The sequence below is a fragment of the Euleptes europaea genome, chromosome 9, assembly GCF_029931775.1.
Source record: "Euleptes europaea isolate rEulEur1 chromosome 9, rEulEur1.hap1, whole genome shotgun sequence".
Classification (NCBI taxonomy): domain Eukaryota; kingdom Metazoa; phylum Chordata; class Lepidosauria; order Squamata; family Sphaerodactylidae; genus Euleptes; species Euleptes europaea.
In genome coordinates, this window is record NC_079320.1 from 66,066,933 (window position 1) to 66,191,171 (window position 124,239).

General features: G+C 43.0%; 2 protein-coding genes across 2 annotated transcripts; both read left to right on the top strand.

Annotated features, from left to right (window-relative positions):
* Positions 1–50,316: 50,316 nt before the first annotated feature.
* NMU (neuromedin U) lies at positions 50,317–77,499 on the top strand. Its single transcript, XM_056855082.1, has 9 exons — positions 50,317–50,476; positions 57,451–57,509; positions 59,082–59,129; positions 59,229–59,288; positions 61,198–61,227; positions 61,335–61,385; positions 64,296–64,370; positions 73,039–73,092; positions 77,464–77,499. Exons 1-9 carry the CDS (start codon positions 50,317–50,319, stop codon positions 77,497–77,499), a joined length of 573 nt encoding a protein of 190 aa, XP_056711060.1.
* Positions 77,500–84,938: 7,439 nt separating this feature from the next.
* PDCL2 (phosducin like 2) lies at positions 84,939–95,548 on the top strand. Its single transcript, XM_056855083.1, has 6 exons — positions 84,939–84,977; positions 86,684–86,804; positions 87,722–87,812; positions 90,446–90,589; positions 92,145–92,353; positions 95,420–95,548. Exons 1-6 carry the CDS (start codon positions 84,939–84,941, stop codon positions 95,536–95,538), a joined length of 723 nt encoding a protein of 240 aa, XP_056711061.1. The 3' UTR covers positions 95,539–95,548.
* The last annotated feature ends 28,691 nt before the right edge of the window (positions 95,549–124,239 follow it).

Below are 124,239 nucleotides of genomic sequence, written 5' to 3' on the forward strand. Positions count from 1 at the left end.
TGTTGTCCATATTCCTGTAATGTTCCTCATCAGAGTATTTCCTTGCAAAAGTGCTGCGTGAGAATGCTACTGATGAAAGAACATTGTTCTAGCAACTCTGGTAGTGTTGGATCATTGATCCCGGGTCTGTGCATTTCACAGTGTTTTTCGCAGGCATTTGCTTGTGGAAATAGAAAAAGTATATATTTTTAATTAAAATATGTATTTGTAAATGCTGCAAAATGCAGTTTACAGGCCTATTCCATATCTTGCAGGGCAGAGGTGCTGAAGAATACCAGCAGCTGGTTAGCGGGCATTTCTCTCCTTGAGTGTCAGCACTCAAAAGTATTGTAGCATTTGCCCAGTGGTTGGCCATGATTTTCCAAAGGATTTCAGCTTGGAATCCCCCAAATGTTGGAACCCAAATCAAGCTGCTCATGGTTATGCATGATACAGCCGCACATTCTCATAACAAAATCACTGTAGTTATTTTCCTTTTAGCACTAACTTTCTGCCTGGATGGTATAGCATTTAATCAACATAGCGGCATTTCGGGAAAAGTTCAGATGCAATCCTATTCTATCTAACGAGCATGGCAGGAAAAAAACCTATGAGACCAGTGTTCAGGCATATTTGTTTAATTTGATTTGTTTGAGTCTCAGAGGAAGCCACAATAATTTTGGGTCAGTTAGGTGAAAAACACCTTCCAAGAGTGCTTGCTTTGTAATGTACACTTTGAAGCTGAGCGTTGATACTTATAGAATTTCTGTATGCATTTTTATAACTTCTTGCTTTTGTGGCTGAAAGTGTAGTAAATGAAGATACCAAAAGACGAGTCATCACACAAGTAAAAAGGTAAAGGTAAAGGTCCCCTGTGCAAGCACTGGGTCCTTCCTGACCCATGGGGCGATGTCACATCCCGACGTTTCCTCGGCAGTCTTTGTTTACGGGGTGGTTTGCCAGTGCCTTCCCCAGTCACCTTCCCTTTACCCCCAGCAAGCTGGGTGCTCATTTGACCGACTTCGGAAGGATGGAAGGCTGAGTCAACCTTGAGCCGGCTACCTGAAACCGACTTCCGTCGGGATCGAACTCAGGTCATGAGCAGAGCTTTTGACTGCAGTACTGCAGCTTAACACTCTGCGTCACGGGGCTCTTATCATCACACAAGTAGGTGGTGCCAATTTCCAGGCATTAACTTTAAATATTTATGGTTTCACTGAGAGAAGGAAAGATGCTTTCCTTTCTCAAGATGAGGCCTAGTGCCTGGCATGGTCACCTATGTGTCTGTAATTAACGCAGGTGCCTTCTGCATGGAGCTTTTCCTCCTCCTTCCCTCCCCAACTGCAGCAGATTTTTTTTCTTCCACCCAATGTCATGCTCATTCCAAGCGCAGCGCATGTCGCTCCTGGCAGTTTTGCCTTTGAGTCAGAGCTGCCTTTGAATACTGCTACTTAGATGTAAAAACGGTATTGGCCCTTTAATGATCTCCCACACACACTGGTCAGCTGTGAAGGGGGAACAGGGTGCAGCCCATATGGGGGGCACATGATTCGGGTCACTTCAGTGGTTCTGCATTGACATGATAGATTACAAGGGGGAAGGGTGAGGACTCGGAGTAGGGTTGCCAACCTCCGGGTACTAGCTGGAGATCTCCCGCTATTACAACTGGTCGCTATTACAACTGGTCTCCAGCCAATAGAGACCAATAGAGTTCACCTGGAGAAAATGGCCACTTTGTCATTTGGACTCTATGGCATCAAAGTCCCTCCCCAAACCCCACCCCCCTCAGGGTGCCCCAAAACCTCCCACCGGTGGCGAAGAGGGACCTGGCTACCCTAGTGAGGAGAATGGGTGGGGAGAGCAGGCAACTGGTATCGGGCCACGGCCAGGGCCACGTGGGGGACTTCCCTGTCCACCTTCACCCTGCTCCTTCCACAGTGTGGGTGTCTTTTCCACCCCTGTGTGGAAGCCGGCGGAGGTTGAGTTTTTCGGTGTGTGCCATCAAGTCACACATGACTTATGGCGACCCCATAGGCTTTTCAAGACAAGAGACGTTCAGAGGTGGTTTGCCATTGCCTGCCTTCTCATCATGACCTTGGTATTCCTTGGAGGTTGCCCTTCCAAACACTAACCAGGGTCAACCCTGCTCAGCTTCTGAGATCTGACAGGATCAGGCTAGCCTGGGGCTATCCAGGTCAAGGCATAGGTTGAAATATTCTTGTCAAATTTCAGATTCTTTCTTATACATTTTTCTCTTTGTACTGATCTACACTCTAATTAAACATAATGTTTCCCAGTCTCTTAATGGAGAGATCAGGAGTCTTCCACACATTTGTGTGCTGCTAACTTCTCCCTTTCTTTCTTCTGTTAACCATATTGTAGCACTGAATCTGCACCACGGTAAAGGTTAATCAGACGTAGTTATCAAGTCAGCTTCAAATCCTGGTTTCAAATTCTGGCTTAAAGCAAACCATGGCTAGTATTTATCCTCTGTGCAGACACATCATGGCTAATGCTGAAATAGAAAACTAGGGAGGAATTTACAAAGGGCTGAGAAAATGGAAAGGGAATGGAGGACAGGGCAAAAAGGAAACTCCTGATCTCACAATCGTAAGGAAGAGATAGGTAAGCACAAGTGGGGACCTGTGAGACTTGTGGGGAGATCCCCCCATTCACCAGTCTGCTTCCATGGTGCCTCAGGTTTCTATTCCTCCATGTTCCCGCCTCTAGTACTACCACCTTTACTACCAGGGGAGAGGGAAGGAGTGATGTCTCCCACATCCCTTCCCTGCCCACCTCCAGCATCACTGCCTTGGCTTGACCCAGGGGGAGGAGAGTTTCTGCCCCAGCAGTGGGGATGAGTGGGGAGTCCCTTGCTTCCTCCTCTGCCTGCCCCACATGTCACTACCTCAGCCAAGCCACCTCAGCAGTGGGGAAGGTTGGCAGGTCCTGCACCTCCTTCCCCACCTGTCTCCATTTTCACTGGCTTGGTGACTGAGGGAGGCAGAGAGAAGCAGCTTCTGTTCCTTCTCTCACCTCCTCCTCCTTGCATGCCCTCTGCATCTGAAGAACAGTTGTGTGCACTTGTACAGGGTTGTTTGGTTTTGTTTGGGGTTTGAGTGTTTGTTTTTGGTAATCTTTTTTTTTACTTTTAGGATTTTTCTGCAAACCTGCCTCTCTTTTGTGTTTACATAGCCCCCATCCATGGATTTAAGTATCCACGGATGGAACCATGTTGACTCTTAGATATATTGATTGTGTCTTTGCTCTTTAACAGTAAAAATGTATAAAAGAATTCTAAAACAGTATAAGTTTATCATATCAAAAAGAAGGTTCAATTCATATAATGTATCCCATAAATGCTTTCTAAAATAGGAAGGAATATTAAAAAAAAAGATGGCCACAGTTACGGAACAGTTACATTTGCTTCCTTAAATATAACTTTTATTTTCAATTTTTTACAGGATTTTAAGTGTATTCTTGCTGACTTGCGACATGAACAATTCCATGCAACATCTCACTTTCTAAGGTAACTTTCCCCCTTTAAAAATCTGTGCTTTAAATTGTGCCTATTGTTCTTTGCTTAGTTATGTGTGTGTGGCCTGTTTGGCCTGAATGAGTATAAATGTGGGGCTATTGGGTGCAGGATTAAGCATGAATCTAAAGAGGGAAAAGATGATAGAAAACACAACCTCCCCTCTAACCTAAAATATGTCTGCAATGATAGTGGTGTATGAACAAAGATTCCTCAGTTTGATACCTTCAATTGGCTCTGAAATGTTGGATTTTTGGATTTTGCTTCCTTTCCTATAGCAGCTTCAAAGTGCTTCTTTGGAAGCTGGTAATGAAACTAAGCAATCCCTGGGAAACCATTTTACAAGGGATGCTGTTGTATCTTTCTTACAGATGAAATGTGGTGTGGTAGTGAGAGTATCAGATGAGGATCTGGGAGATCTAGGTTTGAATCCCCACTCTGCTATGGAAACACATTGGGTTACCTTGGCCTAATCTCTCCCTGTCGGCCTAACCTAGGGTTGCCAACCGCCAGGTACTAGCTAGAGTTCTCCTGCTATTACAACTGATCTCCAGCCGATAGAGATCAGTTCACCTGGAGAAAATGGCCGCTTTGGCAATTGGACTCCATGGCATTGAAGTCCCTCCCCAAACCCTGCCCTCCTCAGGCTCCGCCTGAAAACCTCCCACCGGTGGCAAAGAGGGACCTGGCAACCGTAGCCTAACCTACCTCACAAGGTTGCTGTGAGGATAAAATGGAGGCAGAGAGAATGACATATACTACCTTGGTCCCCATGTGTTGTACGGTCTGTCCTGCTTTCTGTGACTTATCCCACTTTCCTGTGATCGTTCCTAAACCTCATTTGGTAAGTTTTTTTTAGGAAAGATAGCTGTCAAAGTTCCTTTGGAGGCCCTTTGGACAGGAACATGTGCATTTTTGCAGGTCTTACCCTCATCAGCACCATTTTGTTGCTTCAGCCACCATTTCTTCCACACACTTGCAGCAGAAGGCTTTTAAAGGTTTTTTTTTAATTGGGAATTGCTAGTTTTCTATAGATTTATAATGATTTATTGCCATGATCGATGAGTTCCAGCTTTCATATTTTAAAGCTAGCCTTTTCATTACAAAGTTATTACATATTTTCCCTTAGAGCTCTGTAACAAAAAGGGCTAGAGACTTAAAAAAAATGAAAGCTGGATGAACAAAGAGATCATGGCAATAGAATGTAATAACCCTTAGGGGGAATAGTGGCTGCAGGGGACTGAGGCAAGGAAACTGCAGGGGAAACAGCTGTATGGACACCCCATTGCCTCTGCGTTTGCAAAATTGTTTCCATGTGGAAACAGTCCTTATTAGAGAAAACATTTCTGATGACATGGTTAGGCCTCATAACTCTTCTAAAGTCATTTCAGATTATGAATCATTATCATATGTCTAATTCTAAACTGCGCATAGACAATAGGATCAATAGATCTGCAAAACAAGACCAGGAACAGATGTAGGATTTCTCTACAAACCTGAAAGATGTTCCAGGTTTGCTGAAAATCTGAAATCTTAAAACAAAAATATTGGGGGATTAAAAACTCCCCAAATTAATAGAAACAATGCTTGTAGTTTTAAGAAGAGAATGCCCACTGAGCTCTCAATGGCTGTTTTGGAGGTTGCTAGTCAATCAAAACAATATAGCTGAGCCTTGGTTTCTGTAAAGCAGGGGTGAACTTGGAGATCAAAACAGCCCTTGAAAAGGTCCTGTCCCATTTGTCATTTCCCCTGATGAAGGAGGGGACCACCAGAGTCTCACTACCCACACCACTGGTCCCAGCCCAGCAGCAGCACTCACTACCTTGCCCAGTCAGACTTTTTTTTCATTCTTAGCAGTTCTGCCATCTCATTTTAAAACGAATGCCTTCTGCAGTGAGAGACAGTAACATATTGGGAAATGAAAGCTGGGATTCTCACAACTCTAATGGGAACCCTGGGGCCCTACAAAACTTGTTTACAAGTTGTATATTGGCAGTCTCTCTGTACTGTGGCATGTCTAATGTTCTTCCCAAAGTCTGCTGGTATTTTGACAAAGCAGTAACACAGGGCATTGCTCTCTTGAACAGTAAGCAATGCTTTTCAAACATGTTTAATATTTCATATATATTAGGGTTATTTTTGCTTCAGGACTTAAGATCCATAATTAATGTATGCCTCTTTAGATATGTATTGTGTCAAATGCTCTCACAACAAGAATTCAGCTGACATTGAAGACAACACAACATAACTCTACTCTTACTTCTGATTACTCTTCAGGGTTGCTAAATTTTTGACATGAATTTCCCCACAACTGCCTTTGAAAACAATCCATAAATGGCTTGTTTGCTCAGTTGGTTTTCAAAATGGAGTGATACTGTATATTTTAAGCTCACAGGAACAAATTCCTGTTTTGCTCAGCCTTATATATTGCTTACAAAGTGTTCACATTATGCATTATTGGTACATATCTCATAGTATTTGTCTAGATACCTCTGGGAAAGTGTTATACCTTTAAGATAAAAATCATACCTGAATGGTAAAGCTCAGGTTTGGAATACAACCGTGAATCAACCTTCCATGGCTATAATCATTCAGAAGCCTAATACAAAGTGCATTTAAAACTTTGAAGGGAAGCTCAATAGATGGGACTCTTCCTATCAGGGATACAATAAAAATCATACCTTTCATGCTACTTTTAAAATTACAAAAAGCACTGTATAGAGCAGTGGTTCCCAACCTTTTTTTGGCCAGGGACCACTAGGACTTTTTTATTCTGTGCAGGGACCCCAAGGTTCAAAATAAAAATTTCGAGAATTTGAAAATAAACTTTAATCATAACTGTCGAAGGCTTTCACGGTCAGAGTTCATTGGTTCTTGTAGGTTATCCGGGCTGTGTAACCGTGGTCTTGGAATTTTCTTTCCTGACGTTTCGCCAGCAACAGTGTCCTTCAGTGTTACTACTCTGTGTCCTTCAGTGTCCTTCAGTGTTACTACTCTGAAGATGCCTGCCACAGTTGCTGGCGAAACGTCAGGAAAGAAAATTCCAAGACCACGGTTACACAGCCCGGATAACCTACAAGAACCAATTTAATCATAACTGTTAGTTAAACATTAAACTTAGAATAATATTGGAATATATTTTTTATAATAGAGAACTTTTAATTGAAAATCAATGTGATTTTTGAGCTTGCATCCTTTTTACAAGCTGGGCAATTCTGGGGCTAATACTGTTGCTCAGAGCTACACGAATATCATCACTTGCTTCCAATCGATTTCTGGTCTTGTTCTTAATTATAAGCAAAGCAGAAAACCCTTGTTCGCATGAATAAGTTGTGGAGAAGAGCATAAGATATCGCAAGGCGAATCCCCGAACTGTAGAATATGAAATTGCTTTTTTACACCAGAACTCTTCGAGAGAAACTGATTCAAACGCATCCTTACAGTGCCTATCATTTTGGAATTCAATGAGCTCTTCCTGGATTTCTTCTGCAACCTCTTCAACAGCAATACCAAAAGGATTGCGAATCAGCTTTTGGGTATCTTTTGATTCGGTCTGGTTATATTCCGGGAAGTAATGGTGGAATTCATTGACCAGCATTTGCAGATGACGTCTAATGTTGTCTTGTATATTCGCGGTGATCATGTCATCTTTACTATCATCGACCAGTGCTTTTAATGCCACAAATGCCAAATAATTGTTTTTGCCAACTTTACCTACCCATAATTGAAGTTTGCAAATAAAGGCACGCAGTTTGTCTTCAAACATAAAAATGTTTCCCACACCTGCTAAATTTATGTTTCCAGAACCTTGCAACTGTAAGTTTAGTTTATTCAAATGTGAGAAAATATCCACAAGATAAGCAAAATGCATCTGACTTTTTGAATCAGAAAACTGCTCTAGTAAATTCTTAATTTTCTTCTTGGCTAGAAACAGCTCAACCTCTTTTCTTAGTTCAAATAACCTTCCCAGCATATTGTCTTTCGATAGCCAACGAACTTCGGTGTGGAAAAGAAGAATCTCATGATCGGAGTCCATTTCAGTGCACAGTTGTTTAAAAAGGCATGTATTTAAGGCACTGCTTTTAATAACATTGACCACTTTTATGGCCATTTCCATGGTATTAACAAGGCTTTTAGGAGGAGTCTTGGAAGCTAATGCCTGACGATGTATGATACAATGAGTTGTTATTGCTGAAGGATTCTTCTGTTTTATTAATGTTGCTAGACCGGAGCGTGATCCTAACATGGCTGGAGCGCCATCCGTACAGAAGCCGGCGAGCTTTTCCCACATAATGCTATGTTTCTCAAAATACTCCGCTATTATATTCATGACGTCGATTCCTTTTGACGTTGTTTCCAGTTTCCGCAAAATCAATAATTCCTCTTTAATAGTGTTGTTGTCGTCTAAAAAGCGGACAAATATGAGCAACTGACTGCAATTAGAAACGACTGCAATTAGAATTAGACTGCAATTAGAATTCTCTGAAAATAAAACAAAGACGCAATCAAAATTCATTTCCATAACTATGTCATTTAGAATCAATAAATTAATACATTAATTATGTCCAGCAGTGGACTGCGATAGGCTGAGTTGATTGATTGAAATTAACCTCTCACATCCCAGTCTGGGACCGTACGGTTCCACGCAAATGGACGCCATTTTGGGTTGGGACCCCTGGGTCCCAGCTACACCACCACCTAGTATTTTATTTTATTATTTTTTTCACAGCAAATCCTAAATCCAACATCCAAATTAAAAAATAAAAGCTCCTTCTCTATGGTATGTGATTGAATAATGATTTTTTATAAGAGATACAGTGGTCAATAGCTCAAAACAATTTACCAATAGTGTGTAACTTCAGTGAAAAGTGAACCAGACGGTTTTTTGTGTCGCGCTCACCAGAACTACGTGTACTGCCACCAAATGGCGTGCGCCGCAGGACGCAGGGGAGCATGGCGCATATTTCACAGGTATCTTAGAGGTTAATACAAATTTGAAGGACTTACCGTTACTCTGGAACCATCATATCACTTCACTAAACAGTAGTCATGGACACAGTCCTGAGCAGAACAAAGTAGGTACTTAATGCTTGCAACACGACTTGTGCTACGTGCGTGCGGATGCGAAGTGGCGTGAGCCGTGAGGCTCGCTTGCACCCTCCCCCGGCCTCCCCGCCTTCACATGTTCCTTACTCATCACACGCCACTCCCGCGAGTCACTGCCGCACACCACTGCGCTCTGTGCCCGCGAGCCGCTGCCACGCCGCCCGCGTAAATATTAATTTATTATGGGTTTATAACTTTGTTTCACGAACCTTAATTTAGTTCTCGTGGACCCCTGGTGGTCCGCGGACCACCAGTTGGGAACCAGTGGTATAGAGAGACAATACTCCATCCGAATTTTGAATAGTTGCAAATTCTGTCACAGAATGTTTTGAAGTTTTTCTTCAACTTTATTCTAATTTTCAATATTAGCCATTCATGGTCTGTACCACAATCAACTCCTGGTCTTGTTTTAGTTGAGAGAATAGAACTTCTCCATCTTCTGCTTCCAATTTTATGTAATCTATTTGATTTCTCTTTTGGCGAACTAATGATGTCTACATATATAATCATCTGTTCTGTTGCCTGAAACAGGTGTTTGCAATGGACAGCTTGTCTTCATAGACTTTTGTGAGTCACTCTCCTGTTTTATTTTGTGTTCCTAACCCAAATTTTCCGACGATATTTGATTCTACTTTGTTTCCCACTTCTGAGTTCCAGTCATCTTTGATTATTGCTTAGATGTGTGATCAGTTTCTTCCTGGACACTTGCATGAAAGCTTTCAATTTCAGTGGCACTGAATTCCAAGTAAATCTGTTTATTATTTGTCCAGGAAGCTGAAAACATGACTATAATTAACCTAATTAAGATCATTCATGCTTTACATTGCTCCATTCATCAGAATAACAGCCCATTCGTGACCTCCAGGGACGAAAATGCTTTGGAGGCCAGGAAGGGGCTGCGCTGACGTTCGGACCCCCTGCACAGGTGTCGGCATTACTTACGCCATCCAGGATGGGCACAACGCTGGCGGGGAGGCCCGGATGCCATCCTCAGCACAGTCCAGGGATGCCGGCTGGGTAGGGTTGCCAACTTCCAGGACTCTATGCCATTGGAGACCCTCCCCAAATTCCCCCTCCTCAGGCTCCACCCCAAAAACCTCCCACCAGTTGCAAAGAGGGACATGGCAAACCTACGGCTGGGCCTTCCGGCGGCATCCCACCAGCACAAAGGCCCACACCGGTGGCCTGGGGGGCGTTCCCGTGGCATGCCGGGGGTCAAGCTGCCAGTAGGCAGCTTCATGTCCCCTTTTGACCTGGCACGCCAGCAGGGAGAACGGCATACTGTGCCTGCTTTTTTGCAGGAGCAGCCTTGCTGTTCTCAGTGGGGGCAAAATGCCCCATTTAAAATTTAAAAAGCCGATGAAAGGCTTTTTAAGGCCTTTAAGCGGTTGGGAAACGGGTTTGGAGGCGCCTCGGCCTCGCCATCCCCGGCTGCTGAAAGGTGAGGAATGGGCTAAAAGAGTGCAGATATAGCTATGCTGTCAAACACACCTTTGAACATTAGTCAATAAGAAACGTCTTCTGTCTACATTTTCCTATTGTTTCCATACAATTGTTCATCATATTAATTTATATCTTTAGCCAGTAGATGTCAGTGCAGTGCTTTGTTACTTTAAAATTAAACCTTTGAGGCTGAACTCAGAAAGGTCCAATTAATATCATTTTTAGATTCAGTAAAATTTAATTTATTATCACATTCATTCTGGTCATATCACTTTTATATTTTTAAGCATACTTCTCAAAATGTATATCAAACTTGTTTGTTTTGGGTTGTTCACTAGGACAACCAAATTTATATTTACAGAGCTGCAAATCAGTCTGCCATTAAATTGTGACTTTTTATGGGGTTTTATAACTGTTTTTTATTTATATTGTTTTTATTGTGTTTTTAATAAATGTTTTATTTATATTGTAAGCCACCTTGGGTTCTGCAAGGGGGAAAGGCAGTTACTAAATATTTAAAATAAAATAAATGAGTTTGAGCTGTGACATATCCATGAAAAGGTAAAAGCTGTTTTTCATGATTTTCATTGTTTAGGTAAAGGTAGTCCCCTGTGCAAGCACTGGGCTTTTACTGACCCTTGGGGTGACATCACATCCCGATGTTTACTAGGCAGACTTTGTTTGCGGAGTGGTTTGCCAGTGCCTTCCCCAGTCATCTTCCCTTTACCCCCAACAAGGTGGGTACTCATTTTACCGACCTCGGAAAGATGGAAGGCTGAGTCAACCTTGAGCCGGCTACCTGAAACCAACTTCTGTTGGGATCGAACTCAGGTCATGAGCAGAGCTTGGACTGCAGGACTGCAGCTTACCACTCTGCGCCACGGGGCTCTTTTTCATTGTTTAGTTGTTGTTGTTTTTAAAGATAGGAATGTGCTGCAATAGCAGTAGATGCATATACTGTAGAGTATCTGGATTGCCTTCCTCTGCATAGCGACTCTGAAATTCCTTGGTGGTCTCCCATCCAAATACTAACCAGGGCTAACCCTTCTGAGCTTATGAGATCTAATGAAATCGGGCTAGCCTGGGCCATCCAGGTCAGGTACCACAAGAATCTTTGTTCATTTTGCCTAGGTAACTTGGGATGTTCCCACATTTGGTTATCTGGACTCTTTCACAGACATTGTTTATAGCTAGGGTTGCCAGCTCTGGGGTGGGAAATATCTGGAGATTTTGGGGGTGGAGCTTGAGGAGGGTGGAGTTTGGAGAGGGGAGGGGCTTCAATGCCACAGAGTCCAATTGCCACAGTGGCAGTTTCTCCAGGTGAACTGATCTCTGTCACCTGGAGATCAGTTGTAATAGTGGGAGATCTCCAGCTACCACCTGAAGGTTGGCAACCCTATTTATTGCACCCAACTGGCTTCCAAACTGTTAAAGAACCTCTTATAAATTCCTGTTCCTTGGTTTCTGTCTCTTGATTAAACAGTGCTCCAAGTGCAGTGTGTCTGCCTGGCTTCTGGGATGTTTGGAAAGGGGGTTAGTCTGTCGTTGCAAAATAAAACAAATGTCCAGTGGCACCTTAAAAACTGACAGCACTGATTTCCATAGGAGCGTTTGTGAGTGTGCTGTGACTCATGAAAGCCCATGTAGAAATAATTGTTGCCGGTCCTTTAGGTGCCATTGGACTTTTGTTTCATGAGGACAATGGCCAGCTCTTTCTCTTCCAGCAGAGAGTGCTGCTGGCAACTTGAAGCTGATACAAGGCTCTGCAGATCACAGCGGGCACTTGAGAACCAAGAAGCAATGCTGGATTCAGAAGTATGCCCAGGATGTAAACATGTTGCCTATGTGGACGTGTGATCCCATGTAGAATAGGCATATCTACAGCTAACTGATCCACATGTGTGTGTGTGTGAGTGTGTGTGTGTAAAGTACCATCAAGTCACAGCCAACTTATGGTGAACCCGTAGGGTTTTCAAGGCAAGAGACATTCAGTGGTGGGTTTACCATTGCCGGCCTCTTCAAGGGCTGAGAGAGTTCTGAGAGAATTTACTGGTCACCAAGCAGGCTCCATGGGGAATCAAACATGGTTCTCCAGAATAGAGTTCGCCACTGCACCATGCTGGTCCACTAGTAGTCTACTGTAAAAGCCAAATGAAATATAGATTTATTTAAAGTGTTTTCATGAAAAAAAAATCTTTTACCAATTCTAATACATATATATTTTGTCTTCTTTTTCCTCAGAAAACTCCCAATATTTTCTACATGGCCACTGGAAAAAATAGATTTCCTTGTTCATTGCTCTCTACAAAGATTTTACAGGTTGTCAGTACCCCCAAATAGTATTTTTTCCTCGGGTGTATGTAAATTTTTAGTAATACATTCTAATATCATTGATTTAACTAGATTTTGTAACTCAGAGAATTTTGTCAAGACAAAATATCTTGGCATCATAGAGGTTACTTTTCTCTTATGCTACTGTTCCTTGGAGCAATTGGTAAGAACCTGTTGTTTATCATTTATTTGTATATTACTTTTTTCTACTAAGAAAACAAAATCATGACTTTATTCTTTCGTGTAAGGCGAACCAGTAGGTGTTGTGTTGGGAGCTGGGGTTGTTCTCCATTTTCCCCACCAGTCTGGTTCATATTGATTATTAAACATTGGCATATATTCAACCATGCAGCACCAAAGACTTAATAGCACTTACATTTTTGGAAGATGGGATTGCAATTTCTGCCAATTCCTCTTTTCCTCTCCTTATTCTATTCCTAAGGATCTGCTGATTCCAGGAACAAAACTGGGGTGGGTGAGTGAGCTGTAGTGCGAGCAGCAAAGTCCCCTTCTACACAGTCCACAAGTTGAATGTATGCTAGTATGTCATGACTTCAGCACAAAGCTTTTAAATAAAATTACCATATACCACTTCTACATAGAAGAATAATAGTTGTTTTTTATACCTCACTTTTTTTTTATCGTAAGGAGTCTCAAAGCAGCTTACATTCGCCTTCCCCCCCCCCCCTCACAACAGGCACCTTGTGAGGTAGGTGAGACTGAGAGGGTCCTGAGAGAACCCAGCAGACTTCATGTGGTGGAGTGGGGAAAAAACCAGTTCTCGTGGAGGAGTGGGAAATCAAAACCAGTTCTCCAGATTAGAACCCACTGCTTTTAACCATTGTTTAGATTAAGTAATTTGTAAATGATATTGAAGCATGTATTAATATCCTATCTAACCTTTCTTTTAGCTATGATTGTACTGCATTGTGTGTTTTATACTGGCCTATGGCTGTAAGAATAAAGACATCAGCCACTACTCCATGCTGGCTCTCCGAGTAGTCTTCCCAAGGGACTGATTAGGTTAGGTTCAACAATGCTGTGAAATTTGATGAATCTAGAATATTCAATGGGCCAACAATGTGGCTTTGTACTTAGTTAAAGAACTGGTTGTTCGAATGTATGGGCATTCTCATTCAGATAATCAGTTTTTGTTCAGTTGATATTCAGTTGTCAGAGTGAATAAGGTATCTTCTTTTGAGCAAAATATCCGAGCATCCTCTGAAAGTACCTACAAATTCACTTGTTGCTCGCAAAGTCTACTGAGAACAGAAAAGGTAGTCGCAAGAAGAATCTGCACTCCCAACTGTCTGCCTGGTAAAAGCAGACCAGACAGGATATGAGAAGAATAAACACTGTTCTCAAATTATTGTTTCCTGGTTCCAGCAGGTTCTGCTGCCAATGAGAATGGGCAATTCCATTTCCTCACTTGCGCCTGTGAAAACAAATTCAGTACAAACTTGCAGAACAACACTCGCAGCAGTTTGCGGTGCCTTTTAAATCACAATGCTGTCCAGGAACTTTAATCTGAATCACAAGCATCTAAAACGTATAGATAAAAATATGTAGATATCCTGACATTTTCCATTCTTCCTTTTGCACAGAGCAGGAACAACTGTTGTCCCTGACAGCCTGAACTCTTTCTTCCTGGTTATTGTGAGATCTGTAAGTATGTTGAATGAAGGCTGATATAATAATCTTTGAGAGGGGGAATAATATTAATATAGCGCACAGTGAGGAAATATTTTTGTAACTCTTGAGAACTGCTTTTCATGGCTTCAAAAAGCTGAGATGCCTGTTTAATAATTTCAGTTGTGTTAGTTGGTTGCAGCGAAAAAGAAATTCTTACCTAGTAAATTTCTGTTCTTATGGGTAGGATGACATTTTACACTGGGTACGGTGTCATCTCCTGGTATTAAGGGTAAGACAAAACTGATTTAAATATGTGGTGGGACCTGCTTTTAATTCCCTGGTTGACAAAAGCCTCGTAGATGTAGTGGCAAAACTTTAAATGTAGAGTCAGGATTCATATTACTACTTAGGGTATACTACAAGAACAGAAATTCACCAGGTAAGAGTTTCCTTTCTTTGTCTGTAGGATATCATTCTGTGTTGGAATGTTTAAGAAGTCGAACATCCTACAGAAGAAACTAATAATTATTTTGCCCAAATATCCTGCATTGGAATAACAGAAGCGAGGCACAGTTTTCACAGATATCCACACATACCCCTCCACTCACAGACGTCCGCTTCCTCCGGACATTTTTCCTGAGGTTCCCCTGTCCTCCAGGGGAAGTGTTTTGGAGAGCTTAGTGGAATGTGGGGTTGGGTGGGGAGGAAATTTCCATTTGTTAGAGGAACTCTGCTGATGCTGCTTTGGATCCAACCCCAGACAGAAGCCGAGTCTTCAGGATTTAGGAAATGTCTATAGCATCCTCTGCCCAAATGCAGCTTCAGCCAAGACAAAGTGCTCTGCAAACATTTATTTATTTATTAAAACACTTATATCCCATCTTAGTTAAAACATCTCCAGCTAAAACCAAAGATAAAATAACAAACCCCAAATCCCTCCCCCCTTTACAATATGTAGGGGTGCCAACTTCCAGGTACTAGCTGGAGATCTCCTGCTATTACAACTGATCTCCAGCCGCTAGAAATCAGTTCACCTGGAGAAAATGGCTGCTTTGGCAACTGGACTCTATGGCATTGAAGGCCCTCCCTTCCCCAAACCCCGCCCTCCTCAGGCTCCACCCCAAAAACCTCCCGCTGGTGGCAAAGAGGGACCTGGCAACCCTAGCAATATGCCTGCTATTCAGACTCCCTCAAAATGTCCTGGCAAACAGGTAGGCCTTGCAGCACCTCCTGAAGATCTCCAAGGAGAGAGCCCTCTCACCTTTCCAGACAGCCCATTCTCCAGAGCCACAATGGGAAAGGCCCGGGCTCTGGCTGATGCCAGACGGGCCACCCTAAGTGATAGGATAGCCAACGGATGGCTGACTAATTACTGTAGTTAGCCCAGAGGGACATATGGAAGGAGACGGTCCTTCAGATAGTCGTAGTTCCTGAAGGGTCATGTGGTCTGATGCCCAGGTAGAAGCCCTGCAGATTCCTCCAAAGAGACCAAAAAAAAAAAAAAAAAAAAACTAGAAAGGACAGGAAATGGAATTATGAGTAATGTGCAAAAATACAAATGCAGACATCCTAATAATGCATAAGGGATTTTTGTCCTTTATTAATCAGTCACACTCATTGGAAAAGTAGCAGCCATTCTTCAGGACCTCCTAATTTAAGGATGGTCTTTTATGCTAAACGTAAACACATGCATGAATGAAGATTTTAAAAAATACTGATTATAATTAAGCAGTTCTTAAACACAGATCTTCAGCAAGTGGGTCTGGACCCATATGTTCATCATGTTCCAAGCTAAGGAGGGTTACATCTGTGGCACTACCACTTTTTTTTTGTTTCATTTACCTTTTTAAAAGAAGAGATGGGAGGGAGAGGCTGTAGGAAAAAGAATATGTTGGAGAAAGGAGAGACGAAAAAACATGAGGCTCTGTTCAGATCAATTGCTGGACCAAGCACTGTGTGAACAATCCTAGGGAAATCTCGGGTTCTCGTATTCCTTCCTCTGCTCTTTTGTCCCCATGCACATTGCAAGCTCAATTGCTATTTCCTGGATTTCAGCAACCCATAATTTGCCATAATATCCAAAGTGAAAACAAATTGGTATTGCAAATTGTAAACAGATTGTGGTTTGAAATCCTAGTGTTGCTGGCAAGGCAAACCATAGTTAGTTTGGTTTGGATTTGTCAACAAACTATCCGCTACTGGCAAACTGGGAATACAGAAGAGGGGACAGAGTGTGCATGAGCTTGAGACTTGCTGACTTACGGTTTGGTGACCAGAGATACAGGGAATAATAGTCAAAAAATTCAAGTGGATTCATTGTTGCATAATAGAGAGGGACCCAGACCCCCAAAATAGTGGGTGGAACATCAGACTAGGATCTGAAGACTTGGGTTCAAATCCCCATTCTGCCATGTAAACTTGCCAGCGTGGTGTAGTGGTTAAGAATGGTGGTTTGGAGTGGTGGACTCTGATCTGGAGAATCAGGTTTGATTCCCCACTCCTCCACATGAGCGGCGGATGCTAATCTGGTGAACTGGGTTGGTTTCTCCATTCCTCCACATGAAGTCAGCTGGGTGACCTTGGACTAGTCACAGCTCTATTAGAGCTCATTCAGTCCCACCTACCTCACAGGGTGTCTGTTGTGGGGAGGGGAAGGAAAAGTGATTGTAAGCCGGTTTGATTCTTCCTTAAGTGGTAGAGAAAGTCGGCATATAAAAACCAACTCTTCTTCTCCTCCTCCTCCTCTTCCTCTGCCACCACCACCACCTTTGGCCAGTCATTATCCTCACCAACCTCACAGTAATGTTGTAAGGATAAAATTGGGAAGTCATAGCAAAGCAAGGCACCCTGAGCTCTTTGACTGAAGGGCAGAATAAAAATTTACTAGCTAGAAAAGACTGAAGATCATTAAGACATTTTTTTGTAATCTCTTAGAGAAAAATGCTGTTTATTATAATTTGAGAAGGGAAAGAAGCAGGTAGGAAAAGCACCCAACTTTGCTATAAACCAGAGGTATTTTTTATGATTTTTAAAAAAATATTATTTTGTAAGCAGAGGAAATCAGGGCATAATGCAGAATGTCCTTCTACCACTGGAGGCTCTTAAATGCACACTGCGGTATTCCTCCTAATTTTGTTAAAAAATAACTAAGGGCATGATGCTACAAAAATTTAGCCTTGTTATGTCCATTTGAGTTAAGTACATGTTTCACTCTTTCTCAGTGAGGTCAATGGAGCTTAAAAGTGCTTAACTTTGGATAATGACCAATGTTTTTATATTGCAGTTCAGCTAATAAAAATAATAATAATTAGTTAAGAAAATAAAGCAAATTAATGCAAGCATATCCTTATTCCTGAAGGGTCGTTGCGTGGAAGCAGCAAAGTTGGACAGAGCACGTGATGGGGATTGTTCAGATCATCTTAATCAAATCCCGCCAAAGTCATTCTCAAAAGAGAAGATCAATTTCACTGGACAACATTTGGAAGGTAAGTCTCTTGCACACTTGGTCTAGCTTCACTATACAGTAATCTGTAGAAACAATGGCTTATGTTTGATGGTGGAAAGTGCCATCAAGACACAGGTGATTTATGGCAGCCCCTTATGGCTTTCAAGGCAAGAGGCATTCAGAGGTGGTTTGCCATTGCCTGCTTCTGTGTGGGTGGAGTTCTGAGAGAACTGTGACTGGCCCAACATCACCCAGCAGGCTTAATGTGGAGGAGTGCAGAATCAAACACGGCTCTTCAGATTAGAGTCTGCCTTCTTTAACCACAGCACCACACTGTCTCTCTGCCTTTGTTTACAGTAGTCTTTTTCAGTACATTGTGCAAAAGAGTGGTAGTCACCATTGATTTGAAAACCAGAACCTCAACACTAATCATGATTGTGATAATGCAAACAACTGTAAGGATTCAGAATAGATCAGCTAGTTACAAAATTTCTGCTGATAGTTCATTCGTTGTAATTTATGACAGGTGGCTCATGATTCTTTTACGTTGCACAGCCAAAGTCAGTAACAATTTTGTGTGCATGAAACAAAAGAACACAGTTACTTTTATTATCTACCTGCTTCACTAGATAAGCCTTTAACTCCTCAGCAGCAGTAAGGATTGGAGAGGGAGACAGAGGATTGTTAGAGCCGTCAAGCCGGCAGGTGGATGTATCCAAAGCTACTCTTTTTGCGTTTCAAAGAAAATAGCATAGTGTTCATTGGTACCTGTGATTCTGTTGACATGCAATGTTCTCCTTTAAGAACATGTCCCATTAATGTTAACAGCATTTAGTGGTCAATATGTAGAAATGTATAGTACTGAAACTACTTGTGATATTTCTTAATGAGAATGTCAGTCAATCTTATAGGTATGAATTTATATCGTTAGAGTATCAAGCATCCCCTAAGTGTCAAATCAGATGTTCATGTTTAGGCAATTACTAGTTGATATTTGTATCAGTAGGAGCCCAGTGGCACAGAGTAGTAAGCTGCAGTACTGCAGTCAAAAGCTCTGCTCACGACCTGAGTTCGATCCCAACGGAAGTCGGTTTCAGGTAGCCGGCTCAAGGTTGACTCAGCCTTCCATCCTTCCGAGGTCGGTAAAATGAGTACCCAGCTTGCTGGGGGTAAAGGGAAGGTGACTGGGGAAGGCACTGGAAAACCACCCCGTAAATAAAGTCTGCCTAGTAAACGTCGGGATGTGATGTCACCCCATGGGTCAGGAATGACCCGGTGCTTGCACAGGAGACCTTTACCTTTTTATTTGTATCAGTATGGATAGGAGACAGAGGATTGTTAGAGCAATCAAGATGTCAGGTGGACATGTCCATTGAAAATTAATAGGGCTTTTTTTTGGGGAGGGTGAAATTTGAAATGTCAAACAAATTGCTACAATAACTAATTACTTCAAATTAATGCATGCAGACATTAGGAATGATGGTTTGGCCAGAGCCACCCCCCCTTAAAGAACAGGAAGCCAGTTCCACACACATATTGCCCTAATGGTGCAGTAATGGAACGTAATTGGGACAACTCTGCTTCCTGCTTGATTTTATCTTGTCTTTGTAATTAAAACAAAATTAAGTTGTCAACATCATCAAACTGGTTTCTACGCAGTACATATTACCACCAAATTATTAATTTAGTTTAAAATGTTTTAAGGATGCCGTGTTGTGTGTATATATAGTAAGCTTTATTGTAATGCTCAAAGCTATCAAGTGTGAGGGTTTTTTTTTAAGTACCTTTAACAAGCACTTCTTAATATTAAAAATAAGTCCATTGACTCTTATTATATTTTGCTACATCTTCATGGGCATCTGAATTCAGCGATTTGTAAAATGACACCTAAATATAAATCTGGAAAACAGAAGGCACAGGTAGGACAACCATTTTATTTCCCTCTTGTGTGCAAACATGTAATGTGTGCCCACCCCCGGCAACCTTGTGCCAATTTTCTGCAGGGATTTAGAACTGTGACAAAACCCACTTTAACTTTGGTTGCAAGTTAGGGTTGCCAACCTCCAGGTGGTGGCTGGAGATCTACCACTATTACAACTGATCTCCAGGCAACAGGGATCAGTTCACCTGTAGAAAATGGCCGCTTTGGAAAGTGGACTGTATGGCATTATATCCCATTGAAGTCCCTCCCCTCCCCAAACCCCATCCTCCTCAGGCTCCATTTTTCTACAAGAACATGCATTCTTTTCTCCCTCCTGAAGATTTATACTTAAATTTCCTGATCCTCTTTTCTTCTGAAGTCATTTCCTTCTTATTCAATATGATCCTTACAATAAATGAAGACATCTTCCTGCAGTGTATTCAGTAAAACTATAGTGATCATCCATTTTCAGTCACACTGGAGAGCCAGCGTGGTGTAGGGGTTAAGAGCGGTGGTTTGGAGCGGTGGAGTCTGATCTGGAGAACAGGGTTTGATTCCCCATTCCTCCACATGAGTGGAGGAGGCTAATCTGGTGAACTAGATTTGTTTCCCCACTCCTACACATGAAGCCAGCTGGGTGACCTTGGGCAAGTCATCCTCTCTCAGTCTCACCCACCTCACAGGGTGTCTGTTGTGGGGAGGGGAAGGGAAGGCGATTGTAAGCCGGTTTGATTCTGCCTTAAGTGGTAGAGAAAGTCGGCATATAAAAACCAACTCTCCTCCTCCTCCTCCTCCTCCTCCTCCTCCTCCTCCTCCTCGAATCCTTTACTTGTTGCTTTCCCTAACTAGGCACTCACATTGTTGATCTATGCATACTGCTAGCCCATTACTTTATTAATCATATTTTCTCCCTTTTTCTTTAGATATCTTCATTAACTCCTAGGTTCCTGAAGATTAGGAGTCTTGAACAAAGTGACATTTTTGTGAGTATCAATGCTGCCAGCGTGGGGTAGTGGTTAAGAGCCGCAGACTTTAATCTGGAGAATCTTGGTTCAATTCCCCTCTCCTCCTTATGAAGCCCGCTGGGTGTCCTTGGGCCAGTCACCATTCTCTTAGGACTGTCTCAGGCCACGCAGATGCAAGCAATGGCAAACCACCTCCGCAGGTCTTTTGCCTTGAAAACCCTATGGGGTTACCATAAGTCAGTTGTGACTTGACGGCACTTTCTACCCACCACCATGCTGCACAAGCCAGCTGAGGTAAAAAAAAAAAACTGTTAAAATTGCACCAGAGGGCCAAGTCCGAAGACCTGCTGCAGAAAAACGTAGCATGGGATTTCAGCTGCATTTACATAGTCACTTGGCCATAGCTGACTTAGGGCAGAACTTCATATTCCCTTGGCACATGGCAGTCCTAAACCTGCAATTGCCTGTGTTGGGAAATGGGGTCTTTCAATCCTGCATTTGCCTGATGTGTGTATGTGGAGGACATATAGCTATACTGGGTCTCCTGCCCAGCAAGGCTCACCCTTCTCCACACTCCCAGTTACTCCTCTATTATTCCATTACTGCCGACACCAGCTAGTCTATTTCTAGGACCCGATCCACGGTTGTCCGCTGCCACATTGCAACTTAAAGACTGCCTCATTTTCACATCTCCTGCTTTGCTCACACCAGCGACTGCAGCGATTAGTGCACTACCTTGAACTTTCTGCAGATGAAGAGATCAACTGCTGCTGCTCCCCCTACTACTTTTTGATAAGCATGAATGAGGCTTAATGTGGGTCACAGTGTCAGGCTCACTGCATTCATAATATAGTTTAATAAGAAAACAAAAAGTGCACACATGGTCTGTAAACACATCAGGTTGAGGAAGGATAAAAAGAAAAGGTGATAACATACAATCCTCTGACCCTAACTTGTGTGTGTGTGAGAGAGAGAGTGTATGTGTGTGTAAAATTCAAGATTTCTAAGCGTGATTGAAGAAATCTTGGCTTTTTGTGGGCTTTTGTGGTTGTGCCCAGCACACCGTGTCACAATCCCAAAACTGCCCACAGGCTCAAAAAGGTTCGGGACCTTTGCCCTGTGAGGTTGCCATAAGTTGATTGCAACTTGATGGTATTTTACACACACACACACACACACAAGTCTTTACAAATGGCTTAATGTAGGCTCTTTCTCTATTAATAACAAAACCAGAGGGAAGCTAATATGTAACCATTTCATCTATCCTTAATAAATCATCTTTCGCCTTTTGAAAATTGATCTCTCTAGAATTTAACAGGTTCAGCTAATGATGATTTCTTATCTTTCCCGCTTTTCTACTGCAATGCAAAAAATAAATCTTGATTGTTTATGGTTGCTCCAGCACCATTGTAAATAACATGTAAATTGTATTTACCTAAAATACTGTGTTTAATTATTATTTTAATGCAAATTTTAAATATCTATTCAATAGCAAAAACTCAAGATGAAAGAGCTGCAAAAATGTAAATACTGAAAATCAAGGAAAACCAAACCAGAATAATTTTTGTTGTGGGTGGCTAGAAGAGTAGCATTGCCTTTTGAATAATGTTGAAGAGTCCCCCACCAAAACAATTATGTGGGAAGAGAGTAGCCAGTTACCATTTCATCCTACAAATATTATTAGGAAAAAGGGAGGAAATTTGTCATTAGTATAAATTTGTTTATCTTAAACTATGTATTTTACATTACAGGGCTTGTTGGAGGTAATGGACAAATTCTGTGCACTTCAGTTCAGTTTGGTAAGAAATTATTTTGAAAATTGAAGAGGAAATGTTTTTATATGCAGTGTTGAGAATTTTAAATCATTTTGATATCAAAACTATTAACCAACTGGCGCATTCCAAAACTGAGAAAATTGTATTTTCCAGGATGTGGGCATATCAGTAATCTGAACATGAAAGAAATACTGAAAAGTTCATACATGTAATGGTATGAAACATTTCAGGCAAAATATTCTCCTCTCCCAACTCCCTCCCAATACTATGCTTAATCAGGGATGTCAAAGATTCCCTGACAGCCAAATTTAATTTCATGCAATTAACAGGTAACTGTGGTTCAACAGCCTTTTTCTTTTTTTAAATCTCTTTTCCATTTCCTGCTGCCTTGTAATGACAGATTTCAAACCTTATGTGGGGAAAAGCTTCTTGAGTTAGGATAATATGGATAAACACTATGTGTGGAAATAGTTAAGCTTCCAGCTTGGTGTAGTTAAGAGCAGTGATTTGGAGCAGTGGACTCTGATCTGGAGAACCAGGTTTGATTCCCCACTCCTCCACATGAGCGGTGGAGGCTAATCTGGTGAACAGGATTTGTTTCCCCACTCCTCCACATGAAGCCAGCTGGGTGACCTTGGCTAGTCACAGCTCTCTTAGAGCTCTCGCAGCCTCACCTACTTCACAGGGTGTCTGTTGTGGGGAGGGGAAGGGAAGGTGATTGTAAGCTGGTTTGATTCTTCCTTAAGTGGTAGAGAAAGTCGCCATATAAAAACCAGCTCTTCTTCTTCTTTCCTCCATCTCCAGTTAGCCTTAAGGGAGCAGTCTTTCTCATTTTCAAGAAGCTTGTCCCTTTGATACTTTGTGGTGATATCCCCTTAAGGATAGTAAAATGACTTAACACTGACCCTGGAAGATTTATTCATTCCTGAAGATTAAATTCTTTTGGAACCATTTGTAATGTTAGTCTGACAGACATTTCAGATCATATTCAGGAGAGGCAGAAAAGCACCATATCGGTGGAATGGTTTCAGAGGGAATCCATGTTGGTCTGCAGTACAACAATTAGATTTGAGTCCAGTAGCACCTCAGAGACCAACAAGAATTTCAGGGTGTAAACTAGGGGTGTGCATTCGGCTAAAGCCAAAACAACCCCCCATACCTTTTCAGCATTTTTGGGGTGGGGTGGGGAGGTTACCAGTGAAAAAATGTCATCAATTAAGGGGAGCTGAAAAAGCATATAATGAATAATGTCGAATTTTTCCAGCCTTATTCGGGGCCACTTTAGCCCTGCCACCATTTCCCCCCTGCCCCTCTTACTTACCTGAGTCAGATTGCCGCTGCACCACCACATATTTTTCAGGTTTGGGTTTAATAAACCCGGAAATTTTCTTTAAAAAAAAAAGAGAAAAAAAAGCTGAATCCCTTATGTTCGACTTTTCAGATTTTTCAAAAAATTCTGGGTTTATTAAACCCAAACCCAAAAATACTGAAAAAGGTGCACAGTCCTAGTGTAAACCTTCAAGATTCAAAGCACCCTTTGTCAGATCCAGAAGAATAGAAGTGGAGATCTGAGTCCATTTATCCCAATCAGAAGGTGGGAGGGGTGTTGTAAAAGATGCAAAGGTACAATGTGTATTTGTTACCAGCTTGATTAGAGCAAAGGGGAAATGCTTGGGGGACAGAAAATTAGCATCTATAGTGGGATAAAAATCCTATGTCCCTATTCAGCCCTGAGAGATCCATTATTCTGAACTTGTGAATTAACGGGAATTCAGCAGTCCCACTACAGATGCTAATTTGGGGGCATGAGCCTTAGATCATCTCCACCTTCCACCCTCACTTTCTCAGAATAGCATTCTGGAAAACTAGCTGCTGACCTATGTAACAGACACATGCCTAAGAGATGGTGATTTGGTCTGCTTAGTGAAAGATCATTTCTGGTCCCACCAAAAGTCTAGTTTTCTCTTGACTTACTATTTTTTATGGTGAGAGGTTGTTCTAAAAACGACATGCCTTCCCCTATTAATTTTGTTGTAGTCCACACTTATTTAAAAAAAATTCCCATTGCTTTTACATTTGACTGATCGTACATTTGTGCTTTAGAAGGAAAGCTACATGGTGCTCACTATATAACTTCTCCTCCAGATTCTTATAAATCTAAAATGAATGATGAACAAGCAGTGTGTTGGAGAATAATATAAGAAGCGATGCTGTCTCGAGACTATACACTTAAGGACCACAGTTGTGCTTTTCCTCATTCACCTAAACAGCATACTATACATTCAAACGAGGCAAAACATACCAAAGTTTCAATCCAGAGTAAAGTTTGTATGCGTGTGCTAATGAAAAATAATGTAGTCATATTCCTGAGTAACTGTGCTTTGAACTCTTGCCAATGCATCATTCTAACACATCATAAAGTAGCATATCCAAAAGAAAATATTGGTAATGATGCATAGACCCAAAGAATGAACACACACAGAGAGAGAGAATATATATTTGCTGGTAGTTCGTGCATGTAACATTTTAAAGTTTATACTGTATAGAAAGCATTGTTGAATTGCATGAGGCATTTGTTTCTTCTTCCCAGATCAGTGAAGGGGCAGACTGCATATTCATTCCCAAAACACTTTTTTTAGAGGAAGCACCTCCCAAATCCAGGCGGGTGGCACAAGAGATGGTGAATAGCTATCCCACAGAGAGCGTGATCCACGAGCGCTATATTGTACAACAAGAATGGAGCGCATACAAGACCAAACTTATTGGACAACAACTTGAAAGATGTCGTAGGAAAGCTCCAGCAACTATTGATGTTTGCCAGTAAGCATATTTTGTTGTACATGTGTGTCATACATTTGGTGCACACCGGTGTGTTTCCGCATGGGTAAACAAATGTGTTTTGTTTGTGAAAAACAATCCAAAGTGTACTTCACCCTGTTCCCTACTCTAGCAAGATGGTTTTGTGTTCAAGCTGTCATTTTATCGAGATTCTTTCTAAGCTTCATTCAGAGCATCTTGGACAAATACATACCCTATCAAACTTTTTAACAATCAGTATCTTAATAAAACTTCTTAGCAATAGCTAACATGTTCTCAGAAGGTCTGTTAATTTTTTTTTTTCTGGGCTCAGGACATTGGGTGGGGCCTAGCTTGTCTGAGCTTCAGGCCTACTGCTTGTGATAGACAATGAAAGGTAAAAAGGGAAATTATAGGTGCTCTTATTGTAGCCTAAGGCCATAACTACACTATACACCTGACATGTTTCAGCTCATATGTATGTGACAGAACTCGCAGTCAGATGTACCTTGGAGGAATTCACCTTAAAAAGTGGTCGTTTTCTCAGCTCTGCAAGGAGCAGTGGGGGGGGGGGGCGGGTAGAAGGAGCTTCCAGTTTCCCTTCCACCTCACTCTTGCTGGTAAAAGAGGCAACTGGGGGGGGGGGGTTGCCCCTAGAGAAAAAGGGCAAAAAGCCCCTCCTGCCCTTTCTGCTGGCAGAAGCAGAATGGGAGGGAAATTGGAAACTCCTTCTCCCCACTGGCAGCTCCAAACAAACGATTGCTTTTTAATATGAGTTTCCCTGATGCATGTCTGACTGCCAGTTTGGTCATCCACACGTGACCCTACGCATGTTGGGCGTATTTTGTAGTTTGGAACTAATTCAGAGCATGGTTGTAAAGACTGAAACAGGTTCAGGCCAGAACATTTTCTGATGGTTCACTCATGTGCCTGAAGTAGGATCACACTGAAGGAATGTCTATACTACACAGGGTTGCCAGCTCTGGGCTGGGAACTACCTGGAGATTTTTGGGTGGAGCCTGAGGAGAGCGGGGTTTAGGGAGGAGAGGGACTTCAATGCCATACCGTGCATTCCTGAGGGGAATGCCTGCGCCGGGCGCTGCCTCCTAAGGAAGTTTCAGCCCCGCCGAAACCTCCGCCCAGCGCCCAAAATTTGTGCAACCCACATAGGGTTGCACAGGAGATACGCCACCTAAAAGGTGGCTTATATCAACAACAACAAAAGGGGGCATTCCCAAGCCGTAACGGCTTTGGAGGCCGCCTAATGGCGGCCCCGCCCCCAGGCTGGCGCAATGACACCCCGGGAACCCCTCCCGGGACTCCGCCACGGCCTTTGTCGGCGTCCCGGCTTGGCGCTGCCACGGCAGTGACCGGCATCCCGGCCTTCACTCTGGCATTGGGGCCACAAACGCCGGCGTACGCTGCCCGGACGCCGGCCCTGTGCCTACGCAGGCCTTCGCCGGCCTCCAGAGGCCTTTCGCCCTGGCCACTGGCACAGCTCAGGAATGCACGGATGGAGTCTAATTGCCAAAGCGGCTATTTTTTGCCAGCTCCAGGTTGGAAAAAATCTGGAGATTTTGGGGGTGGAGTCTGAGAAGGGTGGAGTTTGAAGAGGGGAGGAACTTCAATGCTATAGAGTCCAATTGCCAAAGTGGCCATTTTCTCCAAGGGAACTGATTTCTATCGCTTGGAGATCAGTTGTAATAGCAGGAGATCTCCGACTAGTACCTGGAGGTTGGCAACCCTAATATTACAGACATTCAAATTATATACCAATTAAAGAATACTGACATTGTAGGTTAATGAAGGTTTTGAGAATTTTCTATAGAGAGAACGTTCTCTTTGGACGAAAACGCACGGTCGCTTTAGCCTCCTTTATTCCCTGTTTCATCCAGGATTCAGCCAGGATCGAACGCATGCGTTTCGCCAAACGTGAGTTCAATCCTGGCTAAATCCTGGCTGAAACAGGGAATAAAGGAGGCTAACCCAATCAGTACATACACAACAAAAGCGACCATGCGTTTTCGCCCATAGTGAATGATGTCATGGGCACTGTCTAATTGGAAGCCTATAGCTGTCACTGAATCAGCTATGAGGTGAATTGGGTTTAATCCACAAACCACAATGCAGGATGTTGAAGCAGAATATAGGAAATATATACATCTTTAAAGCTACAAAAACACTATTACTGAACTATGGCTTGCTTTCTTCCTCAAAACGCTTAATTTGCAAGCGGCTGCTGAGTGACATTTTGCTGGCCTTTCCTTAGCAATGCGCTGATTTTGGTGCCTGCTTCCCTTATGCCGAATTATTGAATTTCCTCTGAAAAAAGAGCCCAGAAGTCATGCGTCTGGGACTATTATTATTCCACGGCTTCCCTCTGTGGGTTGTTGACCATTGACTCAGAGTGTTGTGGGCCATACTAAATTGTGGTGACTCTGTTTCCGTAATTTATAATGCTTCCAGGAGGCAATCTCCAGTGACCAATTATCCCCATCTGGAGAATTGCTATTCATAATTTCCTCTTGCAGCTTTTTCCCTCTACAATAGTAATTTGATCCAAATATAAGTACAATAATTTGAAATGCTGATTTAAAAAAAAAAAAAATCTCCATTCAGTGCTGTTTTATTTCAACCAATAAATAATCTAAAATTATTAGGTGCTTGATCTTCTCTGAGGTTACCAAACAAATTACATAATTCTTGACAAAATGAGAAAAAGAGAAGTTGCCAGATGGGAAATATGTTTCAGATGGCAGAAATCTAAAAAGTTTTAATTTATTACAGTGATTAAATTTCTCCCCTGCATGTTGGGGGAATGTAAGGCTCCTTTCTAGTATTATCTGTGCCGGAACGCAATGAACGGCAGCAGAAAAGAAGAGCAAGCTCATTTGGCATAGCACCCCCCTGCTGTTTAGGATCAGCAGCAAGATGGTTGGGAAGGCTGAGGTCTCAAAGGACAGCCTTCTTCCCTTTTTTGATGGAGTCCAGCTGACAGCATAGGCCAGTGGTTCCCAATATGTAGGGTTGCCAGGTCCCTCTCCCCCACCAGCAGCAGCTTTTGGGGGCGAGGCTGGGGGTGGCGATCAGGCATGCACAGCAACGACACAATTACGTCACTTTCAGGTTTACCCTGGAAGTACTGCATTGCGTGGGATGCTCTAGCACTCCCCCCCCAAACTTTATGGAGACCATAGAGTTATTGGGGGGGAGTGCTAGAGTGTCCCCATCATGATACGGTGCTTCCAGGGTAAACCCAAGTGCCGTAATCACGCCACTACACATGCTGGATCTCTGGAAATAAGACGTCCCTGTTTGGTCCGGTTAATTGCCTGCCAGAACTGGACATTTGGTAAGGGTACAAATGTGGTGCCCGTCAACACCTTTTCTGGCGCCTGCCAAGTGTTTATAGGAAGAGGGTGGGCCCAGGTAGGACTTTTGTCCAGCAAGGCTTTTGGTTGACTATTGGAGATTTGATTGGCTTTGGAGATTTTTTAAAATGTTGCTTTGGTGGCTGCTGCCACCACAGCACAACGATCTACACTGTGTTATTGAAGTAAAGCTGTAGTGATCATTTTGTGGATGGCACCTCCTCCTTTATAATGGAAGACGATGAGTAGCTGTGTTAGTCTGTCACTAGCAGTAGAAAAGAGCAAAAGTCCAGTAGCCCCTTAAAGACTAACAAAATTTCTGGCAGGGTATGAGCTTTTGTGAAGAAGTTATCTGAAGAAGTGAGCTGTGGCTCACGAAATCTCATACTCTGCCAGAAATTTTGTTAGACTTTAAGGTGCTACTGGACTCTTGCTCTTTTCTACTGCTAGTGACAAACTAAAACGGCTACTCATCGTCTTCTGTCATAAAGTAACTATAGTACAGAACAAACTGTACAAAGTAACTGTAGTACAGAACAAGAAAAAAAATTGAGGCAGTAAAAAACATTATTTACTCAAAATGTACCTTTATAACAGGAATCAATAATTTTTTTAAGAAAAGTTGTGGTCTACAATGATTTCCGCACATTTTGACAGGCTTCTTGGGCTTTCCAAAAGTAGTAGGGCCCGATAGGGAAAGCTGGTCTTGAAATGACCTGAAGATGGAAACCAAAGGCAATATCTGATTCAATTATAATTTTGACCAGGAGACTGTTTTCTTTCTGCTGTTTCCCTTGGAGAGACCATCCATGTAAATAAGGAATAGGGTTCACCCTGATCCAGAATATGGTTAGGTCAGATTTAAATTGCTGGAAGGCAATGGGATTAAATCAATTTTGTTTCCAGTACTATTTTTTAGCAGGGTTATGAAGAGATGTCACACAGGAATGATAAACTGCTTTCTGAGCTGGAGATTGTTTTTGCACAGGATAAGGGAGGGATCAATGAGAACTTATAGGGGATAAGTAATCCTATTGCCCTACTAGCCCATTTCACCAATAGGTCTAGCCTCACCCTAGGTCTGAGTAAAGTCCCTACACACACACACACACACACACACACACACACACACACACACACACTGGATCCACTTTCTCTCTCCGTGCTGCCTATGAATCTGACTTCTCTCTCCTCCCCTCTGGCTTTGCTGTGTTCAGCTGAGTAAATCACCATGTCTGAATACTACCTACTTAAGCTCAGAATGAAATTAGAGGATCCTATCAGGGATGGTTGCTTCCTGCAATCACAGGAATAGTAGTTTATTGATACGGTCTGTTTGACCAGCCAAAAAGTTATGCATAAAGTTACTGACTTAATAAAACTGCAAAATTAATATAAATTACAAAATTAGATAAATGTCTAATGCTATTAAAATGTAAGATTTTAACATGATTCACATGAATTAACTTGGCATCTTAATATTTCTAAAAATATAGCAAAGTTAAGTAATTTTTTCCATTCTATTTTTGCGAGTTTTGATTGCGATGGCACAGAATTTGGCGGTTGGGAGCTAAAAGTATGGAGTATCACCCATCAGGAGCCTCTTAGTCAGAAATTCTGCTAGCTCATCGGGGAATTCACTGATCAGGGGAGCAATGAATTTGATACAGGCCTCATGAAAGAATGAACAGCTGAACAATACATGTTTGGTGGTTTCGATGTCTCCTGACCTGCAAGGGCATACATAGCCTTTCTGATCTTGGTGTCTTCTTGTATTTTCCTTCTAGGACAGCAGAAGGCAGGGCATGACATCAGGCTAGAGTGTAGGCCTTCCTATAGCTAATAATTTCCAAGTGGGAGAAATATGCTGCAGGGGTAACTAGATATCTAGATTTTTCTGGAGCCAAGAAGAAGGGTGAAAAGCAAAATGTGAAAAGCAAAAATTCAACATGTTGGAGTGAGAGCGACTCAACATGCCTTGACATTGGGGGGGCACTAATTTACTCTAAGTTTGCAGTTATCTCTTGAATGGGATGTTCCTCTTTGACTGAACCTGGGGACTGCCCTCTAACTGCTCCTCCTTCTCTCTCACTAGCCATTTTATCTTTCTCTTTCCCACATGGTCTGCATGGAGGCAGACGTTTCTACAGATCTCTCCTGTAAAAACCAATGCAATCATACTTGCACTCACATGATGCTGGGTTAGCTAGCCACTTGTATAGGGAAATGTATTCTTTAGATGAGGCTTTCTATCTTTTATCAACTGCAACAAGAATGTTAACAGACTAAACATGAATAAATGTAAGTTCTACTTTTTGCAGTTTTCTTTTTGGGTAGATTGATTTTATTGCACTCAATATCACACTTCCAAGACTGGGCAAACTCTGCCGTATTAACCATATATAAAACCCAATGCAACAGGTGAGACTTTTCCTGGTTGAAGAATGTTAGGCAGCCAGAAGGTGAGGATTCTAGGCTAAAAAGGTGAAGAAGGAAGCTTTTTCTATGACACACCTGGGATCAGATTTACATTGCATGCACTACTGTTTCTGGTAAAGCAACCATTTATGCCTTCTTGCTGAGCTATCACTGTTGTACCATCCATCTCTTTGGGCCAATTCATGACTATGGTTGGGAGTACCACTTACGGAACAAACATCGAATAGCTGCCATTGTAATAGGGTTGCCAACCTCCAGGTGGTGGCAGAAGATCTCCTGCTATTACAACTGATCTCCAGCCGATAGAGATCAGATCATCTGGAGAAAATGGCCACTTTGGTAATTGGACTCTAACAGTGCATTCCTAAGGAGAGTTACTCCAGTCTAAGCCTATTCATTTCAATGGACTTAGACTGGAGTAACTCTCCTCAGGAATGCACTGCAAGGCATTGAAGTCCCTCCCTCCCCAAACTCTGCCCCCAAAAAAACCCATCGGCGAAGAGGGACCTAGCAACACTACATTGTAAGAGGTGCATAATGCAAGTAAAGTTTCTTTGTTGAACATTCCAGACTACTTTTCACATCATTTATGAAGTTAGCAGCAGTAAATATTACTCCTGCCGTACCAGTTAAATATCTGGAGCAGAGAAGAGGATCAGGGATTAGGTATCTTGGGCTCAGAATGGACTTGGTTAGCAAATGTTGTGTATTATGTATAAAGAAAATGGATGATAATCACTTAGCACAGGACAATTTTAATTTTAAGCTTAATACAAGATTTAAAATGTATTTTTATCTAGAGATTTAACAAATTAAGAATCTATTATGTACGAATGGAGTTAGTTGTAAGTTATAAAATGCTAAATTTTTATAAAGCTGTTGCTACAGCAAAAGATTGACTGCACCCAACATGCACATGAATCATTGCCCAAATTGTGGATCGCTTCTTTGCTGCTATATTCTGGCTGAAACACATTGGTGGTGGTGGAAAGTGCCGTCAAGTCACAGCTGACTTATGGCGAACCCGTAGGTTTTTCAAGGCAAGGGTGGAGGTGGTTTTCCATTGCCTGCCTCTGCATAGACTGAGAGAGTTCTGAGAGAACTGTGACTGGCATGAGGTCACCCAGCAGGCTTCATGTGGGAGAGTGGAGAATTGAACCTGGTTCTCCAGATTAGAGTATCTCAAGAGAAGTAAGAAATTATCCTCATAATATGAAAGAAGAAGAAGAGTTGGTTTTTATATGCCGACTTTCTCTGCCACTTAAGGGAGAATCAAACCGGCTTACAATCACCTTCCCTTCCCCTCCCCACAACAGACACCCTGTGAAGTAGGTGGGGTTGAGAGAGTGTGACTTGCCTAAGGTCACCCAACTGGCTTTGTGTGTAGGAGCAGGGAAACAAACCCAGTTCACCAGATTAGCCTCTGCCGCTCATGTGGAGGAGTGGGGAATCAAACCCGTTTCTCCAGATCAGACTCTACCGCTCCAAACCACCATTTGTAACCACTACGCCACGCTGAAGCTATCCCTTTGACACACTGACAGGGAAAACAGGTCAACCCTCATGTTCAGTCAACATTATGCATTCATGTGTGCACATGCATGCACATACAGAACTCCTAACTTGAACCACAGCTAACCATAGAAACATTTTTTTTATGCCAGGCCTCGTGCCTTGAACAGATGAAGGAATTATCTCTGAAAGAGTATTTTTTAAAAGCATCTATAAAATGCCGTTCTCTCATTCATTATTCACCCATACACATGTAGGGTTAGGGAACAACACATGAAGGATATAGGCTGGGACGGCCTTGCAGATTTGAGCCCTGAATGGCTTTGAACCACCCCCTCACAAACAACAACAACGAATTAGCCACTCTGGAGAAAGATATTTAATTCATGCACTCCTTAGCCTTCTGCGGGATGTCTGCCTGATACTTTGAGACCTATGTTCCAAACTAAGAAGCCCTGTCAAATAAGGCTTCACAAGGAAGTTACAAAATATTTCCCCTTCAGATGTTATTTGTGAATAGGGCAACTCACAAATAAGGCAAATTGTGGCCAAAGGTAATAAGCGAAGGGACAAAACAACTCCAGTGTGCCATGTAATTGTCATGTTGTCCCTAAAAAATGCCTCATAATTGGTTAGCAAAGATGACAAAAGAGGATACCAAACAGCAAGACTTCTGACAAGAACACAAAAAATTTCAGGGAATTCAAACGAACTGCATTTGAGCATTGGTTTATTAGCAAAATGTCTGTCATTAAGGAGGAAACGCTGTACTCATCCATTGAAACTCTGACCAACGAAGAATGGGGAAGGGGAGCAGGTGGTTCATGCTCGGACTTTTTGCCTTCGTTATCTGTTGGTAATGATCCTTCAAGATTGCAGTTTATGCTTTGTAGGAGTAAAAGCAGGTCTTGCTCTGACCGCAAAGTGTAGAGGTTAACTTTACCCCTATAGGAGTAAACAGCAACCATCCCTATGGGAGAGTACCACTGGTTGGGAAGGGCTATCATTCACTGAAAAAAATTCCAGTGTGTAGATGTGAATAACAGTCTATGACACAGCCTGCATGCTGCCGTCTTGTAGATCACTGCAATGTCTTCTTACCATCACCTTCACTTCACCCTGACCCAAGGAAGGATTCAACCTTTTGGTGCCATTCTGCCAGTTCAAGGTGACACAGCTACTTTTTGTAGGATCTTGAATTACAACAAACAGACCTGCAAATGGGGAGCCATTATTTCCTATTCCTTCACCTCCTCGAACACTATATCTTTATGTCTTGCCTCCAGTTTTGCTCATATGAGAACTTCTCAGGGATCTGTGAATTCTGACAAACTATTGCTGGTTATTAAATTTTCCAAGGTGAAGGAGTCCATTGCTTCTAGGCTATTTATGCAGGGTCAATTTTGATGCTCGCTCAAAGCTGCTTTTTTAAATCCGCCCTTTAAAATGACTATTCACGATCCCGATGCAAGAGGGAAAAGTCAAACAAATCCCACCCACCCCTCGCCTGCTCCTTAGGTCCTTTGTTTGCATAGCCATTAGCAACAGTTGTTTGCATAGCTAAGCTGTGTCTGTGATTTTTCATGGTTCCTTCAGTAAAGGCTTTGATGCAGAGGCGGAGCAAATACAAAAGATCACGTTAAAGGGGCTCTTAAGAAATGTGAAGCAGGTATGCGCCAGCTTCGCAGTGACAGCTAGAATGACGGTTCAGTGTGAAGAAATTAAAAAAAAAATGCGGGGCACTTCAGCCTGGAACGCTCTGCTAATTACCAAGCATAAACAGCCTTGGCTACCTTCCACATGGGCTCTTCAAACCCACTTCGGCTTCTGAAGGCAATCCGGTTTTTTAAAAGGTTTCACATGCCTAAAGAATAAAGCACAAGGGGGGGGCAGGGGCAGAAACTATAGGTGCTATTTTCACAGCCCAAATAATGCACTTTCAATCCACTTTCAATGCACTTTGAAGGTGGATTTTACTGTGTGAATTGGCAAAATCCACTTGCAAACGATCGTTAAGGTGCAGTGAAAGTGGATTGAAAGTGCATTATTGGGGCTGTGTAAATTAAATCCAAACAGGTTTTGGAAAACCAGGATTAAAGCTTCAATAATTGCAAGAGGTCAGCGTTTTAGCCACAAGATGTATGCTACTATTTGTTTGCCTCCAAAAGCCAAAGTGGGTTTTAACATTAAGGTGTGTGAAACCTTTGGGGGGGGGGGAAACCTGTTGCCTTCAGAAGCCAAAATATATTAAAAAGTTGGGTTTTCAACCACCAAGCGGGGGCTGGAGATCTTCTGGAATTACAACTGATCTCCAGGCTACATAAATTTGCGTATTTATTATTTATTTAAAATATTTAAATAAATTTAAAATAATTAGATTAAATATTTAATTAAAATATTTATTCCACTTCTGGAGGAAACGGCTGCTTTGGAAGGTGGACTGCACGGCATTATATCCTATTGAGGTACTTCCCCTCCCTAAAACCCACTCTCCCAGGCTCCAAATCTCCAGGAATTTTGAACCCCAAGGTTGGCAACCCTATCAAAGAGCCCTTATGAAAGGGATCCACCCTACAATTCTTTGTGCCATCTGCAGTCTTACTGCCCATAATAAGTTACAACCTAAGCAGACTGTATGGGGCTTCACCACCATCCTACATTTTAAACTACAGATTAGCTCTTCTTTTGCTTTATTAAAAGTCCTGTCTGATGAAGACCTCTGTGAAACTTGAAAGCTCACACAACATATTGTGAATTTTCATTGATTCTAATAATGGGGGTCAGGGTATTCATCCTTCATTTTACAAAATTATATATTTATTTATTTTATTCAATTTATACCTGGCACTTTCCCAATCAAGTCAGGCTCAAGGCAGCTTCCAACAGTCAGTATGTAGAATACAATAAATATAGGTTAAAACATAGAATTAAAACATAAATTAAAACATATACAAATCATATATACAAATCCCATCATATCCCTAAGATATCTCTTGGTATCTGCTCTCCAAGAGTGCAGTCTGGGCTCACCTAGTGATATGTGTGTATAAAGTGCTGTCAAGTTCGCAACCGACATGGCAACCCCGTAGGCTTTTCAAGGCAACAGACTAACAGTGGTGGTTTGCCCTTGCCTATCTCTGCTGAACAACCGTGGACTTCCTTGGTGGTCTCCCGTCTAAATACTAACCAGGGCTGACCCTGCTTAGCTTCTGAGATCTGATGAGATCAGGCTAGCCTGGGCCATCCAGGTCAGGGATTCTAATGATAAATATGGATGGAAATACAGCAGAAATAACAGATCTACCATTTCTCAAGTATTCCTAATGAAACAACATTCATTCTCCAGTTCACCTGGAGAAAATGGCCGGTTTGGCAGTTGGACTCTATGGCACTGAAGTCCCTCCCCTCCCCAAACCCTGCCCTTCTCAGGCTCCGCCCCAAAAACCTCCCACCGGTGGCGAAGAGGGACCTGGCAACCCTACACAAAACTGAGTAGTGTCTCCAAAGAGAATAAACTACCCGCCCCCCCAGAAGAAAAACTAGGAACAGATTCAGATCCTATTTTCTTCACAATGAATGTGTTGCTGCTTATAAAGAGCTTTTGACAACCCAAAAGCTATTCAGTGTTCATATTTCAATGTAATGAAATGCGTATAATGTCCTGATAAGTAGATTTAAAAAAAAAAAATTCTGAAGTATTCTCTAGATGTGGGAAACTGGAGGAAGAAACAGATTCAATTTTTATTCAAAGCTCTGTGAGTGTTGGGGCGGTACAAAAAAGCACATTCAAGCAATGATAATGTTACTCTAAAGATAAAAATGCCACTGAAAAAGCAATAATTATATAGAACCAAATTATTAATTTTTTTCCCACTGAGCCCGCTAAAGTTTTCTTGGAGAGCAAGTTTAAGGAGTTTAATTCCATTTTGCAGTGTGCCTTCAGAAGTAAAAAGGCACCTCTTGAGACTGAACATAATTTTAAAATTAGCCTCAGTACTTAAAAAAATGTATAGCATACCCAGAATAAAAGCTGTCGTATTGTTTTTCACTGATGGTGGAAGAACATGTCTCTGTTCCTGGCTCAGTGAATATTAAGGCTGGATTATTAACTATGCTAAGCATGCTATATTAGAAGTCTCTGGAAGTTCCCAGAATTATACAGAAAGCAGAGTCGGGGGGGGGGGGCTCACAATTAGGCTCCTTTTCCTTCTGTCTAGTTTTGCTTTTGTTGTTTAGTAGAGTTGTGTGGTTGCTATGGTTGCTATTTTTGTTTGTTAATTTCTTGTCTGGTTTTGGTAATTTTTATAATTTTATTGTTGCTGTTCTGGTTTTTCTTTTAATTTCATCACTGATCTTTTATTTTAACAGTTGATTGCTTTATAGTTTTATCTTGTTCTTACACCACAGTAAACTCCCTCGGGGTAGGGTTTCCAACCTTCATGTGGGGCCTGAAGATCTCCCAGAATTACAACCAGTTTCCAGACTACAGAGATCAGTTTCCCTGGACAAAATGGAGAGGCCCCCTCCTCTCCCCAAACCCACCCTCCCCAGGTTCCACCTCAAAATCTCCAGGAATTCCCCAACCTAGACTTGGCAACCCTGCTTCAGACAGATATTTTTCTGGAGAGGTAATGAAGAAATGAACTAAATTTTTAAAAGAACATACAAATTTGTTTACATGGCTTTATCTTACTTTTCTGTCATCCAATACAGCTAGTATTTTTTTTAAAAAAATGAAACACCAAGGCCAAAAACATACAGAATGTCAGCCATTTAACTCATTGGTTATTTAAAGATTGTAAAACTGGGGTGTAGTACTTAGAAGGAGTAGTAGTAGTTGTTTTTTATATGCTGACTTTCTCTACCACTTAAGGAAGAATCAAACTAGTTTACAATCACCTTCCCTTCCCCACAACAGACATCCTATGAGGTAGGTATGGCTGAGAGAGTGTGACTAGCACAAGGTCACCCAGCAGGTTTCATGTGTAGGAGTGGGGAAACAAATCCAGTTCACCAGATTAGCCTCCGCCGCTCATGTGGAGGAGTGGGGAATCAAACCCAGTTCTCCAGATCAGAGTCCCCCGCTCCAAATCACCGCTCTTAACCACTACACCACGCTGGTTCTAGTTAGAGCTAATCAGTCCACAATTACCTTATTTATTTATCTCCTTATACACAAATAGTACACATATGCATGGTACACTTATTCAATGGTAGATAAGGCTGCTTTTTTATCCTTGAAAGGTGCAAAACATGTACTACAGTATACAAATAATGAGCAAACGCAAAAAGCAAAAGTGTTGATAATAAAACACAAAACCACAAAAAGCTCATACTGTTGTGGTTTTGTGTTCTATTATCAACATTTTTGCTTTTTGCGTTTGCTCATTATTTGTATACTGTAGTACAGGTTTTGCAATTTATTTGAACTTTTGTTGTGACTACTGTTTTGTAAAACGGAGTAACTGCAAGTTATTAGATAAACGCCTTGTAACCTCTGGTGATTTGCACATTTTTCCTGTCTTCTTTCAGAGGTTTCTCCCCCTTGTTTTTTTCCTGCTTTTTATCCTCTCCTGGCCAGAGGGTTCTAGGGGCCCATGGTATACCTCTAGGGCTCAGCACAGCCATGACACAAAACCATGGTTTCTTTTAACTGGTATTTGTGAAACCAGCATTCATCTCACAGATGATCATTCAGTAGGGTTGCCAGGTCCTTCTTCACCACCAGCGAGAGGGTTTTTGGGGGGAGGCTGAGGAAGGCAGGGTTTGGGGAGGGGAGGGACTTCAATGCCATAAAGTCCAATTGCCAAAGAGGCCATTTTCTCCAGGTGAACTGCACTCTGTTGGCTGGAGATCAGTTGTAATAGTGGGAGATCTCCAGCCAGTACCTGGAGGTTGGCAACCCTATTGTTCAGATTCTGGAAAGATTTGAGAAATTCTGGCTTTACTGCCTTTGTTCTTTTCCTTGCCTCCCCCACAAGGCCTGACCAGTATCCCAGGATGCACCATGTTGACGATGGTGCTGGAGAACAAGTCTGGATTAAGATCAGGTCCGTAGTTTGTGAAACCATCGTTCAAGACTGTCTGCAGTTAAAATAAACCAGCTTCATTCAGGACCACTAATCTTACCATTTCAGAATGCAGATAGGAGAATCCCATTATTGACTGCCTCCTCAAATAACTGTTATGATAACCCTGCATAATAATGATTCTCCCCATAGTATAGGTAAGGAGGACCTGAGAATTCATGGTTTGCTTCAAGCTGCATGGTAAGTTTATGGGTGGTATCCAATATGAACCAGAAATTGCCAGCCCATGTTCTTAACAGCTGCATGCTTTCTCAACAACAGCAGGTGGGATGGGAATACACGCTGTTGTGTCTGGTCTTGTTTAATTACTTCACGAAATTAATTTATAGAGCTAGCAGGGATAAAGCATATCCTTATTAAAAAGGTATTTCCAGTTTTGGATTGTACGCTATTCATTCCTTTATATGCTGTCACAGTAGAAAATGAGCTTTTGGTTAATATGTTTGTTGCTTCTTCTCTTCACCCATTGGGCTGGATCCAGACTGAAATGTTCTGCTAACAGAAGAGGGAGGGGAATTTTGCCACTTCCCTCCTCCTGTTGCAAACCCCCAATTTGCCCCCATGCTTTCCCCTGGGATCCACTGTGCCTGTGGGCTGTAGTGGAAGAGCAGAGGTGGAAATTTGTGTTCCACTGACCAAAGTACCTTCCACTAGAGGCACTTTCTCTACTAGAGAAGTCCCTTTCTCTCCACTGGCGAGCTTACCCCCCCCACACACAAAGATAATTAGAAAAACGAACAACCAGCAAGAACAACAACAATCAGTATAACTTAAGCTCTGTTCCAGGATCCAAATGGGCCAGATCACGCAAGACCACAGGCTGCAAACCACAGTGTGTGTGTGTTAAGGTTGCCTGGTCCCTCTTCGCCACTGCTGGGAGGTTTTTGGGGCGGAGCCTGAGGAGGGCGGGTTTGGAAAGGGGAGGGATTTCAATGCCATGGAGTCCAATTGCCAAAGCAGCCATTTTCTCCAGGTGAACTGATCTCTATTGGCTGGAGATCAGTTGTAATAGCAGGAGATCTCCAGCTAGTACCTGGAGGTTGGCAACCCTAGTGTGTATGTGTGTGTGTGTGCCCTCAAGTCAAAGCTGACTTATGGCGACCCTGTAGGGGTGTCAAAGCAAGAAAAGTTTAGAGGTGGTTTGCCATTGCCTGCAAGAAGAGGAAGAAGAAGAAAAGGTTTTATACCCCACTTTTCTCTACCGTTAAGGTGTCTCAAAGCAGCTTACAATCACATTCCCTTCCCCTGCCAACAACAGACACCTTGTGACGTAGGTGGGGCTAAGAGAGTTCAGAGAGAACTGTGACTAAACCAAGGTCACCCAGCAGGCTTCATGTGGAGGAGTGGGGAATCAATCCCGGTTCTCCAGATTAGAGACTGCCCCTGGCTCTCAAGCCACAGACAAAGTGGATATACATGAAATGTAATGTGACAAAAAGATGTATGAAAAAACACATATCAGAGAGGTATGCTGATCAGGATTGCCTGGAGCCCCCTATGGAGTGAACGTTCAATGGCTAAACTGGACGTGTTACTTTGTAATGTGTGAAATGACGCTTCGTTTCAAGGAGAGCTGAATATAAAGTGGCAGCCATCAGATGATGGAACATTAAAAAGAACTGAAACTATTGCTTTGAATTGATCACTTTTTTTTTTTTTGCCTGATTATTTAATTAGTTCACTGGGAAGTTCTATATTGTAAGGGAAGCCCTTGAGTAGAGAGAAATGAGCAGTTATTGTTATTGTTCTGCAAATATGGGTTATTTTTCATGGCCTGGGTGTTTGGGGCTGAGAGAGCCGTAGAATGCAGGATAGGATTCCTGGCTGTTTCCTCTTTCAGCCACATTTTACTGCATGTGGCCTGATCATGGTTCTCTGATTTGATATAACCTGGAGTCTCCCTGTACATAAAGCCACACATGGCTCTGAGATCTAGGGAGCTCCGAAGCATGGTTCCCAGAGGGAAAGGGGGTTCCACAAGACACATGAAATACACGAAGCTGCCTTATACTGAATCAGACCCTTGGTCCATCACAGTCAGTATTGTCTACTTAGACCAGCATTGGCTCTCCAGGGTCTAAGGCAGAAGTCTTTCACATCACCTGCTTTTAACTGGAGATGCCGGGGATCGAACCTGGGACCTTCTGCATGCCAAGCAGATGCTGTACCACTGAGCCACAGCCCCCTATTTACAACCTTTTCTGATATATTCTCACTACTTTGTTTCCCTCATTCATCCTTCCTAGGTTCTGTAACACACCACATATCCACCTGCATGTGAATTTCTGTATCCAGGTCCAAAACTGGCAACCCTATACAGCAAAGCCACAGTGTCAGATCTGAATATCCAAATCAAACATTTCTGTAAAAGAAGATTGAAGCAGAGAAGTTCATCCATGTTCACATTGGCATGGCACACCTGATTCAGTTTCTCACATGGTCAGTGACGACATAGTTTAGAAGTGCCCTACGCCAAATCACAAGCAAAGTTCTAGCCACCTTTATAGAAAAAGCTGTGTTGTTAAAGATAACCTAAAAGGTCTAAAAAATAATCAACATATGCACTTACTAAGGCACTGGTGGAGGAGAGGCATGTTTTCCTTTTTAAGTAGTCAAATTTCCTTAAGTTTGAATAATCTTGTACTGGTAATGTTGCAGCCTGAAAACCAAAGAGAGAATGACATGAGCAGGCAGATAATTGTGTTTTTCTGCCCTTTGTAATAATTTCCAAATATCCAGTCACTACAATCCAGTCACGATCAGGGGGCAGATGCTTCTTAGTCCGGTGTTTGCTGTATTTGTTTCTACCTGTGGCAAAAATTAACTGACAGGGAAGAAGATGCATCTCATTACTTCAAGCGTTCAGGCTTCACAGTAGTTCTCAAGGAGCACCTAGAAATGCCATGACCTTTTCTAGCAGACAAAAAATGCCACCAAAAGGGGGGTATGTGGGGACAAGAAAGGCACTAGGAAAAAAAGGGGGACTTGAAGTGATTTTGAAAGAGGGCAGTTTTCCATCATAGTAATAGTTGGTTGGTTTGGGGTTTATTTTTTAAAAATATGCCAACTTTCTCTACCACTTAAGGAAGAATCAAACCTGCTTACCTTACCTTCCCCTCCGCACAACAGATACCCTGTGAGGTAAGTGAGGCTGAGAGCACTCTAAGAGAGCTGTGACTAGCCCAAGGTCATCCAGCTGGCTTCATGTGTAGGAGTGGGGAAACCAACCCAGTTCACCAGATTAGCGTCTGCCGCTCATGTGGAGGAGTGGGGAATCAAACCCGGTTCGCCAGATTAGAGTCCACCCATTCAAACCACCACTCTTAACCACTATACCATGCTGGCTACTTTTTCCTGGGGACGTTACTGTCAGAGGGAAAAAAAACTTTACAATATCTTCCAGCCAGAAGCACAGAATGAGCACTTTATTGTTAAAAATTTGGATAACATATTAACAGAAAAAATATCTCTGCAGTCATAAGATCTCATTGACTTGAACAGGGTAAAGATTTCACCTGAAGACATTTATTGATAAAGTGTAATAAATGTTAAGCCATGAACCTCAAACCCTTACTTAAGAGAAGCCAAGAAGTGTAGCCTAAGGCTGCAATCCTAAAGGCACTTTCCTGTGAGTAAGCCTCATTGAATGAATTGTGACTTACTTCCCAGTAGATCTGCTTGGAATTGCTCCTTAAGCATTTACCAGAAAGCTTCGAACATTAATATTGATTCAGATATGCTGAAGTAACTAGGCTTCTTTTGCATTGCTGCCTAAATTAAGGGGATTATGATAGATGCAGATCAAGTATTAGCATTCTTATCATGGAGAAATAGCAAATGTTTTACAGAAGAATATCATTATGGTTGAAAAATTCAGCAGTGCTGTAGGAGCTCTGGCACTCTTCTACTGTCCTCAGTGTGATGTAGTGATTAAAAGTGTCCAACAAGGATTTAGTAGGCCCAGGTTTGAATCCTCGCTCTGCCGTGGAAGCTTGCTGAGTGACCTTGGGCTAGTCACATACATAGCCTAATTGACCTCATAGGGTTGTTGTTGTGAAGATAAAATGGAGGTGGGGAGAACAGTATAAGCCGCTTTGGGTCCTCATTGTGGAGAAAGATGGGTATAAGTACAGTAAAAATAAATATAGTTGACATTGATTGCTCCCCCCCTTCCTTTTGCTCCTGGAATATTTTTCTCCATTGTTTTTATTCTTTCCACCAAGAAAAACTTACATCAATTTGTAATAATGTTTAGGGTTGCCAACCTACAGGTACTAGCTGGAGATCTCATGCTATTACAACCGATCTCCAGTCGATAGAGATAAGTTCACCTGGAGAAAATGGCCACTTTGGCAATTGGACTCTATGGCATTGAAGTCCCTCCCCTCCTCAAACCCCACCCTCCTCACGCTCTTCCCCAAAAACCTCCCACCGATCGCGAAGAGGGACCTGGCAACCCTAATAATGATTGTCCCACTCTTACATTATTGATGCTCCTTCTAATCTACCTTTCTGTCATCCCTATCTTCACTCTCCTGATGCCTAATGCTCACAAATGGCAGATTAGGTTGTAAACCTGTGTCTAGGATGTACCACTTCAGGGACAATCCACATGTTACAAAGTCCTTGTAGCCACCATGTGTTCTTTTCACAGAGGTGTCAGAACTTCTTAGGTGTGCTTGGGCCTGAATTGCATTGGGACCACAGTGGTCAGGGAGAGGGTGGCTTAACTCTTTCTCCCCATGCCATTTTCTAAACAGGAGCTGCTATTTGCTCAACCGCAGAAATGCACATGTAGCCAATGATTACAGGTAAGCTTCCCTAGTGTGGGATAATGCGGCTCCCTTGGGGCCATTTCAGGTTAGGAAAATGGGGTGGAAAGGCTTAAGTCCCTTCTTCCTGTACAACACAGTCCTGATCTGAATTGAGCCCCCACATGCCTAGAAGAAGAAGAGTTGGTTTCTATATGCCGACTTTCTCTACCACTTAAGGAAGAGTCAAACTGGCTTACAGTCACCTTCCCTTCCCCTCCCCACAACAGACACCCTGTGGCGTAGGTGGGGCTGAGAGAGTGTGACTAGCCCAAGGTCCCCCAGCTGGCTTCATGTGTAGGAGTGGAGAAACAAATCCAGTTCACCAGATTAGCATCCGTCACTCATGTGAAGGCATGGGGAATCAAACCACTTTTAACCACTACACCACAATGGCTTAGGAATTAAGTTACAAACATGGAACTCCCTGAGAGCACCCGGTCAACAGGCCCCAGGTAGACACATAGAGGATGTTAATGATGGAAGGTAGTTGCCACCTGACAGCAGATGTTCAGGTGCACATTCTAGCAAAATGTGGGAGCAAATGTAATTCTCTCAATCCTAGCTCAGTTAGGCAATTTTTGTGTTTAAATCAGCTGGTTTTTTTCTCCTTTGCATGAAATACCCATAAACATACTGAACATTGTGTGGGAACCTCAACAAATAGGAAGAAGGTTATGCCAACTCAAAAACAAATTCAAAATGTCGTAATCCCATTTCAACCATGCAAACAATAATTGTGTTATGAACTTAAAGTCTTTAAATGTAGATTGCTAACATGACCCTGGCCAGCAAGTGAAAGCTGGACCAATCCATTACTATGTCCTGGCTGCCAAGAATCCAAAAAAAATTTTCTTGACATATTGAAGAAGCAGCATTCAATATAAATAGGTTACATGCTATGTTCCAGAATCATTCAACTTGAAAGAGATGAGATTGTAGTGTTTTCCACTGATGAGAAAATCTGAGTAGAACTTTAGGTCGGAAGAATTAGTGAACCTGAGAAGGCACAGTGAACCAATTCAAATTCCAAGTGTGTCTATTTTTGTACGCAAGATTCACAAGTGCATGGACTAACTTTAAGTTAGGCCCTTCAGACCCACCTCAATACAAACCCTGGCAGGAAAAAATAAAACTGTACTAAAAATTGCTCCCTTGGAAAGAATGAAACTGCAGCCTAAAGCAATCAGTAATCTTTTAGTAAGTAGCAAGATAATATTATCCACTTCATAGGTTCTCAGAAATTTTCTGTAAGTGATCTTTGCCTCTAAATTCAAGTTGGAAGCTGATTAAGAGCGCTACAATCCACTGGCACATTCTTGTGTACAGGGCTTTTTAAATGAATGGGAGCTGCATTTGCAATTTCATCTGCTTTTATTACCCTTGCCTAGGGTTGCCAACCTCCAGGTACTAGCTGGATATCTCCTGCTATTACAACTAACCTCCAGCAGATAGAGATCAGTTCACCTGGAGAAAATGCTTGGCAATTGGACTCTATGGCATTGAAGTCCCTCCCCTCCCCAAATCCTGCCCTCCTCAGGCTCCACCCCAAAAACCTCCCTCCGGTGGCAAAGAGGGACCCGGCCACCCTACCCTTGCCTCTCCTGGCTGCTTAAATCTGCTAGGGGGCTGGTGGTGGACTGGGTCTGGGAGACAGTAATTGCCTCCTGAGAGACAGGGTGGTTGGTCCTGCTTTAAAAGAGGCAGTGGTGTGAGAACCTCTAAAGAGTTGGATAACTACTGTTCAGTCTCAGATGTATCATTCTTGAGCAAGATGCTTGAACGACTGCTAGCTGGCCAACTCCAAAGATTCCTGAATGAAGCAGATTGTTTAGATCAATTCCAATCTCCTTTCAGACCTGATTGTGGGGTTGAACTGGCCTTGGTCGCCCTGATGGTTGACATGCTCCGGGAGAGGGGGGGTTACAAGTCTGTTAATTCTCTGGGAACTCTTGGCAGCTTTTGATACCATTGGTCACAGTACCTTTCTGGATCCCCAGGGAGGAACAGTTCTGTGGTGGTCCCAGTCTTACTCGAAAGTAGGTTTCAGTATGTGGTGTTGGAGGACTACTACTCCGTCCCTTGGTCTTTGGTAGGGTTGCCTACCCCCAGGTAGTAGCTGGAGATCTCCCGCTATTACAACTGATCTCCAGCCAATAGAGATCAGTTCACCTGGACTCTGTGGCGTCCCTCCCCTCCCTAAACCTCACCCTCATCAGGCTCCACCCCAAAAATCTCCATATTTCCCAACCTGGAACTGGCAACCCTAGTCTTTGGCCTAAGGGGTTCCTCAAGGTTCCATTTACTCACCCTCCTGGTGTTGTTTAAGTGTTTTTACTTGAATTATTTAACAATTTAAAATGTATGCTTAATTGCTTAAATGTTTTAATTTTATGTTTGCCGCATTGTGTACCCTGATTGGGTGGAAAGGTAGTATAAATATGTTTTAAATAAAAAAGTAAATCCACACACCCAATACCCGGTGTAGGGACGTGCATGTAAACATCCACAGGCTGGGAAAATATAGGCTAAACACGTGCCCCAAGTCCTTGAAAACAAAGCAGAATAAAGGTGCATGCATTCTATGTATTTAGGATGGAGGTGTAAGAAAAATACTGCTAATGGTTCTTTTGCTATGGCCATTGTTTGTTTGTTTCCTTAGACATGATGAACCCAGAAAAGCAGTGAACTGTGCTCAGAAGAGAAAAACAAATAATTATGTTCTGTCTGGTTATTTTAGCAGCTGCACAGACCTAGTTCATTATTTATAAGCTTGATGTACCATGTTGTGCTCTTGCATTCTTCACTGACAACAGTGGAATGTTGTAAATTATTGTAGTACAGCCCATTAAGAAGGTATAGTGGATTGCCCCCCCCCCCAATATGATTAGTTGTGGGGTTGTGGGTGGGGGAGCATAGAGCACTTTAAAAACTTTTACTTCAGTCCATACGCTAAGCATTGGGTGCATTCACACATGCTGGATATGCACTTTCAATGCACTTTGCTGCTGGATTTTACTGTGTGAAATGGCAAAATCCACTTGCAAACTATTGTTAAAGTGCATTTAAAGTGGATTGAAAGTGCATTATTCAGTATGTGTGAAAGTGCCCTGTAGTCTGACTCACTTGTGAATTTTGCATACACGTTTTACTCATAATATGGAAGAGGGGCACCTAATAAGATTACTTGGAAATGTTTACCCCCTCTTTCCTAATTCTGTTTACCCAAAAGGAAGTCCCATTAATTTAAGCGATACTAGGCCTGGTCTGCACATATGGTAGAGTATAGTACAGATGAGGGGGTAAAGGGGTGAGGTGGTGTAATATTCAAATATATGAATATACTTCTAAATAAAAGGGAATAACCGGAGGAATGATTACTTATTGAAGAAGAAGAAGAGTTGATTTTTATATGCCGACTTTCTCTACCACTTAAGGGAGACTCAAACCGGTTTACAATCAATCACCTTTCCCTTCCCCTCCCCACAACAGACACCCTGTGAGGTAGGTAGGGCTGAGAGACCTCTAACAGAGCTGTAACTTGCCCAAGGTCACCCAGCTGGCTTCCTGTGGCGGAGTGGGGAAATCCACCTGGTTCAGCAGATTAGCGTCTGCCGCTCATGTGGAGGAGTGGGGAATCAAACCCGGTTCTCCAGATCAGAGTCCGCAGCTACAAACCACCACTCTGAACCACTACACCATGCTGGTTCTTACTTACTGTGTATTTCTTGCTCTCTCTCCTACCTCAAAGGCAACAAAACCAACTTCAGTGATAAATTTACAAATATCCATATTCTAGGCCAGTTTTTACATTCCCCATTTTGCTTAAGAAAGTCTTCAGATAGCAAGGATAATTGTCACACTATGGCTCTTCAAAAGCTTTAAGGGTCAGTTCTGGAATTTAAAAAGAAGCAATAACAAGCTCCTCAGAAACTTCAAAGTGGCTTCAGCATCTGTTCTAATGTTAATGTACTTCCAATTTTAGACATTATATTGTTATTGCAATTACAATAAAGTAGCAAACAAGTCCCACAGAACTCTAGTCAGGTCTTCAGAGACAATTATAATTCTTCATTTGTTTCGCAAAACACTGAACAAAAACACATAAGAGAGTGACCAACATATTGAATATAATGTGTTTTCATCCTGTGTAATTTCCCCCCTCAGCTTCATGGAAGCAAAAAGTGCAAATAATCAAACCGCAACAATCTGTCAGTCTTAACAACTCCCAAAAAAATGTAAATCTTTTTAAAAATCTTTTTAAAATCTTTTTTAAAGATTTTGAGGGGTTGCTTCTATTATGGTTCTGCAAGGTACTAGTATCATATGTGTATGTGGAACTGAAAAAGAAAATACAGCCAATATAATCTACTTACAATGTGTTCACCAGGACCAGAGCTGAGCAAATTCCGGGGGCCAGAGATCCTTAAGGCAACCACTGACCTAAACACATTCTCATTTACCATTCTGTTTCATGCTTAGTTCAATATTCCTGAACAGACCCCGTGAAGGCAGCAATTTGAAGGACTGGGAGAAACAACCTCAAGCATATATTTCTGTGTGCTTCACTCCAACATCTGGCTTATGACCATGATGACCCAACATAACTTCTCAATTAATACCTAATAAAGCAAAGGGGGTCACACTGAAGATGAAGGCAAAGCCCACCCCCCAAAGCACAAAAAGGATTTTCTAGAGCTATTATGGTGTGGCAGTTTGAGTCAGACTAGGATCTGGAAGACCCAGGTTGGAATCCTCATACTGTCATGGAAGCTTGCTGGATGACGCTGGGCCAGCCACACACTCTCAAGTTAGCCTACCTCACAGGGTTGTTGTGAGGAGAAACTAGCGGAGAGGAGAACAATGTAAAGCACTGTGGGTTCCCAGAGAGGAAAGAGGCAGGAAACGAAGTAAATAAAGAAATAAAATGAAGTTCCCTTACTAGCCAGAATCCCCAGCACGTTTGAAAAATCTTCCTCATGGGAATTTTTATGATCAGACACATGTAATTTCTCCTTTCCATTCGACAACAGAGTGGTGTCTCCCATGCAGTCCTAAACATAGTCATACCCTTCTAAGCCTGTTGACTTCAATGGGGTTCAAGCACTCTGTTTAGGATTGCAGTGTAACTTTGAATTCATACCCTACCAGAAAATATTTTTGTTAGACTTTACAATGTAGCAAAGTCTTTACAATGTAGCAGATTTCATGCTATAGTCACTGATGTCCAAGACTGGCAGTAACGGTAAGCTACATTGGTTTTTTTCTGATTCACACAATGCTTGTTTGCACTTCTGAACAGTTAAACGTAGGGTTGCCATGTGCCCACTGGGGGTGGGAAATCTGCTACCCCAACTGGACATTCCCGCTGATACTCCAGTGGTCCGGGAAATTATTATTTTTTTAAATCACTAATGATGACGGCTTTATGTCAATTCTGGAGAAACCCAGAGGTAGGGTTGCCAACCTCCAGGTAATAGCAGAAGATCTCCTGCTATTACAACTAATCTCCAGCCAATAGAGATCCCTTCACCTGGAGAAAATGGCCGCTTCGGCAATTGGACTCTATGGCATTGAAGTCCCTCCCTTCCCCAAACCACGCCCTCCTCAGGCTCCACCCCCAAAATCTCCCGCCAATGGCAAAGAGGGACCTGGCAACCCTACCCAGAGGTGACATCACTGTTCTCTAGGAATCACAGAATCCTAGAGTTGGAAGGGACCACCAGGGTCATCTAGTCCATCCCCCTGAACAGTGCAGGAAATTCACAACTACCTCCCCCCCACACCTAGTGACCAGAAGATGGCCAAGATGCCCTCCCTCTCATCATCTGCCCAAGGTCACTGGAAGCTCTATGGTAAACCCACAAAGGTAGGTGAGGCTGAGAGAGTTTGGAGAGAACTGTGACTAGCCCAAGGTCACGCAGCTGGCTTCATGCGGAGGAGTGGGGAAACCAACCTGGTTCAACTGATTAGAGTCCTCTGCTCGTGTGGAGGAGTGGGGAATCGAACCTAGTTCTCTAGACTAGAGTCCACTGCTCCTAACCCCACCACACAATGCTGACTCTCCACCAATGGAGTGAGTGGTCAGAATTTTTACTATGCCAGCCCACGGATTTGTGACTGGGTGCCATTGAGTCCTTTTTAAGCAGTAGTAGTAGTTTCCCCCACAGTTCTGCATCCAGAGGAACAGTAGTTGGCAAATAATTCAGTGGGTAGCTGTGTTAGTCTGTCTGCAGTAGTAGACAAGGGCAAGAGTCCAGTAGCACCTTAAAGACTAACAAAGAGTAAGGCAAGAGTCCAGTAGCACCTTAAAGACTCACAAAAATATTTTCTGGTAGGGTATGAGCTTTCGTGAGCCACAGCGTGAAAATATTTTTGTGAGTCTTTAAGGTGCTACTGGACTCTTGCCCTTTTCTACTACTGCAGACAGACTGGTAGGGTATGAGCTGTGGCTCAGGAAAGCTCATACCCTACCAGAAAATATTTTTGTGAGTCTTTAAGGTGCTACTGGACTCTTGCCCTTTTCTACTACAGTAGAGCCCTTAGCTCTTCGCCGCCTCCTGAAAGGGCGAGGGAGCTTCAGTGCCTGAATCCTGCCCAGGGCGAGCGGGGACCAGGGCCGGTGCCAGTCTTTTTTGGGCCCTAGGCAAGGCTAACTACTTGCGCCCCCCCCCCCCGCCAAATTGCTAGCCAGTTTTCAAAAACAGATAGGGAAAATAAAAGCCTGATGCATTCCTGCAAAACTTTTCATAAGGCGTTATAATGAATTATATCCCATAGCACCGTTGTACCCTGGCAGAAAATATTTTTGTGAGTCTTTAAGGTGCTACTGGACTCTTGCCCTTTTCTACTATCCCATAGCACCATAGTGATACTTAAAGAAAAAAAATATTAAATGGTCGGTTGCATTTTTTTTTTGCAAGGAACTAATCTGTTTAAAACGGCGCCCCTCAGGCCAGGCTTGCGCCCCTCTGAGGTGTGCGCCCTAGGCCACCGCCTGTGAGGGGGAGGGGGCGGGCGGGGAGGGTCGCGGGGGGGGCGTGGCCTCCCTGAGTGACGCGCCCTCCTCCCTGGCGTCCGGGAGATTTAAAAGCGCCGGCTAGCCCAGGCGGGGAAGCCCACAGCCCCAGAGCGAGGGAAAGAGAGCCGGAGCGCGAGGAGCCGCCATGCAGGGGTCCAGCGCTTGCCGGCGCCAGGCGCAGCCGCCCCCCCTCCAAGGCCGGAGCGGCTTCCACCCCGGCCCTCGCAAAGGGCAGCCCGGCTGGGGGGGCCCCGGGCGGCTGCGCGTCCTCTTCGCCCTCGCCTTTTGGGTGAGCTCGTGCAAAGGTAAGGGGACGGGGGCGCGCCGGCTCCCCTTTCCATAGCCCCGGCGCTCTCTGCGCGCGCCCCCACCCTCCCCTCGGGGAATGGGCACTTACTCTAGCGGGACTCCCCCCCCCCTCCGCGGCAGAGTCGATCGCCTCTCGTTTCTTTGCGCGCTCGTGCCAGCTATACTTCAGGGTAACCTTCGCAATAATAATAATTATATCATTTTATATATTTATTTATTTATATATTTATTAGTCCTGCTAATAATGTAGTCCTGCTTTGGCACTTTCTCTTTTAACTTTATATATATATATATTTTCAGGGTACAAAAAACAAAAAGGGTGGAGAGGGAAATGAGGAAAGCATTAAATTTCTGTGTCCAAACTTTTCCAAACTATTGCATCCACGTTTTATGGGTTAGCTTATTTTAGAATACACCCTTGATTTCTTATCAATGCTGTGTGTGTGTATATATATATAATAAACTGCTTAAACGCGTACTAATATCTTCTATTATAAATATCTCTATTAAAGACTAGCACTGAGTGTGTGTATATAGATATATATAACTACTTCAGATATAGGCAAAATTTAAAATACGTGTGTTTGTGTTAAGTGCCTCCAAGTCGCTCCCGACTCATGGCGACCCTATGAATCAAAGTTCTCCAAAGTGTCTTATTCTTAACAGCCTTGCTCAGATCTTGCAAACTGAGGACTGTGGCTTCCTTTATGTGTGTGTTAAGTGCCGTCAAGTCACTTCCGACTCATGGCGACCCTATGAATGAAAGTCCTCCAAAATGTCCTATCTTTGACAGCCTTGCTCAGATCTTGCAAATTGAAGGCTGTGGCTTTCTTTATTGAGTCAATCCATCTCTTGTTGGGTCTTCCTCTTTTTCTGCTGCCCTCAACTTTTAGTAGCATGACTGTCTTTTCCAGTGACTTTTGTCATCTTATGACGTGACCAAAATACGATAGCCTCAGTTGAGTCATTTTAGTTTCTAGGGTCAGTTCAGGCTTGATTTCATCTATAATCCACTGAGTTGTTTTTTTGGCAGTCCACGGAATCCGTAACACTCTCCTCCAACACCACATTTCAAAGGAATCTATTTTCTTCCTATCAGCTTTCTTCACTGTCCAGCTTTCACACCCATACATAGTAATAGGGAATACGATGGCATGAATTAATCTAGTCTTGGTGGCCAGTGAGACATCCTTACACTTCAAAATCTTTTCTAGCTCCTTCATGGCTGCCCTTCCCAGTCTCAATCTCCTTCTGATTTCTTGGCTGCAGTCTCTCTTTTGGTTGATAGTGGAGCCAAGGAATAGAAAGTCTTGAACAATTTCAATTTCCTCATTGTCAACCTTAAAGTTGTGTAATTCTCCTGTAGTCATTACTTTTGTTTTCTTGATGTTCAGCTGTAGTCCTGCTTTGGCACGTTCTCTTTTAACTTGCAGCAGTAGTCGTTTCAAATCTTCACTATTTTCTGCCAATAATGAAGTGTCATAAGCATATCTCAAATTATTAACGTCCCTCCAATTTTCACTCCACCTATATAGAGTGAAATTTATAGAGTCAATCCATCTCTTGTTGGGTCTTCCTCTTTTCCTGCTGCCTTCAACGTTTCCTAGCATGATTGTCTTTTCCAGTGACTCTTGTCTTCTCATAATGTGACCAAAATGCAATAGCATCAGTTTAATCATTTTAGCTTCTAGGGGTCAGTTCAGGCTTCATTTGATCTATAATCCACTGATTTGTTTTTTTGGCAGTCCACGGTATCCGTAACACTCTCCTCCAGCAGCTCATTTAAAATACTTGCATGGACTTAACTTGGCTCTGCATTCCTTGCTGCTGGACATTATCTGAGAGCCAGCGTGGTGTAGTGGTTAAGAGCGGTGCTTTGGAGTGGTGGACTCTAATCTGGAGAGCCGGGTTTGATCCCCCACTCCTCCACATGAGCGGCGGAGGCTAATCTGGTGAACCGGGTTGGTTTCCCCACTCCTACAAATAAAGCCAGCTGGGTGACCTTGGGCTGGTCACAGTTCTCTTATAGCTCTCTCAGCCCCACCTACCTCACAGGGTGTCTGTTGTGGGGAGGGGAAGGAAAGGTGATTGTAAGCTGGCTTGATTCTTCCTTTAAGTGGTAGAGAAAGTCGGCATATAAAAACCACTGTTCTTCTATCAGTAAAAACGTGTCCAGTTGGCATATTTTCAACATAGTAAATTCTTGCGCTTAGATCCTTTCGATCTTGTGTTATCAGCAATGCCAATGATCTGAGTAACTTTTAATGACAGGTGATTAACCCCGACCCCGTACCCTTTTTCTCTGCTGGACTTTTGTAAGGTTCAGCTAATTTGCCAGTTCAAAGTCGCTGGCCAGGGGAAAGTTTCTGTGTGTGCGCATGACAGTTGATGAGTTGAAGTTATTTAGACTGCAGCCTTAGCCCGACTTAGATTCATATCTGGCTCCCTTCAGTGGAGCTTTACCACAGGAAAGTGTTCTTAGGATTGCGCTGTTAGTGCATTTTTACCCCACCTGTCCTCCAGGAGTTTTAGGTTGGCATACATGGTTCTCCCTTCCTGCATATGACCTTCTTTGAATATCCTATACTGAGCTCTCACCGTGGTAACTATGTGCCCTTTGAGGAATTTTGTTAATTTAGAAGCCTGTGTAATTTTACACCAACCTTAGTTTTTCTTGTGCAATGTGTACTTCTGCCTACATCGTATTTGCTGTCTATTTTATATGCTGCCTTTGGTCTTTCAAAAAAAAGAGTCCAAGGCAAGTAACATAATTATTTAAGCCTTCGGGACCAGTCTGCTCACCATTGTCTACTGATTTGAAGTAACAAGAATGGAAAGTAAGTTTTAAAATCCTGTCCAATTCCAGGATTGAACGAATACTTTTTACATGCTTCTAAGAGATCAGAGACAGTTATGCTAGGAAAAGTTGAGGGCAGCAGGAAAAGAGGAAGACCCAACAAGAGATGGATTGACTCAATAAAGGAAGCCACAGCCCTCAATTTGCAAGACCTGAGCAAGGCTGTCAAAGATAGGACATTGATTCATAGGGTCGCCATGAGTCGGAAGCAACTTGACGGCACTTCTCACACACACACACACACACACACACACAGAAGGTTTTTCATCTAATTCATTATGTTCTAAAGCAGACATAAGCAGATCTGGAGGCAATTTGGAGCGTTTTGATAGTGTTTTGAATGACATTTAAACTGCTCGCATATTTGAAATTGTCACAGAAACATCATTAGTTAGCATCAAAGAAATCATGTTTCAAATTATGGGTAGGAGGTATTTAACGCCAATCAGCTTACATCCCATATGAATACAATATTTGAACGTGTTGTGAGGAAACAGAGTTCTACACACATTGTTGGTGGTCTTGCACTGAATTGCAGAAGTTTTAGGCAGAATTATTCTACAAATTAATTTTTAGAAGTCGCTGGTTATTGTGCCCCCCAACCTCTTACAATTTTAGTGAATCTTTTACATTCCAAACTTACATTCCAAAGTGAGGAAAGAGCTAGTATTCGTGTTACTGATTACAGTTAAACTTCTCATTGCTGAAATGGAAGTGTAAAAATGTACCTGGTATTTGGCAATTTCATGGGAGACTCTTATATTCAATAATATAGCTTCACAGTTGAAAGTGTTCTACCATCCATTGTACTCAACATACTTTCTTTATAGGTGTCTTCCATTATTGAAATATCTTAATAGATTTGGCTGTATTCTTGTATTAGTCTTATCTGGTTTTTTTGTGTATGGATAACTTACATATATTTATTTTATTAGTAGGTGTGTGTGTGTTAAGTACAGTCAAGTCGCTTCCGACTCATCGCAACCCTCTGAATCAATGTCCTCCAACATATCCTATCTTTGACAGCCTTTCTAAGGTCTTGCAAGTTGAGGGCTGTGGCTTCCTTTACAGCAGGGATGGGGAACCTTTTTTCCTCCAAGGGCCATTTGGATATTTATAACATCATTTGCGGGCTGTACAAAATTATCAGCTTAAAAATTAGCCGACCAAGCCCCAAGCAGGCAGCTGCCCCAGATGACCCCCCCCCGGTGCGGCAAGCAGGCAGGCATCCAACCGGTGGTGCATTCACCCACCTGGTGGCACACGATGGTCTGTTGCACCAACCGGGAGTAGCCATCCAGCCACACATCGGAGTTGCTCCTACTCTGCACAGTCGAGGCCGGATTCTACAGCCGGCTCCTGCTACCTCTGCCTGCAGGGATGAAATGAGGACATACTGGCTAAGAACTCCCCCCCCCCCCGCGCGCATTCTGGCCCTGCCCCCCTTAACCCCTTCATTGTTGCCACTTCCGCCCCCAGCCCTCTTGTAGTAACAGAGGGAATGTGTTTCTTCATGGCCTGGGTGGGAAAGGGTTAACACAGTTTCTTGGGAGGTCCTAGCAGCTCCATAGCTAACGACTCTTCTACAAGGGGGGAAAAAGGTTCCTGTTCTCAGCAAAACAAATTCACATCTGCCTTCAATAGAAGCTATTCCTGTCCGCGAGAGGGGGCCGATCACCAGTCTTAGATCCTTCTGAGCTAGAGATCTGCCAGGACCCACAAAGGGCCAGACCAAATGATTTCAGGGGCCTTAAATGGCCCCCGGGCCTGACGTTCCCCACCCCTGCTTTACAGAGTCAATCCATCTCTTGGGTCTTCCTCTTTTCCTGCTTCCCTCAACTTTTCCTAGCATGACTGTCTTTTCTAGGGCCTCTTGCCTTCTCATAATGTGACCAAAATACGATAGCCTCAGTTTAGTCATTTAGTAGGCATACTTTACTTATAATACTTTACTTTATAATACTTAATACTTTACTTTGTAATACTTTACTTAATACTTACGTAGGCATACTTTACTTATAACCTGAAAAAATATTTTTCTGGAGACTTTAGTTTTTCTCCCCCTTTGTATAAGTGGCGCATGTAGCAGGTGTGCTGATGGCTATTTTTAATGTTTTTTTTTATTTTATTTTGTTTGTAGAAACTTTTACAAAATAAGTGAAGAAAATGGTTTGTATCTTTGTAAGCAAAAATATACAACCTAGAAGTCAAAAGGCCTTCAAGACTGACTATTTGCCCCAAGAACTTTAAAGTTTTATTGATTTTTAGACTGCTACTTTTCTTACCCTTTTTATTGGTGATGGTGATAGTATTAACATGCTTGCTTTAACTAGATATGTGTGGATACTTTTCTTCTTATTTGACTTAAGTTTTAGATCTCTTTTATTATAAACTTCATAGGAAAGATACTCCTAACCCCTTAAATCAGTTACCTTCTTCTGTACTTTCCAGATCTGCAATACCTTTTTTTGAGATTTATAGTGCAATCCTGCATAGTGTTATAGCCTTCTAAGTCCATTGAAGTCAGTGGGTATAGAAGGGTTTAACTTTGTTTAGGATTTGATTAGGATTAGGTGACCAGAATTCACTGTATTCCAAATGAGGCCATGCCATAGATCTATATAAAAGTGTTACAAAATTGGCTGTTTAGTTTCTGTCTCTTTTCTAATAATCTTCACACTGAGTTGGCATTTTCATTGAGTTATCCTTGAAAACCCAAGCATTTTTTTCTTTCTTACTTGCTGCTGCCAGTTCAGACCTCAACAGCATATGTTTAAAGTTAAGGATTTTTTGTAAACAGTGTTAATTTGTGTTACTGTGTGGTTATCTGTTCAGGTATCAAACAACGTTAATGTTTAAATGCTGAAGGACTCCTTGCTCATAACCCACACAAAGTTCCTGGTGTCAATTTTTTCAAGGTTTGTGTGTGTGTATTCTAGTGTAATTATGTAGTTTGGCATTGTATAAAGTTTTTTTTTCACATTAGCGTAACATGAGCTGAAATGCATAAGAAACATTTAAAAAAATTTATTGCTAGATGGCAGATAGACAAACCCTATGTTTTAAAAATAAATGGAAATAAATGTTCATATCCCTGCATTTCATGTGTAAACCTAATATGAGTCTGAAGGCAGGGGTGGATTTTCAAAAGACAATCAGCAGGTGAAAGGACTGCTTAAACCTCCCCTGATTAATCAGTTCTTCTCTGCAATTGCCACCTGTGTCCCTTTAAATATTTCTTCTTTAGCTGGGCTCCAATTGTGGGAAAACTAATAGGGGGAGTTTCCCACTACCGCACTCACATTATCTCAGCAAACAAAATTTGGAAACCAGCATTTGCCAAGACATCTCATTTATTCTAAATTTTCCATAGGACCCTAATCAAAGGGTTAATAATACTGAAGTGGCCTGACTTATAGAGGGGACATCTAAAAAATACAAGCTCAATGGTTTCCAGCTCCCCTGTGTTACACGGGCAAAGTCTCTCCGCCCTGGGTTTCTTCTTAAATCTCCCTTCTAATATGGCAGATGGTAAGGCTGCACATCTGGCAAGTGTATAGGCCCTCCTATGTGTGTTCCTTTCTGGGGCGTCAACTGTATATTTACCGTTTTGTTTGATCAACACTGAGGCATGTGCATTTTTAATGTTCATAAATATGCCACATAGTACAATGTATATGCTAACAAAGTAATGATTATTTTATGCTCTTAAAGTGATACCCTGAGTTCATGTTTTGTAAGTAAATATTGCATATATTTCCATATTCTCCCTTTTTCTTCTTCTTTGCTGTTATCCCCTCATGACTTCAGAAAATGTGTGAGATTTTATGTAGAGAGCAGTGGCATAAAATTGTTAAAATCAAGGCATAGCTTTTGGAATTAAAGTTAAATGTCGTTATTTTTTCCTATCAAATGAATATATATTGAACATTTAACATCCATCTTGCTTTTCATACAAATTCAACAGTTAATCACAGTAACCCTTTTAAAGAAAAAAAATTGTTTGTGGTAACATTCATTTATTCTCATTCAGATGCAAATACACATGAAACTATAGTGAGCTTTGTGTAATGAATAATGATATAAATAGCAATTTTATTCACTTATTTCCAGGTGCACCAATGGCATCCAATGTTCTACAAGGAGAACAAGATTTGCAGTTGTGGAATGAGGTAGAGAGCAATATCCCATGTTATCTGTTTTAATCTTATTGTTTATTGATTGTTTTTGTGTATGTGTTCCCTTTTGTTTATAAAGGAAGGAATTTATAACTAAGGCTTCTAGGATGTGGGCTTCGATTGCACAGAAGATTTCTGCATGAGTGTGTGTGTGGTGTTTTTTTTAAAACTGATTTCCTCTTCCTGGTTCAGACCTCCATCAACAAACCAAGCTGTTCCTTGGGGTTCACCCATCCCCCAGCTGCAGCATTTTTGGGATGAATTTTAGGCTACTGGGGTTGGGGAGAAAATCTTGCTGCATAAGTAGAAATTCCTTCCATCTGCAGAAATCCTTTGTGGGATCCAACTTGTGGATAATGATTTATATCTGACAGTTCACATGTAGTCCAGAATTTTTGTTCAGTATCTTGAAAATCTCAGATTTTGTGTATGTGCATCTTACATTTACGTATAAGTAATTTCTAGCCCGAGGGATGGCAGCATGGTCTAGCCCAATTTCGTCAGATCTCGGAAGCTAAGCAGGGTCAGCCCTGGTTAGTATTTGGATGGGAGATGATCAAGAAATACCAGGGTTGCTATGCAGAAGAAGGCACTGGCAAATCACCTCTGTTAGTCTCTTGTCTTGAAAACCCCATAAGGGGTCGCCATAAGTTGGCTGTAACTCGACGGCACGCACACAATTTCTAGCCCAGAGATTATACTGATGCATTCAAAAGTAGGTTGCCATTAGTCATTAAAAGGTCACACAGAGGGTTAGAGCCAGATTAAACTTTCCATCAGAAAAATCCAACTTTCCCACCTTTCCTCTTGCATGGCAATGCAGTGATCTCCACAAAATGCTGTTCCTGTGAGATAGAGAATCTTGAGGAACAACATGAGGGGAGTCTCCAGTGGGAAGAAAGAATCTGTAAAAAGTGCTAATTTAGTCTGGATCCAACCTGGAGCCTGTAATACAAACCTATAATCAGGGGATGTGTCTACTGTTCAGGATCTGTTTACTGCATGTCTTTAGAATCAGACTGAAGAGAAGTCATGGGTGATCTCCAAGTGCTAGTCATAACAATACGAAGGAGAAGAAGGTATCTATCTTGTTAGAAACTTCTGTCCAAGGAGCATGAGTGTGAGTTGTTAGATCAATTCACCTCCAGCCTGGTACAAAGGAAAGTGGGGAAAGGTCATTACAAGCAAATATCTCTTACTTTCCCCTGTACCTCTCCAGGAGACCTTTGTAACCATTGTCAAAATAGGACATTGAAAACCACAGATAGGGGAGGTAAAGAAATATGTTTAATATATATAACCATCATATCAGCAGATCAGAACTTGGGTGCTGCAAAGGTTTCTGCATAGGGGTGCAGAAATGTCTTGGAGGAACTCTATTTCCTGAAGCCCCACGTCTAGGGAAGGCAAACCACTCTCAAAGAAGGGGTGTCAAATTTTCTAATCTTGTCTTCTAATCCTGAGGTGTGAACTCTTGACTGAGAAAAGAAAGATCTCAGAAAACTTCATTTTAAAATTCAGTACAGCAAGTAAGTAATAGCATTATTATCTTGTCAATATTTACAGATAGATGATGTGTGTTCTGCTTACCTGGCCAGAGATGCTCAGCCTCAGGTTAGTTCATTTTTTAAAAAATCATTCAAATACAAGACAGTTCAGTAAACCCAATCATGAGACTCTGGTTTGTTTTTTTTTTGTTTTTTTTACCTTTAGTCATCTAATGCATTGGAAGAGCTTTGCTTTATGGTTCTGGGACTTCTACAGAAAAATCAGGTAATGAATGGTAGTTAACATTTTTATTTCTAAAACTTGATTGCCAGTGTATTTTTTTCCAGTGCTGTGAAATTAATTCTTAACATCCATTCAGATAATGGGTTGGATCCTGCCTAAATTGCCATGAATGCAAAAATGCTTGTGCAATTCACCTCCCCCCATGGCATCCCAAAATGTCCCCTGAAATGCTGCTGTTAGGGGATGGGGACCCCCCAGGAATAGCTTGGAGGGAATATACGGTCTCTGGTGGAAGGGGGGAATCAGCAAAAATCCCCCCCCCCCCGAGCCTGTGGAAATCTAGGTGGGATCCATGTCACAAACAGTTACGATTCTCCAACATATGGTATCCCAGCTGTCGCTTCAGAGTTATTCACAGACTTCCGAGTTGGCACTGATAGTCAAATTACTGGTTCAAGGGCAGAGAAGTGGTGCTGGTGATAAAACCCTTTTCTCCTCCTGACCTCAAGAGTTTTCTAGGCTATAAGCTGTGGGTGCTGCTTTACAGATCTGAATTTTTTCTTTGTTCATGCTTTATGGTTTAGAATTGGTGTCTCCCTTTATGTTTTGCAGTTATAGGATATAAGTTACAGAATGGTCTCGAGTGTGGAGTTGGGCCACTTTTTTCACAAGGCAAAGAAACTGTTTTTATTGCTTTCCAAACATTTTTGAGATGCTGCTATCATTGAATAATGGGGAGGAAGTGGAGGTTCATGGCAAGCCATGGATTTAGCAGTGGAAAAACTGGTTTCAGCTGTGTTTGTGCCAGAGCAACAAAATATGCTCAATCGTAAAACTCGTTTTGTCAGCAAATTCTGATGGGAGATTATACATTATTGTGCCAGTACATTGTCCCAAATTATATATGTTTCCAGGTAGATAATCATATGTCAATTTAGAAGCAGGGCGCAAATTATTTATATGTTATTTATTTGTATTGGCAGTATGCATCTGCTTGTTTTTACAACCAAAGTGATGCATAGTTTGTCCATGAAACTACAGTGGAAGATTTGTATGGTCTGCGTGTCTGTACATGACTAGAACTTGTATCTTTATATTATGCAAAATTCACCATTCTAAGAATATTTGCTATATTTGAGAAAGTAATTTCTAACTCTGTTGGCTACAGAGATATGCTAGAAAGTGTCGGCAATGCTGGTTAAAAGAAGCCAGAGGCCAAATGAATAAGATTTCGAATGAGCAAGGATGTGATGCCATTCCTAATCCTTTGTTCTTCCCCATAACAAGCTGCATGGAAAATAAGCAAAAATTTGCATTTACTTATTTTGTATAACATATATACTTTGTAGAACTCAGCTTAATGCAAAATCAGCCCAAAATATTATGTGTGTGTGTGCTTAAAGTACAGGTACACACCATAGTGTGTACCAGCCAGAAAATACTAGCAACAGATCCTCCAGTTTACAGAAATGTATTCTGCCATCATTCTTGAAACATCATATTTGAAATTCAACTTCATTGTATAGTTCTTCTGTGAGTGGAAGAACTCTTCAGAAAGCATGTTGTCTAGCAGCTATCACATGCTGCTGGAAGACAGGATAAGGCAAAAATAGTGCACAGAAATACTGGCACCATATTGGCTATAATAAGTTGTGTTGGTGGTGCATCCTTAAAATGAAATTATAAGTTAACAGTTCAGGATGCACATCTCTTCCACACCATTTGACTAATACAATTGTCCAACTATGTAAAGGAATTTCTAGATATGATACAGACACTATGGAACAAAAAAGAGTAGAAATGCTCAGTTTTCATTGATAAAAATATTAATAATTCCAAAGATTAAAAAACCAACCACCATACCAGTGTTTGGAGAAACCCCCCCCCCAAAAAAAAATCTGTGCTGTGCTGGATTTCTTTTAAATCCCTGTCCTCATTATTGTCTCTATAGGCGTTAGATGAAAAAGACAACACCAAAAGAGTAAGTGTATTTTCATCTTTCCTTTATTTGATTGTGTTATGTGTTTGGAAAGCCATGGCTCATTAACCTTTCTCAAAGTAAATTGCACTTTTAATTTCTTTGAACAGTTCTTATTTCATTATTCTAAGGCCCATGACACAGGCAGCTCAGACCTTCTGGTAAGTTGAACAGCCCCTTCCCCTGTCAGTGAAACACATGCTTGTCATTAAAGAGAAAATGACATTATCGTTATTTGGACTTCCAGGCTGAGATCATTGCAATCTGTGAAACTGTTTTAAAGGTAATTGACAGATCTTGGTTAAACACATGAGGATTTTTTATAGTGAAGCAGAGCATTGGTCTATCAAGGTCAGTGTGAACCCACGCTGTGTCACTGGAGTTCAAAATACCAAAAGGGGAGTGGGTACCCAAAGCACATGTATACAGAAAAAAAATACCACTATGCAACTAACAGTGCATTCATAAAGAAAGTTACTCTAATCTAAGCCCACTGAAATGAATGGGCTTAAACTGGAGTAACTCTCCTTAGGAATGCACTGTGAATGTGACAAACTATATAATTTCAAAAAGGTGATTTATAATACCACATACAGACTTATTATATTTGAAATACTTATCTCCAAACAATGCAACATATACAATTCCTCATATAAACTTATAATGTTCGAAATACATATCTCCAAACAATGCAAACTATACACGAAGGTTTCGCGATTTTTATCCTTGTTTTATCCTTGTGCCCCCTCTAAAAGTTGAAGTCTAATGGAAAACAGATAGCAACCATATTTGAAAGTCAACAGTTCAAAATTTAGGAAGAAAACAGACGAAGAACATGTGTGCTAGAGACAAAAGCAGTATCTGAAATAAGCGTTCCTGCTGGGGGTGGTTTTCCATCAAACATAAACTAGTGTTATTTCTCTAAAATACTACATAATTATGCTGGTTTATACTAATTAATGATCCAAGCAACAAATGTTGATAACGTCGATTCTATAATAAACATTTATTGAAAAAGCAGAAGGTTATTTTTATTTTGGGTTTCATTTGAAACAAATATTCAGATATTTTGTGTATAACCTAAACAGCTAAAAATGTGTTTTAATCACCTGGTGTTTTTAAAGTGTGCTAAAAGCACCCTTACTTGTCATACCATATGGAAATCCTGAGTTGAAATGATATAGTAGAGCTTATCATTTTCATTTGTCAACCTAGTCAATGTTTCATATTTTGCCCAATGTTGTCTTAAGTGTTTATGGGCAATAGAACTGAATCTTTGCTTTAAACTTTTACACTCTGAGAGAGCAGTCTTAGGCAGAAGCAAGCCCCATTGTATTCAGTGGGGCTTTGTCCTAGGAAAATGCTTTTAGGATTCCACGGTTAGAAACATAGCTTACCATCTTACTGCTAGAGGCAATATAGCATCTGTGGGTTTGCAGTTGCATTGATGTGATCTTGGATGCTGCTTTGTGATTTTGGCAATCAGTGTTCCAATGGGGTTTTGAATCTTCCACAGTATTTTTCTTTTTATAGCTTCTGACATTATTATGTACCTCTGGTAATACAAGGAAATTAAATGGTTCTGTTAAATAAGCTGGGGTTTTAGTTTCTTTTAGTATTTGATTAAATTATTCTATTTGAGTCTTTTGACAGAAGTGTATTAGAAGTGCACTTTGTTCACTGTGATTATAAACAATGGGATATCTTTTAACTTTTGATCTTTTGCTTCCTGCTGCAAAGCAGACAATGATGCAATGTCTTTTGCATAATATTTATATTGAACTTATGCATGTTTGTTGCATGAAAATCATTTAAACAAAAATATGAAATAACAACACACTTATTGTATGTGTAGTGCAATCCTAGCAATCCTATTATACTGTATGCCTTCCTATTCAATCTGGAGCCCTGCAAGCGCAGAGTCTTTGTAACCAGTAGTGACTGGGTGTTGTGGAGTAGCAGAATGACTTAAGCTTAAGATGATCAGAACAGTGCAATGCCACGGAGCAGAATGCAAGGAGGCAATACTTAAGGAATGAGGAAGCCAAGGATTAATTACATCAGCTGTTGCATTTAAGTAATACAGGATCAGGAAAGACTGCCTTAGCTATGGCTCTCCTTTTAAATATTGTGACATCTTAAAGGGCCATTTTCTGAGCTATATCACCATGTTAGTCTGTCACAGTAGAAAAAAGCACCTTAAAGACAAACAAAATTTCTGGCAGGGTATGAGCTTTCATGAGTCATAGCTCACTTCTTCAGATAAGTTTCAATCAGATACCTGAAGAAGTATCTGAAAATGTGAGCTGTGACTCACAAAAGCTCATACCCTGCCAGAAATTTTGTACATCTTTAAGGTGCTACTGGAGTCTTGCTCTTTTCTAATATCTGAGCTGCCATTCAAGCATTTGTAGGGTTTCAGTCTAGGTTTCTTCTTTTGCATTATGAACCTGATATTCCAGAAAGAGCACAATGGAGATTCTCTGGAGAGGTGGCATCTAAGTCATGTGCTGTTGAGTGATCAAGAGACCATTGCTTTTCAGTTAGGGAGACAAGTTCCATCTTCTGATTGAATGCTTGAACGCTAAGCGTTATATAGCTGTGTGTTCCTGATTCAGGTCTGGTCTAGCAGATCCTCTTGGCTAGAGATAGCAAGGTTTACAATAATCCTAAAATTGCTCCTTCTGGCAAGGAATGCTAGAGACCTTTGTCTTGTGCTATTTTGGTAGAACCTGTGGTCTTAGATGGGAGGTAGCTGAGGATAACAAACTCTAAACTACTGTTGGCTTCTCCAACTCCAGCATCCTCTTGGAAAGAGCTTTGAATAGTCCATGTAAAATTTGGAAAGAGACACAGGCATGAAAATATCTGACACTGTGATTTCCATCATGGAAGAGAGTGGCAGTGCAGTCGCAACATCAGAAGCACCCCCGAGACTGTCCCAAAATAGGATTGCATCAAATATCTTCCATCCTTTGCTTTGCATGATCTCTTCATAAGCTGGTGCTGTAGTAAAGAGGTTTTTTTCACATCCGAAGTCCAGGATTTCATTGTTATTCATGTCCTCTCAGTCGTCTGTCCTGCATCCTTTACTGCAACTTGTTCCCCAACTGCATGAGAGGAGACCGAAGAGATACAAAGTGGACGTATGTAACTTTTAAATTATGCATGCTCATGTTCCCTTCCCTGCTTTCTGAAAATACCCTGCATGTATTCCTGAGATGCATCAGATTATTGCATTTTCCATTTTTTATTGTGCTGTTATTGTTATGCATTTTTTACCTTCAGTAATTTGTGCCTATAGTGCCATACAGCATATTAAAAAGTTACTTAAAGGAGAACAAAAACTGCTTATTTGTGGAAATAAAGTATATCAATGATCATCTCTAAATAATTATGCTATCTCCTTTTAAAGTTGTGCTGTCCTCATTGAAATAAAGAATTTTAATATTACTGTCCAGAATTCCTCTCCCCCTCAGAAATTCCCTTTCCCCCTTCCTTCCCCTCCTCTCCCTTCTCCCTTCCCCTCTCTCCTCTTCTTTCCCCTTTTCCCTTTCATAAGAACATCAGAAAGGCCATTCTGGATCAGACCAAAGCCCATCAAGTCCAGCAGACTGTTCACACAGTGGCCGATCAGGTGCCTCTAGGAAGCCCACAAACAAGACGACTACAGCATTATCCTGCCTGTGTGCCACGACACCTAATATAGTAGGCATGCTCCTCTGATACTAGAGAGAATAGGTATGCATCATGACTAGTATTCATTTTGAGTAGTACCCATGAATAGCCCTCTCTTCCATGAACATGTCCACTCCTCTCTTAAAGCCTTCCAAGTTGGCAGCCATCACCACATCCTGGGGAAGGGTGTTCCACAATTTAACTATGCGTTGTGTGAAGAAATACTTTTTTTATCTGTTTTGAATATCTCACTCTCCAGATGACCCTGCGTTCTGTGTAAAGTGCCGTCGAGTCGCAGCCGATGTACGGCGACCCCTTATGGGGTTTTCAAGGCAAGACTCACAGAGGTGGTTTGCCATTGCCTGCCTCTGCATAGCAACCCTGGTATTCCTTGGTGGTATCCCATCCAAATACTAACCAGGGCTTACCCTGCTTAGCTTCCAAGATCTGATGAGATTGGGCTATACCATTCTGCCTTCACTCCTAGGGTGCCGTTACAGGGAAACAAATTGTCAATTGTTTTATTATTCTATTTCACCACTGTGAAAGTACCCCATTTAGATCTTCTGCCTCAGCCTCCAAAAAGCCATGGGCCGTTTTTGACTTTTGGAACTAATTTTTCAGTTCCTATTAATGTTTTATGAAAGAGATTAAGTAGAGGCAATCTAAGGTTGGCAGTGTACTAGTAATAACTATAAAAAATTCAACAAAGTCAAATTTTCATATAGCAAGTTTTGTTTCAATCCTCTCTATTTCCTGCTCTAATTGGACCTCTGTACCACAGTTATGCAAACTTACTAGATTTCCTTGAAGCAAAATTCTAACTTGAAAGAAGACTCTTATCAAAGTTGTACAGGCTCCTCTGAGAACAATCAATAGCATCCTGTAGGGCATTGGATTTTTGTAGGTTTTTTTTAAAGACCATGAGTTTCACTGAGGAAGTATATACCATATATTTCTAAGTCAATTACAGTACGATCCTATGTAGGAGAATAAGAGTGTTAACTCTGTTTAGGATTTGCACTGTGAATTTGCATTCTCCATTTCAAATTTCTCAAAGACTTACCTTTTAAATAGGCCCAATTCCAGACTTTATTTATAGAACCTGACCTTTGTAATTGAAATTAGATTGAAGGAGATTCAAATGTTTGACCGGCACAACTCTTGGTCATATCTGAATTTGTTGTTGTTGTTCAGCACTATTTCACTTCTCCACATATCACTCCATTTAATCAGATGTAAACAGCCCTGACCTGGATGGCCCCAGCTAGCTTAATCTCGTCAGATCTCAGAGGCTAAGAAGGGTCAGCCCTGGTTAGTACTCAAATGGGAGACCCCCAAGGAAGTCTAGGGTCACTATGCAGAGGCAGGGAATGGCAAACCACCTGTCTTCATCTCTTGCCTTGAAATCCCTCCGAGGTCACCATAAGTCAGCTGTGACTTGACAACAGTTTACAAACATACAGTCTTCAAGACCAATATTGTAGGCTACAAAATGGCTGTGAACCCTCCCTTCCCTCAAGCGGCTGTGATGACTTGTAAAGATGTAACCTGTTGCAAACATTCTGACTGCTCATGTGAAGCTGGCAGTTTTCAGAATATTGACTAAAAGCACAGGTTCTGTATGTGAAGGAAAATTACTTTTTTGATTGGAGAAAACATTGTACAAGCCTTGGAGATAAGAGGGGTCATCCTATTGGTAGAAGGTGGAGAACAATTCATTTCACAGGCAAGTAAGATGAAGGCCTATCTGAGTGATAGGAGGCCCCCACAAGTAGCTTGTAAAGCTCTTCATCACTGATGCAACTGACTGTGGACCAGAAGTCCATCCTACCTTGGGTGAGGCTGTATTCCAGCCCTCCTAAGATGCAGGTTGGCAATTTAGTGCTTCTGCATCCTGAGCTACATGTGGATGCTCAGGTGGTGGCAGTGATGCAGCACACTTTTTACCAGCTATGACTAGTTTATCAACTGCATGATTTGTTGGACACAAGGGATCTATTCACATTCCAGATGTTCTGGTAGACTGATCTAGTGCAATGACCTGTACATGCAGCTGCTCCTGAAAAATGTCCGGAAATTGGAGTTCATCGAAAACCAGTGTGTGTTAACAAGTGCCAGCTGCCTGGTGTTTATTATTGCAGTTTCGCCATAGCGACATTGGTTCCCACTTGGTTTCCAGGCCCAAATTAGGGTGCTGTTTAAAGCTTGAAAACGGCCTAGGTCTGAGGCTTTGCCATGAGTACCACTGTCATTACACATGTGAGTGGAAACCTGTGACTCACCTTTTGGTGGCAGCATCTAACTTATCGGCTCTCCCTCCCAAGGGAGTCTGTGAGGAAGCAAATGAGCCAATTTTGATTCAGTGAGCTTTTAGGCTCATTTAAATTTGTAGGATAAGGTATTTTAATTCTGTGTAATATGGTGTTTATTGATTAGTTGAATTGTTACTGTTGTAGTTTGATTGGGTTTCATTGTATGTTTTTATCGATGTAACCTTAGATAGTCAAAAAGGTGGGGGTATAAATGTCTGAATAAACATAAGAGAAGGAAGAGTAGACTGAGGGGTAGAAAGCATCAAATACCTGAGGGAAAGATAGGTGGGGGATAAGAGACCTGAGAGAGAGGTAGAGAAGGCACTGAGTTACGTTACGGAAAGGAAGGGTTGGAAGGTACAAGAGAGGTCAAAATGCTCATCAAGTGTTTAGGAATATAAAAAAGCTGTTTAGTGGGGACAGGCATTGGATCTCTGAGGTGGCTTAGGTTCTGCATGCAGCAAAGCCAAAGAGGCAGCAGAGCAGGGAAGCTGAATTTTATAGTGATACGAATTAATCAGCCAGTTCCTTGGTTGAGGATCTGCTTGTTTGAATAAAATTAAGTTGTTCTTTTTATAAATATTCTTTTCCTTTTTTTCTCTACTTTGAGAGAATCTGATTCAGTCAGAACTGTCCCATGAGGAACTGAAAAGATAATTAAAGATGAATTATCCAACCTATCATTTGCCTTTAAGGAGAGAAAAAGACAGAACAAAAAGAATTAGTATATGACCTACTCATAAATATTTTAGAGGGATATGGAATTTATCTTGCCAGTTTTCAAAGGAAAAAAGATGTAACCAGCCAATACACACGTCCACAGTTTATCGAAAATTGGTTTAGAAATAAAAACTAAAAGTGAGATGTGGGTGCAAGGTAATACTATTCTTCTGATTAAGAATAAATAAAATCAGCGAGAAGATTAAGAAATGGCACGACATTCCAAGGTGAGGTGGTTGATGGGTGTTTTTAGCCTATTGACAAAGAACGAGGGAGGGGGTTGTTTGAAATGAAGGTACAATTGTCCTCTTGATGGCCCATCCTGGGTGGATCAGATATTGGGCTCTTTTTGATCAACAGCTGGATTGAAGGAGATACTTTTCCTATCAACTGGAAATGGCCATATTGCCTTGATGAAGCATCCCTTGAAGCAGGGGGTATGTAAATGCTTTATGAGTATCGGTGACATCCTACCTGGTATGTGCTCTGGACATGGCAGGCCAGATGTGCTCTCTGAAATTTATCCCAGGGATCCCCGTCGCACTTAGGCTGTCAAGGGGGTGCTCTTCAAAACAACAAAGAGTAGATTGGGGTTCAAATTGGGGTAGCTCAACTGAGTAGAGGACAGGAGCCTTACAGTTCCTTTAAAAAGGAGCACTGTTAAGCAGTAAAGACATATTTTTTGAAAAATGTAAAAGAAAAAACTTGCAGTGCACTTTCAGAAAATAGCAAGAGATTTAAGACATGTTTTGAAATTTCTTTACTTTGATTTTTTTTGCTATCTTTGATGTACAAGAAAGTAGCTGCTTTTGTCCTGTGCATTCTAAGAATATTTGAATATTCACTCTAAGTCTGGCTAGTGGTTCTCATAACAAAAGGATGAGGAACGGGGAGGAATATATACATTAACTATCAAAATAACCTGATCTTTAAAAGTTAAAAGACAAGCCATTGCTAAAGATCTTAAGGGGGGAAGCAATGCTGCACCACTCTAACTCATAAAACAATGATTGTTAGACCAGAGTGGTCAAACCGATGAAGGTCTTGTAGGCAACTTGAGAACATCTATAGACAGCTATCTTCCTCTCCCTTGACTCTTTCAGCGTACTTTACCAGTATAAGGAACTCTTAGTATGTCAGTCAGTCATGTATTTATTATGCATGGCCATAGGCCTTTACAGTCGAGACAATATTACAACAACTTAAAATATAAAATCCCTTAAAAGTCATAAGATTAAAATACACCAATTAAGTTCCTTTCCTCATTTAGTGGCCTTCTTTGCCTTAATCTTCCTAGCCGCTAGGTCATAAAGTGCAATTTTTCGGGAAACAAAAGGGTCGATATCAGAAAGCAAGAAAATTAGTTTGTCAGCATCAGATAATGAGTGTAAAGTGGGAAGAATATTTACCAGGAACTTATTCCGAGTTTCGATGTAAAGAGGGCAGGCTGGGATATAATGGGATAGATCTTCCACTGAACTACTGTAGATACAGATACGTTGAGCCCAAGTTTTTTTCAAAAAACGACCGGCAAGAAGCTCCGTGGGCACAGTCTGAAATCACAGTAATGAGAGCTGCTCTAAAATTATAAGCTGTTATATCTACCAGATAATAAGTTTTAAAATGATCTTTTTAAATCATTTTATACCATGGGGCTGAGGAACTGTAAGTACAGAAAGACACACTTAGATATTTTACCACTCGCAGTCTTGGAAGGCCGTTTTAATGGGATCCCATATAGGAAAAGAGTCTGCTTCTGTGATCAAAAGTCTGTTGAGGATCAATTTCACGTCATATTCCAATGTCTAAGATATGAGGTTGAACATAACAGATTTTTGTGGACCATCATATCCCACTTCTCAGGAAGGTCAGATCAGGAGAAATTAGTTATATTACTGAAAGATAGAGACAAATTCATTACTTTCCAAATGGCAAGATTTGCTGCCGCCATCATGAAAGATAAAAAGATGATGAGGCATGCTGTCCATAGTATGTCTGCCCCGTGACTGCTCCTTTCTGGGTCACTTGTTATCTTTTATTTGTCTCTGGACTGTATGGTCTTTCTTTGCTATTATTAGATATATATATATATATTTACTGATGAATTTATATTTTAATACTTTCTGGAAAATGACTAATTTAAAATTATTTTACTATTTGTAATTTCATTTTAGTGAAATTTCCACCTTATTCTGTATTGTTGTATGGCTTTTTTGCTAATGCGATAAAGACTTGACAGTATCAATGACAATATTCACTCTTTGCTTGAATACATTTCTCTCTATGCTAGAACAATAAACATGCAATATATTTTCATCCAACCATCCAAAATATCACAAAACAGTAAGCAGGCTTTTGAGTTCAGTAGAACTCTTCATCAAACAATAAAAAAAAGTTTCAAGACATGTTAGCGAAGCCCCTTGTCTGCAGTTGGTAAAGTCTTAAAATAGAATCTAGAATTTGTTGCAGATTTGATTTGATTAGGTGGATGTCGTGTGCAGAAACAGCACCTTAAACTGAGCCCAGATCAAATTGACAGCCTTTCAGTGATTTCAGAATAAATGCCATATACCGGTAACTGGAATTACAGCTATAGTTGAATGTTTCATTGTGCCCAGATGTCATCTTCTGAAGCTCACTCATTGAGGTGTTCCTCACAGAAATTAAAAGAACCTATTTGCAAAGAAACCTTGTGTATCTAATGAAACTTAGTTTCATGTTGATTTAATTAGGGTTGATATGCCCAAAATGAAACAGTTGAGGTACTCTTGTTACAGTTATTTTCTAGAGCTGATGCTGAATTCCCCCCCCCCCCATATTCATTTATGAAGTTTTTCCTTTGGGAAAGCATGAGAAATTCTGAGGAAAACCCAAAAGAGTAATGATGAAAATAATGTAGTTTCTCAGAGAGGTTTCTAACATCCCTGTTACCGAAGTAGAAGATAACATGTGGGCATTGCTGTTCACAGGGCAGTTGAAGGAAGAGTGCATGAAGTGGCAGGGCAGAAACAGTTAAATTTTTGTGTTAGAACTCTTTCTAGCCCTTGAATGTAGCAGAAGTTGTTTAAATATAAATCATTCCATTGTTTCCACTCTCCTGGGCTTCTTCTGTGGAATCTTGTGATATAGTGTATCAAAAATCTTAAAAATTAGTACTACAAAAGGCTGTGTTAAATTAAAATATTTTATTGTAACTATGCTTTACATTGGTCTTATGTCCTGTTGACAGATGTGCAATGAATGTTTTGATCCTTTGTATTTAATTCCACCGCCCTGACCTGGATGGCCCAGGCTAGCCTGATCTCGTCAGATCTCAGAAGCTAAGCAGGGTCAGCCCTGGTCAGTATTTGGATGGGAGACCACCAAGGAAGTCCAGGGTTGCTATACAGAAGAAGGTACTGGCAAACCACCTCCGTTAGACTCTTGCCTTGAAAACCCCATAAGGGGTCGCCATAAGTCGGCTGCGACTTGACGGCACTTTACACACACACACATTTAATTCCACCATGACATTTTGCTTTAAATTCTACCACATTTTTTCCTGCATTCTTGTGCTACAGTCCTAAGAAAACTTTCCTTGGAGTAAGCCCCATTGAATAAAATGGGATTTACTTCTGAGTAGACTGGCTTAGGATTGCTCCTTTGGTAACCCTTCCAAGTGGTACCTTTCCTTCCACCTCTTTGCCCAATGTTGGTGACATGATTGGAGACACCCATTTTGAAGTTTCGGCTTTTATTTGTGCCTGGATCACTTACTCGTATCCCACTGTTCCTCAAAGCAGCTGAGAGTTGTGCATTTGGGGTTCCTTTTATTCATATTAACAGCCTACCTAGTTATTTTAAAGGGTGGACCAGCCTGTATTGGTTATTATTGTGGGATCTCATTTAACCTTTTGCTTCTGTTAGGCTTACAGAAAACAGTACAATTATTGAAAAAATTTAATTTCATCTTATTTTTTATTTTATTGGAAAGATAATATTTACATGCATACCAGTAAATTTGATTAAATAGATATTTAGCAGCTATTAGAACGTTGAAGGCTACCTTCTTCTTAAATCAGAATTTCACCCCTGGAGGTAGCTAATCCTTTCCCATACCCACCACATTTTCTCTGGATGTCTTTCCTCAAACGGCTGCCCTCTCAAGGTTCTAGACATATGTTTGTGAGGGAGGACACGTCTGGAACTTTTTGGGTAGAAAATCTTATTGAGGGGAAGAAGGGGGCAGCAGCAGGGGAGAAGACAAATAATCCTTTCTGATTACCGTGAGTCATTCAGGTTTCATGACATGCCTTTGCATGTGACTTGGGGCCAAACAAGATGAAGGGTTTGGCCATGATTCTCCAACCTGACTCTGATCATGTCACTGCCAAACATTAGTTGAGGGAAACGAATTTTGCACATGTACTGGGGCACAATTTGACTCAGAACTGTGGCACGGGTTGGGGGAAGCTCCGTCTTCCCCTTTTTCCTGAAATGGCCCCAGTAGGCTTTATTACCTTGTTGCAGGGCTGCATGTGCAGCCTCACATTGAGGAAAATGACACCCCCTGGCCATTTTGGCTTGGGGAAAAGGCACGGGGAGATGCAGAAGCCCCTCCCCACCAATACCACAGCCCAAAGACAAACTGGAATGCAGCATGCTTGGGAATTTTGTTTCCCTCAAGTAATGTTTGGCAGTGACATGATCAGGGTCAGGAACGTTGACCCAACTTGTTGCCAAATGATAGACCCTAACAAAACAATGACGTTCCCAAAGACATCTAATGGACTTGGGCAGGCCTCAATTTAGAAAAGCTATTTCATGACTGAAGTGATATTTGAACTTCATGACACATATACTTAATCACTACTTCACTACATCATCTATTAATTCTTGTGTATATATCGTCATTCCCATTATAGACAGAACTCCACATTTGCTATAGTACATGGATTTGAGCAATTGCATTCTGCAAGTACTGGAAAAAAACCAGGCTTCATGAAAGTTTTTGAAAATAAAATCCTCACAGATAGTATGTTGTTATTTGATTTAATAAAACTATCCCGTTATAACATGTTTGTTTTTGTTTAAATTTATTTGAAATCTGCTGTCTTTTCAGGAAGAGCTTCGAATACCTGGAGGAGTTCAGAGTAGGGGATACTTTATCTTCAGGGTATGCCCGTTTTTGTTTTCTTCATTTCAAACTGACGGTTACATTGCCCCGCCCCCCAATTTAGATGCTGGGTTGGTAGTTGTTAAACTTTAATTTAGTACACCAGTCCCCCACTTCATACACAGTGTCATAATTGAATGCCCTTGTTTATTAATTAATCATAGAATCATAGAGTTGGAAGGGACCACCGGAGCCATCAAGTCCAACCCCCTGCACAATGCAGGAAATTCACAAGTACCTCCCCCCCACACACCCCTAGTGACCAGAAGTTGGCCAAGATGCCCTCTCATCATCTGCCTAAGGTCACAGAATCAGCATTGCTGACAGATGGCCATCTAACCTCTTCAATTAGTTGAAATATTTATATGTCACCTTTCCCACAAACCATGAGAACTCAAGGTGGCTTACAGGAAAAAAACTTGTCTTTGAAAGAATGTTCCATAATGCTGAAGCCTCTACCAACCCCCCCAAAAAAGTAGTCTATGCTGTTGGCAGGGCCGTCTTAATGCATGGGCACGCCGGGCAATCGCCCAAGGGCCCCCACGAGCATAGGGGCTCCATGCTAATCTATGTATGTTGTGACTTGCTGTCAATGAAGAAATAAATACTATACTAAATTATAAATATTTGTTATTGGAAAATGCATATTTAGCATGTGTTTTACTAAAGATAATGAACAATATTAATGCTAATTTGGGTTTGGATTAAGAATAAATACTGAAGTATAATGTAAAAAAGGACTTGTTCATTATGGAAGCTCCAATAAATATATCTTTAATTTTAACGACCATTTATGTTTTTATTCCTGCGAGTGGTTGTGTAGGTAGGGGCCCCAAGTGCACTGCTTTTGCCATTCCATCAGGGGAGTTAATGGGTCATCTATTGTGAGAGAGTATGCCAATGTGGTTCTGGCCAAATAGACATTCCTTGTTTAGTTGCGACCTGCTCAACGAAGCGAGAGACAGATGGATAAAGCCTTTTATCTGGGAATCTGCTTGTGAATTGGAAAATTTGAGGGTTCTTTTAGCTGGGGTGGACTTTAATACTACATTGCCAGTTGCTAAGTTTTTATCTCAGTCAATCAAGATAAAAAAAAATACTAATTCTCTTATTGTTTGTCTAGATATCTGTTTATATATAGATATATAGTTCCTTTTAAATTTTGATCTTAATGTGACATTGTTCTGGGCCGAATTGGCCATATGAACAGTATCATTAAAGTAAGTAAGTACACTGCTTTGCCTGGGGGCCTGTGATGCTGTTAAGACGGCCCTGGCTGTTGGCGAGTAGCTCGAAGGGAGGGCACAACTGGAAACAGGCCCTAGGAGTTTCTGAGGTGGCAAACAGGTTCTCACCAAGTGAATAGTTAGGACATAAAAGAAGCCTTCCAGACAAAGCATACATTCAGGCATACATTCTGTGAGACCCATGGTCATATCCTTAAGGTTATGTTCGATTTCAGTTGCCATGTGCCCTTTAAGGATCTGAGGGAGAAATCTGGGACTTTATCTTCAGGGTGAGGTGAACAGTACGGAACTCTTCTTTGCTTCCTCTTTAAACCTGATGGGTTGGATCCATGCTGCCTTTTGGCTGGTAAAAAAAGAGTCCCCTTATACACCCAAAAAGACTACTCTGGGGATCAAATGCCAGTGAGGGACTGGGGCTGTAGTAAGGAAGGAAATTAGATAAGGTTGAGTGAAAAAGCTAACTAGATCCCTTCAAAAACCACCCTTTTTAGCCCCTCTATTCCTGCTGGCTTCCTTCTTTGGGAAGACCCCCTAAAGGGATTGGCTTGTGTTCTCCTTGAGCTCCAATCCCCAAGCTACAGGAAAACCCTGTCTTCCCAACCCCTCAGTTTGGGACCCAGCTTTCATTAAAGCATCTGCCACCACCAAGAGTCCTTTTCCTTGTTTCCTTCTGAGGTCATTTATGCATGGTCGCGTTAACCTCCTTTATTCCCCGTTTCAGCCAGGATCAAAGTAACCGGGGTTGGGGGAAACTGTATGCATTGACTGGAATGATCAGGGACGAAACTGTGTGCTAATGGAGGCATGAATACAGAAAAGCAGTCTCCCAAGTTCAGATCAAGTCCCACCCCTTTAAATGCTGCTCTGTAATTGGCTTACCTCGCAGAGATTTCCTTCCCCCCAAACCCAACTGCCGCATAAAAAAGCATTTTAAGAACAAAAAACGGAGCAATCTGAAAGAAGGGGGGGGAGAAATCCAAGCCTCGTTTTAAAAAAGCCTTTATTTTGCCCAGAAAGAGCTCCGAGGTAGCAGGAAGCACTTGAATCCCTGCCTCTTTACACACTGCTTTGTGATTGGCTGTGAGAGAAGCCAGTCTTCTGTGCTTCCCCAGTTTGGCTATCTGGATGCTGCCTTGAAGAGGGGTTTGCAAAGGGTGGGGCGAAGTATGCACGCTCTGTGACTCCGGAATGAGGCAGGATGTACGGTTTAATTCGGGCCAGAAGAGGAATGGGGAGAGCCGGGTTCATTTTGCATTGAAACTTCCAAGGAATTAGGTAATGGGCATATTTAAAAATTTGATCCTGGCTGAAACGGAATAAAGGCGAGTAAAGCGACCATGCATAAATAACCTGAGTCTCCCTTGGACACTGTTGGTCCCCCAGAGATCAGTGAGTGAGAGAGAGGCAGAGAGAAGCTCGGTGCTGTCCAGTCAGCACTGGCTGGCTTCTGGTCGCGTAATATGAGCAGCCTTTCATGAGCAAGAGACTCTAAAAGCAGCCTAGTTGCACATTGGTTCAGTGAAAGAAAGTGGATCTTTAATAGCTATGCATAAATCCTGCTAAACTGGGAACACTCAGAAGACAGTTACTGGAGTCAGAACAATAAGGTGTAATGCCAACTAAGCCTATTGTTACATGGAGACTTTACCTTTTCCTTGTGGAAAGTGGACACCAGGTAAAAGCTTTTTGGACAAAACTTCCCTTCTTGGAGACAAGCCTCAAACTCTGCTGGCAACCTTTCATATACTTTCCTTCCAGCTTGGGAATGTCTTGTTGGGACCAGTCATACTCTCAGGAATCAGGCTAAAGTTCCCCGCTAGATCTAATATTGGCCAGTTACCCAGAGTTCTGGGATACTGTTTTTTTAAGGACCCAGACTGGGATATTAAAAAACAATCCATCCTGGCTTTTGGCATTGAGACCAAGGGCTGGAGTTGAGCCCAATTGTTTTTGAAGCTTTCCCAGCCCACCCAGCATGGTGTAGTGGTTAAGAATGGTGGTTTGGAGCAGTGGACTCTGATCTGGAGAACCGGGTTTGATTCCCCACTCCTCCACATGAGCAGCGGAGGCTAATCTGGAGAACTGGATTTGTTTCCCACTCCTACCCACAGAGCCAGCTGGGTGACCATGGGCAAATTACAGCTCTGTTAGAGCTCTCTCAGCCCCACCTACCTCACAGGGTATCTGTTGTGGGGAGGGGAAGGGAGGTGATTGTAAACTAGTTTGATTCTTCCTTAAGTGGTAGGGAAGTTGGCATATGAAAACCAGCTCCTCTTCCTCTTTTTCCTCCTTCTCCCTAAAGCTGTGCCTATTCCATCCTGGAGCAGATCTAAAGAAAAGTCCCTGCTTGAACTTTTAACTTGCTTAACTGTTAGTACTGTGCATGTTTAACTGTTAACAGTTAGTTTGTGTTCCATTGTTATTAAATATGGACAACAGGCAGAACTAGTAGACAGTAAAACAGGTAGACCAGAAGAAGAATGTGTTACCGAGTGGCAACCAACTCATGGTAACCCCAACCATGGGGTATTCAAGACAAGAGATGAGGAGAGGTGGTTTGCCATTGCTTTCCTCCATGTAGCAACCTCAGTCTTTCTTGGTGGTCTGCCATCCAAGGTCTAACCATTGCCAACCCTCTGCTTAGCCCCCAAACCCTGACAAGCTCAAACCAAACTGGCCTGTTCGGGTAGAAACAGGTAGAGAAGGTTTCAGCAAATAAAGCCTTTCAATAGTAAAACAAATGCATTCACATATTTTGAAGAATGGATGCAATGCTATCTGTATGTAGTAGGGTGAATGGAGGGCATTTTTGACTTCAGTGTTTAAATATCCTATTTATGTCTGACAAAGGGAGCTCTGACTCTCAAAAGCTTATAACCTGGAAATCTTGTTGGTTTATATAAGGTACTACTGGACTCCAATCTAACTGTTCTGCAGAGCAACATGGCTACCCTCTGAAATGAAATACCCTATGTAACTGATTTACACAAACGGAAAAGCATTTTGAATACTCTTCATGCCCGCCTGCAGTGTAAATGCATTTTAACAGGGATATCTTGTTGACATTCTTTTAGATGTACTCAAAAATACTCACTTCTTACCTGACACATGTTTTTTTTCCTAGCCACGCAATGGGAGGAGATCAACTGCATTTCGTTAAAAAGGTATTCGTCTTACACTTCATTCAGGAAGCCCATTCAAAGCCTGACTCACCATTACAAGTGTAACCTAAAACCCACGTTTTAAAAAGCAAACTACAGAATCTGGCATATACACTTTTAAAGTAGTGTAAATAAGGCTGTGTGTGGCTATTCATTAAAAAGAGGTCTACAGCACTGGGAACGGGATTTGAGCTCCCTTTTTAATGAGTGCAATACAAATAAGTAAAGGAGAATGTAACACTGGTAATCTACATGCAGGATTTCCATTCCAAGGGCTATAGAATTTATTTTTAGCAGGCTAGTGTAATTTATTACATCTCATGCAACTGGAAGTCCAACTCTGCTAAAAGTGCAAGATCCAATAAATTTCTGACTTGTCTTGCTGACAACTTCATATTCCAGAAAGTGGACAGGAAAACAAGGGGATCTACTATCTTAGACTTGATTCTCACCAACAGGGAAGAACAGGTTGATGAAGTTAAAGTAGCAGGCACTCTGGGTAGTAGTGATCATGTAATCTTGGAATTTACAATCTTGGAAAAAAGGAAAAACTACGTGGATAGGTTGGATTTTAGGAGAGCAAATTTTAACAAATTTAAACTTATGCTGGGTAGAATCCCATGGTCAGAAATACTTAAAGAGAAGGGAGTTCAAGAAGGATGGGAGTTTCTTAAAAATGAAATTCTCAAGGCGCAATGACAAACTATTCCTATGAGAAGGAAAAATGGGAGGAGCCTAAAGAGGCCAGGGTAGCTCCATAAACAACCTTTTAAAGATTTGAGAAATAAAAAAGACTCATTTAGGAAGTGGAAGGAGGGCCTTATAACCAAAGAGGAATATAAACAAATAACTACTGCTTGTAGGGAGAGTGTTAGGAAAGCTAAAGCTCAGTATGAGCTTAGGCTAACGAGAGGTGCGAAACACAACAAAAAAGGGTTCTTTTCCTATGTACAGAGTAAGAGTAAGGACAAGATAAGCCCACTGCAGGGACCAGAAAGTGAAATTATAGCAGGAGATGAAGAGAGTGCAGAACTCCTCAATTCCTACTTTTCCTCAGTCTTTTCTTGCGTGATTACACGCACTTACGCTGGCGGCGAGGTCACACCGCCTCCTAAGAACTTTCGGCCCATTTTTTCAGGAATGGGCTGTTAGTAGACCAAACACTGAACATGAGTCAGCAGTGTGAAAGGCAAATGCGATCTTGGGCTGTATCAATAGAAGTATAGTGTCCAGATCACATGAAGTGCAGGTATTGCCCCAGAAGGTCGTACCAGCAACAACGGGTTTAAATTAAATCAAAAGAGTTTCCGTCTAGACATTAGGAAGAATTTTCTAACAGAGTGGTTCCTCAGTGGAACAGGCTTCCTCAGGAGGTGGTAAGCTCTCCTTCCCTGGAGGTTTTTAGGAAGAGGTTAGATGGCCATCTGTCGGCAATGCTGATTCTATAACCTTAGGCAGATGATGAGAGGGAAGGCATCTTGGCCATCTTCTGGGCATGTAGTAGGGGTAACTGGGGTGTTTTTTGGGGGGAGGTAGTTGTGAATTTCCTGCAGTGTGCAGGGGGTCGGATGAGATGACCCTGATGGTCCCTTCCAGCTCTATGATTCAATGATTCTGTTTCTCCCCCTTTTAGGATTCTTCATTCTTTGACCTAAAATTGTCATAGGATTACAGACAACACAGGCATCCTGGCCTTTATCATGTGTACAAGTATTTTTTTAATATAGACATATTCCATCTACTGTGTAAATTTCTTAAAATGAATTTTGTTGTAATTTTTTTTTCTTGAAGCATCTTAAAATTATGTCCCCTTATGTTTATATGGTTGCAATTATGTGTAATAAAACTATACAAAATAATGGTGTTAGATGACTGCATGCAAAAGACATTCTCCATAGCAGTATTACTACATTTTTCCTTGTAAATAAAGGCACTCAGTGGAGAGCTATTTTCAATGAGAATGTTTTAATGAGAAATTTTCAGTTCTAATACCATCCTTTTCATGATTCATGCCATAGGATTTGCCATTGTGGTGTGTTTTTCTGAAACAACTATTATTGTAGTATCCAACAGGCCCTTCTTGCATATTTTTGATGTTTCTGCTGTTGAAACAAAACAGCCACAAAACTATACACAGTGAAACTTAACAGTTTAAAAGGGGGAAAAGTGAGTGCCATGAATGCAATTCACATTAGGAACACATACCTATCAATAGCCAGTTATTGAGCTAATTGCACATAGTAATTCCAGCAGGGTAGCAGTCTGTTAGATTATTGTGGTAAAAGCAACTTGCGGTACCTCAAAGACTGATACATTTATTAAGCCATTTACCATCTTTCAGGGTTTAATATGTGCCACAGATCACAGGAGGCTAAGTTTCAAGAGCTGGTAGCAGGCTGAGGACATTAAAGTGGAATGCCTGGAGTTTGAATAAAGTGCCTTTGTGTATGCGTTGTGTGTCTTTCTCTTACCACTGACAATCTGTCTTTCATGCCAGAGGGCATGGCTTCCATCAAGACTGAGAAATTGTAGTGTTGCTCATTTTAGAAATCAAACACAGTACACACGTTTCCCACTCTTATCTTCCTAATAAGACTGTAAGTTAACTAGCGAGTGAGCCTTGTCTTAGTAAGTTTTAACAAGAGGAACACTCAAACAATTGATCCTCTGCTGGTAGGGTTGCCAGGTCCCTCTTTGCCACTGGTGGGAGGTTTTTGGGGCGGAGCCTGAGGAGGGCGGGGTTTTGGGAGGGGAGGGACGCCATAGAGTCCCAATGGCCAAAGCTACCATTTTCTCCAGGTGAACTGATCTCTATCGGCTGGAGATCAGTTGTAATAGCAGGAGATCTCCAGCTAGTACCTGGAGGTTGGCAACCATAGTGATTGGCCTTGCGTCACCCCGTGAGTTTAATGGCTGGAGATTTGAACATGGGTCTCCCCAGCACACTTGAAAGCAATTACAGCAACCATTGTGTAGTGGTTAGAGTGCTGGACTAGGACCTGTGATCCTCACTCTGCTATGGAAGCCTGCTGGGTGACACTGGGCCAGTCACTCTCTCTCAGCCTCACCTACCTCGCAGGGTTATTGTTGTGAAAATAAAATGGAAGAGGGAAGAATGACGTTGTAAGATGTTTTAGGTCTTACCTGGGAAGAAAAGCAAGGTATAAACGAATACCATCACAGTAGCATTCTCCCGTCTCCCATACCAACCTACCACTGGGAGCCAAACAAAAAACATGGTTGTCACACAGATTGTGTCTGGGTTGCCTGACTTGACTTTTCAGTCAGTCATGTGTAGCTATGGCTTCTGAAAGCCATTCCACTTCTTATGGGACAAAATATTGTCGAAGGCTTTCACGGTCAGAGTTCATTGGTTCTCGTCGGTTATCCGGGCTGTGTGACCGTGGTCTTGGTATTTTCTTTCCTGACGTTTCACCCGCAGCTGTGGCAGGCATCTTCAGAGGAGTAACGCTGAAGGACAGTGTCTCTCAGTGTCAAATGTGTAGGAAGAGTAATATATAGTCAGAAGGGGGTTGGGTTTGAGCTGAATCATTGTCCTGCAATGGGACAGTTTTAAAGAAGTTTTAAAGAAGGTGAAACTCTCCGAGTGGCAGTTGGTGCCTCAGTTTCCCGTTGGCTCCACCTACGCTTCCCTCCCAGTAAGTAACATTCTGAAGCGGTTATCCGTTCTCCTTTGGCCACCTGGGGACAGGGCAGGCTTTGCAGGTCACAACCCCTCCGAGGGCAGCAGCCAAGGGACCACCTTGCGACGCTTACGAAAAACCCAACATGCAGGTCATAAAAAGCAGAAAGAAGTAGCTTATTGGCCTGCGTGAGGCAGAAGATTAGGGTGGTTCTCCCCTCTGCCTTCGCTGTCCGTAGCAGTTTACTCCCAGTTGAGAAGATGGACAGTGGGAGAGTTTGGAAGTAGGGGAAGGATGCGAGAGGCTGAGGGGGTAGGGGTGAGAACGGGGAGCACGGTGGCGGGCACTCTGCCCGGGACCCCCCAAAACCTGGAACCAGCCCCAGTAGTCATGTTTATCTATGTGCGTCTAAAGTGCTGTCAAGTAGCAGCTGACGTACGCCGACCCCTTATGGCAGGGGTGTTGAACTCATTTGTTATGAGGGCTGGGTATGACATAAATGTCACTTGGTCTGGCCGGGCCATGCCTTGTCAGCCCAGATTGGGACGGGGGGAGGGGGTGGCAGCCTCACTGGCTTGCATGCCAGATAATTCTCAAGGGGCCGTATCTTATGAGGTTTTCAAGGCAAGAGACTAACAGAGGTGGCTTGCCAGTGCCTTCCTCTGCATACCAACCCTGGTATTCCTTTGTGGTCTCCCATCCAAATACTAACCAGGGCTGACTGTTTATAGCAAAATCCAGAACCAAAAGTAGTATAATATTAAGACCAGGTTTTCCCAGAAACCCTGCCTCTCAGTCTCCACTGATGCAGGGGTGAAAGAAAAAAACACTTCGAACATCTATCGATTAATGCTTCATAGGGGCCACACCTGGCCATAGCATAGATAAACTGTTCCAGGACTCATAGCAGAACAGACCCCAAAGCAACATAGTGTTGTTTTAAATCAACAGTACGTTCCTGCTCTGCAGCCACACATGCTTTGTGAGCTTTAAATTTTCCTGAATTACTTGGGACATAAAATAGTGATTTTATATTAGTTTAACGATAGTAGTTTAACTATCATAGCTCCCTCACAAGAATGCTGGGCAGTGGCAGAGCAAGTCTGAATGATTTAAGGCAGTAGTGCCGATGAGCTCTAATACTGACTTAAATTTCCATGTCCAAGCCAATTATTTTGCGCATTGTAACCTATAGATGAAGACGGCCCTTACCTCCTGCCACAGAACTACAGTTCCAGAATTTTTTGGGGGAACAGGACGTTATTGCTACATGTGTGCGTAAAGTGCCTTCAAGTCGCAGTCGCCTTGTGGCAACCCTAGCAAGGGGCTTTCAAGGCAAGTAAGCATAGGGGGTTTGCCATTGCCTTCCTCTGCAGAGACTTGGTGGTCTTTCTAAGTACTGGCCCTGCTTAGCTTCCAAGACCTGCGAAATTGGGCTATACCATGCCACCTTTCCTCCCTATTATTCCTACAAACCTGTTTAAATTGGTCATTTCTATAACTAATTAGCACCTTGCTCCAAGTGCCACTGAGTTTGGAGGGACAGTTTTTACTTAACGTGATCTCGTTTTGAAGTGAAGATAGGATCCTTGCTCGATTCATAACTTTTCAAGTTTTGGAGGGGGTGCTAAACTGTGTTAGTTGAGGCTAGACTAGAGGATAGCATATTATCTGGGCCATCTCTATGGCATAGTATATAGAATAGACTCAAGATGGGCAGACAGAGACCAGGCTACAACTAGGGTTGCCAACTTCCAGGTAGTAGCTGGAGATCTCCTGCTATTACAACTGGTCTCCAGGCGATAGAGATCAGTTCCCTTGGAGAAAATGGGAGCTTTGGTAATTGGATTCTATGGCATTGAAGTCCCTCCCCTCCCACAACCCTGCCCAAAAACCTCCCGCCGGTGGCAAAGAGGGATCTGGCAACCCTAGTTGGTCCTTGGATGAGAGACCACCAAGGAAGACCGCAGAGGAAGGCAATAGCAAACCACCTCTGCAGAATCACTTGCCTTGAAAATCCTATGAGGTTGCCATAAGTCAGCTGCAACGTGACGGCATTTCACACACACATCATTATAGCAGTTTTAAAAAGATTGCTGGCAAAGTGCTCGCTGGAAGGTGGGGAATGGCATTGGATGTGGTGCTAGCTGTTGGCAGAAAGGTGTGGGGGTCCATATCTTCCCCTCCACACTTTCCCCAAACTCACTTTGGCTACATTGTGTTAGGAAAGATTGCACCAAAACCGGTTTGAGGAACATCGCAACAGAGCTGGGGATGATGGCATTGTACGGAAGCCCCCAAAAGAACCACCATAAGGTGGGGCAAGAGCTCTCTGCGCAGAAGCATACTCACAGACATATTGCCAAAGGAAAGGGTTATGCCGAGCAAATAAGGAAATCCCCCTATGCTAATCAAATTCTTACAACAAAGATTGTTACCATTTATTGAACGAGAAATGCCAGATGTTCAAGCTGGATTGAGAAAAGGAAGAGGCACTAGAGATCATATTGCAAATTTACATTGGTTACTGGAACATACGAGATAATTTCAAAAGAAAATCAGCTTGCTAGGAAAAGCTGAGCCCTGACCTGGATGGCCCAGGCTAGCCTGATCTCATCAGATCTCAGAAGCTAAGCAGGGTCATCCCTGGTTAGTATTTGGATGGGAGACCACCAAGGAATACTAGGGTTGCTGTGCAGAGGAAGGCACTGGCAAACCACCTCTGTTAGTCTCTTGCCATGAAAACCCCAAAAAGGGGTCGCCATAAATCGGCTGCGACTTGAAGGCACTTCACACACACACACACACACACACACACAGGAAAAGCTGAAGGCAGCAGGAAAAGAGGAAGACCCAATGTGAGATGGATTGACTCTATAAAGGAAGCCATGAGCAAGGCTATTAATGATAGGATGTTCTGGAGGACATTGATTCATAGGGTTGCCATGTATCAGAAGCGACTTGATGGTACTTAACACACACACATACTAGACATTTTGATAGTGTTGTAACATAGGAACTGCCCCAGCCAGAGTAGGGTTTGCACATGTCCCCTGGCAGAGTATTGAGGAAACAATCCACAGTAGTTAGGTATGTGCAGTCATTCTTCATAGCCCCCCAAAATGAACTGAGGTAGCTTAATTCATTTCACTAGTGTGGGTGACAAAAACAAAAGGGAACAATGATGGATGAATTCACTTTAATTTACTTTAATTTACTTATTATTATTCCCTCTACCACCACCAGCACTTATTCTACTGCCAGTTTTTTGTTGCTGCAGCAGAGCAGAGCTTCTTAAACTTTTTCCATTCGCAAACCCTTTTCGCCGAGAAATTTTTACGTGACCCTGGGTAAATAGGTATATAAAATATATATACAAACCTTTTACTATTGCCAAATTTTTCGTGACCCCCACATTTAGCTACGTGACCCCATATGGGGTCGCGACCCACAGTTTAAGGAGCTTTGCACTAGGGAACTGCTTCTGCTGGGTGGCTCCAGGCAGGCAATGGCTGGCCAATAGGATTGCTAACCTCCAGGTGGTGGCTGGAGATCTCCTGCTATTACAACTGATCTCCAGACAACAGAGATTAATTCCCCTGGAGAAAATAGGCACTTTGGCAATTGGACTCTATGGCATTAAAGTCCCTCCCCTCTCCAAACCCCGCCCTCCTCAAGCCCCACCCCCAAAATCTCTAGGTATTTCTCAACCCGGAGCTGGAAACCCTACTGGCCAAGTAGCCCAACGACTGGAAGAGGATCTCCCCTGCCCTCGCCTCCTTTCAGTGCCTGAGATGCTGTCTGTGCTGAATCTGGTGTACCAGATCCACCCTGTGAGATGTACTCTCTGCTCTTCCCTCTCGTGCTTCCCCCTTGCATTCAATACTTACCCTCCACCACTGGCTGGTAAGCTTAGCTGAAATCCCTGGAGAATTCCAGGCCCAACCTGGAGGCTGGCAACCCTAAGTGCCACCACCTAAAAGGCCCTGTCATGTGTTGCCTCTCCAGAGCGGGCCTTTATTAGCTGACCTCAAGATTGGGGTAAACCCGTGTTGGAGAAAGCATAGGGTTGCCAGGTCCCTCTTCACCAGAGGTGGGAGGTTTTTGGGTGGAGCCTGAGGAGGGAGGGGTTTGGGGAGGGGAGGGACTTCAATGCCATAGAGTCCAATTGACAAAGCGGCCATTTTCTCCAAGTGAACTGATCTCTATTGGCTGGAGATCAGGTATAATAGCAGGTGATCTCTAGCTAGTGCCTGGAGATTGGCAACCCGAAGAAAGCAGTCCATCAGTCCCAAGCCCTTTAGCTTTATTGTTTGAATAAAACAAAGCCATTATGTTTTCTACAAAAATGCCAAACAGTACAGTTCTGGATAACTAAATTCTATACAATTTGTTTTATGGTCTTAAACTAGTAAAATATATTTAGATCTGACAAGGAAACAAGTATTGCATATATTTCATTCCCACCCCAAATTTCAGTGTCTCTCCCCTCCCCCCCCCCACAATCGATTGATATTTGACTGTAGATTCCAGAGGGTATCATACTGCAGGGAACATACACAAGAAAGTGGGTAATTCCCCTCTGTCAGTCATGCTGAACTGCCAGCGCACTAACCTACGGTGAACAAATCCATGCTGTTTTAGGCTGCACAGAAGCCTGCAGGACTCGATATTTTTGTTATCCCCAAGCAAACTACTGGTCCAAAAAAATGAAATAATTAATGCTTCGCTGTGTGATCCCACTGAAAATATTGTGTATGAATTTTGTATCCTAACTGGATGCAAACCCTCGCTCCTGTTTCACATATTGGCTGTGGTGGTGGTGGTGGAACACGGTTATATATGATTATCCTATGTATATGTACATCAGCGTGGTATAGTGGTTAAGAGCGGTGGAGAACCGGGTTGGATTCCCCACTCCTCCGCATGAAGCCAGCTGGCTGACCTTGGGCTAGTCACAGCTCTCTTAGAGCTCTCTCAGCCCCACCTACCTCACAGGGTGTCTGTTGTGGGGAGGGGAAGGGGATTGTAAGCCAGTTTGATTCTTCCTTCAGTGGTAGAGAAAGTCGGCATATAAAAACTAACTCTTCTTCTAATTGTAATTGTTGTTTGTCCTATGGCGTCCCCCCCTTTTTTCTGTTCTGTTTATATTTATTTTAAAAATGCAGGTTGGAAGGTCTCACCTGTTGTTCTCAAAGCTTGGGCATCTTGATGAAGAATACACTTGGGACTTAAATATGATCTGGAACAAACACAGGAGGAATATCAGTGTGGTGCAGTGGTTAGGGGATTGGACTAGGATGAGGGGAACCCCAGTTTGAACCCCCACTCTGCCATGGAAGCTTGTTGGGTGATATTGGGCCACTACACACTCTCAGCCTAACCTACTTCTCAGAGTTGATGTGAGGATAAAACGATGGAGAGGAAAGTGATGTAAACTGCTTTGGATCTCCATTGGGGAGAAATATGGGGGTATAAATGAATAAATAAACATAAATAAAGTATGAACGATATTTTGGATTTCTTTTTCTATAAATAGGATCCAAACGAAGATACAGAATGGAACGACGTATTGAGAAACTTCGGGATCCTGCCCCCAAAAGAAGAGGTTAAGGATGAAATTGAAGAAATGGTGTTACGCTTGCAGAAAGAAGCAGAAGGTAAAAGGGGATGTTATTTAAATTAACATCTCATTTCAGCAGAGCTCTGGCTTTGCTGCCCGACAGCAGCGATGTTGTCCCTGCCTGGTAGATTTTGCATAGAGCAGACGGCTTTCTCACACACACAATAAGGCAGATAATGTCACCCTCTTGGTTCTGTGCCATTTGAGAATATAGGTGGGGCAATCGAGCCTACTGATTCACCCACACATCAAAAATACCCCTAGAAAGCGAGCATAACTGGTGAGCTTAGCCAAGCCTTGTCTTGGTGAGTTAGTTTTAACAAGAGGAACACTCAAACAATTGATCCTCTGCCAGTAGGGTGGCCAGGTCCCTCTTTGCCACTGGCAGGAGGATTTGGGGCAGAGCCTGAGGAGGGCGGGGTTTGGGGAGGGACTTCAACGCCATAGAGCCCAGTTGCCAAAGCGGCCATTTTCTCCAGGTGAACTGATCTCTATTGGCTGGAGATCAGTCATAATAGCAGACCTCCGGCTAGTACCTGGAGGTTGGCAACCCTATCTGCTTAAGCAGTCACACCATGCCCATGATTATACATACACTCCTTGTCCAGTGCTTAAACTTCTTTGAGTAATATGTGACGCTCTTTAAAAGACATTATTCATAATAATCATTTAATACCCTGGTTTTTCTTTACATTCATTGCTTTCTGAATTTACTGATTTACCACAGCAATCCAGCCTGCCTGTGCTTTCAGCATGCGGGTGTGATTTCAGTTTTAGCCACGTGTTGATGTCTGCCTTTCCTTTAGGGATCTCGATCCGAATGATTAACATGGTCAGTGGTTTTCTTGCAATTTTGAAAAGGAAGGATTATTTTCTTCCCTGTCCTTTAGCCACAGAAAAGTAGCTGATCAGAAAACTTCTGATCTTCAGTAATTTCACCCCATTCCTTTTTAGTGAAACCATATGAAAGGATGAATCTGGAACAACTCAAAGAAGCTGAAGATGACTTTGATGAGGAGGACATGAAAGCTGTGGAAATGTACAGGTCTGTGAGACGTCTGTTTGTGTTGCTCTATGGGGCATTGATCCTGCAAGGTGTGGCGTTTGTCAAGTCTGTTCCTTTAATCCGGGCCAGTGTTTTAGACTGCTCTAGTCCTCTCCAAACCATAGTGTAGAGAAAAAGGAAGTTGTTAATAGGGTTGCCAACTCCTCGGGAAATTTGGGTGGGGGGAGAGCCTGGAGAGGGCAGGGCTTGTGAAGAGACCTCAGCAGTGTGTAATGCCAGAGTCCAGCCTCCAAAATAACCATTTTCTCCCAAGGAACTGATCTATGTCATCAAGTTTTATTTCAATACAATATCAGCTCTAAGTAAAAATCAAAGTTTGGTTAAAATAATAAAAGTTGATGATTCTGGAAGGATGATTTGAAGAAGAGGAGGAAAGATCTTCTACTGGGAAACGTTTTCTGTTAGCCGTTTACGAATCCCACTAGACCGGAGGCAGAATTTGGCTACTTGGTTATCTCCCGAGAGGAGTCTGCTAAGAGAAGGGAAACTTTAGCTTCTTGTGTTCTCCCATGAAAGGATGACAATATGATCTAATGTCGTCTGGGGATCAAATGTGGTTCTGGGAGATCCCTAGTGCCCTCCTGGACGTTGGCAACCCGACTGCTGCAGCTCCACACAAAGAAAGAACCTGACTTATTAAACCGTGCTCCTGTTTAAAACTATGCTGCCTCCTTATTCTGATGTCTAGCACTGAGGACACAGCACAAGGGATCAGGAGTGTTTCGCCAGCAGTGGGGGTGCGAGCAGATAAGTGTTAGCAGCAGGCTTGTTCTCATCCTTGGCTACCTGTGCAAGGTGCCCTTTCTCCGGAGGCCCCATCACCAAACTCCCCCCATCATGTGTATTCTAAGAGCCAAACTAGACAATATGTTTTGCCATAAGTTGGGTCAGGGTGGCTGACAGAGAATATACTTCATGCATCCAACTGAAGTGGGTTTCAGGTAGCTGGCTCAATGTTGACTCAGCCTTCCATCGTCGGTAAAATGAGTCCCCAGCTTGCTGGGGGTAAAGGGAAGATGACTGGGGATGGCAATGGCAAACCATCCCGTAAACAAGTCTGCTAGAAAACGTCAGGATGTGACGTCACCCCATGGGTCAGGAATGACCTGCTGCTTGCACAGGGGACCTTTACCTTTATCTGATGAAGTGGGCTGTAGCCCTCAACAGCTTATGATTCAATAGATCTGTCTTTAAGGAACCCGAAGACTCCACTTGGTTGTGCCGTAACTGAGTGACACAACTACCCTCCTGGAATGTATAAATACTTTTGATTAAATGGAAACTGCTTTCTGTTCTTACTTCGTTAGGATTTGCATAGATGAGTAGCGCCACCTAGTGCTTTCATGCGTTTGTGAACCAAGCAGCCCACACATTACCTGTAATGTTTCAGTAGAAAACGGTGTGGTTATTTTAAATTTATCTAGTTTTACGTAGCCCTGACCTGGTTAGCCCAGGCTTGCCTGATCTCGTCAGATCTCAGAAGCTAAGCAGGGTCAGCCCTGGTTAGTATTTGGATGGGAGACCACCAAGGAATACCAGGGTTGCTGTGCAAAGGAAGGCACTGGCAAACCACCTCTGCTCGTCTCTTGCCATGAAAACCCCAAAAACGGGTCGCCATAAGTCGGCTGCGACTTGACGGCACTTTACACACACAGTTTTACATATACCGATAAATAGAATGACAGCAAGTGGAAATGAAATCCAAAAATAGTATGAGCATTTTAATTCCTCAGATAAGGCTAGATAGAAAATAAAATGCAGGAAGGCAGGAGAGAGGAGGAATAAAATGTTTTAGGGCATCATGAAAAAGTCTGTCTGCAGCATATAACTTTACAAAGATGAATATCAGTGTGTGTTGTGGACTTAACTGGGTTTCATGGTATAGCTGCAAATCAAATTTCCAATTGCACCAGTAGATACTTTGAAAGATGAAGCAAAAAATCGAGTCACTCGCTATAGACTATAAATGCTAGTGTTTCATCAGAGCCTTCGGCAGTCCAGTCAGGAACATAAAGGTCCCTCGTAAGGCAAGTAGTAGCAAGAAAATGTCATAGTCCTGATATTAACTAAGCTGGAGAATTGTTTTAGATTATCTACCCTGCACCAAGTGAACAGAAGCCAAACTAGGTAGCATTACCTAGTGGGTGGGCATGTAACCTCTATAAGTCAAGTCTTGGAAGGAGATTATCTTTCTGTAGTTTCAGAATCCATTTCTTGGACAGATAAATGATTTCTCCCAACAGAGAAGATTGTAATTAGCCAAGTTGGTACACAGGAGAAAAAAAATCCATAAACTGTACTGTATTACTTTATATGGACCAACAAATGTGTAGTGGAAATGTAACACCAGAAAACAATAAAAAAAACCTGTTGATATGGAGAACTTTAAGTAAGCTGTTCCTTACATGCTTTTTGAGGCAGTACAGTCACAACTGCTCCACATGTGCGGCAAATTTGAACCCGCTCTTCTTCACATTTGATCCTATTCCTTTCCTCAAACCTCTGAGGAACTGACATAATTCATAGCCCTCCACATACTGGCATACTTTCCCTCCCAAGTTTTGTTAACAGTTTCATATGTAAGAGATGAACACAAATTTTTTCTTGATCAGAAAACAACGCATGAAGGAATTGAAATCTTTACAGAAGAGACAAAAATATGGAGAACTCCGAGAAATTGCTGGTGAACAGTATGTCAAAGAAGTGACCAATGCCCCAAAAGATGTGTGGGTTGTCATTCATCTATACCAGTCAAGGTAATAATGACCAGGATTCCAAAATAGTGGACTTCAAAATGGAGACAGATTTCCTTAAGACTTTGTGAAAACAAAATGCATACAAACTCAAGAAGGTTACTCTGGAGTGATTGCCTGAATATTCAGGCACCTTTAATAATTTCTACTGGATTTGTCTTGTAAATATTGCTATATGTCCCAGGTACATTCCAGTCTGGAAAACAGAGACTTGCCCCTGAAATGTACATAGGAATACTCTCTAAGTATAGTGTGTACTCATATGCTATGCACAGGAAATTGAGGTTCTTAAGGAAGCAACATCCATTGTTGGAAACAGATTTCTCATCTGGGCTTTCACTGATTGATAAATATGGGAGGTAGAGATATTCTTCAACAGATGACCCACCTCTTAGTCTGAAGTGTGCCACTTGGGAAAGTTTCTTAATGTGTGGCAGAAAGTGAAAGACAGCCAATGGAAAATCATATATGCATTTTTGCCTGTGTGGCTGCTATGTTCAGATTCTCGACACGAGGAAATGCTAATGTAAATTTTACCATTGTTGGTGAAACCATCCAAGACAGTTTTGTAGGGGGATGAGCTTCCTTGATGGATGAGCGTTTTTGCTAGTTAAATGCTTAGATCTATTTGTTTTTGCTGGCTGCAAGACCAAATATTTGCCATGCAAAGTGTCGCAGTGTTGAGAGGCAGAGCAACTCCCTTTTATGCAACTGAGAACTCAGGCAAAGCAGGGAGCTTTCAAGCTGAAATTTGCAGATTGGGAATAATTAGGAATCAAGCAATACTTGATGGGCAGTATACCTTGGGCGCATCATAATTTAGCAGTCTTTGGCAGGTTTGCAGACAGGGGATCTAGGTGAATTTATTAAAAGGGGACAGAACTCAAAGGGATTGTCACATGGCCAGAAACCACACCCCAGACTTACACCTGAATACAAACAGCATAGCTGGCCCAGAAGGTATTACCTGCTTTTCCACATTGTCTCATACCTTGTAATCCATGTTCAGTATTGTTTATAGTATACTTTGCCTTAGATAGCTTGTAGTTTGCATTGTTACCAAATTCTGAAATCTTAGTGCTATTGCTTTGTTCACTTGTTGTCTTGAGCTGTCTGATTGCACTATTTTATGTCCTGTAATGTGTCTTGAGTCTCAGCAAGAAAGGTGGACTATAAAGTAAATAAAATACCTAAGACTCTGTTGGAAATGCTTGCCTTTGCTCTGTGGAATATCACAGGCCAAAAAAAAAAAAAAAAAAAAGTGACATTCCTGTGCATATGACAGGATAGTAAGAGGAATCTCTCTGGTCATGGGTGCTGTTATGGAAAGGAGCCCAGCCTTGTGGGCAGTGCGATGAACTTATGAATGCACAGACTTGTGGGGGAACTACTGAGCCTATGAGAGAGGGGTGGGGGACTGCAAACCCACTGCTCCAGTTGAACTCAAAGTTACATCCTTGTGGTATGCATGCATGGGTTGACAGGGACTATTTGATGGAATAGTTGTGTTGAGTTCAGTGATCAGTGGTTTTTTTCCCCTCGTTGGGATTTCTTTTAGCATCCCTATGTGTTCGCTAATCAATACACATCTCAGCCTACTGGCCAAAAAGTTTCCTGAAACCAAGTTTGTGAAAGCCGTGGCCAAGAGCTGCATAGAAAATTACCACGACCGTTGCTTGCCTACGCTGTTTGTGTACGAAAACGGACAGATCAAAGGCAAGTTCTTGGGAATTACGGAATGTGGAGGAACAAAGCTGACAGCGGAAGGTAATTGTCCAAACTTTTTCTTTTAACAAACCAGATGCCTGTTTGGGCTGACCGGGGTGGGGCAACAGCCCTGGAGCAACCAGCCTGCCTTAAATACTGACAGCGCCGCAGGACTGCTCAGCTCGGACCTGAGTTGCAGTGATGACGGCAGCACGTGTCGGCTCAGGCACCCCTTGTTGCGGATTCCAGCCTCCATGTGGGACCTGGGGATCCCCTGGAATTACAGCTCACCTCCAGACTGCAGAGATCAGTTCCCCTGGAGAAAACAGATGCTTTGGAGGGTGGGCTCTGTGGGAATGTGCCCCTTTGAGCTCCCTGTCCTCTTCAGGCTCCATCCCCAACTCTCCAGTTTTCCAGTCTGGATCTTCACCCAACCCCCCATCCCCCCACTGATGACCAGGGAGGACCTGACAACCCTACCCCTGGTCATCAGTGCCTCAGCCCAAGTCCAAGCCAAGACGCCCAAGTCCAAGCCAAGAAGATGCATGCAGTATATTCTCTGTCAGCCACCCTGACCCAACTTACGGCAAAACATATTGTCTAGTTTGGCTCTAGCAGCATTGTATTCAGCCCCACAAAGGCTACCTATCTCAGCTTGCTTCTGGTGGCCTTCAGGAAGTTTCCCAGCAGGTTGAAGTGCCGGACTGCCTTGATACCTACAGACGAAGTATTGAGTTCAAAAATGCCTTCATGCATACAGAACTCTGATGGGCTGGGTTTGTGACCCCCTCCCTGGTCTACTACAGCCTAGTTATTTTTCTACCTTTTACAAAGGAAGCAGCTGCCACCTGTTTCCTAAACCTTTTCCTTGGAAAGTCTCCTTTGCAATGGTCCTGCTTCTAAATACCCCACAGATTCTCTACTCCAGGGGTCCCCAACTTTTTTAGAGCCTGTGAGCACCTTTGAAATCCTGACACAGTGTGGTGGACGCAGCCACAAAATACCAGCCGCGGGAGGTGGAGCGAGCCATAAAACGGCTGCTGCACCTTACCTGCAGTCACACAGTGAAGATCATTGCGGTATGGTGGCAGCTGAAGCAACATTTTTAAAAATCTGCATAGCCAATAAAATCTCCTCTGGCCAATCAGAAGCCCTGCTGGGTAATAGTCCCCCTGGGCCCCACCCACTCTCTGAAAGCACTTAGCCGGCACCAGGAAAGGTGTTGGAGGGTGCCATAGCACCCACGGGCACCACACTGGGGACCCCTGCTTTAGGGTACTTTCACACATGCCGAATAGGGCTTTACACTTATCAGGCAGCAGAACCTTGCTTTAGAATGTTTCCAACACCATCAGTAAAAGAGTCTTGTTTTCTTTTTCTAACTTTCAGCAGCGCTTTGCAGGAGATTTGGGTTGCCTTTGCTGGGGGGTGTAAATGTAAAAGTTTAGTGATACGACACCAGCCTGACAACAATAAATATATACTCTTATAAAATACAAAGTTATAAGGCACCTGGCATACTCATAATAACAATATAAAATTCCTCACATAGCGAGAAGTTAAAAGATTAATATTCATTTAAGTTTCCGAGGCCCATTCTATGAGCGAGTCTTACAAATGAATGTACAAAATTTAGCAACCTGCTTTGTGACTGAGGCATCCCCCTCCCAAAGTAAGCACTTGGTTTTTCCCTCTTCAGAGCTAGCAGTAGTTTTTTTAAGTGAGGGAACTATGAACTTTAGTCTAGCTTCCTCATTAAAGGGACACTTAAGGAAAGCGTGTTCGACTGTGTCTATTTCTCCCAACTTGCAGGGGCAGAGTCTCTCTGATCTCAGTACCTTCTTATATCTACCTTCTAAAGTCGCTGAAGGTAGGGCTGCGCATCTTGCCAGCGTAAAGGCCCTCCTATACTTATTCACCTCTAGTAGGGATAAATACTCTGCTGGTGCTAGGACAAATCTAGACCTGTCGGGTGCCATAAATGCTGGGGAGTTCGAGAGGTCTATTTGGCATTCAGTGTCAAATAGCCTTTGCTTGATTTCCTGAGTTGCCTTTGCTATAAACCGTATGTCAGCCACTGTTAGCTACAGTGCCAAATTCTACCAGAGCTTTTTCTTTAAGTAATAGTATTGCCAATACTTTCAGAGGTTATCACAGCCTTTCTGGTTCACTAGAAAACCCTACAGTGCAGATTCCGTTTCACTCTTCGGATGGTGACCTTATTATAATTGCTGTCCAGCTTTTCTGTAAAATCCATGTCATAGACACATTAAGTGATTTTATGATACTGCTGTTGGTACTGATGACTCAGCTACTTGCCATAGAGGGACTGGAAAGATGAAAGATCCTCCAGTCAACTGTTGGGTTATGCCATTGGCTACAAAACCTAAAAAGAAAGCAGTGCTGGCAATTGCCCTTTGTCACATTAATCAAGATAAAGATTGGCACCTGGGAAGACATACACTTCTTTTTAGCTTCCATCTGATAGTGGAAAGTGCTGTCAAGTAACAACCAACTTATAGCGACCCCACAGGGCTTTCAAGGCAAGCAACAAACAGAGGTGCTTTGACATTACCTGCTTCTATGTAGCAAGCAACCCTTGACTTCCTTGGTGGTCTCCCATCCACACATTAGCCAGAGCCAACCCTACCTACCTTCCGAGATCTGAAGAGATTGGGCTAGCCTGGGCCATCCATGTCAGGTCAGCCCACTTGTACTTGATTATTGAACTCCTGACAAAATGTACACCCAAGCAATGGCTGTACGTTCCTTGAAGATCTAGCACAACAATAATACTATTAGAGAATCTTTGTATCCATTTTGCCAATCAGGGTAGAGCCCTGGTAGAGTCCAAGCCAAGATGCTGACTATGGAGGCATCATGGTAGAACATGAGGATCAAGCTCATATTAGAACCAGCTGGCTAGTAACTTCTACAGACATGTTTGCATGGGTGATTCCTAGGTTACTTCAGTAATAACCACTGGAACAAAACAGCTACTTTCTGTATGGCCTCTCTAATATACCCTCCCAAAACTATTTATTTAACTTTTTAAAAGTGTTCTATTATCTGTTGTTAAAGATGTTGGTATTTCAGCTCACCTTAAGACCTCTGTTTTTGTTCCAGAACTTGAATGGAAGTTGGCAGAGGTTGGGGCTCTGAAAACTGATTTGGAAGAAAACCCCAAAAAGGGCATTGTGGATATGATGACATCTTCCATTAGGAATGCTTCCATACATGATTAGTTGGGGATGGTGAAGAGACAACTGCTACTTAAACTGGGAGAATACTAGGACAAAAAAAAAGCTGGTGCTGCATTTCTGGTTGGTTTAGCTGCAGTGAAATGAACGCTGTGTTAAAAATAAATAAATAGCACCAGAAATACAGTTGGGCTCGTTTGCTATATCAATAACAACTCCATCTTTATATAATAGTCACACACACACACGTCGCTCCAATCCAGAGCTCTGTAAATGCTCTAATGCGCAGGTGCAGCTTCTGCTAGAATAATCGTTCATCTTCGAGGCTCATGTGGAGGAGTGGGGAATGAAACCCAGTTCTCCAGATCAGACTCCACCAAACCACTACAACATTATAACCAGCCTACAGGTGCAGTAAGCATCCCTTAAAACTCTAAAACCATCACTAAAACAGTCTTAAATAAGCATTTTAAAAAAACACAGATAATGCCAAAAAATGCATCCATGCAGTGATTTAAGTCTACTCTGAGTATGATATTTCTAGAAAAATTGAGCCAAAGCAGGTTAGGGGGAAAGTGCAGCGAGATAGGGCAAACCCTAGAAGGTGAATGCTTGCACAACAATGGGTGTCACCACATTATGTATTCCCAGCAATGTATTAAGAGTTTGAAAATGTTATAAAAAATACTGTTCGCACTTTCTATGTATTCCCACCAATGTATTAAGAGTTTGAAACTGTTATAAAAAATACTATTTGCACTTTGTTTGGCCCTTTTAGCTGTGAAGACATCTTCCAATCATTTTTTAGCCGTGGCATCCAAAAACCCTTTTAAAGTGATGTTTTTTATAACATTTTCAAACTCTTAATACATCCCATAATACGGTAACCCACAATGTTGTATGGAAGTTTTTTTTTTTGGGGGGGGGAGGGGGGAATGCTAGTTTGGGAGGCAAGGTGGACCTAAATGTCCATGTGGAAGCAGCCTTAATCAAACCGAGATACCATTTTCCCAGCACAAGCATAACCTGGTAAGACTCATTTTCTGGCAGTGCTTTTATTATTCCAAAGCCAACGTCAGCTGGCTCTGGAGCAATAGTTACAGGTAACAGCAACCTTGTTTTCCTCACTTGCTGACGCGGAGGGAGCATCTTAGCACACACAAGAGCTTCTGTCTCTATTCTTCAGGCGAGACAGCTTCATAAGCACTGCAGAGTTCCCATGCCCACAAAGGATTATGAGATCAAGGTAACTATCCTTTTTTAAAAAAACCAGACCAAGTCACTCTATCTTACTTCTTCCACAATCCATCTGCAAAGAAAATTTGACTTCTATGGCTTCTAATCTCTCAAATAATCTAGGTTTCTACTCTTGGTATATTAGACCTGTGTCCATTTACTCCAATTGCATGTCTGTGGAAGAAGTGGCATCCACCTAGGAGTTGTCCTTTTTGTGTCCTGGTAAGATTCATCCTGCTATTGTGTTTCCTGCTTGACCCACATTTATTTTAACATAACTTTGTGCTGGTGGTATATTTCATAGCTTAACTGTTTACATAAATAGCTTATATAGAACTGTTATATAATGAAAGATCAGGCAGGAACTAACTTAGCAGGATACATTGAGCAAATGAACTGAATGTGCATATTGAACCAGAGGATGACTTTTACACCTGAGAACCAGTGTGTGGTTTGTGGTTTGTGGTTAGAGTATTGCATTCCTATACTGTCATGGAAGCTTGCTCCGGTGACCTTGGGCCAGTCGCACAACCTAGCCTACCTCTCAAGATTGTTGCGAGGATAAAATGGGGGGGCAGGAGAATGATGAAAACCGCGTTGGGTCCCCATTAGGGAGAAAGGTGTCATATAAATAAATAAATATCTCCAAATTGTTTTCTGAGGAAACAATCTCAAATGCATTGAATTGCTTTTGTATATCAGTATTTTCCTTTCTCATTCACTTTTGACATCAGCTACAAAAGTAACCCCTTGGCCTTCAATCAGTTTTTCACTCCAACAACAGTATGATAGAAACTGTAAAACCTTATGAGGGATCAAGAGTGCCACCTAGATTGCCTGGGATCTTGGACAACTGGGATTTACACTAGAATACCCCATCCATTTCCATTCTACATTGGATCACTCTGATAAGAGTCAATCCTTTTAGGACAAAGGACAATCTGGTTTGGGCCTGACCACCTATTTGTCATGGACGTTCAGGGCCATTATCAGGTGCTTGTGGGTAGGGGGACAATATTTTATACATTTCTGATTGGTAACCATAGCCTCTGACATCAGAGAGGGAGATTTGCCTGGCATTGGCTAAATCAGCTCATTGTTTGAGAGGAGGCTGGCTTAGGTTCAATTCCATTGACCATAAATATCTGGACATTGCAGTTTTTCCTTTGTCATCAGTGGAAACTGGGGTCTACAGGAGGTTGGGTAGGGGTTAAGGACTCCCCCAACATCTTGTTACTGCAAGGTCTCTGTACATGTTCTGAAGAACCTGCTACAGCCTTGGTAAAGTGTACTTAGCTGAGTTAGTTCAGTAGTATTGCTTTTTATTTTGTAATTCTGTGCACTGTGTTCTTGTGTAGTCTTTTCCTGGTATTTTTTTTTTGTTCACCCCTTTTCTCCTTTTTGTATCCAATCACCCTTTCCCCCTTTTCCCTCCCTTGTATAAGAAACCTTTTTTTCAGTAAAGACTATTTTGGGGCTTTGCTTAGTACAATCTATTTCTCTGGGATATTTCTCTGAATGTCTCCCATATGTGCTAGACTGCACAATGCTACATGGTTGGTTATATTTTCTAGGGTTTCTACTGTGCCACTTAGTTATTGTTCTAGTACTGGGCTAGAAGGATACCTTCTCTGGATCAGTCTAGATATTCTCAGGATGACCTGGAATGGTGGCAGCTGGTCACCAGGGTGATTTCACACCACCTACTTGCCTAGTCCCTTTAACTGGAGATGCCAGGGATTGAACCTGGGATCTTCTGCATGCCAAGCAGAGGCTCTACCACTGAGCCACAGCCCCTCCCCTGCAGTCTCCCACACAGACAAGCAACAGGTTTAGGTCTTTAGTGGTCATTTACCCTAAGAGGGCATACCATCTGCAGAAATTATCTCAAGGTAGTGATACTTCAAATACTTAAAGGAGGGAAAAGTGAGTCTGATATAGGTGTACTGAACCCTAACAGGTATTTAACTTGGAAATTGGACAATTAATTCATAAAAACTGGATCATTGGGAGATCCAGCTGCACTATACCTCAGCTGTGTTTCTGTCTCCTTCAGCCTAAAAATGTAATGGCTGGGAAGGGCATGGCCTGGGGCACGAGCCCTTTGAATCTTGCCCTTGGACTTGTTCCCAAGGGCAAGATTCAAAGGGCTCTTAGCCCTTGGTCCATAGCCCACAGACTAGGGATTTATGATGGCCAGCCTGGTGAAGTAGGGCCTGCCCAGGATGTTAAGTTTTCTTTGTTTATTTAATTTGGTGTGGAAATTTCTGCAAGACACTGTGGGTCCCTTGAGAGAAAAGCTGCACAGATCAATAAAAACAATAACCTATCACTAAACATTATGAAAACCTGTTGTATACATGCAGTGGTCTCCTAGATTTTAGAGGTTAATGGTATACTCCATTTCCTTCAGGGACTTCCTTCCACCTGGCAATCCAAGTGCAAATGTGCGAGCATAGCAGCTTAATGGGTTCTATAGGGATCATTTTGGCAAGGAGAGATTTCTTGGTCCCTCTTTTGTGCATCCCCTGCAGTACCAGAAACCCCTCATTTATTCTGACCACAGCATTCTAATCTTCTAACAGGGGGACACACACTCCAGCTTGTTTGCATGAGTTATGCAGGAGAAACATCTGCCTGATAAACAGTTTTCTTTGAAATGTGCATTAAATCCACACCAATACTTTTGTCTTCCCTATTTTAAGGATGCTTGCACATTGGACCCACTGTCTCAAACGTACGTTCTCAGATCCGATCACTTTCTTGAATCAGCTCAAGTCAGGCTGCTTGCTAAAACACGACGTGCTGTTTGCCCTTAAATAGGCTGAAATCATAGTGTGGGTGAGGAATAGAATCAGTATGAAGGATCTCTTGAAGCTGCAGGCTGACAAAAGCTGCACAGCATGAAACTTTTACTCGCAGTGACCTCATTCTACACATGAAGCTTTTACAATTGGAAAACAGTAAATGAGGCACACGGAGACCACAGAAGGAGAGGTTGGTATACCGATTGCTTTTAGCCATGGCCATCAAGAGGCACTTTATCTCTGATACTGAAAGAACCGCCTAAGCACATTACCTTCATTTGCACATCTTCACTCTTTATTACCCTTTCCACCCTCCTCTCCTGCCAAACCACTCTAAGAAAACCGTCTGCAGAAACCGAGCCTACCTCGCCCACTGCAAACATGGATGGGCATTCTGTAATATGGTATTAAAGATTCTTTTAGATAAAGATGTTTAGAAATGGACGCAGAAAATTTCCCTTGGCATCTCTCCTGCTTTCTAAATTTAGATTGTAAGCTCCTCTGGACAGAGACATGAACTTGTACATTGCAGGTGCAATGAAAAGATAGAAATACGTGACTGGTATAAACGTAAAAAGCAAGCATCGGTTTCTAAGTGACCATGCTTTTTAAATGAAATTATTCTCAAGTTACCTGTAAGAGTAGATTTTCTAGCTCAAGATCATCCAGCTTCTGGGTTGGTTTGAGGTTGGTTAGTGTTGTTGGTTTTTTTGCACAGAATATCAAAACCACTCAGAGAAAACCATCTCCAGCCCTTCTCAAGCATGAATCATCTCAGGTTCATACTCCTGTTCATCTTCTAACGTGATTTATGCCATCACATGCTAGCAATGCTCTTCCACCCTCTACATTGGACAAACAGGCCAGTCCCTGTGATAAAGACTGAATGGACATACGTCTGACAACCACAACATTCAGAAACCAGTGGGGGAACATTTTAACCTTCCAAGACATTCAGTTGCTGATTTAAGAGTAGCAGTTCTCCTACAAAAGGATTTCAAAGGGAGATTAGAAAGAGAGACTGCTGAATTACAACTAATAATGAAGCTCAAGATTATGCATTCTTCTGGACTTAATAGAGATCTGGGATTTCTGACTCATTACCAATGCTAATTTCTCCACGCCTACTACCCCTTGGTGCAGAGTGGTAAGCTGCAGTACTGCAGTCCAAGCTCTGCTCGCGACCTGAGTTCAATCCCGATGGAAGTCGGTTTCAGGTAGCTGGCTCAAGGTTGACTCAGCCTTCCATCCTTCCGAGGTCAGTAAAATGAGTATTCAGCTTGCTGGGGGTAAAGGGAAGATGACTGGGAAAGGCACTGGCAAACCACCCCGCAAACAAAGTCTGCCTAGGAAACGTCGGGATGTGATGTCACCCCATGGGTCAGGAATTACCCTGTGCTTGCACAGGGGACCTTTACCACCCCTCTGTATATCACACATAATCCAATCATGCCTGCTAATGTCATTTACTTGCTTTTTACATTTACATTGCTGTTTGGGTGTCTAATTCACTCGTCTCTTCTTAAGGATAGATGCAATCACATTCTAGCTGTATCTGAAGAAGTGAGCTGTGGCTCACAAAAGCTCATACCCTGCCAGAAATTTTGTTAGTCTTTAAGGTGCTACTGGACTCTTGCTCTTTTCTACATCTCCAGCCCTTGTTCATCATTACAAACTCAGATATGAATGTTCTGTAAGTAATTAACAGTGTCATCATAACAAGGTCACACTCTTCTAAGACCATTGACTTCAATGAACTCAGAAGGATGTAACTTTGTTTAGGACTGCATTAAAAGTTACTTGTGTGTATGTGTGTGTGTGCGTGCGTGTGTAAAGTGCCTTCAAGTCGCAGCCGACTTATGGCGACCCCTTTTTGGGGATTTCATGGCAAGAGACTAACAGAGGTGGTTTGCCAGTGCCTTCCTCTGCACAGCAACCCTGGTATTCCCTGGTGGTCTCCCATCCAAATACTAACCAGGGCTGACCCTGCTTAGCTTCTGAGATCTGAGGAGATCAGGCTAGCCTGGGCCATCCAGGTCAGGGCTGAAAGTTACTTACTTTTCACTAAATTTATATATTTTAGAATAAATAACATTCTGAAGCCCAGAGGCCTTTTATGCATGGCTGTTTCCCTTGCGGTCACCCCTCCAGCAACCTTGGGTCTTTGTTTTGATTATTCATGCTGTTTCTGACTGTCAGAGTTCACCCTGCTCTTCCCCTGCATTTCCCCGCATTTTGTCCACGTTTTCAGGGATCTATTTTATCTCGAATTTTTAAAAAGTGGACAAAATGTGGGAAAACACAGGGGGAAACGAGGCGACCTCTGACGGTCAGAAACGGCATGCATAATCAAAACAAAGACCCAGTAGCTGGAGGGGTGACCGCGAGGGATACAGCCACTCATAAAAGGCCTTATTGTCTTCCTCTTACACAGGGGGTTCCTTTCCAGCATCGAGCAGCATGCATCCTTGGCAGAGATGGTTCTAAAAAATGGGGCTCTAGACTTTGCACTATAATGTTGTGTGACCCACAGAATAGCTTTCACTTCTCCAGTCAAACAAAGCAGGTCCTGAACCTCTGTGGTGTCTCAAGCAGAGTTACTGAAGTCTTAGAGGAGTGTAACTTGGCTTAAGAGGGCACAGTATGTCTTGCTGCTTGATTTCTAGCCCACTTATGTCTGATACCCTGAAGTGGATTGGAAGGTTTTCCCAGCAGTTTGCCACTCTTACATGAATTTCCCAATCCAAAAACTTCCCAAAGTGTGTGAAGGACCCAGGACAGTTCCATACGAGTTTCTATCATCGGAAACATGTGTGACCTGCCTGTTATTTTCATGCCAAAAGCCCCTGCCCAAATCAGCAGCTAAGCCCACACAAATGACATTCCAAAAAGATGGACCCAAGCGATGCTTAAATATACTTCTTCATTTCATTGATTTCCCTGCTACTGAGATTTCTTTTGGTAGACTAATCTGAACTACAGTCTGTGGACATCCACAGCTGACTTATTTTCACAGGACTAGTGCTCAGTTTGGAAGATGAGGGACTAGACCAGTGGTTCCCAAAGTGGGCAGTACCACCCCCTAGGGGGTAGTGGGGTTACCTAGGGGGCACTAAGAGGCAAGGGGGCAGCAGGGGGGCACTAGAGGTGGAACCCTTCAACTGTGTTGTTCACTAATTTACAATAGATCAAGCTATGGCACCATGCTGGCAAATTTGGTGGAAACTATCAATTTTTTTCCAGAATTTGAAGAGCTGGTACCACTGGATCAAGTTCATCAGTTTTGCTGAATACCAACTAAAAAGTTTTAATTTGATTTTGAATAGATGTGCAATTAATTGTTACTGTTTTGAAATTTTATTGTTATTATCTTCTTTAGTGCATCATGTAAACCTCTATTTTGAATAATGCTTTTAATAGGATGGGGGCGCTGGGGTTGAGTTTGTGGAACCAAGGGGGCGGTGGCCCGAAACGTTTGGGAACCCCTGGACTAGACAAAAGTTAGTTCATGGCAGAAACAATGCTATGCCTCAGGAGCACGTGTGTGTGTAAGACATAACAAATGAGCAACCAAGTGAATGATTTGCCCAATTTCTCTGGCCACTGTGCTCATGTGCATGAAGGTCATGGAGATCAGGAGAACTATGTGGGAGTTCAAAACTATGTATGTTTGGATTCTATGTTACTTTTTAAAGTGTGTGGATTGTTAGGTGCCCTGAGGCTCCCACATGCTGGCTTTTTATTTATAAAGGGAATGGCTATGGCTCAGTGGTACAGCATCTGCTTTGCATGCAGAATGGTCCCAAGTTCAACTCCCACTATCTCCAGTTATAAAAAGAGTTTGGTAGTGAGTAATGTGAAAGACATCCAGCTGAGACATTGAAGAAAACATCAACACAGGATTGCAATAAAAAAAACAAAAATGTATAATTTAAACCTTTCTCAAGGAGGGCATGATAAAGGGCCTGATTCATTGTTTAGTGATCAGCTATGATAGCAATGATAAATCTAGTGTGGTCTACATCTGTCCCTTGGATAGTAGACCCAAGTAGAAGAATAAACTTTTTCTTTAAAGGAGGAAGTGAGAGCTCCTAATTTCCCTACCACTGTGTAGCACAGCAAGTTCTACTGGCAACAAAATCCGGCATGCCATGGCAAGCTACAGTGGAAATCAACCCAAATTAAGAATGATGCATAAAGGGGAAAAAAAGTTTGGATACTGGAGTGGTTCATTGACAGTGCATTCCTAAGGAGAGTTACTCCAGTCTAAGCCCATTTAAATGAATGGGCTTAGACTGGAGTAACTCTCCTTAGGAATGCACTGTGAGTGAAATAGAGAAAACTCATCCATAGTGTGAGTTCCATGTTATCATTTATTTTATTTACATTGTTTATAGTCCATCTTTCTCACAGGGACTCAAGGCACATTACACATAGTGAGTCAGTACAGTCAACAAAATGCAACATTCAACAAACAACACATTACAACTGTAGAAGTCTGGAACCAAACAGAAAAACCTGAAGCACAGCATAAGTATTAACATGACACATTAAGCAGTGTAAAAATAACATAACAGCATTTTACTTACAGTAAACTGTTGTGTATGTACATAGTTGGCAGACAGGCAGGGAAACGGAGGAGCTTGAGTCTTGGACGAAGGATCCTAAACCCTGCACACGCGATTGGCCCCCTGCCGGCAAGCGCCATTGGTCCTAAGCTGGCACGCGCCATTGGCACCCCGGGGTTGTTACCCCCCTATCACGGATCAGGGGGGAGTGGCCGCGGGCGGCCAGGGTAGCATATAAGCGGGGCCATTTCCACTGTATGCCCAGTTCAGTTCTTCATCACAATAAAGTGTTGTTGTTGGAACTCCGTCTCCACCTCGTGTGTGCTCCCCACGCGGACTTAACAGTGGCGACGAAGGCTGGTAGGCAGTCTGGCTTGCTACCGAAATCACTCTCGCTGAAATCACCTCGATCTTCCGTGACCTCATGGTGCCCGGTAGGCAGTCCAGCTCGCCTTGCTGAAATCTTTGCAACACACCAGAGACGCAACACCTCGCAACTATGGCCACCAGAGGCTCACTAGAAGCGTTCGACTCCGCCAACCCCAGCGAGTGGGAGAGCTACACGGACCGGGTTACGTACTTCCTGGACGCCAACGACATTACAGACGCCGGCAAGAAGCGTTCGCTGTTCCTCAGCATGTGTGGGCCGCGGACCTTCCAGCTCGCCCAGTCCCTGCTGGCCCCCGCCAAGGTGATCGAGGCACCATTCACGGAGATAATGGCCGCGCTGGGCAACCATTTCAAGGCCAAGCCAACGCGCCTCGCTCGCCGCCTGCCGTTCCACCTCCGAGACTGGGAGCCGGGCAAGTCCGCCGCAGACTACCTCGCCGCCCTACGCCAGATGGCCCGGTTTTGCGAGTTCCCGGACCTCAACGACGCCCTGCTCGACCAGTTCGTCTTCAGCATCAGGAACAAGAAGGTCTCATCGCCAGAAAGGACATCACTCTCACGACAGCCGTCGAGGAGGCCGCCACTGCTGAGGCCTCCACCAGAGCCAACCGGGGTCCACCCGGGGCACCGCACCTCCTCCACCGTTGCCAGCGACCGTCCACTACGAGAGCACCAGCGACAAGGAAGGCAAGGCTGAGGCCTACAAAATGGCCATCCAGGGGCTCCGGTCGCGGGGCCCAATGGCTCACCTGTGCGCCAGCTGCAGGGACCAGCACGACCATCGCACGTGCCGCTTTCGCGACGCCGTCTGCCATGGATGCAGCCGGAGCGGCCACATCGCTAAAGTCTGCTGCTCCGCCAAGAAGGGTCAGTCGGCGGCCCTGGGAAAGAAAGACAGCGCTGCCCAGTCCGTCCATGAGCTCACCACCAAGGGCCGCACCATGTCCTGCTGTTGCCACCACGATGACTTGCTGCATAGCATCGAGCTTCACAAGGTCCATGGCGCCCGGAAAGTCTCCATCACCATCTCCATCGAGGGCGCCCCGTGCGTTATGGAGGTCGACTCTGGGTCTGCACTCTCAATCGTCTTGGCGGACACCTATTGTGCCTTGGCCGCCCGAATGACCCTACCCAAGCTTCAGCCGTCAGAGATCGCCATCTCCGAATACCAGCACCGCCGGGTGCTGGTTCGGGGCATTGCCTTCGTGACCATCCGCCACAAGCACTTTGAGAGCAGCCTGCGCCTCATTGTCGTGGAGGGTCCTCGCGCTAGCCTCCTGGGACTCGAGTGGTTCCCCGCACTGGCAGAGTCACGCACACCTGGTGCCCATGGTAAGCCACCTCCTGGCGACACTCGCCGGCGGCCGGGTGTTCGCTAAGCTCGACCTGGCGCAAGCTTATCAACAGCTGCCCGTTGACGCCGACTCAGCGGACACCCAGATGATCTTCACCCACCGGGGCGCCTTCAGGGTGAAACGACTACAATTCGGGGTCAGCACGGCGCCTGGCATCTTCCAAAACCTCATGGAGGATCTCCTAAAGGGCCTTCCCGGCGTTGTCCCGTATTTCAACGACGTCCTGATCGTGGCCACCTCCGAAGGGGACCTCCTCGAACGAGTCTGGGGGGTGCTCCGCGGGTTCCGGGACGCCGGCCTCACCGTGAAGCGGGAAAACTGCCAGCTCGGCCTTCCTCAGGTGGAGTTCCTGGGCTACCTGATAGACGCTGACAGCATCCACCCGACTCCGGCCAAAATTGCGGCCATCCACGCTGCCCCACCTCCCCAGTGCAAGCAAGAGCTCCAGGCGTTTTGGGGACTATTGAACTTTAACCACGCCTTCCTCCCCAATAAGGCGTCGGTCGTGGAACCCCTCCACCGCCTGCTCGACAAGGCCACTCCGTGGTCGTGGGGTAAGCCGCAACAAAGAGCTTTCGAGGCCGCCAAGGGTCTTCTGTCCTCATCCAGTATGCTCGTTCACTTCAACGAGCGGCTGCCAGTGGTCCTCATGTGCTCATCCAGTATGCTCGTTCACTTCAACGAGCGGCTGCCAGTGATCCTCATGTGCGATGGTCCTCATGTGCAATGCCTCCCCCTACGGCATCGGCGCAGTCTTGCACCACCGGATGCCAGACGGGCGGGAGGCCCCAATTGCGTTTTACTCCTGGACTCTATCTCCCGCCGAGCGCTTCTACGCCCAGACAGACCGGGAGGCCCTCGTCATCGTGGCCGGGGTTAAAAAGAGATCATCACCGATCACAAGCCGCTGCTGGGCCTCTTCATCCCAGACCGACAAACACCACAGATCCTGTCACCCCGGATGCTCCGCTGGTCTATTTTCCTAAACGTGTATGACTTTCGCCTATTGCATCAGCCAGGGAAGTCCATCGGCCACGCAGATGTCCTCAGCCACCTGACGCTTGAGGGGTCTGACCCCAACCCGGCCCCGGCTTACAATGTGATGCTCCTCGAGTCTCTGCCGGAGCCACCCCTGCAAGCCTCGGATGTCGTCGCTCATACCGCGAAGGATCGCACCCTTGCCCGTGTCCTCAACTGGGTGGGGAAGGGTTGGCCTGCGGCTCAGCCCGGGGAGGAGTTCACGCCATTAGCGAGCCAGCAGCATGGACTCTCACTTCACAAAGGGTGCCTGCTCTGAGGAAGCCTCGTCATCATACTGGCCAAACTGCGCTCAAGAATACTGGAGGCACTGCATGCCAGCCACCTGGGCATCGTCCGCATGAAGGCGCTGGCACGCAGCTACGTTTGGTGGCCGGGCATTGACGCCGTGATAGAGGAATGGGTGAGCCGTTGCCAGCCCTGCCAGGAGCCCCGGCCCGAGATGCCACGTGCCCCGGTCCAGAGGTGGGAATCCACACACGCCCCCTGGTCTCGTTTACACATTGATTTTGCGGGACCATTCCAAGGCAAGACTTTCCTGGTCGTTGTGGACGCTTACTCAAAATGGCTGGAAGTCGTAGCCGTGACATCCCTGACCTCGCGGACCGTTATCCGGGAGCTGCACCGGCTCTTCACCACCCACAGCCTGCCAGACACCGTCATCTCCGACAACGGGGCACAGTTCGTGTCTGCTGAGTTCCAGGAATTCATGGCGAGGAACCTGATCCGCCATGTAACTTCGGCACCCCTCCACCAACGGGCAAGCGGAGCGCATGGTCCGCACAACAAAGGACGCGTTGTGTCGCGACACTCACGGGGACTGGGATGTGCGGCTAGCCAACTGCTTGCTAAACCAGCACATCACCCCCCACTCCGCGATGGGCTGAAGCCCCGCGGAACTCCTGATGGGTCGCTGGCCGAAAGTACTTCTCAACCGCCTACACCCTGACTTCGCACCGGAGAAGCCCTGCCGACTCGGCCCAGCAGTTCCGAGGATAGTAGAGCAAGAAGACCCGGTCTACGCCAGGAACTACGGCAAGGGCCCAGCCTGGATCCCAGCCACGGTCCAGGAAGCAACCGGGCCGGTATCCTACCAGGTCGCCACTCCGGACGGGCGAGTCCTGCAGCGACACATCGACCAGCTGCGCCGCCGCCCGGCTGACTTGCCCGACCATGCAGCCTCCCCGGAACCTGCTTCGGAAACCAGCACCGCAGACCCTGTGCTCACAGAAGCAATGGAGTCCACAGCACCCGACTGACCAATACCGCTGAACGAAGCCGCGCCGCCCGGAGATGGAATGGAGGACGACCTCCCCACCCCCGAGCAACAGGACAGCCCCGCAGCCGCCGAGCAGTCAGAAACTCCCGTTCCTGCACCTCACTGCTCCCAGCGTGCTAGATCGCGACCCAGCCACCTTAAGGACTATGTGTGCTCTTGAGTGTCAAGACTTAGGGGGGAGGGCGCCATTGGTCCTAAGCCGGCACGCGCCATTGGCACCCCGGGGTTGTTACCCCCCTATCACAGATCAGGGGGGGAGTGGCCGCGGGTGGCCAGGGTAGCATATAAGCGGGGCCATTTCCACTGTATGCCAAGTTCAGTTCTTCACCACAATAAAGCATTGTTGTTGGAACTCCGTCTCGACCTCGTGTGTCCTCCCCACGCGGACTTAAGTAAACTATATATCTATTTATGTAAATTGTGTGCATGTCTTCACCTCTTTCTCCCTTATTAGATGTTACTGTGACAACCACCAGCAGTGGTCCCATCACTGAGAAAAGTGCTACAATTCCCAGCAAGAGTTAAAACGTGGTGTAGTGGTTAAGAGCGGTGGACTCTAATCTGGAGAAACGGGTTTGATTCCCCACTCTTCCACAAGAAGCTTGCTGGGTGACTTTCTCTACCACTTAAGGAAGAATCAAACTGGCTTACAATCACCTTCCCTTCCCCTCCCCACAACTGACACCCTGTAAAGTAGGTGGGGCAAAGAGAGCTCTAAGAGAGCTGTGACTACCCAACGTCACCCAGCTGGCTTCGTGGGGAGGAGTGGGGAAACAAATCCAGTTCACCAGATTAGTTTCCGCTGCTCATGTGGAGAAGTGGGGAATCAAACCCTGTTCTTCAGATCTGAGTCCACTGCTCCAAAGCACCACTCTTAACCACTACACAACGCTGGCTCCCCATGCTGGCTTACTAATTATGTCTCAGCATATATCTTGGGAATCACTACCCTATATCTGAAAAATAATGCCAATGCCTCAAATGTGGTGTAACAGTTAAAAGTATTGGGCTGGGACCTGGGAAACTCAGGTTCAAATCCACATTCTGCTATAAGGCTCATACAGTGAACTTGAGATAGTCAATCTTTCTCTCTCAGCCAAACCGGCCTCACGTGATTGTCATGAACCCAATATTTATTTGTTTAAAACATTTATATACTGGCTATCTCCAGAGATTCAAGGTGGCTAGAATAATAGAATCATAGAGTTGGAAGGGACCACCAGGGTCATCTAGTCCAACCCCCTGCACAATGCACCAGGTTGCGAGGACTCAAAACAAGACAGCCTAGTTAATAAGATTTAAAACACAGAGAATTTGAAAAATGCAGAGATTAAAAATTGCCCCGAATTTTAAAACTGCACATAAATAAAATCACAAAGGATTAAAAAATAATTCAGAAAATGGGTGGTGGTGGTGCTCAGCACAACCACATATAATATCCTGAGCTTTGTGGAGCAAGAACAGGAAAAAATGTAGATAAATTCCTAGCTCTGTTGAAATCAACTAACCCCCTACCTCCCCATTTTAAAAAGTTTTAAATTTCTGGTGGAATTTTTTTTTTTAAATCACAGCATTTAAAGTATGTATACATTGTGAGTTTTTATGCTGGTTTTGGCAAGCGTTCCAAGCAAAAGGTTCCTACTAAAAGGCACAGCCATTCTTCAGGAGTGCGGCAGTGCATTTGTTCATTCAGTTACATAAAATTCTGTGTGTAGCGAAAACAGTTTGAAGGTAACTCAGTCAAGTTGCTTGGCAACTTCGGAGACAAGCCCAGTTATATACAAATGAGGGACAAGCCATATACTGAGCTTTAATTACCTGAAACCATGTGTGAAACAACACTCACAGGTTATACCAGGGGAAAATGGCCACCAGCCAGGCATTTCCAAACTAGAAATTAGACCTGCTGTTTGAACAAGGCAGTAAATCTGTGCCGTGTCACAGAGATGTCGATTTGAAGGTTAAAAACGTCAACTAAAATACAACCTTCTCGACAGCAGCAGCCTTTGTTCTGTGGAGATTCACACTCAGCAGGGCTCAAGGTTTTTTTTGTTTTTAAGCAGAGCCGATTATGGGGTTAGGGAGTTCAAATGAATCAATACACCACTTCTGCTGCAATACTGAGATGAAACTTGTTAGACTTGAATATGAAGTAAACCTGAAGCTCAATGGCAGATCTGACGCAAATGTAAGCATTCTGCACCAGGGTGGGAGGGAAATCACACTTGTACTTAGTACCCAATGGTCCTCGCACTGCAGATCTAAATAATACAGAGTCAGATTTAGGTTAAGTGGCAGAGCACCTGCTTTTCATACAGAAGGTCCCAGGTTCAATCCCTGGCATCTTCAATTAATAGGATTAGTTAAGTGATGTGAAAGACCTCTACCTGGGACCCTGAAGAGCTACTGCCAGTCAGAGTAGACAGAATTGACCCTGACGGTCTGATAAGGATGTTTTATGTATTCAAATGTCATAATCTGCATATTCTAGTTTTACTTGCTTCAATTCTAACAATCTGTAAAGCAACAGTTCTCTTTCGCTCTCTTTTTGCTATACCAATGCCATTGACAGCTAAGGCTGAGTCAGAGTAGCCATTACAGACTGGAATATATGTCCCTGTGATGTGATGTCAGGTTATTTTTGTGTGTGTGTGAATCACTATCTATATAAATTACAGCGGCATGCAAAGAAACTGGCATAACATTATTTTAAATGAATCTGCTGATTGTTCCCACTCTGAACTTTCCTCCACAAAGCATGTGTAAGATGTAAATTAGCCATGTTTACAATATTGTCGAAGGCTTTCACAGTCAGAGTTCATTGGTTCTTGTAGGTTATCCTGGCTGTGTAACCGTGGTCTTGGTATTTTCTTTCAAGACCACGGTTACACAGCCCGGATAACCTACAAGAGCCATGTTTACTATTGGTTACTCATGCCCTACCCCCCCCCCAGTCAACTCAGATAGCAGAAGCCAGTCTGGAGCTGTAGTGGAACACATGAAGCTGCCTGATACTGAACCAGATCCTTGGTCCATCAAAGTCAGTATTGTCTACTCAGACAGGAAGTGGTTCTCCAGGGTCTCAGGCAGAGACCTTTCACATCACCTACTTGCCTAGCCCCTTTAACTGGAGATGCCGGGAGTTGAACCTGGGACCTTCTGCATGCCAAGCAGATGCTCTATCACTGAGCCACAGCCCCTCCCCAGTGGAAGTTTACAGGGATGGAGAATAACAGAGAGATGGTGTCTGATTAAGGGAAGGGTTTCTTTAATCTTTTATACAACCAAAATATATTGATAAAGCACTAAAATAAACATTAAAAGATGTCAGTGTCTTCTTCAACTTCGGCAAGCTTTATATTTAGCTGATGAAAGTTAAGAGATGCTGATTGGGGTGTGTGTCTTAGTCCACTGTTGCCAAAAAAAAGCCCTCCCAGCGACACAGCACCTGAAAAGCATGGGAGGTTTTGCAGCTCTCAGGTGTACATGTTCCCCATCCGAATCCCCAAAACTCTGCACGGGGGGCTTATTTTTGAGTTCTGAGAATTCGGATGGGGGAAATGCGCATCCAGAGAGCAGCAAATCCAAGGCAAAAAAAAACAAAAAAAACAACCACCACCCATGCACAAATGGCCTAATAACAGTGCAATCCTAAACCGAGATTGGGGGTTGGACTTGATGACCCTGGTGGTCCCTTCCAACTCTGTGGCCATTTATTCATGGAAGGTTTTGCATTGGATTTGTCACTCTATAGATGCCCATTTTCCCCATCTGAATTCTCAAAACTCTGCATGGCGGCTTATTGTTAAGTTTTGAGAATATGGATAGGGAAAAAGGGCATCTAAAGAGCGGCAAATCCAATGCAAAACCTTCCATGAATAAATGGCCATATGATTCTATGAGATAAACTTATCTAACGCCCATAAAATCTGGCGCATCTCTGTTTAGGATTGCACTTTAAGCGTCGGATTTTACCCCTGTCTATTCTGTATGGTGGATTGTGACGGCCTTCGGCCACAGGCAATAGACTTTATCACTGTCTCAGATGCAAAATACTTCCGGATTGATCCGGGAGGGCTCGACTCTGTACCTGTGCGGCTGCATGGCAGAACAGGACCGCTGCTGTCGGGGGAAGGGGGGGGTTCCAGTGCGGTAAGCTTATTGCTTCTGCACGCCCTCGCCGGCCACGGAAGCCGGCCACCGTGGGAGAAGGCGACAGGAAAGCGGGCGGGAGGAGGAGAGCCGGCGACGCCCTCCCGTCTCTTCTCCCAGGCAGAGTAATCTGAGGTCAGGGAACAAACCGCAGAGCGAGAAACCCCTCCTCCTCCTCCTTGCACGGGGCGCGCGCGCCGCTCCCCTACCCTGAAAGGTTTCACCGCGCACGCGCACAACTCTCTCTCTCTCTCTCTCTCTCCCCCCCTCCCTCCCCCCCCCCCCGGCTCCTGACGGAGGGGAATCACCATCCGCGGCACTCGCGGCTGTTTTGTACTACGAGGCCCCGCCGCGCATGCGCGGTCCCCATCAGGGAAACACAGGGGGACCCGGACCCCCGTCTCGAGACTTGCCGCCGCTGTCACAGCGGGCTTGTGTCCCTGACGCGCGCGCGGGACCCGCGGCTCCATCGGCGCACGCGCACCACGGCTCGGGAAGACGGAGCGGCTTGGGAAGACGGGGCTGCTGCTGCTGCTGTTTTTTTTTTTTTGCCGGTACGGCGAGAAGGGGCGGCGCATGCGCAGTGAAGGAAGGGTCCCTAGGCCTGCCTTGAGGGAAAGCGGGGGAGAAGTCCTCTGTGTGGCGGTGGGCTAGAGGCTGAAGAAGAGCGCAGGAGGAAGAGGAGGCGGCGGCACGGTAAGGGCTGGCCGGGCGGTGGGGCGGGGGGGGGACCGCGGACTGAGGGCGGGGGGAGCTCCGGGGGACCCTCCCGGCGGGAGCGCTGAGGTAAACTTTGACAGGCGCGCTGGCGCAGATACATGATCTCGAAGGGTCCCGTCGCCCCCCCCCCCGAGGGGGAAGGCCCCGCGCGACCCCGGCCCTCCGAGGAAGTGGGGGGGGGGAGGGAAGCCCTCGCCGTCTCTTCCCCCTTCCCCGCCCGGCCGCTCCCGCCTTCGCCTCTCAGGCACCCTGCGGGGGTGGAGACGGGACAGCCCGGGCGTTTCATAACGAGGACCTGAGGCGGCGGCGGCGGCCTATCCCCGTGAACCCGGCCCTGCTGCCGTTTCGCGGGGGGGGGAGGGCGTCGAGTAGGGGGGGGACGACGACACCCTCCCCCACCCTCCCGAAGCGAACGTGTGAACAGCGCCTTTCTCCCTCCCCGCGGGCTGCTGCGTGTGTCTCTCTAAAGCGGCCCCGCGTTTGAATACGGATGATGCAGGGCGGGGAGGGGTTTCCTCGCCTTGTTTATAACCCATGGAAGGTTTTGCCTTGGAGTTGCCACTGCTTCAGATGCACTTCCCCCCGCCCCCATCCGTATTCTCAAACTCAACAATAAGCCCCCATGCAGAGTTTTGAGAATTCAGATGGGGGAAATGTGCATCTAGAGCAGTGGTTCCCAACCTTTTTTTGACCAGGGACCACTAGGACTTTTTTGTTCGGTGCAGGGACCCCAAGGTTCAAAATAAAAATTCCGAGAATTTGAAAATAAACTTTAATCATAACTGTTAGTTAAACATTAAACTTAGAATAACATTTGAATATATATTTTTATAATAGAGAACTTTTAATTAAAATATTAATTTATTATGGGTTTATAACTTTGTTTCGCGGACCTTAATTTAGTTCTCGCGGACCCCTGGGGGTCCACGGACCCCTGGTTGGGAATCAGTGATCTAGAGAGTGGCAAATCCAAGGCAAAACCTTCCATGAATAAATGGCCAGTGGGTTGCCGTGCTAGTCTGTCTGCAGTGGTAGAAAAGGGCAAGAGTCCAGTTGCACCTTAAAGACTAACAAGAATATTTTCTGGCAGGGTATGAGCTTTCGTGAGCCACAGCTCACTTCTTCGGATACTGCGAGCCGTGGCTCACGAAAGCTCACACCCTGCCAGAAAATATTCTTGTTAAGTCTTTAAGGTGCGACTACTGGACTCTCGCCTTGTTTGTGAGCAAATCTAGGGCATTGGAGCAACTTGGCGGGGGCGCGCATTCCTGCGCTCTCTTGGCCGCGTTCGAGACCCTCCTGGAGCAGGAGGAAGAGCTCGAGCGCTCCAGCGCCAAGCCAGCTGTCGGTTTTGGTAGGCACCGAAGGCAATAACATAATGCGCCCGTTTGACCTAGCAGGGTTGTTGTTAACAGCTTTGCCTTGTGCATTTTTTGTGTCTATCAGTGCATTCCTAAGGAGAATTACTCCAGCCTGAGCCCGAATGGACGTGATGCAAGGTAGCAGTTCTGCTACCCTGTAGACGTTTCTCTGCCTCACTTATGCTCAGATTGCCTTTCCAATTGAGGCAAATCTTTCTTTAAAATATTAGAAATGTACAGTGCATTCGTTAGGAATGCACTGTATGTTTCTAATCTTTTAAAGAAAGATTTGCCTCAGTTGGAAAAGCAATATAGAATCTTCTTCTAGTATTGGTTCTTGTAGGTTATCCGGGCTGTGTAACCGTGGTCTTGGTATTTTCTTTCCTGACGTTTTCTGACTATATATTACTCTTCCTACACACTTGACACTGAGAGACACTGTCCTTCAGTGTTACTCCTCTGAAGATGCCTGCCACAGCTGCTGGCGAAATGTCAGGAAAGAAAATACCAAGACCACGGTTACACAGCCCGGATAACCTACAAGAACCAATGAACTCTGACCGTGAAAGCCTTCGACAATATTTCTTCTACTATGTGTGAGTAAAGTGCCGTCAGGTCGACTCATGGCGACCCCTTTTGGGGGGTTTTATGGCAAGAGACTAACAGAGGTGGTTTGCCAGTGCCTTCCTCTGCACAGCAACCCTGGTATTCCTTGGTGGTCTCCCATCCAAATACTAACCAGGGCTGACCCTGCTTAGCTTCTGAGGTCTGACGAAATCAGACTAGCCTGGGCCATCCATGTCAGGACTCTTCTAGTATACCTCTTCTTTATCTAGCTTATGTGCAATAAAAGTACTGCTGCAAGCTTTGGTGTTCAGTTACTAGGTATGGATCTGTTCTGTGCCTTTGGCCTATAGTGGCAGGCTTGGCAGGAGCCAGAACCTATGACAAAAGAAAGGTAACGTTTCTTAGCAATTGTAAATATTTTTTTCAGTGGGCTTTTAAGTTTTATGGAATGGATTTGTCCAAGTATTGGTAGGGTAGGTGCTTGGAGAGGGTGATCTCCCCCATAGGAGGGAGCAATGTGTGTCTTGTGTGTGTGAACAAATAGAGCTTTAGACGAGCACACATAGATGCAGAAACGGACATTTCTGAGAACTAGCTGTAAACAAAAATTTGGCAATAAATAAAATGGAGCAACTTGAGGGTGCCAGAGATCTGTTTCTCTGGGAGTCTGATGCAAGGTAGCAGTTCTGCTACCCTGTAGAACCGTGTTGGCGAACCTATGGCACGCGTCCCGGACTTGGCACGCTGAGCCCTCTCTGTGGACACACGCAGCTGTCGTGTCTGCCTTCCCTGGACTCCCGCCGCCCAGCTGGGCGGCGGGGGCTTTGAACTGCTCCGCAGTTCAAAGCGCCCCCCCTTCCCTGGACTCCCCACCGCTCCAAAGCGCCCCCCCTTCCCTGGACTCCCCGCCGCCCAGCTGGGAGGAAACCTCAGTATTCAGGTTAAATTGCAGTGTTGGCACTTTGCGATAAATAAGTGGGTTTGGGGGTGCAGTTTGGGCACTCGGTCTCTAAAAGGTTCGCTACCACTACTGTAGAAGTTTCTCTGCCTCACTTATGCTCAGATTGTATACTTAAGTAGCTACTGCAAAATGCAGTACGTCTCCTGTGAGTTGTCCTCCAAAGGGAGCTACATTAGGTAAATGCTGCCCCTGGATTTTCTCACTACTCAGGGAAGTGTGGGTGCATAACAGTATACTTATCAAGAAGTAATAATGCTGAATATGTCATTGACTTAATTCCAAGTGAGGAGGAGGTCTGCTAAACTCTAAAACTGCTTCTGTTTGACAAACAGCAGCATGGGTTAGTAATCCTTCTTATTGGCTTTTTAAAAACTGATCTGTATGACAGTCCTGTGTTATAGTATAGTTGACACTTGTATTAATACTTACCGTATGTCCCATTTTTTTCTGCTGTGTATGTTCAGCTCAATTTACATGGAACTCCCTCCAGAGACTACCTTAGTTTCAACAATACTTCATTTAGGTGCTCCTTAACCAACCACTGTTCTCCAGTATTTATTCAGCAGCTGTTTACATATCTTTTCATATTTTTAATAAAAGTGTGCTTTGTTGTTTAAAAGAACATTTTTTAACTGGCTCTGTAGAACACAGTGTGACATGCTTGCAAGAAAGTTATGCAAATCAGAATAGAAGCAAAGCTATTCCTTTCAGCTTGGACAACCTCTCTACAGATCTGATATTATCATTCACATCATTTAGTTATGCAGTGCTGTGTAAAAGGCAATCCTGTTGCAGTCAATAATATAACTTCCAATCACTGCTCTTAGGATTGAATAAAAAACAAAATAATATACATATCTAAATGCAGTAATAAAAATTGTAGTGTAAGCTGTTGAGGCCTTTATGCTATAAACACTTGGTATGAGTAGTTTCATTTGCATGGAGAGCTACTGGAACATCAAGGCTTGTAAACTTGGGAGCTTAGAAAAGAAAATGGACCTGTTGTGTTACAATGAAAGGTCTTCTTGGACAGGTTTGACTGAATTACTTATTTTGAGGTTGACTTTAAAAGTGCTGCTGCCATATATCTTTCAATCTGAGTTTTTGAATTTTTAGGATTATTCATATTTTTACTGTTTTAACATGTTTAAAGTTTTTACTTAAATAGTTCCCATATATGTAAAGTTTCAGGCTTAATGTAGACCTGTGAAAATAAGTAGCTTTACATTCTTCCCTCTGCCCACTTGTCCTCCCAAATTGCATTGAATGTATTTTCTTAGGTAAAAGAGAAAAACATGCACAAGTTTGTGGATCACAGCCCGAAGAGCTTGTTCCACATTTTTTTTGACAATATAAATGAATATTGGAATGTGATTATTGACTCGTAAGAATGTAACTGCTCTGTTAGATCAGAACAATGGTTCATCTAGCTCTGGATCATATAATCTGTACTATCAGTACAGATGCCAGATACCACAAGAAAACACACAATTAGGACATGATAGCAGTATGCTGCCCCTTATTATTAATCCCCAGTACCTACTACATGGAGATTATATTTCTGACTTTTGAAGATAACTGCGCAGATCCTCCAGTCTTTCCAAGTATTCTTTACAGTCCTTTGAAAGCCATTTATCACACTGGAATTTCACCCTACCAGCAGTTAATTTTCTTGGATGATTACGAATATCAGTATTTTCAGCATTTGTGTTTAATTTTCCCCCTCGTCATTTTTTTCCTAGTCATAGTTTTGAAAGCTGTGTTATATTCTCTCTATTCCCCCACCCCCGCACTGGTTTTTTCTCAGCCAACCAGTTTTGTTTTATAAGGAAGATGAACAACCCCTAGTGACTTTAAGGAGCAAGCTTAAGGAGGTCTGCTCAGAATTAAGTCTAATTTTATTAAGTGTGGCTTAATTCTAGGAAAGTGTTCTGAGGTTTGTAGCCTTAGTGTACTTCTACAGGTGTAATTCACATACAGTATCCTAGATACGATTGTGCTTTAGACATACAACTATTTTATTGCAGTACTTATCATTTTATACACTTTTTGATGGCTTTTTGGGTTTTAAACAACTTATCTGACTATAAAGTAAAGCAATTTATAACATGGGATCTATTATGAAACATTAATATTGTTAATTTGTCTTTACATTTGCTACCTGGAATACTTCAGTTTTATCTGTGAATGTGACAGACTGTGTGATCTGTACTTTCCTTTATTAGAAGTTGCTATGTTGAAGTTGAATAATAGTTTCCATATTACTTCATGAAAAGCTAATAATTATAGCAGTTGAAGGGGATTTACATTAAAAAAATAAGGTTACAGTGTTAGTTAATTTGCCCTGATACATTCCCTTGGAGCACTGTTGTACAACACTCTTGAAATACCAGAGTAATATACAGCTTTCTGATAATGTGTAGGGGCAGTATGCCAAGTTATGCTCCTATAGATGCTTCTTTAGTAGAGGTCACTAACTGAAATATGTTAGCCCTTTCTCACTTCCCCAGTTCCTGTGGAACCAGATATGCATTTAAAATTGCAAATAGACCTTGTGGTCGGTTGTAAATTACTTCTGAGTGACTTATCTAGAGTGTGAATAGAGTTGCACTTGGAGCCCTGTGTTGATATGCTGTAGTATTTATGCTGCAAGCAGAATGGAGTATATGAGAGCAGTCAAGAGTTACTGGCTCGGTAAAGTTTGAAGGGAGATGGAGAGATTGACACACAGCATGCACAGCAGCACTTTGTACAGGGCTGAAGTATGCGTAGGGCTTTCTCCTTTTTCCTTCCAGCTTGTAGTTTGGCCTGGGAACAATGTGTTATCCTTGCTCAGCATCACCCTCAATAGGGTAAGTCCAAGATGCTGTTCAGGTGTGCTTGATACAACTTTTAGTCTTCAGGAAGGGCACACAGTCTGCAATAGAACATCTATATGTATGTATCAATAAGAGATCACTTGTATCTCTGTTGAATAGCAGTAAAAGGCATAGTTTCCTGTTGTTGTTTTTGCTCCCAGATGTTTCTTAATGGTAACTGTTTCAGATGATGAAAACTTTATTTCTGTTGTTTGTGGAATGTTCGAAACCTGAAGGTGATTGTAAGCCGGTTTGGATCTTCCTTAAGTGGTAGAGAAAGTTGTCCTAATTCAGAAGAAGAGTTGGTTTTTATATGCCATCAGTTATCTTTGCCTCTTTATCTTGAACAAGCTGAAAGCCACAAAAAATTAAGCCAAGTGGAACTACTGAACAGTAGATGGTGTCTACTGCAGCTAATGTTTGAATCTGTCCACCATAAAGAATCATTATGAAAGAATCATGGCTTCATTATGAATCATTATGAAAGCTTATGAAAGAATCATTAAAGTAGCCTGTTTTAAGGTAATATTGATGTCAGTATAGTATAACATAAAATTGTACAATAACTTTATAAAGTTGCAAAATGTACCATAAGAATCTTAAGATGGACTTCTAATCAATACCTTTGATTGTCTTACAAGCGTTTGGGCATTTTGAAAAGGGCAGCCAAGTTGTCAAAAAAATATTGATTCCCTTTTTCGTTACTGAAGCCTGGAGTGTCCTTTTCTCTTCAGGACTTCCTGCCTGTAACTGCTTTTGCTTAGCTGCCAGACTCGTACTCTGCATATGTCCTGTTATCATATTGTGGTATTGAACACTTGGCGGTGTATCTTATAACATGCTTTTATGTTCCATTTATGTTAATTTGTTGCAGTAAAATCAGCCCAGTGGCACCTTAAAGACTACTTCCAGTTGGAACTTGCTAAACTTGAATTAATTGGGCAATTTCTGAATTCTGACAGGCTTGTTTCAGTGACCTGAAGCCAGATTATGAGACATCTGCCTTTAAGGAAAACCTTTTTTTTAGGAGGAGGAGGAATGGTTGTGGCAAGCTTTGACCCAACATTTGTTGTTCATTTTATTTATCAGTCAGATCCACACACACCCTTGTATAAACAGAATGTATTTTTCTCATGTAAGCAAGTGTGCCTGTGATTGCTGTGGAGTCTGAGCCACATCCTACACTGTTCTTGAAGGTCACCTTAGGGGACACAGGAGAGAAGTTGAGGAAGTTATTATTTTTTTAATGGGATTCTTCTTGCAGATCTCTGTATCTTATCCTATATTTTTAAACCACCTTCCAAGCGGTGGTTCCCAAGGCAGCTTATCTACAGTCAAATCATTAAAGGTAATGCTAAAAACCACAATGATTAACATCAGTAGTTGACTCATAAAAGTGAGGCTTAAAAATCAAAGAACAGAACAAAACGCACAACTTTACTACCAGAAAATAAGTTTCTCATCTGTTTTACAAAAGTTGACCCCAAAAAGAAAAAGAAAAAGCAAGAGAGTTCACCATCTAAACTTATAATAGTAAGTAATTCTGTTATCCTGAAGCACCACATTGATCCTCGCTGAAGATGACCATGTCATCAGCTGCTGGTTTTGGAGAAGGTCGGGTACTTAATGTCTGGTACCGTAATAACAAAACTTTTACTACTCAGAAAGCATCTTAACTTGGCATAAATACACAACCATGAAAAGTCAGTTTTACGGGAATAGGTTGTGAATTTCTCCAGTTCATTTCATAGACTATACATTATAATTACAGGTAGCTACTCTGATTCAGTTGTTTAGGCATTTCATGCATTAGGCAGATAGACCAGTTTTTCTGAAGTATATTACAATATTTCACAGGCTTTCCTGAAACCATTGTCTTAAATTCCTGTTTAACCCCTGGTTCCCCAATTACAGCAGGATGTATTGTCAGTATCCCCTTTGCCTAAGGCAGTGTTTCCCAACCTGTGGGTCAGGGCCCAAAAGTGGGTTGTGAAGCCTCTGAAAGTGGGTCACAGGCCAGCCATCCCTAATGACCTTTCCTGCACTTTAAATTGTTCTTTTTCTCTCCTCTTCCTCCTTGCTGACTTCTCATATTCTCATCTTGTTCCAGGTGCCCCATTTTGCTACAATAACAAGGGAGGGAGCTGTTCAACTCTAGAAAATGGTGTTGGGGGAGATAGGAGCCCCTGATCCTCATGTGCTGCAGTCCCCAGCATGACTGGGTCCCTGCAGCAATTTTAGAAGTAGTCTAAAATGGTGCCACATCCCCATGGCAGACTTGGGGATGCAGTATTGCCTAGTTTGGTCTTTAGACAATCAGGAATGTGTGGGTAAATGATCTGTCCTCTTATCAAGCGCTGTAACTGATGAAAACCTAATTTCAGGCACTCTGAAGGTGGTTTAAAGTGGTATAATGCTCAGCAGTACGCATTTTTGAGCAAACAGCTGTTGAGTAGCATCTATCGACTCATTGATGGTGGTTCTTACTCAGTGGTAAAAAACCCCATGTCTTCCAAGTTTAGGAAACTAGGGGTACTTTTAAAGCCTGTACTTCCTTAAGTCCCTTGCATTGTACCGAGGTCGAAAACTAGGACCTTTTTATTTGATTTCCCTGCATTAATATTTATGCTTTGTAGAAAAAAGCACATACACATGATGAATGTAATCAATTGTGTTACCTCAGTAAGGAAGACATGACATTGGATGGCACATTTTCCTATGTAGAATATATCTGTAGGAAAATTCTGGTGAAGATAGTGCTTAATTTGAGGCAAGTCATTTGTATTTTGGAAACCAAGCCCTGAGCCTGGAAACAGTATTTTCCGTGTCATAAATTAGTTAGTATTTTTTCTTCACTTTATATGTATGTTGATCGCTAAAGAATCAAGTGAAGTGTGTCCTGATGATTACCACAGCAAGTTTCTAAGAATCTTATGGGGGATTAGAGGGAGTCATGGAGAAGCAGAGGTGGTCAGAGACTGGAATGTAACATCCGTATGTGAAGGCAGTGTACTTCGGTATGCCACTTGTCTGTTTGCGCCCATTGTCTGATATTTGTTGGTTTCTCCAAAATATGTGGCTGGACACTGTAGAAAATGGAATGCTGGATTAGATGGGTGGTAAGGTATTGTAACCATTTGCCCAGGGAGCCAAAAAACCTGGGGCCAGCCCTGGATAGGTCACCATTGCCAAGTAAATTTGGACTTGTGGGTTGCCATAGCAAAAAGGTTGGAAACCTCTAGTCTAAGGCGCATTGGGCAATGGTCAGGATGTGAACCTTTTCAGTGACTGCTAGATGTCTGCGGAACAGCCTCCCAGAAGAGGTCATAGGGGCTTGTACCCTCCTGGCTTTAAGACAGGATTCTTCCAAGAGCTTTGGGTCAGCATGAACTTGAGTCTGGGTGGAGTATCCTGGCACTGGGGTATTAAAGGGTTTTTAGACTGGTTTTTAATGTGGCATTAATATATTCATATTTTTTTTACCCAATTGCTTTACTATTTTTGCTACCTGCCTTGGGTCCTGAGGTACCTAGGAAAAAACTGGGTATATAAACTTTTAAAATAAACAAATAAAATATCCATTTCCATGTGAGTATGAAAAACATCTTCCATCCTGAATATTTAAGGTGACCTTGTCTGTTAAAAATAAATTTCACTGAAGTGCATGTTCATTTAACTACAGTTATCCACCTCCTTTGGGCATAGTGCAAATCATCTGCTGAAAGCAGAATATTAAATAAGCAACTCAGTATTTACTTTACTACCCAGGCTAGAGGAGAGTGCCTGTTAATCAGTGGTTTTATGTAAGACTTTTGGCTAGTGGTTTAAATTATTGTGATTTGACTCTATTATCCATGCAGCATCACTACAGATCATTTTCTACTGTAGCAGTTGTCTAAGCAGCGAGATGTTCAGAAAACCTCAGAGCTAGATTAATATGTAAAAACATATGAATACATGTCGTGTAAGAGCTATAAAAATAGCCACATATCCAACATTGTTTGACTTACGAGTTTCTTGAAACTTACTGACTTATAGCATAGTCTGCTCATTAAAAACTCCCCGAGAATGTACAGTCGCTGTATTCACAAAGAGCACTATCTTCTTCAGCAGTTTATATTCATTTGTGCAGTTTCAATGTACAGAGCATACTTGGCAATTATCTTCAGTAAGTACAAACTATCTTCTCCAGAAATGAAAGATAACCAGAATCGTCCTTCTGGTTTTCTATATAATTAAAAACATCTTTCTATATTAAAAATTTAAGTATAGTTATAAACCAAGTTATTGGTCATCCTATACAAGCATGTGGTTTTTAGACTAATATCTGCAGGATTAATTATGCTCACAGTCTGCTGAAACCTCTTGATTTGATTCTGGATTTGGAAAAAAATATACTGGTAAAGCTATCTTACAAACACTACAAAAGGACACCTGATAGGCTTTGCAAACTTCTTCTGGAAGGCCATTCACAATTTGATTTAAGTCTTCTGGAAGTTTTGAAGCCGTGGGGGGAATTTCCTTTTTAAAAAATCAGTAAATATTTTGGGTAGATATTTTCTATCAAACATAAACCTATTTTTGCTGCTTTAACAACATAAATGTTATTATTTATAACTTAGCATATAAAACTATATATTGGCATATTTATGGAATTTCAAAATATAACTGCTTTAGTTTTCTACTAGCAAATTGCAAATATATCACAGCAAGAAAGAGCTGCAAACTTGTGCTCCTTGTGCACATTTTTCTCATTGAAAAAGAAAAAGAAATACATAGGAGGTTTTTTTTAGCGTTCTCAACATTTCAGAATATTTCTGGTGAAGAAATTGAAAACAAAAAGACCTAAGACTTTTTCATGCTATACATCTTGAGTGACGAGGACCTTTTCTTAAAAGCATTTCACTTATTTCAAAATAAAAAGTTTTTTTCAGTGCTCCCCAAAATTTCTATTGGAAAAATTGAAACAGAAGTTCTCAGACTTTATGCTATATATTTTGACTGAATAAAGCTGTGTCTTTAAAAGCAGTTTACTCTTTTCAAAGAAAAATATTTCATAGTATTTTCCAGTGCTCCCCCCCCAGTTCCCAACTGGAAGAACTGAAAAAGGCCAGCTCTGCACATCTGTATTCACCGTACAGGGCAACAGTTGAAAAAGCCTAGGAAAAGACAGAGGCAGAGTACACCACATGAGGCTGGAGGAGAGAGAACAGAGAATAAACTGCTGCTAGTATCACAGTTGGTGCTTAGGGTGACAAAGGGTGAAGTTTTCCTTCAGATGTGTCGGTCTCGGGTGATGAAAGGCTTTAAGGTAAGAAACAGTTACTTGAATAAAAGTTGGAAGCAAATAGGAAAGCAGTGAAGCTGCTTCAACATTGGTGTTATATTTGCATAGTGTCTAAGCCCTGTAAGAAAGTGAGCTGCTGTTTTCTGCAGTAATTAAAGCTTCCCTAT

Excerpts from the sequence above, each read along its gene's own strand:
- NMU (XM_056855082.1), top strand. The coding sequence starts at position 50,317 with ATGCAGGGGTCCAGCGCTTGCCGGCGCCAGGCGCAGCCGCCCCCCCTC. Across the intron at positions 61,386-64,295 it reads CAGGCAGCTCAGACCTTCTG|TCGTCTGTCCTGCATCCTTT; the intron begins GTAAGTTGAACA and ends ATGTCCTCTCAG. Across the intron at positions 64,371-73,038 it reads CGAAGAGATACAAAGTGGAC|GAAGAGCTTCGAATACCTGG; the intron begins GTATGTAACTTT and ends CTGTCTTTTCAG.
- PDCL2 (XM_056855083.1), top strand. The coding sequence starts at position 84,939 with ATGCTGTCTGTGCTGAATCTGGTGTACCAGATCCACCCT. Across the intron at positions 84,978-86,683 it reads TGGTGTACCAGATCCACCCT|GATCCAAACGAAGATACAGA; the intron begins GTGAGATGTACT and ends TTCTATAAATAG. Across the intron at positions 90,590-92,144 it reads ATTCATCTATACCAGTCAAG|CATCCCTATGTGTTCGCTAA; the intron begins GTAATAATGACC and ends GATTTCTTTTAG.